Source organism: Mustela erminea, chromosome 10, assembly GCF_009829155.1.
Source record: "Mustela erminea isolate mMusErm1 chromosome 10, mMusErm1.Pri, whole genome shotgun sequence".
Lineage (NCBI taxonomy): Eukaryota > Metazoa > Chordata > Mammalia > Carnivora > Mustelidae > Mustela > Mustela erminea.
In genome coordinates, this window is record NC_045623.1 from 78,495,363 (window position 1) to 78,638,237 (window position 142,875).

Below are 142,875 nucleotides of genomic sequence, written 5' to 3' on the forward strand. Positions count from 1 at the left end.
TTGGGGAAGGGCTGCGTGCCGCCCCCTTGTGGCCTCAGCAGAACTGAGTAGCAAGGAGGCTGCCCAGATGGTCTGTTCCTAATCCCAGGGGCTTCCAGTCTCCGGCATCAGCCTCCGAGAGTTGTCCCTGCCACCATCTGTCCACACACCAGATCTAACTGCTTTATTTATTCCACATATACTCAAGACTGGGCCAGTGGTTGGGGGGAGGTAGAGTAACAGGAGACAGTTCACAATTAGTAAAGCCTTATTCTTACAGCCACCACCTGGACCACCACCACCACCACCACCACTGGCCAGAAAAACACTGTATGCACAGGAGGTCGGGAGGCCAGTATTTTGGCTTCAGCTCCATCCCAATCCATGGTGTAACCTTGGGCAAGTCGCTGCACTATGCTGGGCCCTGCATGTCTCCCTCTGTAACGCAGGATCATGATCCCTCTTCCTGTCTCCTCTGCAGGGTCACCTGAAGATCATCAGGAGGACGGATGCTGCAAGTGCTAGGAAAAATGTTGAAAGCATGCTCCGGATGTAAGGGGATCGTGCTGGGGATTAGATAGGGGCTCTCTAGGGCTGCACTAAAGTGTTTGTTTACACCCAGTTGGGCCCTGCTGGCGGGGAAATTTAAAGGGAACGTGCTCAGTAAGATAGTCGCTTTCCAATCACAACTGATCGAAACATCGCCAAAATAAGAATGGACATCTGTGGGAAACAGGGGCCCACTGACTGGTGTGAAAACCCAACTACTTGGGCTTTTAGGAATGAATTGAAAAGTAGCGAGGTGGGGCAGTGCCGTGGCCTCAACATGGGGGCTCAGCCAGGAAGTCAAAGAGTGGAGTTGCTGCCTCTCCTGAGGCCAGGGTCCTCCCCAGCTTGCATCTCTCCCTGGGGGGCTGGGCTTTCGGGAGTATATGCATGTCTCACTGAGACTTGGTACAGAACAGTGGGAAAGGCCAGATAACCCCCTTCAGAGAAAAGCCCCGAGCGAGAAAGAAGAGAACTCAATACAGGGGGGACGTGCAGGCACTAGGGATTCAGGAAGAACAGGCCCACTAACTTCTTGTGATATAGTATCACCTGCTTCACCTCCCAAGCTGTCACCAGAGTGAAACCACGTATCCTAAACCTCCAAATCTTTGCTTTTGCAGGAGAATATTATTTTTCTTCCCTTTATAGTATGAATCTCTTACCTGGTGTCCTCTCTCCCTTTGCTTTGGTGGTCAGGAAGCCCAAGGGTCAAATGTGAAACTGAATTCTAACAACTGTGTAGGTCTTTATGGCCAGGGTATTTGTGTTATTTGCTTTTTATGATCCTAATTTCCTACTCAATTATATTTTTCTTAATTCTAATTTGTCCTATTTTATTGTTTCATTGTGTACATTTTCAATGCAAGCCATCTTAATTTTTCTTGTGGAATGAAGTAAGGTGTGCTCAGGTAAAGGACTGAAAATGAATAGATGACAGACATCCAAGTACTTACCATGGCTGACAGCGGGGAGCCTTTAGTGGGAGGATTACCAGGGTAACAGGGTCAGACTTGCAGTCGCCTAGTATCAAAGCCCCTTCCTATCAAAGACCCTTTAAAAGAGCAAAGAGAAGGGAGCTGTCCAAGGTTTCATGGCATATTAACCGTCAGAGAAGAAATTAATACCTTATTTTTTTTTTTAAGATTTTATTTATTTGACAGAGAGATCACAAGCAGCAGAGAGTCAGGGGGAAGCAGGCTCCCTGCTGAGCAGAGAGCCCAATGCAGGGCTCAATCCCAGGACCCTGAGATCATGACCCAGGGCAGCAGTTTAATCCACTGAGCCACCCAGGCGCCGCTAATACCTTCTTTAAATGGCACTCAGTTCCCTGCTCTTCCCATGACAACAGGCCTCATTCCAGTTGTAAGGATGGCATGGTGAAGGTTGGAAGGTGGCTCATTGCTGGCTTCCATGGCCCATATGAAAGCCACTGAAGCAGCAGAATGCTCCGTTCTTCCTGCTTCAATGACTAGGAAGTAGGCCCTAGCTGTAGAAGCCTTCGGGCCTGCTGCGAGCTGACTAGGAGCTTGGGCCACCCACCTTGGTCAAGACCATGCCCCTGGGAGTGGGCGTGGCCACAGCAGGCAGCTCAGGATGCCAGCCTGTGCTGCGGCAGAAGTGACAGGACTTGTCTGAAGGACAGAGACAGTTTCTTCCATGAGGGATGCTCTCTTGACCCTCAAACCAGCAGGATGCAGCAGAATCCGGCCCACCTGTGGTAGTCTCAGTAAGGCAGGCAGGCACCTCTGAGCGGCAGGTTCCGATGTAGTTCATCTTCAAAGTCAGTTGAAGACCTCCATTTGAATCAGATATGTAGCATAAGCTCCCTTAGCTTTGAAAGTCCCCTCCTCACAAAGGTCCTCCTCTTTTACAGACACCCAACCTGAAGGCAAACAAACCTTTCCAATTTCCAAGCCGCCTCAAGCAAAGCGGCCCCGTGAGTGCCCCCAGACACAGATACCCACACTCTAAATTATCTAAAATGAGATTTATTGCATTTCATGCAGTTTGAAGTCCATGCAGCAAAGGAGACTAGCACAATTTTTAACGTATTTTAAAAATAAAAAATGGGGGTCGGGGAGGGGGTGGGCAAATGCACGACGTTCTAGTCTCCTTCGATCCCTGGGAAAGAAGCATTCAGAAATGAAACCATCCATTCTCCATGGCGAATGAGTTCATCTCTTAAAAGCAAGGAATGTTTCCATGGCCTCTGGGTGCAGACACACAGAGCTCTGGGACAAGCGCAGAGTCAAGAGGACCACTAGTGAAAAGGAAGCTACGCAGGCACCTAACTCAATCTGAGGGCAGAACGAGATGGCAAATGCTGGGGACAGCAGCTGTTCCAAGAGTCAGGAGATAACGTACCCCCTGAGGAGATTTGCTCCTCAAAAGAAGTAGCAGTAAGAATAAAAAAAAAAAGAGAGAGAGAAAACAAAAGAAGTATTTCTTCAACCACACTCTTCAAGAAAATGCCATAAATATGTTATTTAATATTTTCATTTCATAGCATTGGACACACAGCTCAACATATTGAAATATTGATTCCTTGGAGAAAAAAATGGAAAAAAGGAAATAAAAAATATTGCATCTTTCTGTTGAAGAATCTCGGCCCCCAGGCGTGGGGCGTAGTGCACCAGTGTCCTAGCCTGCAGGAGGCGCGGAGGTCGGCCGTGTCCTCTGGGGAGGGAGGCTGTGCCCATCGCCTGGGGCTGTATGGCAAAAAGTGTGTTGGGTGTCCTTGGCCTTGCCAGCTCAGGCCCTCAGTCGCCGGTCACCTGGGGAGCCTGCCCGTCGGAGGGCTGGTTGGCTGACTGGATGAACATGGGTTGGGCGAGGTCCTGGCCGGCAGGCATGGTGACTTGCTGGATCTGGTAGAGCTGCTGCGAGGGGTGGAGAGGAGAGAGTGAGGTCACCCCTGGGAGAGGGGCATGCAGCTCCCTATGGGCCTCAAGATGCTCGGGGGCCCCAGATACCTCAACCACCACCCACTGTAAGGCCTCAGAGGGAGGAGGGGATGTGGAGCTCTGCTGGGGCTGGGGCTGGGAGCAGCAGACACAGGAGGCTCCGGCCCCGTGTGAGGGGGTGTGTGTGGTGGGCGGGGAAGAGGTGCAGGGAGTTGCATTTCCTGTGGCTTTCACTTCTCTGGGCTCTGCCTCTCCCGTTAGCTCAGAGCCTTGGGCTTGCTGCACGCTGTTCCTCTGTGACAAACACAAGCAATTTGAACCACTCTACCAGCTGCTTGGAACTCCGCATTTCCCCAACTCTCGGTAATCCTCACTAGCAGGGGTAGTAAGATTACCCCCCCTCCTCCTTTCCTCAGAGTATCTGGCTCAGACTGAGGCTACACTGAACCTGCATTTCCTGCACGGGCCCTATTGAGGAGGGGGTCTGGGTTTAAACACATACTAAGCCAAGACCCATGAGGCATTGAGAAGCAGCTCACATAGCCACTATGGAAGGGCAGAGCCAAATGGACACTTGACTTTCTCAGGTGTCCACCCCAAAAACCCACAGGCAAAGACCTCCCCCCTCCCCACCATCACAGGAGCCCCGGCATGTGAGCCTGGCACGTGGTGCGGGCAGAGCCCAGAGGTGGGTCCTGACGTCAGCTCCTCTCCCTTCTGGTCAGCAGAGAACATGGGCTTGGGTGTGTCATCCTTTCACGGACTCCAGGGTCTCAGGGACCATAAGTAGAAGGGAGAAGGCAGAGGAAAAGGGAAAGTTTCCCTTCTCATAGGAGGGAAAGGGAAAGATTCCCTTCTCATAGGAGTTTAGAATGACTGAATTCCAGGAACCAAGAGAGCTCGAGAGGTCACATGTTCTCTGCATTTCAACTAATCCAGCTATTAAAAAGTAGCCTAGCCTGGAAAAAAACAAGTCCTAGAAAGGGAAACAGAAGACCTGCATTCCAGTCCCAGCTCCGCAATGAAGAGCTGAGTGAGCACAGACAAGACACTTCTCATCTCTAGGACTCAGTTTACTCATCCGTAAAATGGGGACTGGGGCTATATAATGTCTAAAATAATTTTCAGCTCCCATAAGTCTACATCTAAAGGACTGGCACTCCGAATTAAAGACTGCCCATTCGTTAACAGAAAATGGGACACTGGCCCTAACCATCCAAACCCACAGATCTCACCTGCTACCCCTGACAACCCCTCACCCTCGGCCCCTGCCCAGACTGGGTGTCCTACCTGCCCATCCGTGAACTGGCTGAACTGCTGCTGTCCTTGCTGCACCTCTGTCTGCGTGATCTGCAGGAAATCAAGACGGCACAGCAGGCAGGTCAGCTGCAGGGCCCGGTACAGCACTCCCGCAGCCCACAGCCAGGAGAGGGTGGTGAGGACCACACAAGACAATACATGTAAAGTGCCCAAAATGAGGCCTGGCACAGAACAGGTGCTCAGAGAGTAGCAGGAAAGCAAGGGTCCTTCCCCCATCCCCCGTCACGGATGGCTACTCAGCGCTGGCACCGCAGAGAAGACCACAGAGGACCCTGGAGCAGGAAATATATAGAACCTCCACAACCACCTCCCTTGCCATCCACCTGCCCCCCACCTGCCCCCCACATGCCCCTTACTGCAAGCTCCTAGGAGCTAACGTAGCAAGGCCTCCCATTTAGGGCTTAGGCAGAAAACCTGAGAGTCTTTTAGCCAGTGAACACAGACAGCAAAACGTGGGGCAGAGTGGTGAGTGGTCCCTTTCGTTCTTGGAAGGTGGGCTCCACACCAAACCCGTATCACCTAGATTATCTGACTGGAATACGAAACACCCTGGCGAGGAGGTGGCCTTGGCCCTGGAAGTCCTTGCGGCACACCTATGAAGTACTTTTTCCGAGACAGGCCACGTGCAGCCCTTTGGGCCAAGCAGGGGGTGGGGGTAGAGGTGGGCGGGGCAGGGAAAACATCAACCACATGTACCTACAATCTCACATGGGGATTTTAAGGACATGTGAAAAGAACTGTGCTGCCACGTGGAATTGCACCACACTGTGCCTGCCAGCTGCTCGACACAGCCTGGCAGACCAGGAAGAAGACGGAAGCGTGCTCGTGTGCGTATGTGTATCTACGGAACATCTGACTGTAGTCCTGTGTGTGCCATCTCCTGCAACCATCACAGCCAACCTGCCACGTAAGGACTGTCCTCTCAAGTGTCCTCACGACAGCCAAAAACAACCCATCAGGCTTACCCAGGAGGCTGTCAGGAGTAAGAAGGGGACTGGTGTGAAAGGGCTTCAGAGGGTTTCTTACTTTGCACCCTGTTTTGGGTCCTTCCCCTCCCACCCGCCTGGAAGCGGCTGGAGGGCAGAAGTTCTATGTTTTGTCTTTACAGCCCCCAGTGCAAAGTAAGCATTTAAAGAAATGTCTGCAGAATAAATGAATGACCCTGGGACAAATGGAAAATACTCTTCATAGATGAGAAGATCAGCTGTGCCCTGTGGCTGGCAGGACTGCCCTCTGCATGAGCTAAAAAGAAAGTTTCATTTACCTTTAAATTCCATATGCATATTATTCATTCAACAAACACATACCAAATACCTACTATGTGCTAGGCTACCACAAGTTAAGATCTGTTGTAACGCAGACTCCCAAAAGCTCTCAGGTGCCCCCTCCTGGCTTCTCCCCAACTACTGTCCGAAAACCTGACTCTTCCCACTTTCTGGCTTTAGTTTCTGGTCCCCAGACTGACCTCAGAGGAACCAAAAACTCTTCCTTTTCCCCCCAAACCCATGCCATGAAAAAAGGTTTTGAACCTTTTAAACCAGGTTAGAATCTTAACAAGGTTTTGTTTTTCACTTTTGTTTTTTATAAAAAAGAAGGGTACCTGAGGGTATGACCAGTCTGGAGATGTGACTCCATGCCAGTCAGCCCCAAGGCATTTAGGGAAAAGCCCAAGTCCTTATGTAAGCCAAGAAATGGGTCTGGAACGGGCCCTTTAATGATCCCAGAGACTGTATGGAACTCTGAAGCCTTGCTTTTGGCTCATTCCTATTTTCCCAAATGAGATCTTTGGAGAGCTGCTCTACAAACTCAGCTCCGTCACCACTGTCAATAGATACATCACCAGAAATGCAACTGGGCCGACGCGTCCAGCTCTTAAACGATCGCTGCTTTTTTTGGGTCTGAGGCAGAAGAATCCATTAACAACGCCTCCCCTTGACCAGCACTGCCCATCCCCTGCAAATGATGCCCACGACCCCAACCCCCAAGCCCCAAACCCCAAGCCCAGGGGGGCTGCCCCCTCAACACCTGTGCCTCACAGTCTTCCATATTTTAGGGCATAAGAGGAGATGAAGGGGGCAGTCTCTGGCTAGGTGTGCACGAGGAAGTAAAAGCCACGCAAGCCTTCCAAAGGACACAGGAGTGCCAGGACACAACAGCTATCTGGTTTTAAAGATGGAAACTCAGTCTGGCGATGAGGCCCCCTGTCAGAGCACCTCCTCTAGTCAGACATGCACAAGCACATCAGGCTTTCTTCAAGTCCTTGAGATCTCCCCTCCTTCACATTCCTTTCTCCCACGAGAGTAAGATAGCAAGAGACACACTTTGAATCTAATCCTCCAATAAACCCCATCTGTCCTTTGGGTGAAGAGATGAGCAGGGTGTGGGGGTGGCTCTTGCCAAAGGGTGAGGTGGCGAGAGCTATTGCTGAGCCCCCCTTTGCAGCCAGAGGCCAGCTCCGGCCAGCTGCCTATCCAACCCAGGGCCTGCATCGCTGGGGCACGTACCTGTTGAGCGTTGGTGGCAAGTGTCTGGATCTGTCCCTGCACGACCTGGGTGCCTGATACAGGCTGGGCTAAGCGAATGTACTGCAGCTGACCGGCATTCAGCTGCACCTAGAGCAGGGCAGACAAGCAGATACAGGAGACTGAGTGCGACCTCAATAGGCAGGCTTCCCATGACCAGAGGTGATGACTGTCCTCCCTACCCTTTTGACCCTTCTAAAGAAACCTACTTCGAAAACTGTAACATCCCCACCCGGCAAGTCACAAAACACAAAAGAGGGTACGTTCCCTAAATGGACTTTGGAGAAAATGCCCAGAGGACCTGGTCACATACGTGGGAAACAGCATGGCCACACCCTCAACATTCACTGGGCTCAGTTTACCTTAGGATTTTATCCCAAAGACTGTCAGACATGATCAGAATGCTTTGTACCTGAAGTCTGGGCTACTCTGCCCTCTGTCTCCAAACTCCACCACCCCACATCCTGGGATGGCTGACGCGGTACTGAGAAGAGATCCGGCATCTGCCAAGAGCCCAAAACAGATGGCCGCCACTCTGCACCCTAGCCCTAGTCCTGCCCAACCCCATGCCGCACATGTCTGAAGAAAAAACTGGCCTGCTTCACTATCTCAGTACCTAACAGCCAGGACCAATGGGGGTCTGTGGATCTTTTGGGATCCTTGGTGTTCAGCACTAGCTTCTGGCCAAACTCCTCCCAAGGGGAAGATGAATCAATAAACCTTTCACAGAAAACCCCATCATGGGAAACCAAAGCTACAAAAATGCCCTTAGAGTCCCTCAGCTTAAGATTAAGTCTCAGATAACACAGTAATACCACACGCTGCATTTAATTGTGCGCTAAAAGCCTTAACTCAGACTCCTAATGCTCCAGTGCAGCATGAAGTGTCTCAGTGCCTTGAGCGGAATATGGAGAGACCAAGGCGGCTGGTTGCTCAGCACAGGAGAGTCAGCAGAGCACTGCGGACATTCACACTCGGGATTTGGGGGATGAAAGAGGTGCCAGGAGAACAGACTGGTCTCTCTCTACCTGGGGGCCCAGACCACACCCTCCCCTGGCCGCCCAGCAGGCTGTTGTTGCCATGGTAAGCTTCCAGAAGCGAACAGGAAAGTTATGCGTCTTTGTCCTGGAGCAAGTTTTCCCCTCACCTCCATGAGCTTACAGGTTATTTTACTTTCCATGAGGAAAATGCTGATAAACGGAGCTGCACTCCTGCATGCAGTGTTAAATCACAGCGCCTCTCTGCAACTTCAGCCTCAAAGAGGATCTGAGTCACCAAGAAAAGACTAACACTTGGTAGTTTGTGTGGTTCTTGGAAGTTCTTGGTAGACCAGATTCCAGAACTGTCCACTTATGGCAAAATGGAGGCACAAAAAATGTAAACCCTTTAAGACTCTGGTTCACAGGAGACGGACCAAGATAGTGTGATGGGTGGTCATTTCTTTCTGAGAATATGCCAACTTGCTGGGAAGTTGTGATGCAGGCCCAGACGGCCCTGCTCTAAGTCCTATAGGGTGGCTTCCAGGCAACAGCACTAAGTAGCTTTTGGGGATGAAGGCAGCTGGGTGGAGGCTTGGGAAGCCTCATCTGCTGGGACTGACGGTGGCTGGTCCCAGGAGTCACCAGAGCTCCAGCCAAGGAACACAGGATGAAAGACTACAGCCTTGTCCCAAGAGCAGGGAAGGTGTCCTGACAGCCACAGGGATTTTACATGTCCCAGCTGGAGAGAGCTCTTTGCAGAAACTCAGATGGGACTGAAAAGTTGTGAGCCAGATAGTTCCAAGCAGTTCTTAGGAGCAAGTAGCTCCTCTTTTAGACTTAGGTTGAGACATCTGGTGATACTCTGCCCTCAGTCTTCCACCACAAAGACAGGTCCAGGGAGCCTGACAGCTTTTTGATGTTAAGTCTAGGACAAAAATGCCTGCCCTCTGGGCTTTTAAAAGAGAAGCGATGTTTCCTTCCTGAAGGTCCTCTCTATTGGAGTGAGCACTCCGAGGAATTCGGAAATGCAGACTCCTGCATTAGGAATCTAAGACTAGCGAATTCCGCAACAAATCTGGGCTAAAGCTCTGTGACTGGGAGTCAGAAAGACGAGTTAAAGTTACTGCAAGGGGGGGACCTCTTCTCTGGCTTAAGTGAACTTGTTCTGGCACCTTCACATGTAAAATGGAGAACGAACCATTCAAGAGAGGTTTTGGGGTTAGTGCTGAGACAGTGAGGCAAGGCACCTAGAAATGACGGATCTGTGTGTGTGCATGTGTGTGTGTGGGCGGGGGGGCGAAGAGAGAGAGGGAGCAAGCTCTAGCAGAGGGAGAGTGCACCAAAAGCACAAGAAAGGGAGGAAAGGAGAGAGGGGCAACAGAAAGATACACAGAGGCACACACACTCCACTTTCCTTCAGTTTTCTCTTGGTCTATTACTCTGTTAATAAGAACAGTCCCCAAAATGGAGCTTTTTTCAAAGAGGAAGTGGTTAACCAAGTCCAAGGGAGTTTCTCTATCTGCCTACATGTCATTTGCAACAGGAAGGGCAAGGGGCAGGAAATGGAAGGACTGCTCCACGTCACTCTCTCTACATCTCTGGGTGGCAAAATGACCAATGTATAGATAGCAAGTGTTAAGATGGGACATTTTTTACAAAAGAGCAAGAACAAGTAAAAAGCCAACAAATCCAAGAAATGAAATCCCTCAAGGCGTACAGGAAGCAGCAGTCCACAGTGAAGGGATGGATAAGTTAAATGAAAGCCAAAAATATACTTTGCTGCAGGCTCCACTGGGAACTGACTCATGAATATGCAACAAGTGTATTTATGGCCTTCCCTGTACACCTCCCTCTTATTCTCTGCTAATCAAAAGACAGGACTGCCTCACGGGGCCTTTGGGTCTTGGCATGAAATAGTGGTTACGAGCACTCTCAGCGTAGGTGGAGCGCAGGGAAATCGAAAGGAGCTGCCCCGCAGTGGTGAACCCGAGCTGGATTAAAGAAAAGCAGTGAGTGTACAGGGAAGCAAGTCGTGGTCTGGGTTAACAGGGATATCGTTTAGAGAAATGTATGTACACATACACACACGGGTAGACACGATATTCTGTGTGCGCGTGTAAGCTCAGCGCCTTGGGGGGTGGGGGCGAGGCCGAGCAGGGCTTACCGGAATCTGCTGGATCTCTCCTGTGTTCGTGATGATCTGCTGCATCACCTGCATGGTCTGCCCGCTGCTGCTCTGGGCCTGCTGGGCCTGACCCTGGGGCTGAGCCTGAACAATCTGCACCTGCTGGCCTTCTCCCACCTGCATGGTCACGGGTGTGGTCTGGAAAGAAGAGTGAGGAGAAAATGGCTTCAACCCCAGCTCAGAGCCCGTAGGGGCTCAGGAGCAGTTAATTAGGAGCAAACCCCGTCCGTGGTTGCCTAATCTCATCTTAACACTAATTAAAAATACTCAAGAGTCCTCTGGGCCTAGAGCACGGCTGAAGTTACTCTCTGAAATAAAAGACGGGAGAATGCCACATAGATTTTTAGGCTCACAGTACAGAATACCTGCCCAGGCCCCAAACACCTCTATGGTTCAAATGCTGCAGCTTCCCAAAGCCCCTTCGGTGACAGGAAGGCACATGTGGTACAAAAGAATCCAAAGCAACCATGACAGTTCACTGGAGGCATGGCCAAGGTCAACTGTGGAGCAGGTGAATGTGGAGAGCCAACTAAATGGAGAGTGAGGTCAGAATGAACTTACGAAGCCTAGGACCTCAGACTCCCTTCTAGCATGCGACACTGGGAGGAGATGAAGCGCACGCCGGCCTCACGCGAGCAGAATGACCGCAGCCTACACTGGCCAGATCAAGCACGGCTCTGCACGGGACAGGCAAACATCACAAAGACCTGGATGCTCACTGAGGCTATCCCTGAGCAACCGAATTTAATAAAGCAAGAGCTGAACTCTCTAGAAACTGGAACCTTAGTTTTAAGAAATTTCTGTCCAACATCCCTGACTTGGCAGACTGTCTCTCATACACACTTCATGAACTGCAGTTCCAGGAAACTTACTCCTTTGAGAGACGATAGACTTGAACCGTCAAAAGGGTTGGGCAGTCACTTGCTCAAATTTCAAAACTTCAAAATTTCAAAAGGGTCCCAGATGGGACCCTTACAGACTACCCAGAGCAGGGAAGACCAGTACATATTGTTCATCTGCTGGGGGAGGGGGTGGGGAGCAGTGGGCCATGGCGATGGTGGCGGGGCAGGGGAAGGGTGCGATCTTTTAAACACCACACCTACACCCCCAATGCCCCAGTTCCGGGATGACAACTCCCCACTCTGAATTCCGAATCACTTCAGTAAGAAGATGCTGCGAGTCTCAGTGGCTCCTGGGCTTCTATCGATGCTGCTATTCTGATGCTCTTACATTTCTAACCGCACAGGTCTCCTGTGCATCTGAAGTTACAGGAGAAGGGGACGTGTTCTAGGAACTACAGTTGAGATTCACAGGATTATTAGGTAAGGAGAACTTACTATGACCTGGATGTCGGGAGGAAAGAGGACAGAGGGATCTATGTAAAAACACATGTGGTGGGTGGGCTGGGACAACAGGAAACACCTCCCATTCTCACACCAGCATTCTCAACTCAGCCTATTCCCCCAACCTCCAGGAATAGAAGCTTCCAATTTTATGACAGAACACACAGGATTCACTTTACCAAAATATGCTTTTCTTCCCACTTAGTAAGTATTCTGTCCCGCAAAGGTTACCTGAACTCAACTTGAAATAGCCATTACTACAGGTCCAAGGAGGGGTGACACAGCACAAGGCCACCCTGAAGCAGCAGGACACAGAATGGCTGGGAGACCCAGGCAGAGACCAACTTCACCATCTCCGTAGGCCTCATCAGCTCCAAGCTGAGCCAGTCTGAGGTGGCGAAGAGGAGAGATGAAATTCTTGCTGACTAAAAAAAAATGCATACTGCCAACTCATCACTGTACTCTATCAACTCAATTTTCCCAAGAGGATTTCCAAGGTATTTCTAAATCACTTCAGGAAAATGAAGGCTTGTGTTAGCATGGCATCTGTCAAATCACGTATGGAGTGCCCTGCTGTCAGAGCACAACAGCCACGAGCTTCTTAGGATGTTCAGCCAATCAGAGCCTGTGCCTGGTGGACTCCCTTGAAGTTTGCTCTGTAAAGGGATAAAGGCTTTGGCAGGGAAAGCTCTCACCATTGCAGAGGCACAGCATTAGCCAAAGAAAGTCTCTTAGGCATGGTATGGTGAACGCCTTGAAGCAAGGACTGGGCTGCAATCATCTTTGAACCTCTCCTGCCTAGCCGTGTCTGGCGAAGAGAAAGCACCCTAAAACTTCTGTCATATGAATTAAAAAGTGAGACAGGGAATAAATCCTAAAATCTTCATTAATATTTAAATCTACCTCTGCCCCAATTTGTTTCTTCTAGGCAAACCCAGCTCTTACCCACAGACACAAGGCTATCAGTGTCCTCTGCCTGTATTCTCAGACTTGCCTAAATGTCCCCCATGCTGACTGTGTCTTCCCAACACTCCCTGTGCAGTTTCCTGCCTTTGCCCGTGCTTTGCTCTCTTCCAGAAAGCCCTCCTTCCCCTCTTTATCTGATTCGTTACCACTGTTCCCTCTAAGACTTGTATTATTCCCTTCAGGGAACCTTCTCTGACATTTGCTTCTATCACTTCCCTCACGTTGTTTTATATATATAGATTGTATATATAATTTTTTATTATCTATATTTTAATTATATATATAATTTTAAGATTTCATTTCATTTATTTATTTGTCAGAGAGAGAGTGAGCACCCAGGGGGAGTGGCAGGCAGAGGGAAAAGCAAGGAGCCCGATGTGGGACTGGATCCCAAGACTCCGGGATCACGACCTGCACTGACGGCAGACGTTTAACCGACTAAGCCACCCAGGCATCCCCTAGATATCCCTTTTGATGTGATCCCATAACACCCTTTACACACCCCTAAGAGTTTCTTATACTTCCCATGTGGTGGTATTTTAATCTTTAAGTATTTGTACCCTACTAGATTGTGAAAATTCTTAAAAATAGGGACTGCTTTATCCCTAGCACATAGGATAGGACTCAATGTTTTGTGAATAAATTAATGCTTGACAGAGAATTTGGATTCGGAGCTCAGAGAACAGAGCTCTCTACAGCCTCTCATGACTCCCAACAAACGTGGATTCACAATGCTGCTTTCACAATACTGCTAGGGAGAGAGAATATTCTGACTGCTACTGTAAAAAGAGGTCACTTGACACAACCGTAGTGCAACAGAAAAATGATGGGGAGAAGGGGAAGAAAGGGTGCAAGCTGGGAACAATGCCTAATCTCCTAACAGCAGCCATGGGGTCCAATTACAATACCTTCTATGGCGATGTCACTACTCTTCATGGGGCACAATACAGACGTTTTCCCTTAGCTCATGGGGATCCTGACGGGTGTCTCATTCACTGCACTCTCATTTGACCCTGAGGAAACTGGGACCCCGAGGTTAGGGTGACACATCACCTGGGTGATGGGGAGAAGCCCAAGTTTCCAGAACTTCAAGTCTAGTGCCCTATAATGATTGGCCTGCCTCTCCACCCAGGCCAGGCCTTTTCCATCCTGCACGTAAGCAGCACGGTCCTGCTGGCGGGGACCCCGTACAGCTCACGGACCTGGCCCTGCTGAGGCTGCGCGATGATGATCTGCCCAGGCTGGATGGTGGCTGTGGAGCTGCTGGTCTGCTGGCCCTGCTGCTGCCCCTGGACTTGGACGGCGGCGGGCTGCTGAGCCAGCGTGAAGTAGTACTGGACAGGCTCGGCAGGAGTCACGGACTGGCGCACCTCCTCCTGTGGGGTAGAAGGAGAGGCAGGTAAGAGGAAAAGAACTGACTCAGCAGCCGCCACAGTGAATTTCCACTCTTCCCCCAGACGGACTCTGCGCAGTTGCCTGCTGAATGCTGAGCTCTCCACATTTGAAGCCAAGGGAAAGTGGAATTCGAAGAGCCCAGTTGTGCTAAATCAAACTAAAAATAACAGATTCCATAGGCTTCACAAAACATACAGCCAATTTTCTGAAGTACAGAGTAATCACCCATTGCGTGATGAGTTGCAAATGGGCAAATAATTACCGTAACTAAAAACCACGCACCAGCGGTGCTTGTCAGTAAACGCTGTCAAGGCCTATGATCTGCAGACGGTGCTAATTGCGAGCACTGGAAAGATGCTACCCAAACATCAAGCTCTCAGGCTGGCCCCCAATGTCCCAAATAGGCAGCACTCTCCTTATTTGGGGCCTGCCAGCTCTGGAGGGACAGAGCAGGAAAAAGCGAAACAGGGCTTTTCCTGGGCTGGAACTTAAGAATTGAATGTCAGGATTGAGAGCACCGGTAGGCAAGCGCCCGGCTTTTCACAGTACATCAAGAGCACTATGGTCACAGAGGGCCACGTCTATCCAACATCATGTCTGGTTCTGGTTGTACTTAGCCACAGCAACCCAGGGGGGTCTGAGGGACAGCTCTCCGCTGAGGGGGCAGCCTTAGCTGACTAGGGAGGTCGCATTCGGTCCAATCTGCTGGATGACGAGACCGTTCCTTCTTCAGCTGACGTTTTCCATGGCAGAAGGAGTAAACAACCCTCTCCCAGCCACCTTGAGCTCACAGCTGAGAGTGTAGGATGTTTACACACACTACGGCATGGTTAGAGCCTGGGGTCCGGGGTTGGTGGGCCCCTGACCACTGACACAGAGGTCGGCGTCTGCTCCGGAGGGCCCTGTGACACACGGTGCCCCTGCCTGGGACAACAAAAACAACAGAAACAAGACAACCACTCGGGCGGGCTGAGCAGAAAATTAGCTTAATTTACTCACTTCCTTGTTCTGGGATAAGTTTGCCAGGTTCAAGAAAAGAGGAAAAGATACTTCTTCAAGGTATAGAGATGCTGTGGACTGCCTCAAAAGCTCCCCAAAGTGACAGAGACACAGGTGGTACTGACTGCGTACCCTCACTAGGTTAGGTGTCCCAATCTACGTTGCACAGTCCCTTCCTCACCACACTTTGGTGTACCTGCTTATCAAATTCACTGCCTTCCCTGCTTGGGTGAGAGCACTTTGAGGGCTCAACTCTCTCTTGCTCTCCAATGTCCCAGCCATTCATTTCCTTGTAAGGTATGCAGCAGAGGCTGCTGAATGACAGATTATTTATAGGAGTCAGACAGAGAGCTGCAGGTAGGAAAGTAGTTTTTTTTTTTTGTTTGTTTGTTTTTTTAAAGTAAGCTCTATTCCCAACATGGGGCTTGAACTCACAACCCCAAGATCAAGAGTTGCATGCTCTTCCAACTGAGTCATCCAGGTGCCCCAGAAAGTACTTTTTAAAAACTTGAGTTGGTAGTATGACACATTCTCTTGAACTCAACAGCTGTTACCAACAGAAAAAAAGGACCTAAACTCTCTTTTGCTACCTCTAGGATTCTGTGGCCATGATGTAGGGAGAAGTTTTTATGCCCCTACAGAACAGGGCATGACTGGGGGGCCCCAGATACTAGAATTAGGACTGCTGACATCTAGCCTTTCAGGAACTGGGGTCCCGGCATCACAAGATTCCCTAATGGCCACCCACCCAGACTCAATAGACACTTTTAACCTTCTGGGTTTCTGAGCTAGTTCTCAGACATAAATGAATTTTCTAGGTTATTAATGTGTTCTGTGCTTCAGACCCAAACAGTTCGAACCCTGAATGTAATCACACTGAGGCAGAAGAAAAAGGAGGTCCCCTTTTTTCTCATCTAAGTCTCAGTCCCCAGAACAACGTAACTGTGACAACAGCAGCTCTATTTCAACTCGACATTTTACCATTATAAATATTATGTATATAGAGACATTTTCCCTTAGCTCTTGGGGATCCTGAAGGGTGTCTCATTCACCCTTCAACTAGCTCTTGGCTGTAGAAGGGATAAATACTGATACCCTCTCTTAACCAAGAAACAGACGCCAACTGCCAACTGCCAACCTATTTAAAGGTCTTGAAATAGGTTCAATGCATTTATTTTCCACTGAGAATGCCCTTCCCATCTTGTAAAACACATCAATCACTACACTCTAGACCTAACTTACAAAAGCTCTCGGGTAAATGAGAGGGTAGAGAGGATTGAGACTTCCCCAGAACCAACCTGAAGGAAGTCAGGGAGGAGGGAGAAACTGGCATTTCCCAGACCTGACCTGTGATTTGTCTCCAGTTCTCTCTCACTGCAACTAACCTGCAAGTGAATATAGTCTTTCTGCCAAACAAAAAGCAGTTCCTTGAAGCAGCCCTTTTGGAAGCCAAAATACTTCCTGCCAAAAATGGTGACAGCACGTAAAGAGCTTCTCCTATCCTGCCTACCACACCTTCTTGTTCGGGAAACAGGCAGTGCCCAGGACACTCAGGAAGTACCAAGGGGAGGCGCTCAGAGCAGCGTTTTGAGGATCAGGCGTGACTGCTCTCGAATCACTGGGATGGAAGGAGGCACATCTAAGGTTCTTCTGCATCATGAAGACTCATCCGGCCAATGGAGGGCAAGCTAGCAAAGGAATGATTATGTTTGGTTTAAAGAAATGGGTGAAGAGAAAATGACATTTCAATGGGCAGGAACTTTCAACTCATAGCTTTAGTGGGGTAGAAGTCAGCTTCAAATACCCTCTGCTTCTGAACAGTCTACTTGCTTCCCCGAAGAACAAGAGAAATGTCCAAGCATCTCTGAGAAGTCAAGGACCTTAGATCTACACCTCAATATTTCTGGCTAGTTTCTTTCTCTGGCAGTGGGGAATTACCCCCTGTGCTAGAACAATCTCCAAATGACTGGATCAATTCAGGATAGGGCATCTGCCCAGCTTTCACACTGGCTTCCCTGACCAGAGAGGGCTTGCTCTCGGAATCTTTTCAGAAGTGGAGACTGACAGACGTCAGAGAATGAGCAGCACCCCATCCTCGGGCCATCACTATGGAGCTGTGCAGCCAGCCCCAGACTGAAAAAAGTACTTTCGCTTCAGTAGCCACAATGAACTGCTGCCTCCTTCAGAAAGGGTGAGTTTTGGAGAGTAGGCGCTTTTAAAGGACTTAAGGAGGTGCCAGCCAATTTGGAGCTGGGGAAAACTTCATGTCTACAGAGGATTAAAAGTGCTATCTTAGAATTTCAGGCCAGCTTTCAGCAATCTCAACCTTTCAAAGGCCAGGCAGCAGCTGTCCCCAGTAGGACTCCAATCAATGGCTTGAACACCTACAAAGACCTGAATCCAGGCAGCAAGGAGCTGTTTCAGCTAGACACACTTTAAAAGGGAATGGATCACAGCACTACGGTCAGGCTAGGATGGAACTAGGAGCTATCTGACATTGCGAGAGCGCCAGGCACTGAGGACCCGAGGAAGGGACAGGACACGACCCTTCCCTCCAGCCGCTTGGTTCAGCAGACAGCCCAAAGAGAATGAGTAGGCGTTAGCACAAGGCCTGATTTTGTCACAGGGCTCTCACCACCTTGTTTTTAAAGGGGGTTTCTGAAACAAATTCCAACAAGGAGAGCAGGGGCGTGGTAGCATTTGTTTTGGAGGAAGAGAAGTGGTCTGAGTTCTTGTGGCAGGGACTTCTCAGAGAGGAGGGAAACACCCCAAGACGAGGAACTGAGCCCGTGGGCACAAACCTGCAATGGTTTCAAAGGCGCTGCGCAGCTGGGGACGACCGTGGCAGCCTGCCGCTGTAAACATCCGACTGAAAGCTCCTCTGAACACCTTACAGCTTCCAGTCAAGGATGTTTACAGTAGCAATGACTGCCCAGAAAGAACGGAGCCGCAGTGAGGCGCCCTGCTCTAACAAGGAGGGGACAGAGGGCCTGCTGATCCAAAGGCCCCCAGGCAGGGTCAGGATTATAGATGTCCTTTAAGATGCGCACTTCTACACTTCCTGACTGGTTATTAGTGCGAGACAGCATAGGAGAATGGTTGTCACTGAATGACTCTGTTCTAAGGATAATATATTATGAAATAATTCATTAAAAACACTCAAAATTTCATTAACAAGATAAAGCAAGCGGAACAAAAGCACAGCTCTGCTCCTGCCGGACACTGCCACTATTCCCCAAGCGTCTCTAACCACACCTACCAAGTCATGTAATCCGCATGCCTCAAACAATGAGCTATACAGGAAAGGGGTCTATTAAAATTGCAGTTAAGAGTTTGATGCACCCAAAGTGCTGAAAAAAAGTCAGTGTGATCTCTAGAGAGGGGCAGGCAAAAGAGAGGCGGAGATAGTCACATTCTTTCCCGTGATTGCTTGGAAAACGGTTTAAGTGGTGGTTCTCAAATTTGGCTGCACATGAAAAACATCTGAAAAGTTTTAAAAAGTACTGCGACCTGGGCCTCCCCCCCAACACAGATTCTGATTCAGCTGGTGTGGGGTGAAGACTGGACGCCAGTATTTTTGAAACCCTAGCAGGTGATCTAATGTATAGCTCAAGCACGACACAGAGAACCGCAATCCAGAGTAAGAGAAAACCCAAGTCCATTCACTCCAACACCACTGTGCACGCAGAGAAGCTGTTTCTTTAAATCTTGAGAATCTAAAATCTGTACCTTGCTACGAATGTTCTCCCATTCCATGTTAAGAACTCTGAGAGACTCTCTACGGTACCTTGAAAAGAGCTTCACTTTACTGTCTGTAACTTCTCTTTAATTCTTATTTTGTCTACTTTCACTGAAATACCACCTCAGAGGCACTGAGTTAAAAGTATCCATAAATGAGTAACAGAGGGAGATGTTAAGGATGGATCTGGTCTAGACAAAGAAAAACAAAAGGAACAGCAAATGACTTGAGCTGAGAGAGGAAAAGGAGCGTATCTGACACGAGTGTGCAAGGTGCTCTTCAGCCAGAAGCAGGAGCAAGGCCGTCCAAGCTTACCTGACGCTTTGGAGGTTTCAGTTCATCTCTTGGAACAATATCGATGAGAAAGTCAAACTGATCAAATTTTGTAATTGCCATGGCGATATCATTCCTCTGTAACAAAGAAAAGCAGGGTTAAAAATTAGCCTGGGGAGAAACTAGTTCACTTGGCTTTACACCCTCCACATGACTTCTAAGCCAAACTCAACGACCACAGCCAAGGCTATAGCTGAAATAAGCACAGCCAAACTCATAAATCTCATGTCAGACTTGATGGGCAGACACTGACAAAGAAGATATGCACCTAGTTCATGCTCTACAAACTGAGTATTTGAGCCTCCAATTACAACAACCACCTCTGCCGGATCCTACCCCAAGTCCTCTCCACAGCTTTTAAACTGTCGTACTCCAGCTAAGTTCGTACAAATCCAGCAATCTCAATGGGCAGGTTTCTGTTTCTTGTGTGGTTAGCAAGGTTAGGCTATTATTCAGTCTTACAACCTTTTGGTATCTCTACGGAAATCCTAATTAAATAACTTCTTACAATATTTTCTACTCATCGATCTGTAGAATGTTAGTTCCCACAAGTCTATGATTTGTATTTTGGAATTTAAAGTCACAACTTAGGGGCGCCAGAGTGGCTCAGTCGTTAAACGTCTGCCTTCAGCTCAGGTCATGATCCTGAACTCCTGGGATCAAGTCCTGCATCAGGCTCCTCACTCGGCGGGAAGCCTGCTTCTCCCTCTTCCACTACCCCTGCTTGTATTCTCTCTCTTGCCGTCCCTCTGTCAAATAAAAAAAATAAAATCCTTTTAAATAAATAAATAGTAAAGTCACAATGTTAAATCCACGGTTTAAGTCTTGTTTAATGTGATATGAATACCAGAAGTCTGAAGTTACTAGAACTGACTAAAAGATTCTGAAACCAAGCCCTGGTTCCATTGGAATTCGAAAAGTAATACTCCCTTTCTTTAAATAATAAAACTAGTTGTTTTTTTTTTTTAATTAAAAACTAAAAAAAAAAAATTTTTTTTTAAACATACTATGTATCCTTAAGATAGGAGTACTTTTCACTGTATGATCATTTTAAAGCAAAACAAACAGGAAACAATATAGTGAACTCTAGTGAATGATACCTGTGTTGAAGTCTTTAGGCAAAGTAAACTTTGAAATGCATTTAAAAATAGATGGGGGTGTCTGGGTGGCTCAGTCAGTTAAGCAACCTTGATCTCAGCTCAAGTCTGTATCCTGGGGTCATGAGTTTGGGCCCTGTGTTGGGGCTCAGCGTGGAGCCACTTAAAAAAAAAAAAATATGTGACTCGATGGATAGAGAGACAGATAGGATGAAGCGAGCAAACTGTTAACAGTAGGATTTAGGCGGTGAGTATACAGGTACTCACTATGTGCTTATGTCTGAATGTTTTCCATAATAAAATATTGGGGGAGAAAGTCAACATGATAGCAGAAATGCCTAGCAATCTCTATACATCACATCTTTAAAGAGGTGACTCACCAGACAAAAGAAAAGGGGATGGAAATTTTCTGTTTTTCCCTTCCCTTGTCTCTGTGATGGCCCCAAGCCACTGAAATGCAAAACTCCAATCCACCCTTCTTGCCAACCATCAGCTTGATAATAAACCCTCCAACCGAAGCAGGGAGCATCTTAAGGCTGCCAGGTCTCATTTAAGATCAGTACGATATAGTATCACATTCCTGATGATGTCACCTACTCAAAGCTATCTAAACAGCTCATCTATGGATGGAACTGGGGGGGAGCAGCAAGGGTGGGGAACAAAATAATGAGCACCTCCAAACATACACCAAGTGTTCTACAGTATTTGGGAAACACAAATATATTTAAGTTGGTCTTTTTAACATTCTCTTAATGCTAGTGATATTTTCCTGAATACTCATATTCAGTAAAACACAGGAATCTTAAGGACACAGGTTTGATGAATTTTAACAAATACATATGGCCAGGTAGCTATCACCTAGATAAGATTATAAAGTGTCCTCTAACCCTTCCAACCAACGGCCTGCCCCCCGAATCTGAGGGAAGTGCTACTCTGATTTCTATCACCATAGATGGTGACAGTACATGGTATCATGTGCTATATGATTTTCTCCTCCGGTTTCTTTTGCTTAAGGTAATTTTTTCAGATTCACCCAGGCTGGATGGATCAACTGTTTTTGTGGCTGTTCAGCAGTAACCCATTATATGAACATATCCCTTTTGTTTATATATCCCTATCTTGATGGATACTTGAGTTGTTTCCAGTCTTTGGCTATTATAAACAAGGCTGTTATGAACATTCTTATACAACAAAGTCCACCCTTTGGGGTATATATCCAGGAGTGGGATGGCTGTATCATACAGCAGGGATATGTTTAAGCTTATTATAAAGTGCCAAAAAGTTTCCCAGAGTGATTATACACTTCACATTCAGCCCAGCAACAGGAGTTTCAGTCACTCCACCTCCTCACCAACACGTGGTACCGTCAGCCCCATTCCAGTGGGTGTAAACTAGTGTCTTGTCATTTTAATTTCTATTTCCCAAGGGACAATGATGTTGCACACCTATTCATATGCTTATTGGTCATTTGGATATCTTTTTTTTTTTTTTTAAAGATTATGTATTTATTTGAGAGAGAGCGCATGGGAGCAGGGCTCGGGAAAGGCAGAGGGAGACAGAATCTCAGGAAGACTCCCCACTGAGCAGGGAGCCCGACGTGGAGCTTGAGCTCAAGGACCCTGAGATCATGACCCAAGCCGAAGTCAGATGTCTTAACTGAGGATCCCAGGATATCTTCTTTTTTGAAGGGCCTGTCCAAGTGTTTTGCTTATTTTACTTTTTAGTCTGAACTGATCTTTATTTTATTTATTTATTTAGCAGAGAACAACAAGCAGGGGGAGTGGAAGGCAAAGGGAGAGGGAGAAGCAGGCTCCCCGCTGAGGAAGGAGTCCAATGTGGGGCTCGATTCCAGGACCCTGGGATTATGACCTGAGCCGAAGGCAGATGTTTAACCAGCTGAGCCACCCAGGTGCCCCTAATCTGAACTGATCTTGAAGGTAACTTTAACTGGATCTCTCTAGAGCCATAGGCTTCCTTCAAAGCAGCATCGAGTAAGTTTGCCATGTTTAGCTGCACTAGAATATAGGTTTCCCAAGGGTGGGGGTTTGGATCTGTTTTGTGTGTTGATCCCCAGAGCCCAGAACAGCTCTTGGCACATTGTGGGTGTTCAATAAATATTTGTAGAATAAATATGCGTGCATCTTCAATTTGGAAGTAATGGGAAACAAAGGAGAAAACAATTTACTTTCTTGGCTTTGTTATTGAAAGACTGCCAATATCTTCTATCACACCCTTCCTCTATGTCTGGGAAACCTTTCCTCTAAGAACTGGGGCCTGGCTGTTAAGAGAAAGGCCTCTAGAGCCAATGACCAAGGGTCTTCACACAATATGAATTTTTTTTTTCTGTATTAAAATAAAAAGAAAATGAAAAAGAAGGAAAGGATTCCCAGGAAGGGAACAAAAAGGGCAAATAAAGTCAGTGAGATGGATTCTTCCTGGGACTTTCTTTCCTGGAGTCTCTCAGGGCTTCCAACCAGAAGCTGTTTACATCTGGAAATAGATTAGTATCCTGTTAGCCTGTTTATAGGGAGACCTCACCAACTGAAGAGTTCAGCCACTGAGCTGTGAAAACCACAAGAACTGGCAATGAAGATCCTTGGTGGGGAAATACTATTATGGTACAGGGTTAAGTCTGCCTCAAAACAGTGGAGGAAGATGCCAATTTCACACATCAGTTTGCCAGAAATCTAAGGAAGAACAATCTCTGGCCCAAAACTACGCAAGAGAAGCAGGTTAAGGCAAAGACAGCTGCTTGCCCAGGTCCCCCACGGATGTCCACGTTACCTGGAGAGTCCGGCGCTTGTTATCCTCTGTGTGGATCCAGGCTCGAAGAGTCAACTCTGTGATAAAAATCTGGGCTGCCTTGGCAAAGAGCACAGGGGCTTCTGCACTGATCATCTGCAACAGACGTAGGCCCTCCCTGTCAATCACCAGCATGTCATTCAAACCAGTTTTGTCCCTTGCCTCATGTCCTGCCATGGACAATGAGGCAAGGTCTGGAAAATGAGAAGGTGACAGCCTCAAGAAATTCTAAGGTAAAATAAATCCACAAGGGGGGACAAAGCAGATAGCTGGTAGAAGAAAGGAAGAGGGAAGGATACTTACTTTTCTAGGACCTACCATGCACTTTCTTATTTTCGTAAGAGACTTTCAAAGAAACTAGGGTTTAGGAGGAAGTGACTTGCCCATGGCCACAGAGCCAGTAAGTGGCAGGGTTTAGGTTCTAATCTAAGGAGAGACAATGTGGGGAAAGATAGTAAGTTTGAGAGCCAATGGATTCAGATAAAATTTCAGGCTTCCCATCCTTCTGGGCTTCATTTTTCACATAATGAAAAAGAAGACAACCTTCCCACAACCTTCCTGTGTTGCTGCAGGAATCAAATGAGGTGATTCATGTAAAAGCACCCAGCACAGGGCCTGGCATTTAGTAAGTGCTCAAGTAATGTAAGCTGCCTTGTCATGTCTGACTTCGAAGTTCAAGCTCTTGGTCAAACAAGACTCCTTGTTTGAACCCTTGAACCCTTGGTGAGGTGGTCTGTGCAGGACAGAGCCATGGGAAGAGGTCTGGAGTTAAGGAAGCAGGAGATAAGAACTGGGATCTTGGTTCTTTTACTCTGGGTGAGTCACTTTTGACCCCTTTGTGTCTATTTCCATATCTTTATGATGGCCCTATATAATTCTTATCCTAACAAATCTCACAGGGTTACCATGAGAAGGAATGAGAGCTAATAAAAGGGGAAATTACTGTGAACTGTTAGCTTAGCTTTCTATACAAACCCAGGGGACTATTAGTTTTGAGTGATAAGGAGAGAGCGTTACTTTCTCTCTGGGAGTTGAAATGGGAGGTGGGCCCTTAGGTATACAGAAATAGCCACTTGCAAGGAAACCTTTTCACAGGCGTTAAGTCACATAAAACAACTCACAGACAGAAAAGTTAGAACGGGAGCAGTATCATTCCTAAACATTTCTTAGAGCTCACACTGACAGGTAGAGACAGCAGTAAGATGCTAATTGAGAAGATGCACTGTCCTGCTGATTTGACGATTTGTGTTCACCCTGCACAGTGAAAAGATGGGTGACTCAAAAAGCAAACTCTCAGCATATTATCAACATCTGGAAAACAGGATATCCCTAATTTCCAGAGAAGCACTATATAATAATTAAAACTGTTCAAATTCGGCTCACTTAACAATTTTAGACAGGAACCAAATAAAACAAGCAAGAGACAATAACGATATATTCATTCTGTTTAATTAAACTTTGAGCACTACAAAAAGGAGCGACAATCTACCCACCATCACAGCTTCAATATGAATAATAAAAACGAATATGAATTCACCTTCACATCTTCATCCAGTTTCATAATCTTCTTAATACGAGCCAGTGGGAGCTCCTGTACTCGGAAATCTTTCTGAAATGAGTAATAAAAGGCACATAAATGGTGGGGACAACCAGCAGGGCATGACAGGCACCATGAAACACTGTGACTGGCCTAGTTCCTCCTTTTTGGAAAAACAGTAGGAGAGGAGGTACAGATTAAAAGAAGAGAATCCAACTCCCGGAGCAAAATTCTTCTTAGCCCATGCAAAGCTTCAAGCAATTAAAGGGTTTCAGAATAAATTTATGATGCCATCTACCAGCACCCTCATGAAAAGCAGACCCAAACAATATCAGATTCTTTGCTGGCACAATATAGAGATGCACTATGAGTGTTTCCTCTGTACCTCCCCCACAAAGCTTACCAGGTCTGCAATATGCAGGTTAAAATGAGATTTTTGCCTCAGGGGCATTCCTTTAAGTTGCCAGGTCTTTCTTCTATTCTGGGACTACAAGGGCAAGGTGCAGCACCAGATCACAGTGACCCACAGCTGTCTTCAGCCAGTACTGGCCAGCACTGGCTACTTCTGACCTTTACACTAAACTAACACCAGAAATCAGCGAGGAGGGCCTTTCCCACCCCAGCAGCAAAGGCCTTGTCTCCAAAGTTTGCTTGGGGGTGAGGGCAGGAGTGGAAGAGTATGGGGGAAAAAAGGGTGAATTGATTAGCTGCCTTTTAGAACAGCCCTAGCACTTTTTCCTTTAACCAACAGGACTGGGCTGGGAGGAAACCACATAACTTTAATGTGGATAGGATTTTAGGAAAGGGCTTTTGACCAGCACTACTTCAATTATTTGTGATTTAAGCCCTTTTTTATTCTGATACTACTGGTACTCAAACACATGCCCAGTGATGGATGCAATTCTAGAAATAAAAATCAATTCTAGGTTTCAAAGCTGCAGTGAAGAGAAAGATGCAAAGGCAGAGATTGGCTAAAATCAGCGAAACCTCTATTGGGTCAGGTGTCAAGTGCCAGATTCTGTAAGTGGTCTGAAATGTGACTCACCAAGCCCAAGGTGCTCACCGGGGAATTTGCACCATCACTTTATGGAAGGAGCAGCTATTGGCTGAGATTTGGTATACTGAACATGCATAAGTGAACTTTCTTTTCCAAGACCAACAACAGAAACCCTCAACTATATGCCAAAGAAGGCAGTGGGGCCTTTTGGGAAAAGGTCACCAGCCTCCCCAGAATCCATTTTTATAACTACAGAAGGAAGAGTTTATTATGATAGAATGTACACTGAAACACTGGATTTCTCCTCATAAACCCAAAAAGCAGCTTGGGACCACTCACCTCTATAAACTTCCAACACCAATTTTTTATCTTTTCCCTTCCCAGCTTAGGTAAAACATTTTCCATAAAGCCTCTACTAGAACTAACCCTGGACTGGAGGAGCTTTACAAGTCCAAATTATTAAAATCTCGCCCTAAAAAGACAGCAGGATATATTTACTGTTCTCATTTCTCATTCATGCAACTCAACTAAGAGTGAGTGTATGGGACCCACTACTGCGTAAAAGATGCAAATCTACTCTTACCTTTGAACAGATTATAGTTTAATTGTTAGAGACTGCCACAGAAAAATATTATAACCCTCTATGCTATAGTAGGGTCGGGGTGTAAAATCCCACAGGGACAAGAAAGGAAATAACCCGCTGGGGGTGGAGGCAGGGGAGGGGCTGGAATGAACGAGAGGACTGGCAAATGCTCCGCAGAAGGGCTGACATCTGAACTGTGTCTAAGGGATGTTACAGAATTTGCTTGTTGGAAAAGTAGGAGAATGTCATTCAGACAAAAGCAGAAGGACAGCAACACAAAAAACATGGTCATTTAAGTTTCAGATGTATGATCTTAGTACAGACAGAAGCAGCGGGAAAGAGAATGCTGGCTTGGGGCCAGACCCTAAAGGGATTTAAAAAAACATTTAACCACCAAAAACAATCACTGGTCTTCCTTCTTGTGTGGCAGATCACACAAAACGATGATGCTCAACAGAAATGCCAAGAGAATGCTGGGGATAATTCCTCTGGAAGACCTCCCAGGAGATACGCCAGCACAAGATTATGGCCACAAGACCTAATAACTCGCTTGCACGTGCAATGCTCACCCAGCTTGCTTATTTATGTATTTCCACACAACTGCTCTAAGATTTCTTCCTTTCTTTTTTTTTAATAAGTCAGTCACAGAACGACAAATACTATCACGATTTCATTCATACATAGAACTTTTTAAACAATATATTTTAAGACTTTTGGGATTTTTTTTTTTTTTTTTATTTCAGGGAGAACACAAGAGGGGAGCAGGTCAGAAGAAGCAGCAGACTTCCCGATGAGCAGGGAGCCTAATCTGGGGCTCGATCCCGGGGTCTCTGGGTTCATGACCTGAGCTAAAGGCAGACACTTAACCGACTGAGCCACCCAGGCGCCTCAGCTCTAAAGTTTTTAACCAAAGCCCAAAGGTGATAAGAAGACCTCCTTCCCCAATCTGAGAAAGAGAAAAATATTACTTTTAGAATTTCTATGAGACTGTTTTTCAATCAAAAGAAACAATAAAAGGTCCCACCTCACAGAGGTATAAAATGAGACAGAAATTTACCAAAAACAAAAGACAAAAAAGAAACAAAACAAAACAAACAAACAAAAAAACAACAACAAAAACCTTGCTCTAAGTCTCCCCCTCAAAAACCTTTTCTTTCAGGAAACTTTCTCATGATCCCCAAATCCTGAGATCTCAAGGGGCAGTGTGAGAAAAGTGGATCTTCAGATATGTATGTGTGGTTCATTACCACTGACAACAGCCCAGGCTTCTATAATCTCATCCGAGCTTTCCAGTCACGTGTAAGGGTTTACAGCAAGCTTAATAGAGAGGGCATGCTCTCACCAGCCATAGGTTGAGGTCCACTTAACTGCCTTTCAATTCAGTGACCCTTGTCATTGGCAACCATGCAAATGATGTGAATACCATTTAACTTCTGATGCTGATCCAAGTGGAAGAACAACTGACACATACTTTTTTCCCCTGCCCTTGGGAGTGGTATCAGAAGGTAGAAGAACAGATTTTCTCTCAGAAAATTCTCATGCTCCTGACTGCAACCAAAGAACTACATTAAAAATGCGGCCATCTGAAACTGCCGAGTTTCAAGAAGTCTGAATTCACTCAATGAGAATCTGGAGCCAAGGAAAAGTCAATGGGTCTCAGGCTGCTCTAAAGAATATCCGGAGTTTCAAATAATGATGAGAAATCTTTTCCAGGCCTACCCAGTCAGGCACTCCAGCAAAGTCGAGATTCTGATCCTCTCCAAAGCAGTGATTCTCAACCTTGGCTGTCTGTTAGAAACACCTGGGGAGGGACGCCTGGGTGGCTCAGTTGGTTAAGCAGCTGCCTTCGGCTCAGGTCATGATCCCAGGGTCCTGGGATCCAGTCCCACATCGGGCTCCTTGCTCGGCAGGGAGCCTGCTTCTCCCTCTGCCTCTGCCTGCCTCTCTGTCTGCCTGTGCTCGCTCGCGCTCTCTCCCTCTGTCTCTGAAAAATAAATAAAATCTTTAAAAAAAAAAAAAAAAAAAAAAGAAACACCTGGGGAGCTTTTAAAAGGCAAGAGGACTGGGCTCTACCCCAGAGTAACTGAAACAGAAATTCTAGAAAGTGGAGTCCAGGCATCATGTGTTTTGAAAACTCTCCTGATGACTATGACCTACAGTGAGGATTGTTAAAGCCTTGCTACTCAAAGTGAGATCCTTCCTTAGACCACCAATGCCATCACCTGGAAGCTGAAAAGAAATCCAGAATTTCAGGTTCCACTCCAAACCTACTAAAGCAGAATCTGTACTCTAACAAGATTCCCTTGTGATTCGCGCAGACAATAAACTTTAAGCAGCATGGCTCTACAGAAGGGCTCAAACAGCACAAGACCTCTTTTCTCAAAGTCCACCAACTTCCACCTCCAAGATCTTGTTTAAATAGTTATCTGGCTTGACTGCAATGTTAAAAATGTCCTTGTCCAATCTGAAGGCACCAAAGAATGAAAAGATGTACCTGGCAATTAAAAGAAAGTGGCCTATGCATCAAATTACAGCTAAGCGAGGGCTGAAAGGGATGGAGGGAATATGGGGTGGATGAGATATTTTTCAAGACTCAGCACGGTCACCTCCCCACCTGCCCCCAAAAATACAAAGTTAGCTTTTTCTTCCCTGCTTTCAAAGAGGTCTTCAGAGGAGTTAAACTCAATGCCAAGAAGTCTGTTAATTATTGTTCCCAGAGCTCTGCTGAGCAAGAATACAGTATTTTGCACAATCATCCTAGTATACAATCATTTTGGTATGATTTTTAACCAACTTCAATCCCAGCTGAAAGTGACCTGGATTTATGGATAATTACAACGCCTTTTAAGAGTGAGAAGAACGTAATGGCCAGGCGGAGATGAAAGACAAATTGCTTTTGCAAACCGATTGCAAAATGATTGAGGCCAGAGTTCCCAACACATCAAGAGATAGATCATCTAGCAAACTTCAGTTTGTTTCTTGGACAATCTTTGTCCCAGTCTTAGGGAGAGCACAACACCTTATGGATATTCTAAGTTTTATTTATGTTTGGACAGTCTGAACATACGAATTTTTAAAAAATCTGTTAGACATTTTGAGATGTCAACCTAAGAGGCTCTGATATATCTGAGAAAGTCTGGTTGTAAGTGTTGCTGAGTTCTGGAAAGGCACAGGCTAAACGCGCAAATATCTGGCCATGTTACACAGGCCGAGGGGCAGTCAGAGAAACAGAGGCCTTTATAAGCCACAGGAAGAGGGAAAAGCAAGAGTGTTACAAAGGGAAAGAACGCCCCAGCTTTCCTAGACAGCATTCTCACTCGAATTTGCTACTGATGTTGTTTTACACTAAAGCTGAGATGGAGGAGTCTGGTTCATTCAAATATTTATCGTGCACCTATTATATGCCAACCTTTGTTCTAAGCATCTGATGTAAGAGACCCCATGGTAGTGGTCTAGGAATCTTCGTCAAAGGGAGAAAACCGTGGTCATCAACAGAAGAATCATTAAAGACAACTGTCCTCCCTGCGGGCCTTTCTCTTGATTCATAAAATGTGAACTAAAACTGAATCCCTCAAAACAACCCACTTGGAATGTCTGGCAGACTAGCTAGCTATCTAAATAATCAAAGTTGGTTAACACCACAGTCCGGTTTTTTGGTGATCAAACCTGAACATTAAACCAAGTCGAATAAAAATCAGAGCCCAGAGTGTCAAAGAGATATCTGAATACCCACATGCATAACAGCATCATTCACTACAGTCAAGAGGGGGAAGCAACCCAAATGCCCACTGACAGATGAATGGCTAAACCAAATGTGGTACATAAACAGACAGGGAATACTAGCCAGCTTCAGAAGGGAGAGAAATCCTGCCACATGCTACAACATGGATGAACTCTGAAGACATTATGCTAAGTGAAACTAAGCCCGTCGCAAAAGACAAATATCGTATGATTCCACTTATGTGAGGTACTCAGAGCGGCCAAATTCAGAAACAGAAAGTAGTTACCAGGGGCTGGGGAGACAGAGAAAGGGTACTTGCTGTTTCAGAGGTATAGTGTTTCAGTTCTGCAAGATGAAAAAGTCCTAGGATTGGTTTCACAAGAATGTGAATATACCTGACACTACTGAACTGTACATTTTAATTAAAATTGTTAAGACGGTGCATTTGTTATATGTTTTTTACCTATCAAAACTTAAAATACAGGAAAGTTAAATGCTGAGCTGGAACCCCAAGACTTTATCTGGGCACTTGCCTGATCCTGGACTTTTGCTTCTACACTCAAGCTGGAGTGCAGACCTGCAGCAACGGCCTAACCCAACCACAGCCCAGGAGGGCGCTAGCTTTACGCCAGTCCAACTCCTACACTAAAACCTCAGCAGCTTAACTGTGAGATCATCCACTCAAAATATGAACAAAATACCCTACTTTTTACTTAATGATTTCTTTTGCTCCCCTCTCTTACGTATGAGGCAGTATAGAGAACCACCACCTTCACACTACAGAAACAATGACTTCTCAGTGGAAATTCATTGTGAACACAAGCCACTGTAAGAAACGCCAAGCCAAGTTCCGTCGCTGAAAATACTCCATATAAACAAACATGATGCACAAGTACATCAAAATATGAATCTTTTTTTTTTTTTAAATCCCTATAGTCACTGGGGGCATTTACCATAATGAGAAGTTGTTTTATTTTATTTACTCATTACCTGTTTCTAGTTTATCTCCCCCACAGGAATGCATGTTCTTCGAGTGTAATGATCTTGTCCGTACAGCTTGCTACCGGATCCACAGTATCCAGCACAGCCACAGCAGGTGGATAGTAAGTATTTGTTGAGTAAACAAACTGACCTCCTATGTTTGAGGTTTAAAGGCCACTAGCTTTAAGAAAGTGCAACATTAGTGCTACGTTAAGGAGTTCAGTGTCTGCTCTACCAGGATGCCTAATGCCTTCAGGGCAGGAATAACACATCTAAAACAGACAGATCCTTTGGTATTTGCTAAAATGGCACCAAATGAAACATTCTTCATTAAGGAAATAACATTACACTTTGAAAATATTCTAATTTTAATGCATTACCTCCTGCTACCACTGCCGTACCACTCTACTCCTACCCTCACTGTTCTACCCAGAGAGTAACCCCCAGCTACTCTGAACTTCCTGCTGGTCCTCAAAACGTAAGACCCTTCCCTCTGGGCCTCCAGGCCTTTAATGAATGTCATACTCTCTGCCTAAGATATACTTGCCTACCCTTCCAACTGGTGAATGCTTCTCTATTTCAGTATCTAGAAAAATGTCCCTTTACTTAAAGCCTCCCTAACTCAACCAGGGAGAATTAAGTACTATGTCCTCTGTAATCCCAGAGCACTTTGACTTTTTACTGCTTCAGACTCATCACTGTGCCTGACTCAGTTAAGTATTTAATAAATATTCACTGAATAAATGACTCTGATTGTAATTACTAGACTGCAAGCTCTGCAAGGGCCAGGGTAATATTTGATTCTTCTAAGTCAGTGGCTCTCAATGAAATGATTTTAGCCCTCAGGAGACATCTGCAATGTTCGGAGGTATTTTTGGTTGTCACAACTGGAGGAGGATTGCTACTAGCATCTAATGAGCCAGAGATGCTGCTAAACATCCTACAGTGCACAGGATAGACCCTCACAACAAAGAATTATCCAGCCTAAAATGCCAATAAAGCTGCTGTTGAGAAAAACCGTCATCTACGTGTATCGTTTAACACCCAGAAAGAGTGCCTGCTTCTAATAGATTTGTTGTTGAATAAACTGTCCAACAGTGTTTACCAGATTCTAGAAATTTGGCAGAGCCACTGAATTAGGACCGAAAAATGAGCTATAGCTGGTGAAGGAAGGTGATAGCTCTGCTTTTCTGCATCTCTAAAAGATATGCCTCACATTAAGCTACTACCTCTGAGTCAAAGCATCCACTATCCACCCACATGCCTAAGGAAAGCCAGTAAGATACAAAAAAAAATCCTTGTAGTCACCTCATCTAAGGTAAATTATATTTTCATGTTCCCACCCAGAGGTCAGGAATGAACTGTGCTTACGTGCTTGAGGTTAAAAATGTTTTACTCTAAGTACTGGGTTATGCATTTCACAGCTCTTTACACTTTGCAAGTTTCTCATTCTTTCTTACCACTGTTAAATTCCGGATTTCTTCCATGACACGAGGCCAGAAGGACTGTAGGCTTTGCTGGGCATCACTGCTGCTAGTACCACCAAATCCTCCTTCTGTGGACATTTTGACAACTGCAAACAAACACACACATGCGATAAATTAGAAGTAATAAAGACAGACTTTCTGTCCAGGTTATTTATATCCTTCCTTATGGCTGTTTTCACTAATTCATTTAATTTTTCAATCTGAGAAGGTATATAATCCTGCTGAAGAGGTTTTTTAACACAGACTTAAATGTTAGCAAAAACATATGGAAAAAGTTTCCCCTTCTATCCAACTTATACTACCACAGAGACTATCAAGGAGCTCTAACTAGAAAACCTAAAATTAGTAGAAATTTAAACTGAAATCTTTTTTTGTTTTTAAAGATTTTATTTATTTATTTGACAGGCAGAGATCTCAAGTAGGCAGAGAGGCAGGCAGAGAGAGAGGAGGAAGCAGGCTCTCTGCTCAGCAGGGGCTGATGTGAGGCTTGATCCCAGGACCCTGGGATCATGACCTGAGCCGAAGGCAGAGGCCTTAACCGACTGAGCCACTCAGGCGCCCCTAAACTGAAATCTTAATGTGAATCAAGACCTTTTAATGTCTTGTCTTAGGATGAGACAAAAAGGGCACTTGGTTGGTGCTCTATCTGGTCCACAATTTTCAATGCCATTCCCTCCAATGTTTTTTTTCTAGTTCACCTTGGTTTCCCACACTCCGTGCCGTAACTTAAGGGTCCATTGCAATGACTAATACTGTACAGAAATGTAAACCCAAGTCTTAAAGGAGCCCATTTTATTCTTTTGTTTTAGATACTGTGGTCCCATTTCTTTGAGGCTACTGTGGATTATTATTTCTTCCACCTCAAGCTAATCTGCCTCAGAGGGCACAGAAGCACTGAAGCTTTGGCCAATAATTGAGTGGGTAGCACCAAGTCTCTGAACTGAAACTACTTCCCAATTCTTTCCTTACCTGAACTTTTCTATCAGGAACAAAGCCAAAGCATACCATCAACGGAAAAGCCAAAGCATACCATCAACGGAAAGCTTTAAAGGTGGTTGAAAAGGGGCGCCTGGGTGGCTCAGTGGGTTAAGCCGCTGCCTTCGGCTCAGGTCATGATCTCGGGGTCCTGGGATCGAGTCCCGCATCGGGCTCTCTGCTCAGCGGGGAGCCTGCTTCCTCCTCTCTCTCTCTGCCTCTCTGCCTACTTGTGATCTCTCTCTGTCAAATAAATAAAATAAAATCTTTAAAAAAAAAAAAAAAAAAGGTGGTTGAAAAATACTGATAAAGATGAATAAGGATCCCTGTACCAGTTTTAACTGAAGATAATATTGTAGTTTTATAAGATTTACAGGGGGAAAGTAAAAACTCCAGGTGGCTGAAATGCTTATCTGACAAATACTTAAATGGAAGAAAACAGTTTAATTAAACACAAAGAATAAGAAACTTAGTGAGGTCTTAAGAATTTCTATTCTGGGAAATTATTTAAAAAGGTAACAGGGGTGCCTGGGTGGCTCAGTGGGTTAAAGTCTCTGCCTTCAGCTCAGGTCATGATCCCAGAGTCTGGGGATCGAGCCCCGCATTGCATCATCGGGCTCTCTGCTCAGCAGGGAGCCTGCTTCCCCCTCTCTGCTTGCCTCTCTGCCTACTTGTGATTCTGTCCAATAAATACATAAAATATAAAAATAAATAAATAAATAAGGTAACTAAACAAATAAATAAAAATTAAAAGGTTTAACATGCCAGTGACAAGATGCTGGCAGAGAGCTATGTAAATCATTAAGAACCAATTCTGAAGGGCTGAGAGAAAAGCACCAAAGTCAGGTGTCACATGACTAAACCTGTTCCTTTCCAGACAGACCCCATGCTGGGCAGATCGCTCTCCGTCAGCAGAGTGGAATGAAGACTGATAAATCTAGGTTTAGACTGAAAATGCTTGATTCCCTCTTAAATGTTTGCCTGGGACTGTCCAAGAGGGCTCTAATTTTTTTTTCTTTCTTTTTCCTTCTAAAGGAAATGAGGAGAGGAAAGAGATGGAAGGAAAACAAGAGTACAATCTTCAAAGCAGATTTCACCCTGGTGTAATGACATTAGTGGGTGATGATGTAATGGGAAAAGATTTGGAGCCAATTTCTGGTGCTGGAGGCCAACAAGCAGCTCTATACATCAACAGAAACTCTTAAGTACTAGGAAGCAATATGATCTTGGAGTTTCTGGAGGGAATTAAAGTGCAGAATGTTGAAGCACAGTTGAAATGACTAGATAAAATCTTCAGTCCTCAATAACCAAGTATGGTCCTCTCAACTCAGCTCTCATGACATTTTCATTCATCACCGTATGCACAGGGCCTATACGCTATTCTCTTAGATACACTGAGAACAAAGTAATCTTTGAAATCTAAAATCAAAGTAATCTAAAGAAGTTTATTTTTAACAGATACTTACGAGGTACTGATGACAACAAAGAGAGGCTCTGACCTTTTATTTTTATTTTTTTTTTAATATTTTATCTATTTATTTGAGAGAAAGAACATAAGCTGGGTGAGGGGCAGAGGGAAAAGTAGACTTTCCACTGAGCAGAAAGCCCATGCAGGGCTCAATCTTGGGACTCAGGGATCATACATAATCTAAGTTGAAGGCAGATGCTTAACCGACTGAGCCACCCGGGCTCCCCTAGAATCTTAACCTTTTAAAATGGAGCAAACAAAACACTTTTTCTAGAAATAAAAATAAGTATCAAAAACTTAAAAAAAGAATTTAACCTTTTATTGTATGGATCCATGGACAGGCCTAATCTTAGCAAAATTTGCCACACGAGCTGCTATAGTCAAGGGAGGAAGATGCACACCGCGCCATGGCCAGTGTGGGATCTTTGCACGCTTGCTAATGATGGACAGGCTCAGTCTGAATGAGATTTAGAAAGCTGGTAGCAAGCTTTGGTTGTCCTCTAATCTGTTCCCACAAACATTACGAAGGCACACAATTCAAGAAGCTCCTTTAAATTTTATCCGTGGACAGTCTGCTTTTAAAGTTTGAGCTATCCCAACTAAGGCTGTGCTGGTGTGATCAGTTCCCAAACGTCTGTGCAGTCATTAGATCATGAATCAGTCTGGCTGGTGCAGAGATACACACTGTTGGGAATGAGGGTTAGGTACAAAAGAGAAGTTAGCAAGTCTTTCTTTCTGGAACTGAGAAATGTATTAAAATTTTAAATGTATTAAATGTTTAAATTTCTAACTTCAGAGACCCATCTGTATTAGAAAATCACAAATGGATAATAGCAAAATATACAAGTCAATAATAATGTCCTTTGTATTTTATTACATCATTAAAGTTTAGGACTTAAAAAAAGACATCAAGAGCCATGGAGGCTCACCCCTCTAAAAACCTTCTCACAGCTCTATTCCAACCTCTGTCAACCCCCACAATCCCATCCCAGGTGGTCACTCAGCTTCAATATGAGCATCTCCCTCCCTGGTTCTGGGAAACTGGCTTACTGGTAAGGTGCTCTTTTCCATCTTTGGACAGCTCTGACTGTTCTTTGTATTGTTATATTTGCTAAGTTCCATTTGAGCTCTGGATTTAGAGTTACAGCCCTTGTGATTTTTCCATACAGAAACCTCTTTTTATAAATTCCTGACTTCCAAAACAAAGGTATCCTCATCAGAAACAGAGGATCTTCTCACAAGGAACATGATTTCTAGCATCTTTGCATAGAGATGATTAGTAGGATAATTCTTTCAATACCTCTTGAAAGAATGTAAATTGTTACTATAAATTCCTAGAAAAGGTTGACTACTTTTATTAAAAAGGTTTTCCTGAGGGGGGCGCCTGGGTGGCTCAGTGGGTTAAATAAAGCCTCTGCCTTCAGCTCAGGTTGTGATCCCAGGGTCCTGGGATGGAGCCCTGCATCAGGCTCTCTGCTCAGGGGGGAGCCTGCTTCCCTTCCTCTCTCTCTGCCTGCTTCTCTGCCTACTTGTGATCTCTGTCTATCAAATAAATAAATAAAATCTTTAAAAAAAAAATTAGACCAAATCTCAAACAAAAGATTTTATAAAAACCAATTGGTGTTCTCAGTATTTTCTGGGGCACAGGATTTAAATAACAAAACCTAATCAGCAACAAATTTTGCTCACTAAACCACCCAACAAGCAAAAAAATATAAACCAACCTTAGTTAATCTTATCACTTCTTACTTTAGTAATTAAATACATTAATTATAACTAAGTTGATTTTGCTACAGAAACAGCCTATTCGTAACATCTACAGTCTATGGAAAATGTGCCAGATCCATTTTCTAGGGTAACGAGAAGGTATGTATTTAAAAGAAAGAAAGACTAATATTTCTGGATCCCTTTTTTTGGCGGGGGTGGGGGGAGAGTGCACGTTCATAAGCATGAGTAGGGGGAGGGGCTGAGGGAGAGGGAAAAGCAGACTCCAGGACAAGCCCAGGGCTCAACGCTGGCACTCGATCCCAGGACCCTAAGATCATGACCTGAGCCAAGGTCAGATGCTCAACCAAATGAACCAGTCAGAGGATCCTCCAGGATCCTCTTCGCTCCATGTTAAATCACTATCTCTACCACAGGACAAAGCTATTCATATACAGTTGACAACAAAACTGCCTTAAGATCAAGCGCATCGGTTTAGATCACTCAGGAAACATGCAGCAGGAGCACCTGGATGGTTTAGTCAGTTAAGCATCCTACTCTTGATCTGAACTCAGGTCTTGATCTCAAGATTCTAAGCTCAAGCCCCGCACTGGGCAAGGAGCCTACTTTAAACAAACACAATGACAACGACAAAAACAGGTGACTTAGGGGGCGCCTGAGTGGCACAGATGGTTAAGCATCTGACACCTGGTTTCAGCTCAGGCCGTGATCTCAGGATTGTGAGACAAAGCTCTGTGTCAGCCTCCGTGCTCAGCAGAGTTTGCTTGAGATTCTCCCTCCCTCTCCCTCTCCCCTCCGTCCCCACTCGTGCTCTCTCTCTAAATAAGCAAATCTTTGAAAAAAGAAAAAAAAAAGAAACACGCAGCATAGAATTTCCCACATTTCATTATTAGTATTAGATTTATCATTCATGTTCATTAATTATTTCACAATACTTCAATAAGATGTCTGTTAACTCTTTAATAAAGACGTAAGGATCAATCGGGCTCTCTGCTCAGCAGGGAGCCTGCTTCCCTCTCTCTCTCTCTGCCTGCCTCTCTCTCCATCTACTTGTGATCTCTCTCTGTCAAATAAATAAATAAAATATTTAAAAAAAAAAAAAAGATGTAAGGATCAGATGAAGTATTGAATGATTATTGCCAGAAATAATCTCAACTCCCAATATTTATTAATCTATCTGCTTTTAAAAACAGTCTGCTTTCCAAAACCAGAAGGAAATAATCAAAGTCCATCACAAAAAGGCTGTTTCTCCAATGCTCAACTCAACTGCCATCCATCTAAAAGTCTTCTCTAAACATCCCCATCCAAACATGATCGCTCCTTCCTATGAACTTCAGAGCCCTTGATCTGTTCTGCTCTCACCACATTATCTTGTTTGATCATTATTTATGTGCATGGCTAATCATATTTCTCCTTCTGGTTTATAAGCTCCTTGTGAACAGGATCTGAATATGATTCATCTCTGGATTTCTCACAGCATCTAGCACACAGTCTGACTGATTACTCCTGAATGAATGGGCAAGAGAGTTGCTGGGTATGGCCCTTCTGAGAAAAAGAGGTCTCTTGGAAAGGCTGGCACAGACTTAATGGGATTGCCTGAACAACCAAAGGAAGTGGTTATACAAGCTATTCTGGGAAGCTCAGAATAAATGAGGTTCTCTCTGGGCCTTTAAAATAAGGACAGGGGCACCTGGAGGGTTCAGTGGGTTAAGCTCTGCCCTTGGCTCAGGTCATGATCTCAGGGTCCTGGGATCAAACCCCGCATTGGGCTCTCTGCTTGGTGAAGAACCTGCTTCCCCCTCTTTCTCTGCCTGCCTCTCTGCCTACTTGTGATCTCTGTCTGTCAAATAAAAAAAATTTTTTTTTAAGATTTTATTTATTTTTCTGTCAGAGAGAGAGAGAGCGAGAGCGAGCATAGGCAGAAAGAGTGGCAGGTAGAGTCAGAGGGAGAAGCAGGCTCCCTGCTGAGCCCTGGGACGCTGGGATCATGACCTGAGCCAAAGGCAGCTGCTTAACCAACTGAGCCACCCAGGCGTCCCCTGTCAAATAAATTTTTAAGAAATAAAATAAGGACAACAAACAGAAATCCACCTGAAACTGACCTACTGAAGTGTATTTAAGATAAAAGGACAGGACAGGAAGGCCACAATGCCACTAACCCCCCAACCTACCCCAACACACACACACACACACACAGGCATGCGCGCATGCACATGCCCTCAAGCTGCAAGGCATACTGGAAGCCTGGAAACATGGGTGCATACCACTCCTGAGTATAAAACTTTTGAAAGATAGCATATTCTCAGAAAGATGACCAGGAAAGATTAGTAAAGTTTGAAAAATTAATAACTATAGGTAAGTAGAAGGAGGGAAAACACCTCTGTTTGGCCATTCATTAGCAGGAAGATGAGGAGAAAATCATTGAGGAGATAATATGATTTAATTCGATCATTCAAGAATGGAAAAATCTAGCTGTCACTCTAATATCCAGCTACTCTTTATCACTGATGAAGAAAGAAAAAGATCTAAACAGTTTTCAAAACATCTCAGAAGCAGAGTACTCCTCTTTTAAGATCTTGGAAATCTTCAAGCTCTTGCTCTTGACCAGGTACCATGGCTCACCAAACCCTCCTTCAGTGATACAATCAGAATGAAAGAGGATCTATCAAAGTGATCAACCTCCTAAAATACAAAAAAAATAAGGTTTTACTGCAATATTCCCTGGTTTCTAAAACTCTGTACCTTTAGGCTTTAGCTCTCTTTTCTTGGCATATACCTCATTCTCCTATGAAAGTCCTTTATAATATGCCTAAACCCAACATAGTCTTTGAAATAACTAAAACCAAATACATGATTGTTGAGAGAGAATACCTGAAACCCTAACATAAGAACTGTTCAAGGAAAAAAGATCAAAGAAAGCTCCCCTGAAATGAAACCCAATCCTTGACCAATACTGCTTCCTATTAAGTACTAGAGATGACCCACTCCAGGCAGTCAGGTTTCACTTAAAAACAACACTCTCGTTGTCAAATGCAAGCAAATATATCCTAGCCCAGTTTCGACTGAAACAGCTAAACACTGGTACCATGTTTCCCTTTAATGGCCAACCCCCGCAGAATCCAACTTGCAGCCTTTAGGCCACAGACAACCCCAATCATTCCTGTGAATCTCCCTATGCTCAAAGTACTGATCTTCACTCCCTTTGTGACGTGCGTTTTGATCATGTCCTCCTCTGTCATTAGATGACATGCTTTTTAGTTTTCCCAAGTGGCAGCACTTTCACATCCATTTTATTATGTTCCAGTACTGTTCAAGTATTTATTGAAGTTAGTTCCAGGTTTATTTGAATTAGCCCAAACTGTTGGGATGTTATATTTCAAATGGAAAGTAAGAGATGCAGAGAAAGAATATTAACACGAGTAACTAGATGGATAAGAAGGGGACAGGATTTAAGTTTATTTGCACTTGCTATTTTAGATATTCTTCCACACTACAAAGAAAAGTGTAAATAAAATTTAAGAGCTAAGACTTCTGAAAGAAAACAATTCCACCAACAGACAATTTAGTTCTAATGTTTGTACAGATGGACCTAAGGACATACACCATTATCAATCATGCTAAAGAGCATTTCAAGCCTTAAGGAGGCCTACATTCTCTACAATAAAACCAATCTCGAATCAGCAATTTCAGGAGAAAAATAGCACTACTCTGGACACTGAAAGGCCTGTGTTTGTGAACTGGCCTGCTGCCTACTAACTGCCTACTACTAACTGGTAGCCTTGGGCCAGTCATTCCACTAAGCCACTCCAGGAGCAACGTATACTCAACATATATGCCAAAGAGGTGATCTGATATGGAAGGCTTTCATCTGACCACTTGAGGATGCAATAAACGGATGAATACAAAAGAAGGCAGGGTGATTAGGGAGAAAAGAGGGGTCAACAGTCTTTAAGCTCATCTAAGGTTTCTACTAAATCGCGCAAGAAAGCAACAAGCTTAGTATCAGAAACCTATTACTACTTAAGTTCTAAACCCTTATATAAGTGGATACCAGCTAGTCAAACTTACTAGCAGGTTATTACACAGTACCTACCACTATAAGAATGAATAATGTAGCCTGACTGGAGACCCCTTTCCCCAACCCTGATCACTGACAAATTCAATGTTTGAGCATGTCTGTTTCTAGCTCCAAGAAGCTAAGTATGAAGCTGTTTTTCATACTCGCTACTGGAAGAACCACGTTTCCCAAGACTAAGGGCTGGAACTAGCAGCACATTATTCTCCCTAAAGATCTGTTCACAAGGACACATTTTTAAATTGGCAGCAGAAACACTTTTCCTTCAAAAACAAAAACATGTTTCTGTCTGCTATCTACTACAACATAATCTTTTAAACAAGGGCCAGAGTACAGTTATAACTGGAAAAAAACTGAAGGCACAGCAACTGGTATAAGCATAATGAAACTGATAGGAAGGTATGAACGTAACACTTTAAGTTCTGTTTCTGTGGAAAATGATATGTAAACATCTTACTTCACATAACTTTATTCATCATTTGTTCATTAATGTTCAACTTAAACCATCCCTGCATGTGAAAGCAATAAAACACTATTTTGTGTGCGCCTGGGTGGCTCAGTGGGTTAAAGCCTCTGCCTTCGGCTCAGGTCATGATCCCAGGGTCCTGGGATTGAGCCCCACATCAGGCCCTCTGCTCAGCAGGGAGCCTGCTTCCTCCTCTCTCTCTGCCTGCCTCTCTGCCTACTTGTACTGTCAAATAAATAAATAAAATCTTAAAACAACAACAACAACAACAACAACACTATTTTGTATGACAGAGGAAAAAAATAAAATATTTCAGTGGAGGACTCGAAAGCAAGGGTCTGGGAAGGAGAGCCGATGGGCCGGAATTGGGCCTGCAGCCTGTTCTCCTAAATTAAGTTCTGTTGGAAGACTTCACCCTCATTCACTGACACTGCTGAAAGCTACTCTCACGCTACACCAGTAGAGTTGAAGAGTTACAACATGAAATGTATGACTTGCAAGCTAAAAATATTACCTGGGCCTTTACAAAAAAAGGATCAGGTAACATTTAGAAGCCAGTTCTAACTGTTAAGTGTTTTCTTTCACCGAATCCTTCCATGACAGAAGTAGTGTTGTCCCTCACTGACGGGGTAGCTCAGTGGTGGGGGCTGAGAAGCTTGCCCTACCCCACAGCTGTTACACAGCTCCCTCACCTGGTCAGCCTCCCCAAGGAGCACAGAGCTCCCTGGCCTGGTATCCACCAGGAGCAAGCTGGGCTGGCCCCCTCTGCCCCAAAGGAATATTTGTTAATCTGACTCTCCAACCTAATCAGAGTAAATAAATTCTTTCAGGAAGAATGGTGAGTTACTGGTTTTTCAGGCTCTGAGCCTGAAAGAGCATTCTGACAGGAGCTGGAGACAGAAATAGTGCCAGGAGCCTGAATTAAATTGTATCCTAAAACAAAGAGGCATTTTGCCTATCAGATCCCTTCTCAGATTTAGAAATCCTGAAAACCACCTCTTCCTGCTTCTGGCAGGATCCGGTATTTTTGTGTGCCCAGGAGAGGTGAGAAATGTGATTCTGAAGAATGTTGCGATGCCAACTTAAGAGCTGCGAAGTTCATAAACTACTTGTCAGGTATGCTACCCTCAAATGATCTTCACTCAGCCAAATGATAAAGATAACAATAGTGTCCCAATTTTACAAATAAGAAAGCAAAGGATTAGTTATTTGCTTAAGGATACAATACAGCAAATGGTAGAGTTGGAAACACAAAGCCTCTGTTCTTTGCGTTGTTATAGCTTGTTCCTCCTTCCTTTTTGCACTATTTTAAGGTTTGTGTGTATTCAAATTGTTCAGAGAGACAAGCAGTCCTGCTGGGACCAATGACTCAAATCCATAACCCAAAAGATCAGTTTTATCCACTTGGTCCCATCATCTCTGTGCCAATAACAGAAAATGCTATTGGCACTCCTATCTACTATCACATAAACATCCTTTTCTCATTTCTGTTGTCTCTTTCCAAGTTCTGCTGCTTTTTTTTTCCCCTGCCGCTTTTTTCTTTCCTATTTTATCCTTCGCCTTTGCATGTCTCCAGGTCAGTCAGTAGCACCTACGAATATTCAAATGTGAACAGTGGGGGGCAGTAAAGTACAGGGAAATATATAAAGAAAATGACCTAGACCTGGAGGTTCTGGCTCTCTGGCTGCTAACTCGTTATGTTTATGATCCTGGGCAAGTCACTTAACTTCTTGGGGCCTCTGTTCATCTGTAGGAACACCTCACAGGGCGGCTGCAGCACACAAATGGGAAGACACATGCTAGAAAGCCTCGAAAAATACCAAGCATCATACAAGTGCCAGCTGGTGTACTCTTCACTGCTAAGAGTAGGCTGACACCTACTCCTGATCTGAATGGTCTCAAGGAGAGCACCTAGCCCAAAGACTGATCTCCCTGAGGTAGTGTAGAAAGTAACCCAACTTATTTCTTCCTCTAGTTTAGACTTACTTTGTTGTTAACACAATTTCCAGGATTCCAGCTTCAGATGCAAATACACAGAAACATATACAAATACAGAGAAACCTTTTCCCATCTCTCTTATAAACATGATATAAACTGCAAAGCCCTTTACACTGCTAAATTTAGAATGAGTGTACTCTTCCAAATAAGCAAAGAATTAAAAAGGAAATGACTAGGAATGCTCCAAATTTTAATCCCTAAGAATGTCAATGACAATAACTATGCAGGTTTTCCAGACTAATCCAAAAACATTTAAATTCTTAAACTATGTCTCCTTGGTCATGTCACACTTCTGCAAGCTAGGAGTGTGTGTGGCTGCTTTGTCCTTCAAAAGAAAATCTTGTTTGTTACATTATGGGGCAGAAGAGACCTGGAGTCTAGGTAGCATCCACCCTACCTGGCCCCACCACCCAAGAAGATGATTCTGTTTTGAGCTCTGGCTCCATCCAAAATCCTGGAGCACAGCGAACATGTTCTGAAAGCAGGCATTGCTGAGACTACTTCATGGAACGAAACCAACCTTGTTAAGGTTTTTTGGGAATAGTTCTGTCAAGAAGCCTGCTTTTTACAGTACAACTACAACAAACTAAATATACACATTCACTAATTAGTGGCCACGAAATTTTTCTTCTCCCCAAAAAACCATTCTCAGCACCCAATAAAATCTATTCCTACAGTAAACATATTCACTTTCTTCGGACTTGCGTGACATACTATTATTTAGCACACTGTTTCTTAAGCCTAAAATTTCCCTGCTCCTATGTTCTCCCCAGTTCTTATGTAATGGTCTTTGTTTCTGGAACATCCTCAAGGGAAACATAAAGTGACTAAACAGGTAATAACAGTGGGAATTCAACACAAATCTACGGAACAAACACAAGCTCCTCAAGAACTATTTTAAGACCCCAAGTATCTATGGCCTCACTCCGGGTTTTCTTTGAAATGGTCATACAGGGAAATCCCTTCTGCAGTCCCTGTACCCAGCTGTGCAATAACCTTTGTGCAGTAATCCAACGGAAGAGTCAAAGAAGAGTAGGGAAGCAGAGAAACCTGTTCTTCAGAAAATGCACCACAAATGTTGATAATTACCCAAATCATAGACTCCACTGGAAAACGGGAGATTGTACTGGTGAGTTAATCCATCTAAAAACTGTCGGGTGGGGGGCAAAGAATTCTCAATTAAAAACCTGCAGGTGTTGTAAGAATGTCAATATGAGCTTGATTGTATTGACTTCGCTGTATGGATTCTGCTGATTCACAGACACACTGAATTCTGCCCTCTGCGTAGTGTCTTTTATGGTTGCCTTAGATGTTGAAAGGAAGGAAGGAAATGAGAAGAAACAAATCCTCCAAGCTAAACGAGCACTGCACCTCCTACCTCCATGTCTACAGCTGTCAGGAGCTGAGAGTGTAAAGACTACTTCAAAGAGGGCAAAGCAACTGAGATGGTTATGCTAATCCTTTACACTTTGTACAAGAGCTCTCTTTCCACCATCTCATTTGTTTTTCACTATACACACAGCACAGGTACTAATACTCCCATCTGTCAAAGAGACTTCATCCACACGGACTGAGGGACTTTGAGGTCATAGGACAAGCATGTGCGGGAGCTGGAATGAAACCCCACATGCCCTGATTCTCTGTTCTGCAGTTTTCCACTGCATGTAGAATTAGTAACTCAACAGAGGACCCAAAACTTGAGAACATATGGCTCTTCGAAGCCTGCAACATTAAGTCCATCAAGCCTTTTACCTTTAGTTTTCCTCATCATCCTCCTGGAAAAAGTACTCTCCAAAAGGCCAAGATGCCAGATTCTCATACATTTCAGAGTGGAAAGTTTAAGGTTTTCAAGCTTGTTAAAGCTATAGTTGACCAAAAGACTGGGAGTCAGAGTTATCTAGCCACCAATCAAGAGTGAAGATGACAAGGTTTGATAGATCAAGTTCACTCTTTGGGGGCCTGGTGATGGGAAGTCACTCTTATCTTTTCCTTTTGGTTCAGAGGAATAGCCTTAGCCTAGCCCCCTTGTCGGAGATGTTTCCAAAGGTGCACGCTCACAGGAGGAATCATCTGGCTCAATACTATGCAGTGTTTCAAAACTACAGCTATTGCCACACTGTGAACATGGTGACGATGTTATTTTAATTATGCAATCATTGCTCCAAGATATCAGCATTCCATTGTTCTACCTACCTCATTAGAGGTAAAGGAAGTATTATAAATCACAGCTAGGAAATATAAAGCAAATGATTATTTAAGAGCATCATGACTCATCTAAAAATACCAATCTCTACAGTTCCAGATAGGAACACAAAATCTAGGAGGTGCCCACCACGAACCATAATGTGTGCATTTGCACAACTAAGGAACACCACAGGACACCTAACACAAATCTAACTGCCTCTCTATGTGGGAAAAGTTCTTCACCTATTTACCTGACCTCAGTGAATTTAGGATTCAGGAAAAGATCACTTCCCACCACACTCACTGGTGGTCCTCATTTAGTACCTAATTCCACTATGCTTTGTTCTAAAAAGATAGACGGCTGTATTGGACAAAAAACTTAAATATAATTCAGTCTGACTATATATTTGCTCCTTTTATGATCAACCTGTTTAGTCACTTTATGTAAGATTATGTGTGAACTCTAGGAGAAAAAAAATGTATGTCTTCCTTTTGGGGAAGAGCAGCACACACAGGCAAAGGCGAGGCAGAAGGAAGAATTACTCCTATTAGACAGACACAGATATAGCTTGCATTTTTCATAGGCAGTAGCAACAAGGCACAGTGCAAAGAACACGGGGCTTATGTCACTAGGCTCTGCCTCTGATTTCCTCACCCACAAAATGGGGATAATAATCTTCTGTCCTACCTTAGGTAAATACTAAGTGAGAGAATAAATATAAAATCATTCCGTTAACTGTAAAGTACCATTTTATATAAACAGTACATACTATTACATTGCTTAACTACCTTCAAGGGTAGCTTCATAGGTATTTGGCCAGTAAATTAGCAGGAGAGAATAATCATGGAATTCAGGATATAAATAAATAATCAGGCAGAGTGACTGGAAATTTACCACTCTTTCTCTAATGAAAAGTTTCTCATTATCTTTATTTTTTTTTTAAAGATTTTATTTATTTATTTAACAGACAGAGATTACAAGTAGGCAGAGAGGCAGGCAAAGAGAGAGAGAGGAGGAAGCTGGCTCCTGGCTGAGCAGAGAGCCCGATACAGGGCCCAATCCCAGGACCCTGGGATCATGAGCTGAGCCGAAGGCAGAGGCTTTAACCCACTGAGCCACCCAGGTGCCCCATCATTACCTTTATTTTAGATTGAGGATAATTACAACATATCTAGTCTAGAAACCAAATAGACATACCTTATATTAAAAGTTCTGCTAAATCCTACAGACAAGGCTATTCTATTTCTGGTTATTTATATTGTATGCTGCTCATCCATGTTACCATGATCATGTGGCTATATATTACTTGCTAAGCAAATGCTGCCAAATTCCTACACATGTATTTATGGTTCATGCAGAGGCTGCCATTTGAGACTTTATAAAGCTAACACCAGTAAAGATTAAGCCCAACGCAACTCAGAAAAAAACTCCTAGCTTTTGCACTGGATGGAGGTGTGTGTGTATATACTTAAAACTTAAATAAGAAAGCTTAAGACAATACACACACACATATACAAAAAGTATATATACAACTCGTCTCAAGGAACTACTAGGTAACATTTCAAGGAAATATTTGTACATTTTCAGAACAAATGAAGGCCACCAGATGTTAGGGCAGTATTTCTAATCTTCTACCTATCAAGGCACACACTGAAAATGTTAATATTAGTTTTCTGAATGCTTAACCTATGGGCTAATACCAACGCCCTCATTCCATTTAGCTTGTCACAAGATCATGTATCACACATGGTGTTCTAAGTATTCTGAGAAAAATGTGGGCTAACAGTGATACCTTACTTTGTTATGTAGGCCTGAATTAGGGAAGTTAAAGATATTCTGCAGTTTTAACTAAACTAACATTCAAAAAATGAGTAATTTTAGAGTAAAGAATACTCTAGGGATGCCTGGTGGCTCATTTGGTTAAGCTGCTGCCTTCAGCTCAGGTCATGATCCCAGGGTCCTGGGATAGAGTCCCACATCCGGCTCCTTGCTCAGCGGGGAATCTGCTTCTCTCCCTGCCTCTGCCTGCCACTCTGCCTGCTTGTGCTTTCTCTCTCTCTGACAAATAAATAAATAAAATCTTTAAAAAAAAAAAAAAAAACTCTATACAGGAGCTGCACACTCAAATAGAGGTACACAAGCAAAAAAGTTTACAGAACACTGACCTAGGGGCACCTGGGTGGCTCAGCAAGTTAAGCGTCTGCCTTCAGCTCAGGTCATGATCCCAGGGTCTTGGGTTCAAGACCGACAGTGGACTCCCCACTCAAAAAAAAGCCTGCTTCTCCCTCTGCCTCTGCCTGCCATTCCCCCTGCTTGTGCTGTCAAATAAATAAAATCTCTAAAGAGAGAGAGAGAAAAAAAAGAACACTGACCGAGAGGACTCTACCATGTTCATTTCTACATGTCTCAACCTGAGGGCCCAACCTTTTTTGTGTTTCCAACTTTGACACGAAATTTTACCCTCTGGTCCTTCTGTCCATTCTCTCTCCCTTGATGCCCTCCCGTTTATTTCCCAAGTTCAGCTATAATCTCTGTAGCCTAAATTCCGAATATACATTACCAATTCTGCTACTTCTCCAGTCCTGCAAACTGGACATCTCCAACTGAAAAGCCACCCAGAACTCAAATAAGCTCCATGTGTCCAAAATCATCTTCTTTCCCTAAATCTTCTCCTTCTAACTTGTCATTTTCCATCCTCCAGTCACCTAGGCATAAAACCTTGGAATCGTCCTAGACTCTGTTCAATTCTAATCAACTTCCAGAATCTGTAGTAAGAGTGCCCAACAGTGTCCATCTCCTGATCTTTCTTCATACAGTCACTATCTCTGTTCAGGGCCTCATCATCTCCATATAATAACAAATCTGCTGCTGCTGCTGTTGACAGCTAATACGTGTTTAATGCTGGGTACCAGGTACAGTTCTAAGCTCTTGGCTCTTCCTTTTCACCCTCATTAACAATCCAGTAAGGGTTGTGAACCTAGTATGTGAACTCACTGCACTGTTCACTGTTTCTGGAATCTTCTCAAATTCTGCTGATCTCTACATAATGATGCTTACTAAGTCTTAAAATGCCACATCAACCTATTACCCAAAATCTTCACTAGCTCACCAATGTCAACAGAGACAGTTCAAATTTCTTAACCTGGTGGTCACAGCTGACCCCAACTTACTTCTCCAAACTTTGTTATTCCACTCTCCTCTCCCTAACTCATCTCCTCATATGCTTGCTCTGAGCAGTCTGGGCCATTTACTTACTGCTCTCCTTCAGTACATGCTGTACGTTTTGAATCATGACCTTGCTCCTCCTTTTTCTGTGCCTAGCGTGCCCTTGTCCCTACCTCGCTGAGTCCAACGCCAGTTAAACTACCTGCCTTCATTCCTAAGTCAGATGTAAAGGTCTCCCTTCCTTTTAATTCTGTGTCCTTTGGTTGTACTTCCCATATCAGTTTCACATACTTGCTATACATCCTGTCTCCCCTGTTAGATCCTGGAGTAAAATTTTATTTGTACACATTTTTAAAGTCTCCATACATAAGACATGCAAGTGTGGTGAATTACATTAAGGAAACGTAAAACATCCACCTTCTGTATTTTCTCCTAGGTAAAAACTACACAGCTTAGGGAGATAAAGGAAAAATTCGTTTTATCTGGGTATTTCCAATCAAGCAGTCTGGCTCTAGTTTTCTATGCAAATGAAATGATGAAGACAGACCAAATGATAGTACTTCCAAGAAAAAAAGGTAACCAAGTGAATCAGCACTGCTACTTGCTGTGGTTTGTCTCCTTTCCTCCTTTGAACTAAGGAACACAAGGTCATCAGCTTTGTTAAACATTTACTACATGGCTTTTTTTTTTTTTAGTTCTGCCTTTACACTGGAATTTACCTTCATTTCTTATCCTTCAACTGCCCTTTTTCACTATAGAGTGCAGCACTGTAACTTTATTTATAGTAAAAGCTCTAAACAGAGAAAAACTTTTGGTCACGTTTTTGAACAGTGGGGTGTGGCTCTGGGATGCGGAGGGGAGAGACAGCAAGACAAGGGTGACAATACAGACAGAATCTGACCAAGTTTTAAAGGTCCAGGCCCAATACTGAGGCAGCAGAGAGAAGAGGTTAAAAAGAAAACGAAGCTTCTGAGAGATGAGATGCAAGGAAGATACTATCCTGCTGTGTTCTACTCTACTCTGCAGACACGGCATGCCTTAGCACCTACACATAAGATGTGTATTGTTCAAGCTCTCACTCTTTCAGTAAATTGCAACCTTATTTCAAATATATGGTGGCGAAAAGAAATCCAAGTACAAAAGAAAAAACTTTAAAAGGTTCAAGTAGATTATGGTCTCTCAGAGAATATGCAAATGAGAACAAGACCAAATCCACAACTACCCAAATACACACATGTTCACAATTCTACTTTGTTGGTGGTAAAGATTAAAATCAACATAGTTAAAATATTATTTGGGGAGTATATAGACAATGATTTCTACTTCAGTCTTGTCAATGATCCTGGGATCTTTGTTTATGAAATACCAGTTGGCTTTAGGACTCACTTGAAGAACCAGGCCCAAACTTGTTTGGGAGTTAGCTTGTTCCTGAGGTGTATTAACAACCACCACCACCACCACAAAGCGAAACAAAACAAAACAAAACAAAGCGCAACTGGCATGCAGGTGTTTTGTCTGTATACCTTAGTTTACTTCTTTGTAATGTATAAAAGTAACCCAGCTCTCCGGGACACCTCAGCCAGGTGGGCACCATTAGCTTCCTAGCTGATTCTCTGCTTTCTGAATAAGCCAGTTGGCTAAGGCAAGAAATCTTCAGATCCCAAAAGGGACTGTAAGTCTGCTGCCACAGCAGACTTTCTAACCAACAGACTCCTCACGGAGACTTTTAAACCACTTCCACGGCCCATTTTCTCTGCTCCTTCTGTGTTCAAATAACAAACCTATCTGGGTATACCAAAAGGAAGAGAAATATGAAAAATAAAAAGTAAAAACAACTTAGGGGGATAAAAGAAACCTGGAATGAACTAAGAAGGAGTTGAATTTCTGACTTGCAGAGGCCAGCCATTAAAAAGCTGAAAGACTGGGGCACCTAACGTCTCTGGGCCTCAATCTCCCCACTTTATAAGGGAAGTAGACTAGATCCCTAGATGATTTCCATCAGTCAAACTTAAGAGTATAAAAGCTCTGTATGCATATATTATTGGGGCCTGGAATAGGCAAAAATAGCTCCACTTGTGAAGAAGATCATGTATAAATGATTTGCTTTAAGAATATTTTGGGGGTTACTGAAGGCTCCATGAAAGTATATAGCTTCTCTAAAAGACCTTACCTTGTTTTAGGAACAAAAAGCCCACAGTGACCATGACTGCTGTTTTCAAACATACACATCTCAGGAAGTGGACTTTTATTTGGAAAGGCCAATTCCAAATTTGCCAAAACTTATTCTGTGTGAATGATTCTTTCAATGCATAGAAAGGAGGCAGACATCAATGCTGCCTGACCACGCCTGATAGGAAGTGACTTAATAGGACAGGAAATCAAATAGATCACAAAATAGCCATCCCCCAGCCCGAGGAAGAAAAAGAGTCCTAAAAATAGATGACATCAGGCATGTAAAATGGGTGAGAACGAAATCCCTATGCGTTTCCACCATTTACCTCGGAAACGTATCTCACAATATGTATCAACTATGTGGAATTCATGCTAGTGTTTATATATTGATGAGACACCAATTTTTTTTTCAAGTCTTTACCCCAACATTTACTTGCTTGCTACTTACTCTGCAAGAAATAACTACCTCCCCGTTTGAAAACTGACCAAAAAAATATGACCACAAAGCAAACCAAAAAATGGCTCCAGTTTACTTATATTTGTTGCATAAACTAAAAATGTAACCTCTACCTAATAAGTATCTGCAACTATTAGAACTTACCTGCATTATAACACAGATCTCAGTATCCAATCAGAACAGGTTCCCAGTTTTTATTCTGAAAGGCTCCTAAATCTAGTAAGGGCTTTTTAAAAAATCGGCATTCCCATTTCATCTTATTTCAAGACACTCTTAATTTTTGACAAAGGGATTAAAATTCTTTTATAGGAATCCCAGTAAGGGAAGTTCGATGGTCTCAACAAATGAATTATACAGGGTCAATTACATAGGATCAGCACAAATGGGAATATGCATGTGAAGGCATGTGGAACCACATTTAAAAAGAGATGTGTTATGTTTAAGCAAACTCCCTGGTAAACATATTAAAACACTGGCATTTCTTTCCTTTGATGCCCCACCTATCTTCCTAAGTTTTTAACCCCCACCCCCCAACAGTCCGGATTAATAGCAGCTAATATTTATGTAGCAATTCACAACTTGTGAAGCTCTCTGACATACATGATCTCATTTGAGACTCACCACTAAATAGGAAGGTGCTATTTTTAGGTTCCATTTTTACATGTGAGGAAGCCGACACTAAATGGCTGACTTGCCCAAGCTCACAAAGCTGGTGACAGCTGAATGGAACCTGAACACAGGTCTCCTGACGTTTAATGGCCTGCTTTTGCTACCGCACCATGCTGCCGAAAATACTGTAATCAGAGTACAAATAAATGCACAAATCTAAGACCCTGTCTAAGTTGCCCCCACCCACACACACCCACCTCTAGTCTAAGTTCTAGTTAGCTGTGGAAGGTCTATTCTCCTGATTTCTTCATTTTTCTGGAAAACATTTATCTGGCTAATGTGTTAAATAAGGAGATCATATGAACACCATTCTGCCTATACTAGAAGGCACCTTAGTCACCAGGGGTTCTGCACAGACACGCCTACGTGCATTTTTCCAGATAGTGGGTCAGATTCTCCAGAGTCCATGACTCTGGAAAGGTTAAGAACCCAAGCTAGAGGCAATGGCTAGATATCTTTCCAAGAAGCAAAATCCACAAAGTTTTCAAAGTAAAGAGTTTTAATCAAGGCCTCATACTGTGCCCCACTTACCTTCTGCCTTCCCTGCTCCGGGCCTTCTCCTAGGCAAAGAGAGTCATTCTGTAATCTACATCTGTTTTTTAAAGCATACATAAAACCTGGAGCAACTGATAACATATAAATCAATGTCTTATAAAAAATAAATTTAAATTAATTATCTATTAAAATGTAATCCTTAACACATACTCCTTTCTCTTATGATTTAACTTCCCAGAATGACAGTTTTCTTACCACAAGCATTCCAATTCCCTCAAAGAAGTTTTACAAACATAACTGCTTTGAACTCCTGAAATGCCATTCTTCACTAAGAACCCTCTAGATTACACAGGAGACAAGGTAGCGTGCAAGGAATTCTGAATCTGTTAGGCAGTTCACTCAACTATCATACCAAAAGGATTTAGAATTTTTTTGCTGGGGGAAGGAACAGAGAAGAGTGGGAGACAGAATGAATGCAGCCCTATTTATTGTCCTACTGCTTGAAAACTCCTAATCTGAATCTATAACATATTCCTACTACCACTCAACTTGAACATCAGAAGTACAGTCTCTTTTCATCTTAAATAGAGCTTTTCAGTCTAAACCTGTATAAACAAACTTTGTCCTTCAATCTTTCAACTCCTCGGCAGTTTTTCAAGGTCACTTTTGCAAGCAACGACAGAGGCCTGCATCAAGCAACTTTGACTGCTACACCACTCCAATTCCAAGAGCCCCAAATCTAAACCCCTATCGATCCTCTCAGATAAATCCACAGGAGGGGAAGCGGGGGGAAGGCAAATCAACACCCTCCAAACTTCTCCTCTACTAGGGCCTGCTCCTTTTCCCTACCCAGAAACTGAGTACTGCTGGCTCACTGCTCCACGCTGAGTCTGCTGCAGAAATGTTCCAATGACCTTCATTTCATATTTGCAAATAAGAAGAAAACAAAGAAAGGCTTTTTAAAATCAAGTGTATTATAGATGTTAGTACATGGGACAGAAGAGTTCACTATTCACAAAAACTGGCTAGTTACTGATTAGCAACGAGCATTAGCTTCGGATCCCTAAAAGAGGGGAAAAAAATATCAAGGGCAAAAGATAGGGTGCCTGTACTCTTAACTTTCCTATTCACAATCTGCAGGTAAAATAGGATTCAAAATATTTCATACAGAAAATGAAAAGCACTTTGCTCATTTCATTTTTAAAGAACCAAACCAATGCCTGACAAAATGTGTGAAATTGGTAGAAAAAGACTTGCTCTTGTCACTGCCAATATAGTGGAAAAGTATGTTTCTTTCCAACATTCTAAGCTAGAATGTGTATTTTAAAACAAAGATTGTTACTTAATTATTGGTCCGTATTAGAATAGAAGCAGACAGGTAAATCAAGAAAGTTACGGGAGAATTTCACACTGGCATGTGGGCCTTCCTTCACCATTAGAACCTGCATCCATGCAAACCACATTTTCACACAAATTTAGAACAGCAATAGTGTTCCTTCCACCTCTGAAAACACAGATGTCAACAAAGTGCATGGAAACAGAGAAAGTCTTAAAACAACTCAGCTTATTCTGTAGGAAAGCTTCAGTGCACTTGAACAAAGGAAAATTATTTGGAAAACAGTTAAGTTTACCCAATGCAAAGAGAAAGTGCTTTGCTTCTGTGTGCCCCTGGAAAATGATCAGCCTTTCTTCATGTACCTGATCTTGTCAATACTCAACTAGGAAAAGAAATCCTAGGTGAAGGGCATGCAAAATCTAAACAGAGCCAAGGTATTCTAGGTGCACCAAAAGGTATGCATGGAATGTAAAGTGGCCATTTTCTGAAACAGTGCAACTTGTCTACACTCTCTGAAGCTAAACAGTTTCTACCATTTTAACACAAAACAAAGAATTAAACTTACCGAGAACTGCATTAATTTTACATGTAGTTATTTATATCTCCTCGGACAGGGAGAATTTAAGTCACTCCTAGCCCTCCCCCCCAAAAGGACGGAGGAAACAAAAGGCAGCAGGAGATGCAGAAACCTGAGTCTGGAATGTCCACTCCAGTGAAAACCCGAACAGCTGTCCCCCCACCCCCCAGCAAACTATTCGCCATTTTTCTTTGTCTTTCAGCTGACCCCTGCCTCAGTGAAAAACTCCGAGGCTCCAATGAAGCCCTGCAGCCTCCTTCCACTTTAACAGTCAAAGGCATTCAATCTAGCATGCTATTTGACACCAAACCTTGCCTCCAGAGTGGTCCCATTGGCTGAGCTGCTTTATCAGCTAAGAACACAAAGCCATGATTGGCTGTTCACGTCATCAGTTACCTCCTTTGTACACTTCCTGTTTTAAAGTTACCTTGAGAAGCAGAACAGGGGTCAGATTCAGACTTAAAACTACGGGGAACTTAAGGCTTGGAAATGCCTGGCAAATGCACACAGCAGATGCCCTAGGGCCTCTTGTGTTTCCAACAAGAAGAAAATGCAAATTTACAATGTTCTTAAAATCACACGAAAGGGCTGTTACAGTTCCCACCCAAAGGATTTCTTATTGGCTGTCAGAGTTCCATTTAAAAAATTTAAGGTAATTTAACTGCTTCTGATTGGCCATCAAAGATGTCTGTAAGATATTGCTACAGTATCCTATGGCAGTAAACCAGAGAAGCAATGTGCACAAGATCGGAAAGTTGTGACTTAACTATCTTCAGTTTTCTCTTGAGCATTAACAGAAGAAGAAAAAGAAAACGGGGTAGGCTCATCCAACAGCTCCAAAGAAAATGTGACCTCAGTAACAAAGAGTGGTATCAATGGTCATACAACAGTCTGTAGGATTTCTAAAGAGGCATTTGTCATTATGTCCCTGTTAATTCTAAAAGCACATATTAGTACTAGGTTAAATCACCTTATTTTGAAACACAAACTAATCTAAATAGGAAAATTCTGGAGTAATATAAGAAGGTAGTGGCAGAGACGGTGGCATTTCCAGAACGTCTACCAGGAACCAGAGAGAGAAATACAATGATAAAGGGGGATGGGAGGGAGGGGACTGGCAGAGAGAAAACACCAGTGCCTACTGTTTAAAGTTCACTACAGTTCGATGGATTAACTTATTCAGGATGGTCATTAAAAATGTTGATTAGCTTCGAATATTACAGTTTTGATATCACAGAGAGTAAACTCCTCTACCACATTTTCAAGAATAAGTAGCAGGGATGATCTCAGGAGAGAGACTGTAAGTACTGCAGTTACTGAAGACATTCTGGGATGCTGAAGTTTACCGCAGTGGTCAAGATTTGCTTAAGGATTTGGGCCCAACTGTTGAAAAGGAGCTTCCTAATATGGTGAAAATGAATTAACATATCTTTTTTCTTTTCTTTTTTACAAAATATTCAATAGAAACACTGCATTATTACCAAAGGTCTTTAACAATCTCCTTAGCTCTGCTTCCTCCCTGGAAGGCTAAGTATCCTAGGACTGAACAACACAACTGTTTTGCCAGGTAAAGGAGACCTTCTCTAAAAATACCTTGGCTGACCTTATATGCGAGGTCATCATGGGCATAGGTAGGGATTTGGCAGCGCCCTGAATCAGAAGCAAGGTGGTCCTTCCAATCACTTTGCCATATTTTCTCTACACACATTCCACTCATTTCTCACATTGGAATGAATTAATTTCTAAACACCACCAATTAGTGCCAGGCTTTATGTTAGGTACATTACAGACTTTTCCCCTCTAATCCTCACTATCCCCTTTAAATGTGAGAAAGAGCGAAAGAGAAGTTTGACAACTGGCCCCTAACCATACATTAAGGAGGCAAACTCAGGCCGCACCTAGGGTACTATTCTTTCTATTGTACCACAATGCTGACACCGAGACATGAGGCACCTCAGGGCACAGCCAAGGAAATTCTTAGACGTCACATACATGTAGAGGTGGCATAAACTATTACATCCAACTTCATTAATTTAAAAATCAGAAATCTGACTGACGTTGAGCTTGATCTCTTGATTAGAGACCTAGCTAAGAATGTGACAAAACAGCACCCTCTCCTTAAGGCCCCAAAGCTACTAGAAGGGACTGTCTCTAGCATACCCTGCAACCCTGCAGAAAGCAACTCCTGAGCCATAAAGGGCAGTGTGGGAGGACTACCAGATGCTACCAAAAATCTTCCCCATGCCTTTCACCACCAGTCTAGGCTAAAATTTGGTTCTTGTCCCAAATGCCCAGCCCCACTCTGTGCTTGATGTACCAAATTACACCAAACATGTCTCTTAATACTCTGTGAAGGTCTCTGGCATAGTTTTTATTAGTTCTTGGAAAGTTTGCAAGAAAAACACTTTAACCCCTACTTCTTTTTCTTTTTTAAAGATTTATTTATTTGAGAGAGAGAAAGAGCATAGGGAAGGTAAGAGGGAGAGAGAAACTTAAGCGGACTCTGCACTGAGTGCGGAGCCCTACTTGGGACTTTATCTCACAACCCTGAGGTCACAACCTAAGCTGAAACTAAAAATCAGAAACTTAACCAACTGTGCCACCCAGGCACCCCTCAACCCCTATTTCTCATCAACAGCTACCTTACTGTAATTCAAGCTAGTGGGAAGAGAACGGAAATTATCCTAGAATTTCCATCTGGCAGCCTGACCTTGACTTACTACTGCTTTCTCCTCTCTAGCCTGTTGTTACTGTGGAATAAGAGCGTCATGGGATCTCTGGGATTCCAACTCACATTCTTCCCTGGTCCTGGATCTTCCCTGGTCTAGCCCTCCAAACCAGACAACTGCATCGTCTTGCCCTAAAAAACACCCAGATCACTATGAGGCAAAACGAAGGCCTCTGATTAAGTGGTTCAAGCTTAAGTGCTCTCAAAGTAGTTATGGTGGGACCTGATGCTTTTGGTCAGAAAATTCTATGACCCTGGCCAAGTTACTTAACCATCTCTGAGCTCACTTCTTCATGTATAAAACAGAAAAAATAACACCAACCCATTGGAATGTTGAGGCTTAAATGACAGGGTAAAGTATTCAGCATTAACACCTAGCATGGGGTAGGTACTCAATTAATATCTAAATATATACTTGACTATGGCACTTAGCACACATTATAATTACTTTCAACCAGAGGAGGGCTTCCTGAAGATGTCTGTGTTTTATTTATACCCACATATAGCACCATTGCTCAGTACAGAGGTATACATCAAACGCAACCTTAGCCATGGTGTCAACAAATTAACAAGGAGTAGTGGGGACTGAGGGAAACTGGAGAGTGCATGTCCCACCTAAAAGGGCAGCCACTGTTCAGCTCCAATTGACAAAGGCCATGGAGGAAGATTAGCCCACTGCAGCAAGAGTTTCAGAATCAACAAAAGAAGCAAAAGCTAGATCCCGAACACAAAAAGTTGATGCCAAAACAGCTCTTGATCAGCATCCTGAGGAATGACTGAAGGACCAGAGTTATGGCAGAAGTTGGCTGTAACCACCATGACAATTCTTGCCAAGGACAGAGCCTTACTCAGTCCCCCAGCTAACCTAATCTTGCAGGTTATACTGTATCACATCAGAAGCATAACTAGTAGCAAAGATACTAGACTCTTCAGTGCCCTGAACAAACACTTCACTGATGGTACCCCTAACTGATTCCTTTGGACTCAGAGAAGTAAGTGAACCTGGAAGTCCCAAGAAATATCAGAGAACCTCTAAAGAAAAATGAACTTTTCATCTGTTGTGATATGAACACAAAGCCATTTTCATTTGAATATTAAATACATTGTGTGACTTCTTATATACTAAGCTGATGAGAGATGTATATAGCAGTTTTGTACTGACATGATAGGCTAAGGGAATGGGGTATTTTTTTTTTTTTAAGAATACCTTTAATGCAACTACTCAGAATCAAATACTGTATTTTGCTTATATAAATGAGAAACAAGGGTGTTAGTCTCCCAATATTAGATACTACTATACAAACTGTTTTGTAATCTTTTTCACTTAAAAAATATCAACCTTCCATATCAAATATATATCATTTATAGTTGGGTTATATTCCATTAAATGGATGTACCATAATTTTTCAATGAGTTTTATATTAATAACTTCAGTGCTTTCAATTTATTTTTTTAATTTTTTTAATATAGCTGATACAATGTTACACCAGTTTCAGGTTTATAACACAGTGATTCACCTTCTCTATGTTATGTTATGCTCACAAGTGTAGCTGCCATCTGTCACCATACAACACTATTACAGTGTCATTGACCATACTCCCGATGCTGTGCCTTTCATTCCTGTGGTTTATTCATCCCATAACTGGAAGCCTGTATCTCCCCCTCCATTTCAGCCATTCCATGCCTTCCCTGGCAACCATCAGTATGTTCTCTGTATTTATAGGTCTGATTATGCTTTTCTGTTGTTCATTTGTTTTGTTTTTTAGAGTCCACACATGAGTAAAATCATATAGTATCTGTCTTTCTCAGTCTGACTTACTTCATTTAGCATAATATCCTCTAGGTCCTTCCATGTTGTCACAAATAGCATCATCTCATTCTTTCATATGACTATGTAAAAATCCACTGTGCGTGTGTGCGCGCACGCGCGCGCGCGCGTCTGTGTGTGTGTGTACCACATCTTCCTAACCACTCGTCTATTGATGGACGAGTTGCTTTCACATCTTGGCTATTGTAAATAATGCCAAGGCTACAATGAACAGAGCGGTACACATATCTTTTTGAATTAGTGTTTTCGGGCACCTGGGTGGCTCAGTGGGTTAAAGCCTCTGCCTTCGGCTCAGGTCATGATCTCAGGGTCCTGGGATCAAGGCCCGCGTCGGGCTCTCTGCTTGGCGGGGAGCCTGCTTCCTCCTCTCTCTGCCTGCCTCTCTTCCTACTTGTGATCTCTGTCTGTCAAATAAATAAATAAAAATCTTAATAAATAAATAAGAAAGAAAGAAAGAAAGAATTAGTGTTTTCATTTTCTTTGGGTAGATATCCAGTAATGAAATTACTAGATCGTATGATATTTCTATTTTTAATTTTTTGAGGAATCTCCATACTGTTTTCCACAGTGGCTGTACCAATTTACATTCCCACCAACAGCAAAAAAGGTTCCTTTTTCTCCACATCCTTGGCAACACTTATTTCTTGACTTTTTAATTTTAGCCTTTCTGACAGGTGTAAGGTGATGTATCACTGTGGTTCCGATTTGCATTTTCCTAATGATTACTGATATTGAGCACCTTTTCATGTGTCTATTGGCAATCTGTACGTCTTCTTTGGAAAAATTTATTTTCAGGTCTTTTCAGGTCCTCTGCCTATTTTTTCACTGGACTTTTTGGTGGGGCTGCTGAAATGTATAAGGTCTTCATATATTTTAGATATTAATCCTTCAGTGTCTTCAATTTTAAAATACTGTAAATAGGGGCGCCTGGGTGGCTCAGTGGGTTAAAGCCTCTGTCTTCGGCTCAGTTCATGATCTCAGGATCCTGAGATCAAGCCCCACACTGGGCTCTCTGTTCAGCGGGGAGCCTGCTTCCCCCTCTCTCTCTCTGCCTGCCTCTCTGCCTACTTGTGATCTCTGTCGGCCAAATAAATAAAAATCTTTTAAATAAATAAATAAATAAAATACTGTAAATAGTATCACAGAGAACATCCATTATGCCCATTCCTTGTACCCTCATTATCCTTTCCAGAACCACTGCAATGGCTTCATAAATATTATCATTTTTGTCTGGTTTTTAAAAAAACAACCAGGGTCAGTGGGGAGGGATAGGGTAGTTAGGTTATGGACACTGAGGAGGGTCGTACTACGGTAAGCGCTGTGATTTGTGTAAGACTGATGATTCACAGACCTGTATCCCTAAGCAAATAATAGATTATAGGTTAGTAAAAAAAAAACAAAACAAAAAACAACAAGAACAACAAAACAAAACAAACCATGAAAGACAGATTTTTCTAATGTTAAATCTTTCCATTTTCCATTTTGGTTTGAATTTTTTTTTAATTATAAGCAGAAAATTAAGGACTGCCAGATTGTTGCTTCTGACCCATACCCTTTACCTCACTTGGTCATGAACAACTATTAGTTATTTCCCAAACCAAATCCACCTTCAAAGTTAAAACTTTGTGTCAACAAATTTTCAAAAGAATCTGACAGAAGTTCTAAAGATAATCTCCAAAGAAGTCCCAGAAACATTCTGTTTGTTTTGTTTTGAGCAATGACAGTATCATTAGAAAAAGCAACACAGTGTTTGCTGGTACCCAGTAAATGGCTGCTCAATAAGTTAATGAAGTAAACCAATAAATGAGATGGTAAGTAGATCATAAATTCTCAATTATTTGTTTTTAAAAAATAAATTTTATTCTCCAAAGCATAAAATAAAACCAATGGATGGAAAGTTATTCCAGAAAACTATTCTCTTCTCTCAGAGCTGTCCAAAGATGGTACAAGCTGCCTCAGAAGCTATGGATTGGGTTGTTGGCACAGGCTGTTTGAACACTTGACAGCAATATGTAAAGACAAGATGAAAAAGAGCAGCCATGTGGAGAAGCAGAGGGAAAAAAGCCCAGTCTCTGAAGCTAGACAGATTTAGATTCTAATTCTAATCCCTCATCACCTCATTTTAGCTGAGTAACCTCAAACTAGTTACTTAACCCCACTGAGGCCAATCTCCTAAACTATAAACCATCTTGCAAGGCTATAAGATCAGGGATATTTTCATTCACTCAGTAAATACTTACGTATAAGTATTGTGCTAAGGGACGCCTGGGTGACTCAGTTGGTTAAGCGGCTGCCTTCAGCTCAAGTCGTGATCCCAGGGTCCTGGGATCGAGTTCCAAGTCAGGCTCCTTGCTCGGCGGGGAGCCTGCTTCTGCCTCTGCCTGCCTCTCTGTCTGCCTGTGCTCACTCTCTCTCCCTCTGTCTCTGACAAATAAATAAATAAAATCTTTAAAAAAAAAAAAAAAAAGTATTGTGCTAAGATCTGGGGATCCTAAACAATACATAGGCCTGTCCTCGAGGATACTAAAGTCTATTATGACAGAGAAGAATATTAAAATAGGCGATCACAGTGCTGTGTGTTAACAGTTCCCACAGGCATAGACCTAAGCAGAACCCCTAACCCAGGGCCTAACTAAATTTCAGGCTGGTCAGAGACGGCTTCTTGGGAGATTTAAAATTGTAAGAAGAATAGGAACCTACTGAGACAGACAAGCAAACTGCATGTGCAAAGTTCTGGAGCTGACAGAAAGCATTACACTCCTGGAATGGCTATAGTTTGATACGGCAGCAGCCCAGAGACAAGAGGCTAGAAGAGAACCTAGAAAAGTGAACAGGGCTGGACAAGACTAAGATACTAGAACTTTATTCTGAGGACAACAGCGAGCCACTGAAGAGCTTTATGCATGGGACTGGCACAATCAGAATTACCCTTTTAAAAGATCATTTCAGGTTCAGTCTGGAAAAACAGACAGGGTGGGAGCATGAGAACTCCACACAGACAGCAGGGGAAACAAAGACCCTGTGTCATCTAGTTACTGGAAAATGTGGTAGTGCAGATGTTGAGCAGATAAATGGGAAATATTAAGAAGATAAAAAATCATTAAGACCAGTGGTTAATAATCCCTGTAGAATAACAACACTGTGACTGATAAATAGCAAGTGCTCTAAGAAAATGGTAGCTGCTAGTATCATCATTGACATTGGCAACTGGGTTAGATGACCTTTGGAAATCACTTTGATCCCGAAGAGTCTGTGCGACTTTGGAGACGTATGCTGTACGTTCCCAGACAAATCCTTTCCTACTATTGGCCAAGCTGTCTTATACAAAAAGATTCGTTTTTTACTCATAAACTCTCTACACCAGAACTGTTCAACTGGGCCCCACTACGTACTAGTCATAATATGAAATGCTTATTAGATGTTCTCACAAACAGGGTTTCGTGGCCAAGTAAGTTCAAGAAACACCGCATTATGCATCCTCTCTCTTGAAGGGTCATAAGGCACATCAACAAGCAGGCTCTGAATACTAATTCTGCAGTAAAGAAATACATTTCACTTTACTGTCAAGGATCCTTTTTCCAACTCCAGAGAACATTTATTACATTGTATAAGAACTCATGTTCAGGGGCGCCTGGGTGGCTCAGTGGGTTAAGCCTCTGCCTTCGGCTCAGGTCATGATCTCAGGGTCCTGGGATCAAGCCCACATTGGGCTCTCTGCTCTGCAGGGAGTCTGCTTCCCCCACCCCCCTTTGCCTGCTGCTCTGCCTACTTGTAATCTGTGTCAAAAAAATAAATAAAATCTTAAAAAAAAATTAAAAAACTCATGTTCAATGAAATAGCTTAGGAAATGCTGCTCTAAAGTGCCTTACAGATTTTAGTGGAATGAAAAGATTATAGGCCACCTTCCAAAATGGCTGGAGTTTTACACACATTATGGCATTTCCCTTTTAATTTAGTCCTACTGAAAATACATTAAATATCACCATAAATAGCAATCCTCTGGCTCCCAAATTATCGCCAGCCAAGTGTGCTTTGCTTTTTTAAAAGGCCACAACTTTGTGTCATGATAACGAGCAAATTCTAAGCTACTTACCCTTCGGGGTACAGTAATAATTTTTAAGACAGTTAAGAATGACAAAGATGTTCAACTGCTCAGTTGCATGTAGTTCACTTTCCTCTTTTCTATGAACGATCACGCCACTAGTGAGGGGTATGTTTTCTTAACACTAGACAAAGAATCTTACTTCATATAGATCCCTAGACAATGTGCAGCTTCTGAGGGCAGGGGTAACAATAACAGAAATTGTGAAAACCTTCAGTACAGTAGTCTCCCCTTATCTAGAGGCGATGCAGTCCATGACCCCCCACCACCCAGTGGATGCCTGAAACTGCGGGTAGTACAGAACCCTATATACATTATGTTTCTTCCTATACTACATATCCATGATGGAAGTTTAATTTATAAATTAGGCACAGTAAAGAGATCAATAACTAGTAATAAAATAGAAAAATTATAATAATATACTGTTACGTGAATGTGGTCTCTCTCAACATCTCTTACTGTTCTGCACTCACCCTTCTTGTGATGATGTGAGATGATAAAAGGCCGGTGTGATCAGATGAAGTGAGGGGAATGACCGGCATTGTGATGTGGCGTTAGGCTACTACCGATCTTCTGACAATAATCAGAAGGATCATCTGCTTCTGGACCACGGATGACCGCAGTAACTGAAACCACCGAAAGCGAAACTGCAGAAAATGGGTGGGACTGCTGTAACTCTAATAGATTTAAGCCAATGACATCACACAAACTATTCTATACTCCAATATCATTTCTTATGAGTCACTGAAGCATTTATTCAAAGATTGCTCAAGATCACTGTTTATAGCTCACTCCCATGAATGTATTTAAGATTCTTTTTTTCCCAAAGATTTTATTTATTTGACAGAGAGAGGCACAGAGAGGGAACACAAGCAAGGGGGCGGTGAGAGAGGGAAAGGCAGGCTTTCGCTGAGCAGGGAGCCCGATGAGGGGCTCCATCCCAGGACCCTGGGATCATGACCAGAGCTGAAGGCAGACGCTTAACGACTGAGCCACTCGGTGCCCCTAAGATTAATTCTTGAATCTGACCTAACAATATACTGTTGATTTTAAATGGAGAGTATTCATCTAAATAAGACACTTTATATATCTTGGACATGAAGATTTGAACCTTTGAGTTAAACCTATTCTAATGGAAACATTCAAATACAAAGGTTAGCCTAGTCCCTCTCTCTGAACTGCACCTGAAGTTTATCCATTAGAAAGGTCTCATTATATAAAAGTACACTGAATTTAGAAGTAATCTGTCTGCAGACAAGTAAAATTTTTTTTTTAAGATTTTCTTTTAAAGCAATCTCCACACTCAATGTGGGGCTCAAAGTCACAACCCTGAGATCAAGAGTCACACACTTCACCCACTAAGCCAGTTTGGCACCCCCAAACAAATAAGGACTTGAACCAAAATAGAAAATACAACTTCCATGCTGAAAATGAACACAGATGTTGCCTCACTGTTATCAGGTACATCACTGCTAAAACATGGAGAAGTGTGGGAAGGGTGCAGCAAATTTTGCAACCTGGCAAAAATTTCTGCAGGCAGAGAAATTTTTTCCTGAACCATCCCACAACGTTGTCTTCTGCTTACTTCAAAGAAAATGTTACCCAGGTGACTAGAAACCAAACTGACAGTCTTACTTCAACTGACAATTTCTACAATTAGAAAAATTTTTAAATGACTATAATGCAAATCTCTTTCTGGACTGAAGGATAAAACTGGTTGTTCTGATTTCAATAAATTATTGCTATTTGGCAAATAAAGAAAAGTTCTCATCTCATCGAAATCACTACCACTCAGCACCTGAGGATTAACAGAGCAATCAGGAAACAACCTAACCCTGAAATAAATGATCCTACTACTTCATACATTCATAAACATAGACTAGTAATAATCTAGATCCTCTGTAAATCAGCTCCTAAGCCACAACAACATAACTAAATTAGGTTATTTCTTTCATGCCAATGGTTGCTCCCTCATGCAGAAATCTTATCATACATAAAAGAGTAGGTAATTACAAAAGGCTCCTCGTTAGGGAAGCTCTAAGAGGCTGAAAGGACAGATTTTATGCTGTTTTAAAGAGAAGATGATGTGTCCTCTCACTTACTAAGGTCTGCTTGGTGACAGGCACCTACCATATGCTACTGTATTCATTTTTCATAACTACTCTGTAAGATAGGTGTCACTACCACTACTTTACACAGGAAGAAACTAAGGCTTAGACCGGTTAAGAAACTGACCCCCAGCTCAAACAGAGGGTAACCGCATTGCAGAAGAATTCTTTCCCAGGTCTGACTCCAGCGTCACCAACTACACTACCCCCTCCCATCAGCACTTTTTGGCCAAAGTATTTTAAATCCATTTCCTCCAACAATTAATCTACTTAAATTATGTTAGGTGCTTTCAGTCTCTGGGAAAATACTGAAATGACCTTGTAGTCTTCCTAACTAGTCACAGCACATGCATGAAAAACTGAATAAACAAAATGAAAAGAGAGCCTGGAATACATCAGATAACTCACAGTCTGCTTTGAGCACAAGAAACTGAATGGAAAAGAACAACTTGCTGGCTAAGGAATGTTCCTCCTAGGTTGTATGCCTGAGGCTGGAATGAACCTCAAGAAGGTCATCTGTGACCTTAATAATGTCCTCTGCCATTCTCCCTCCTATGAATGAGGCAAACTTGTCAAAACAAAGGTGCCTTAGAGTCATCACCATCATCAAGTCAATGTTTCCATAGAAGAGGCAAAGCTGCCCAGTGGAATGAGCACAGGACTAGGAAACCAGTAATCTGGGTTAGACTTGACTCTCCCCTAGCATAGCCAAGTGACCTTGTCAAGGTCATCACACTCTTCAGGGCCTCTGAACAAAGAACGTGCCTGAGAGAAACCAAAAAAGCTACTTCTTGATCCAAGATGCAAGTATTTTTCTTTTCTCCTTTTTTTTTTTTAAAAAAAAAAGAGAGAGAGAGGAGAGGAACACAAGCAGAGGGTGTGGGAGAGAGAGAATAGGCTTCCCATGGAGCAGGGAGCCCTTCTCAGGGCTCAATCCCAGGACCCTGGGACCATGACCTGAGCCGAAGGCAGACGCTTAACTACTGAGCCACCCAGGCATCCCTCTCCTAATGTTTTATGGTGTCCAGAGAACACAGTGTTTGGGGCACCTGGGTGGCTCAGTCAGTTAAGTATCCAACTCTTGATTTAAGCACAGGTCATGACCTCAATTGTGGTCTCAGGGTGATGGCACTGCGCCTCATGTCAGCTCCACACTCAGCCTGGAGTCCGCTTGAGAGTCTCACTCTCCTTTTCCCTCTGCCCCACCAGCCCCGCTTTCATGCTCTCTCTCTAAATAAATAAAATCTTTAAAAAAAAAATTCTCTCCCTCTCGCCTCCCCCTTCATGCATTTGTACTCTCTTTCAAAAAAGAACAAACGAACGAAAGAATGAACAAACTCAGTATTTAAAATTAAGGATTCCACAAATTTTGTAAGAATTCAGACTGTAATGGAGTTATAGACTGATGCTTAAATCTAGGCCCTGTCGCCTTACGTGACCTTGAGCAAATTACTTAACTTCTCAGTTTCTTCACACCTAAAAATGCAGGTGGTAATAGTATCTACCACATAGCACGTGTGAATAATACACATAATACATTTATACCCTAGCTGGTACAATATAATCACTCAATTAAAAAGTAGTAACTATAATATCATTCCTGAGTTTGATTCATAGATTTTTAGTGTTTCATTACCTCTAAACTAAAATTGCCTCAAAAAGCAACTAGCACCAGCTCAAGTCACTTTGCCTCCACTTCTCTGTAAGCGGGGATAAGAAACCCTGCATCTTTTCTAGTACAATGAATCCATTTTGACCAAATGGAAAAGATATACATGTAAATGAGATAACAGAATTGTTATAAGGATTTAGATAACAAAACAGGGATACAGTCTGTTAAGTATTAAACATTAGTATGAGTCTACTTAGAAGGCAAAGTTGATGTTCTCAAGTTACGATGTTAAACATAAACTCAGACCTACTCAGACCTCCTAGGAGTTCGAGATTTCGAGGGTGGGTAATTCCTGGTGATAAAAAGCCCAGAACTGGCCATGGATGTAAAGAGCTAATGGGAATGAAGATGATCTCGGTGGTGTTGAAGAACAGATAGTTAAGAAATGTTTGCTGAATAAAAAACAATTATGTGCATGCTTGTTTTTGCAAACTTGTCTATATTTACTAAAGAAGAAACTAAGTTAGGGTGCCTGGGTGGCTCAGTGGGTTAAAGCCTCTGTCTTCGGCTCAGGTCACGATCCCAGGGTCCTGGGATTGAGCCCCACATCGGGCTCTCCGCTCAGCGGGGAGCCTGCTTCCCCTTCTCTCTCTCTGCCTGCCTCTCTGCCTACTTGTTATCTTTGTCAAATAAATAAAATCTTTTTAAAAATTAAAAAAAAGAAGAAACTAAGTTATGGATGTCATAATATTCTTCATATTCAACTAACTTAATGATTGAGTCAAACAAAGTTAGATGACCCGTGTACAAAATGCATGGCAAGCCCTATTTCCCCTTGTTCTTTTCACTCTTATCTTCCACACTACCATGTAATTGCAAATAAAAGGGAGGAGACCCTCACCTAATTGTATCAAATCACAAAGCAACTCAGACTTCCAGTTTGCTAGTCTCCTCTTGCAACCTAAATTATTTAAAGATTTCCATGCAAATACTAGAACTGCAAATAATTTTTTGCATCCAGTTTTAATTTTACATGTAATTTAGGATAAGCATCTACTAGATTAACTATCCCACGTTTTGAAGAAGGCACCAGGCTTCCAGACATGTCCCAGTGTTTGGAGACATCTTAAAGAAGTAGTGATGTCTGAAAATGCTCCCAAATGAGTTCTTATACACTTGGTAGTTCCTCACTCCTTGGCATTAACCATTTCCATATACAGAGAGACTATGTCATCAATTTTCTTAAGTTTGATTTTAAAGAATGAGATTCTTAAACTTTCTGTACATATTTTTCCCTATTATCTACCTGGCTTCAGAAAAAACCCAAAAGTTTACTTTGTAAATCTTTCTCTATACAATAGAAATCAACAGATATGATTTAAATACCTAGTTGAAGAAACTGTATTTTATACAGTTCCTATTCTGTGGTCTGAATCTTTAAAACAGCACAACAAATTCTTGTTAATTATATTTTCCCCACTCAATATACTCCTAACACTCAGCAACCAAAGAAAGATGACCCACTTTGAAATATTAACACTATCTGGAAGTTTGACTAGTCATGTTTATACCGATAGCAGGACATGGCAGTTAAAACTACAGGTTTCGGCATCAAACAACTTTGATTCGAACCCCAGTTCAACACTGGACAAGCTACATAAACTCTGTGATCCTCAATTTTCTCATCTCCAACATGGGAATGACAAAGTCTACTTAACAAGAATTGGGTAAGTGTACCCCAAAATGTCAACTCCCTTCCTCTACTACTTTCCCTTTCTCTCTTGAAAATTTTGTTGCATTCACAAAAAACGGACCAAATTTGAAAAGCAGAGAAGTTTGTTTTGTTTTGTTTTAAGATTTTTATTTGTTTATTTGACAGGCAAAGATCAGAAGTAGGCAGAGAGGCAGGTAGAGAGAGAGGGGGAAGCAGGCTCCTGGCCAAGCAGAGAGCCCGATGTGGGGCTCCATCCCAGGATCCTGGGATCATGACCTGAGCTGAAGGCAGAGGCTTTAACCCACTGAGCCCAGGCGTCCCCCAGAGAAGTTTCTTGAAATTGGTATGAATACAGATGTATAACACCTATCTAAAGCTAGAAAGGACCACCTAACATATACGAGGAAAAACAAATTAGGAAGCACAGAGGTTTAACACAAATATGTTTCCATGAACCCCAAACCTTGGGAAGAGCAAATGTAGAACAATTCATTACAATAAAATGGAAAGTGATAAAATACCCCCAAGCTGACTCTAACAACTCTTGACTAAAACAAGTTTTGAAATACAAACCAGAAAGTGCTGATAAGTTCTGTAACTCATGACAAGATGCAAGAAACTATGCACTAGTTTATTCTCCTTCCAAGCTGCTTATTTAAAAAAAAAAAAAAAAAAAAAAAAATTTAAGTGCACATGAGGGTGGGTGTACTTTTTAGGCATATATAAAAGAAAACAAGTAAGCCAGGTCCAGCATCTCTGTTAAGCTCTGTCTTTGACTAAAGAGGAACCTAGCAATATCTCTTCAACAAATAAATGCCAAGTATCTAATATCTCCTAGAAAATGCAGCCTTTAGAAACCCAGCCCTCACATGTATCCTTTCTAATGCAGAAAAACTTTATATACAATGTCTCAAAACTAGCTGCATAGTCCTGCGACCCAATAATCTATAATTGCTCCCTTACTATAATTCCCAAGTCTGAAAGTGTTCCCCATTTCAGATGGGGAAATGTTTCACACTTCCTCATTCCTACAGATCTGTCACTACTTAATGCTGTGTCTTTTAAGCTTGGTACAGTTTTTAACACCCGGCACCAATAAGGGTCCCTCTCCCAGGCTGGTTCTGTTTTCTCCTTATATCACATATCAGACCTGGTAACTGAAACCTCGGTTTCAATGCTGGCATTCTCCAGCAAAATCCCGATCTGATCCTATAGCTTAGATAGGTTCCTAATGTCCTGACGCCCCTTCCTCCTATACCATGCCCTTCAGACCTGGCATCCGTGGACATCGCGGTCACTGACAAACTGTCTTAAACTCCAGTCTACCTTAACTATAGAAAACAAACTGATGGTTATCAGGGAGGAGGCACGTGTGGCTGAAATACGTGATGGGGATTAAGGAATACAGTCACTACATTATACACCTGAAACTAAAGTAACACCATATGTATGTTAACTATGCCGGATAAAAGGCAACAAAACAAAACGGCCCTCCAAGTCTAGCTCTCTTGGCTCTCAAAGACCCCCTCAGCCTCTAACTCAGGTTTCAGGGTTTCCAAGCCTGGCAGCCTTGGAGCTTATATGCCCTTATACTAGGCCACGAGGGTACCTCTGGATTGGGAGTGCCACTCACTCCCGGCCGTGAGCAGACTATCCTCGAAGTACCTGCCAGACCATAGACCGGTCTTCCTCCTTAAGGTCTCTAAACTCGCCCCCAGCCTCCACCCTATGCCTGCATGGAAGGGGGTCACCACCCTGCTGCCCAAGCCCGAGACGCGCGCATCCCTGCAGCCTCGGATTCCTTCATCACCCCCAAGGCCGGAGCCAGCGCGACCAATAAGGTGCCAGGTCCGCGGCCTCCCCGCCACCGACCAATCACGAGCGAGCCCCCCCGCAGTCGCCTTCCGCCAATGGGAGAAAGCCCGCGGGCCGGGCCGACGAGGCGCACGGACCCCAGGAGCGCGACGGCGGCGACAGCGGCGGGCCCGGCGAGAACACAACATGGCGGCGGGCACGCCGGACCGAACTACAGAAGCGGCCGCGAGAGGGAAGTGAGGTCTCCGCCGAAGGCGGGAAGCGCTGCCCCTCCCCCCGCCGCTGCCGCTCGCCTCTCACCCTCCCTCCCACAGACGCTCCCGCACACTCACACGCCTCTGCTCAGGAGTCCAGGGAAGAGCAGGAGCCGCCCCCACGCTCCTGCGGAGTCGGGCAGTGCAGAGGCCTGGGCACGGCGGAGGGGAGGGGGAAGCGTGCGTCACGGAGAACGGAGCGCGCGCAAGGCGGGGGCACAAACAAGATGGCGGCCACGCCGTTTGCACCGTCTCCCCCCCTTCCCCTCCCCCTCCCTTGGCGCCTTGACTCCCTGTATCTTGAAATGCGCAGAAGCTGAGTTGTTTGAAGTCTCGCGAGAATTAGGAAGGGCGGCGACCTGCGGAGGTGGAATGAGATCAGAGAGCCTTCTGACCCCACCCCTTTCTAGGGGATCCGGAGGCGTTGCCCGGTGAACTCCACCGGGCGTTCTACGCCTGTGGGCCTTTGATGTGGTGCGCACACTGAATGTTAAATACGTCTTTTGAGTTTTGGCCTTTGGTTTTGTTTTGTTTTGTTTTGTTTTAATTTGGGACGAAAGAGAGCAGTCGGACGAAGGACGACATGGGGATGCCAGATTATGGGCGCCGCTAAAGAAAATAGCTACTAGTACCATAAAAGGGGATTTTACACCAAAACTGTAAAATGATATACTCCAGGGTAAAGAACAGCACCTCCTATGAATTAATAGCGTGTAACCTTACGTCGACATAAACACTGCTTTTCTCTGAATGCAGTTTAAAACTTCCATCAAGACAATTGAAAACCCCATGAGTATTACCTTATCTCTTTAATCTCTACAACCAGTAGTATTTCTGTTTTGCAGATAAAGCTGATGCTCAAAAGGATTAAATAACTTGGTCAAACTCTCCCATAAGTGTCAAAACTCAATACGAGTAGTTCCAAAACCTGTGGATGAATTATCTACTTTGAGCCAATAGGTTAGGTGTAAGCACTGAGAGAAATGAAACTGCTTTTGTTGCTGGTTACCTTTAATTTTTTAAATGACCTTGGAGACTTTTTGAGACTTGGGTTGCAGGAGTCTTCAACAATATTATAAACACTATTATTATTTCTTTCCTTTGAGTGTATGACTGCGATGATAAAGGTGTTAAGTATACTGGAATAGCCCTCGACATGAATTCAGGAAAACTGTTTCCAAATCCAACCTGAATAAATCTCACTTGAGGCACTCAATAAATATTTGATGAATGAATGAACAAAACCTGACTAGCTATAAGACACCTGACTTTGCTGAGTCTCGATTTCTTCATCTGTAAAAGGATCTAATTCCTACCTCCTGGGAGTGTTGGGGAGATTGAATGAAATAGTGTAAAGGAGAGTGCTTTGGAAATTGCAGAAGTGTCAAGGAAGTTAGTGTTAATGATGACATTTTCATACATGAGAAATGGCATAAAAAAGTCAAAACAGACTCAAAATAAATAGTGTAAGATAATAGAAAGATGAGCTAGCTAATGGGAAAAGCTAAGTGAGTCTCTAAAATACTGAGTTAATTATTGCATATATTTTGTTACAAAAGATGTAAAAATGTGTAGGAATCAGCATGAATTAGTATTATTAGATTTTACTGTTATAATTGTCAACGGCACATAGGGGCTGCAGTCAGTTTCTCTCTAAGAGCCTGGAAATCAGGTTGCCCTCAGAATTAAACTAATAAGAATTTATGAAGATAAAATCAGCCAAAGGTAATCACAAGCATATTTAACAAGTAGTGGTCAAGCATTTATCTAGCACATTTGAAGTCCATAAAGTTGTGGGGATACCTTTCTGTGCTAGGTATTAACCCTTTAGTTCCTAATGTGTGAAGAGTAGGTCCCAAGGGCTCCTGGGGGGAGAGAGTTGTCAGGAGGCTTGGGATAGCAGGTGTTTATCAGCTAGTATGAAACTATTTTCAGTATTTTAATAGTTAATATTATAATGTGCCAGCCATACTAGTATACACAGACTGGATATTAGTACTTACAGACTACTATCAATATTCTCTGCCCCTGCCTTTCTAAAACCCTGCCTGTCTAGTCTGTCCCTAGGATATTATAGTTCTTGCTCTAGTGTCATGAAGCTTGGCATTGTTTTAGTCAATGAAATGTGAGTAGAAATGGCATGAGCCACTTCTGAGCAGAAATGTATGGGCTGTCCATATTTTTCATCTGCCATGAGAGCAGCATGTCCCAAATAGAAACACTTCTCCAGTGTTGGTCCCAGAATGAAGATATGCAGAGCCACAGCTGATACACATAACATGTAATATAAGGCGAATCAGAAATAAACATTTTTTTCTTGTAAGCCACTGAAATTGGTTGGTTATTACTGCCCTATAACCTAGCTAGCCTAAGCTAATACAACCTTAAAATTAGCTCTCCATGGTGGTAAGCCTAGAGTTTATCTACAAACATGATCAAAAAAACAAACCAAACTCTGATCCAGGCATACAAGAGAAATCTCAAGAAAGCAGAGTGATCTTAATTTAATAAATGGACGCCTGATCAGTCTTATCAACCAGTCATTCTGTGTCTTACTCGGAGAGAGATTGTGAACCAAAGAGTTTAATCAGCCATGACAGCCCAAACAGGGCAGTCACAGAGACAAGCATTAACATTGCCTTTCTAAGTCCTGCCCCAGTCAAACTGACCTGAGCATTAGTATTTCCTTGTCCATGTCATCCCTACAGTGGGTGAGAATATCTCAGGCTGCCTCAGCTAAGAAATGCTTCTTAAGAGCAACATGCTTACCTGGTGTGATTCTATGCTCACCCAGCAAATGACTTACCTATTGGGACAGAATTTAGTGATCTGCCACCTAGAGATTCCCAGTTCTTTTGATAACTACATTTTTCATTGTAAATCAACCTATTGGATTCTGGCTTATATAACCATCAGTTTCTGTGAACTTAATGGATACAAGACTGCCCCCTGGGAGATGGTTCCACTCTGCTTACTATTACAATCAGGCTTCTGAACTTGCAAGGCTATAAAGACCAGTTCTGGGATGTTGGTAAAGTCCTTACTGTTATAACACTCTAGTAGAGGGCCGACTAGACTACCCTCAGCCACACCTCTCTATCTCATTGTGTACCTTCTTTGATCTAAAAGAAAAGCAGTAAGTGTTAAAGACAGACATAATTCACAAGCTGTGGGAGTTCAAAAAGGAGAGCAATTACTTCCACTTAGTATGGAATAGTGGGAGGAGAAAGACTGTTAAGGATGTGACCTTTGGGTCTTGAAAAAAAAATGAGTAGAACTAGGGAAGGAGCACGCTTTGTGTAGGTAGCCAGTGGAGCAGATATAGGAAGCAGGAGATCAACTGAGGAAATACAGAGTAACAGGAAAAGGAAGAAGAATCATCTGGAAAGTTACATATGGTGAGATTAAGGCTCTTGGGTTTTATTTTCTGCTAAGGAGATTCAGTATGGAAGTATTTTTGGGCTTTGTTTGTTTTACCATTTTAGCCATTTTTTAAAAATTTTATTTATTTATTTGACAGACAGAGATCACAAGTAGGCAGAGGAGGCAGGCAGAGAGGAATGGAAGCAGGCTCCCTGCTGAGCAGAGCCCAATGAGGGGCTCAATCCCAGGACCCTGGCATCATGACCTGAGCCGAAGGCAGAGGCTTTAACCCACTGAGCCACCCAGGCGCCCCCCATTTTAGCCATTTTTAAATATATGGTTTGTTAGTATTAAGTACATTAATTACATTAATGTACATTAAGTACATTGTTGTGTAAATATCAGCACACTCCATCTCCAGAATTGTTTCATCTGCCTCTGCTGAAACTCTCTACTCAATAAACAATAATTCTCTGTCCTCCCCTCCCCCATCTCCTGGTAACAACTGTTCTGTTTTCTGTCTCTTTGAAATTTGACTATTCTAGGTATCTCATATAAGTGGAATCATTTAATTTTTGTTCTTTTGTATCTAGCTCATTTCACTTAGCAAAATATAGTCAAGGTTCATCCACGTTCGTACCAAAATTTCATTTATATTTATGGCTGAATATTAGTATTTCATTTTGTGTATATAATACCTTTTGTTTATCCATTTATCCATCAATGGACATTTGGGTTTTTTCCATCCTTTGAGTACTGTGAATAATGCTGGCTATGAATATTAGTGTACAAATATCTGAGTCCCTGCTTCCAGTCATTGGGGTATATACCCAGAAGTGAAATTGCTGGATCATATGGGAATTCTGTGTCTAATTTATTGAGGACTCGCCATATTGTTTCCCACCATGGCTACACTATTTTATATTCCCAGTGATAGAAGTTTTTACGAAGGGATTGACATGGTGAAAACTGTGGTTAAAGACAACATGACAGAGATGATAAGATGGAATGGGACTGCAGAAGGACCACTGGAGATTTCCACGGTAGTTCATGCAAGGTACAATGAGCTCCTGAACACAACAGCAATGAGAGTGGAGGAAAAACGTACCAATGCAGAGGTGATATTGCCAAGGTAGGACTGGAAGGGCTTGACTATTGGTTGGCTATTTCGAGGTCAGGGAGAGAAAGGATCAAGAGGTGTTTAACATGACTTTCAGTTTTCACAGTAGGGAGGATGGTAGTCTCCGGATGAAGACTTCAGAACTTTTCCAGAGCACGGAGAAGTCATGAGTTCAGGTTGGAACATGTAGAGTTTTAATTACAAATGAAAAATTGTAAGCTGTGAGGTGGACGTTGTTGTCTTGCCTGCTCAACACCTTTGTCCCTTCAACTGGTAGTGGCACTCTACTTTTTTCTTCTTCTTTTAGATTGTAGAACCATCCTTCTTCATCTGCATGTAGTGCTGGGCTGAGAAGGTATGTGGCCATGAGAATGCACTTTTCAGATCTCCAACTGGGAGAAGCGTAATTCATCAACAGCACAGGTGCTGAGCTCTGAGGTCCATCACCCCTTACCCAGGCCTCCCCTCTGGTCCTGGCCACTGGCAGCCCTGCAGGAATTTTAGGACAGGCTTTTTGCCAGGATAAATGATACTCTTCTGATGGGCCACTTTGGCTCAAGGACCCTCAATGGCCTTGCTAAACTTTCCTTAGAACTATACTGCAGTCTAAGACCCTTCCACCTAGAACTCCTTCCTTCTCTTTCCTTCCCTTAGGGTCAGATCTGCATCATTTTCTGATGGTCCTCAGTCTCTTAGCTCCGGGCCCATTTTCTCTCACAGGTGTTTCTCATAATAAGTTCCTTGCCTTTAATCCTGTCTTGGTATCTGATTTTCTGAGGATCTGAACTGGCATGAGGGGAAGGAGGATGGGATATTTCCATCCACAGCATACCTTCCATGCCCATCAGCTGTAGCGGTAGGCATATGGCCCAGTCTGACTGATCATAACGATCCCCACATCATGGCCCAATGCCTCATCACAGTCTCTCGGTGTCATTTCACTCTTAGACCATTAGTTGTTTGGTCCACCTCACCCACAGGTATGGCTGGCCAACTCTGAGTGAGGCCTTACAGTTCTGCCTGAGGCCAACTAATTTCAAATGTGGATTCCAAGGCTTCTGCAACTTCCAGACCCTGATGACACACATCACAGAACATGAGCTGTGGCTTCCTGAGCCACTGCTGAAGGGGCCAATGAAGCAACCTAGAAGTTCGGGAGATTTAACTACCGATAGGGCAAAGTAATCAATGGGAGACAGGAGACAGGAAGCAGCAGGATAGAACAATCCAGTCTCTTTTCCTTCCTCTGATGGACTGTTTTAAGATAAAATTTCTCTGTACAACATATCTAGATACATTCCACATGGCCAAGTGGGTGGACCTGGCAAGAGACTAGTGTGTCTCTTCACAGCTCATCGTGAAGAAGTAGCAAACATTTCCTTGCATGCATTGCTTTCCATCTTTTCCTGCTTCCCCTATCCCTTCATTCTCACTGCCCGAGAAATGCGCATCCCACAAAAACCTTTAGCACTTAATCCCTTCTTCAGACTTCGTTTTCTAGGAACCCTTGCTAAGACGGGTCACAGTTTCTGAACAGATGAGCACATGACCCAACCTCCGCTAAGCAAAGCCCTTGGGAAGATGTGAAATATAGATCCAGGAAAGACAGGACTTTTCTTCTGGAGGTCTTGAGCCATATGGATCTGGGGGTGGCCATCGTTTCTGCTTCATGAAGAGAGCCTGCCCGCGCATGAAGGCATCACAGAGGAAGACAGAGCTCAGAGAAAGAGAAGAACCCTAACATCCTTTGAGCTCCTAGATCCAACTCTCCCCAATATGTGTAACTGTTTTGTCATTTCTTGATCTCTCTGAAGACCAGTTTTCCCAATCCAGATCAAAACATGGTCACCAGTAGATCCCAAGCCACCTCCATTCAAGAGATCAGTCAGGCAACTAGACTTGTAGGTTCCACTTTGAATTTCTTGGAGAAGAACTACTGCTTGGGCTAGTTTTGGCCAGATGTCCACCCCTGAAGCAATCAACATTAGGGAGAGCGGTGCAGGGTCATATATAAACATGGTGTATTCGTTGTGACCCTGTGGATAATGGTGTGATTACAAGGTGTAGGATAGAATAATACTTCCCAGAAAAGTGGGAGGAGAGAGTTGGGCTGATGAAAGAAAGGCTGCCCACTCCCTGAGAATGAATAAATGAGAGAGTAAAGAGAAGAAGTCAGAGGGCAGAATGCAATCCAACCCAATGCTATCCTACACTTTTTCTAAACACTATTCTACAGAACTTTCTGCAATGATGGAAATTTTTTTAAAGATTTATTTATTTTAGAGCACGTGTGAGTGGGGGGAGGGGCAGAGGGAGAGAGAATCTCAAGCAGACTGCTGAGTGCAGAGCCAAATATGGGGCTCAATCTCACAACCCCAAGATCATGACCTGAGGTGAAATCACGAGTTGGACACTTAACTTACGGAGCCACCCAGGCAACCTGGAAATGTTTTGTATTTATGCTGTTCAGTATAATAGGCACCAGTCACATGTAGCTGTTCAACACTTGAAGATGGGTAGTGAAACTTAGAAACTGAATTTTTATTTCACTTTATTTTAATTTCGATTTAAGCAACTGTATACATTTAATGACTACATATTGAACAGCACAGACTACTGGTCTGCTTGGGAAGGCAGTATGGAATGTTGGCTAAAGCATGTGCTTTGGAGTCAGCCTATTCCGGGTTCAGGTCCCAACTCTAATTTTTGGTGGTATAAATTGAATAGGTTACTGAGCTGTGGAGGAGAAAGATACAAAGAACAGTAAATGATATGTGTACCAGAAAAAGAGAAAGGGACAAAAGATCTGCAAAGGCACAAAGAGTTAGTTGAATTTGGCAATCAGGAGACAGAGTGGTTTAAGACATAAAAGGGTTTAAAGTGTGATGGGATGAAACCACACCAGCAATATACCCGTCTTTTGCACATCTGTTATTTTTCTTTCCTCTGGAGGGGGATCCCAGGCAGGGAGAGATAAGGAACACAAACCTTTTCTCTTAATCCTGGTGGTTTATGGGGAGCTGAGAACTAAAAGGCATGTCCTGAAAGTAGGGCTCCAAAGTCAAGCCAGAAAAACAGAATCAAACACTATCAGTCATTAGGTCTGGAGCCAAAGATGGAGTTGCCTACACCAAGGAAGCCACAGGGAATAAACATCTCATATACATACCCTCATTACATAACACTTACTGTGTGCGTAAATTGTGAGTCCTTCAAGGTTCAGGGCCTTGTTCATCTTGGTACCTCCAATACCTAGTAAGTTCCTGGCACCATAGTTAGCGTTTAACTAACATCTATCAAATGAATGAATGCAAGTAAGTCAGTTCACTCCCCTCCCTGATGCATAGTGGACACTCTATAAATATTAATTACATTATTAGAGAAAACTACACTAAGAAGGTGCCAGGGAATCCTTCTCGGCTTGGAAACTACTGGTAAGGTCCTTAGAATATTGCCTGGCACAGAGGAATTTCTCAACAAGTGTCCCTGTGGTAATTATTATTAGTGGGTGGGGGAAGGTAAGGCTTTGTATAAGGATGGGAGAAGGCCTTAATAAGAGCTAAAATGTATTGATCTCATTTAATCCTTAAACCAGCTTGATAAGGTAGGTTTTATTAGACTAATTTTACAGATGAGAAACTTAGAGATGTAACTTATCCAAAATTAGCCAGCTCAGAAATGGCAGAGCTGGTATTGAATCTGAGCTTATGTGACTCCAGACTCCAGGCTCTACCACAAGGGAGGCAGGGAGTAGGAGTCTCAAAAAAGGAGATTAAGGAAAGCAGTTCTTGGTCAAAATTCACTTCTGATTTCTATCTGTTCACATAAGTTGCAATGCATTTTTCTCCCTTCCACATCCACTACTTGCCTTCTTGACAGGGTCCTCATCCCTTCTACTGAGTTTATCTCTTAGCCACCCTTCTAATTCCTATCCCATTCAACCATATCTACTCTGGGTTGACTTAAAGTAGTGGCCGTTGAAATGAGGTCAAAGGGAGCTTTTTTATTTATTGGTTTGGTTTTGATTTTAAGAAGAGAGACTCAAGGGCACCTGGGTGGCTCAGTCAGTTGGGCGTCTGCCTTGGGCTCAGGTCATGATCCCAGTGTCCTGGGATGGAGTCCCTCATCAGAATCCCTGCTATGCAGGGGTATCTGCCTTTGCCTCTGCCTCTCTCTGTCTCTCAGGAATAAATAAAAAAAAATTTTTTTTAATATTTTTAAAAAAGAAGAAAGACTTGAGCAATTTTATAAACTAAACTTTCCAGTAGACAGGCAAAAAATAGCAATGCAAAAGAGATTATCTACAGAGTTAAGTTCTTGGTATCCTTTCCTTAGGTTGGGGAGAGGCTGGCCTCTGAGACCTGGGGCACTGTGACTTTCCTTCATAGCAAAGGAAGGCACGGAATATGCATACAAAAGCAGGAAAGTTAGCAAAAGTTAGGGTTTGTTTTTTTTTTAATCAAGAGTTAAGTTTTATAATAATTGATGATGACATAGTATAGAGCAATGTTTTTCAAATTCGAGGTCATAACCCATTATTAGGTCATGAAATCATTTAAAAGTTTATGACCAGCTTTATTTAAAAATAGAATAGAGGGTGTCTGGGTGGCTCAGTGGGTTAAGGCCTTTGCCTTTGGCTTGGGTCTTGATCTCTGGTTCCTAGGATCGAGAGCCGCGTCGGACTCTCTGTTCGGCAGGGAGCCTGTTTCCCTCTCTCTCTCTGCCTGCCTCTCTGCCTACTTGTGATCTCTCTGTCAAATAACTAAATAGAATCTTTAAAAAAAAATAAAAATAAAAGTAGAATAGAGGAGCACCTGGATGACTCAATTGGTCAAGCATCTGCCTTCGGCTCAGGTCATGATCTCAGGGTCTGTTTCTCCGTCCCTCTGCCCCTCTACCTGCTTGTGGCCTCTCTTCTGCTCCTCTCTCTCAAATAAGTAAATAAAATCATTATTTTTTTGTTTTGTTTTTGAGTAAAGCAATAAGTGAAGGCAAAGAAAAAGCTCCCAAGAGTGAGAGGGGTCCCAACAGTGTTGCCCAATAAAATCTTTTAAAAAGTAGAATAGAATAGAATTGAACATTTGAATTAATTACACTTTTGCAGGGTAAATACTATGGAAACTGTTGTGAAACTTTATTTCAGTTATTTGTACAGCCACATGTGTACTAGTCACACTGTACAACTGATTTCTTATTAAGGGCACAATAAAAAATGTTTAAAAGCCACTGGTCCAAGATGTGACCATGGGAAAAGTGGCTGATTCCTAGAACTTTCTTTCTCTTCCAGATTTTTCCATGATACTCATAAATTGGTCTTGCTTTGTGGCTGATGATAGGCACCATAAAGGGCGTGAGACAGATCAACTATGCCACAGCTTCCTAAGTAGTGAACACAGCATGTGGGTTACATATGTGCCCCCAAATTAATCTGTTAGTCATCAGGCATACTCTTTCAGCTGCTTTCATATGGCCCCAAGATGACTGCCAACATCTCCCAACACCTGCCTGCTTCCTCATTCGTGGTTAGCAAGGAAGAGATAGTCTGTGTACCAGCCTTCTCAGCAAAACTCCTGAGATTCCTTGGTATGAGGAATGTTAGGGGTTTGAGGGGTAGGAAAGGAATAAATGAAACAAGATGGGATCAGGAGGGATCCAAACCATAAGAGACTCTTAATCTCACAAAACAAACTGAGGATTGCCGGGGGAGGGTGTTATGGAGAGGGTGGTTGGGTTTTGGACATTGGGGAAGGTATGTGTTATGAAGCGTGTAAACCTGGCGATTCACAGACCTGTATCCCTGGGGCTAATAAGACATTATAAGTCTATAAAAATACAAAAAATTTTTTAAAAATCCAAGATTCCCTCTGATTGGACTGGCTAATTCATATAACCATCCTGAACCAATCATTCTCGTCATTGACTGGCTCAGCCCCACTCTATTCCCATGGAGTCGACTTCCTAGAAACACATGGTTCCTGGAAAGTAATGAAGTAATCAACTAATGTCCAATACTATGGACCCTAATGTGCCATAAGCTGTACATTTCAAATAAGCTGTACATTTCAGTACCATTTATGCTGGTCATTTGCCTGTTGCTCTAGCCTTTCCAGGCTCTGTTTTGTACTGGAGAGTGCTAGGCCCTGAAAACTACATTTCCCAGACGCCCTTTGCCTGCTGGCTTCATGTCAGATTTGGCGAATGGGAAGTACAGGTGAGAAATTGCAAGCTGGAGATGGCATAGTAACAGGACAGGCAAAATCATTGTCTCTCTACATCCACTGGAGACTTTGACAGCAGCTGGTGGTGACCGGCCCAGAGATGCTCAGCATTTCCAGCAGTGGTGGGTCACTGCCACAGGCTCCTGCAGGGGTTGGTGGTACTGAAGGGTCAGCAGTGGGTACCTGCAGGCTCCAGCGACCTCTGGCAGTTCTGTTAGCAGCATCATTTCAAAAACTAAACTCCTGGTGGGGGGTGTGGGGCTGGGTGGCTCAGTGAGTTAAGTGTCTGCCTCTGGCTCAGGTCATGATCTCAGGGTCCTGAGATCAAGCCCTGCGTTGGGTTCCCTGCTTAGTGGAGAGTCTGCTTCTTCTCCCTCTGCTTCTCCTCCTTGCTTGGTTCATTCTCTCTCTTCTCCCAAATAAATTAATAAATCTTTAAAGAAAAAACAAAAACAAACCTAAGCTCCCATACTGTCAGCAGCAAGTACACACGTCCATTTGATCTTCCAAGCCTAAGAGTGGTAAAGGCTTCCTGCAGGTGTTAATCTCAAGTCTGCCTCACCTTACCCTTCTGTTCCTTCAAGCCAACAGATTTCTAACCAGTTCTCTGGAACAAATTACCTCTGTTTCAAATTCCAAGCACATTTTCTGTTTTCTTGTCTTCACTTCAGCTGACATATTATTGTTTAGGCCATTGGATAGGCCAACTTCCTTGGATAATTTCCCAGTTGGGCTGTTTGGAGTTGCTGGGCTGGGTGATTGCCACAAGAAAATCACATTATGCTCTCCAGGGGGCACTGGAGAAGGAGTAAGGGCAGATTCTTTAGAAAGCCCAGGTGAAGCTTTCTACTCCCATTTCTTCCTCACCTACCCCTAAATATTAGATCTTACTACTGTGTCCCAGGACAATTTGAGTCCATGTTGTGATTAGAAGGAATGGGCTCATCTTGATCAGGTAGGAGTGCAGCAATGAATGCTTTGGCAAGTGGCCCAAAACAGGGGGCCCAAAACAGAGTAAGGACAGGGTGTCCTTGCTGCAGAGTAGAGTTTGGGAAGGGGGGATGGGCCAGAATAATTATCTCTGCTTCCTCTTTCCCAGCGGTGCTGGCAGAAGGGTGGACCTACGGTTCTCAAACTTTCCTGTCTTACCCTCCATGAAGAGCTCTGTAATCAAACCAAGAAAACTGACTCTCACTAGCATTCACTTTTGCCAGTACATAAGATACTGCTACTCAATGCGTACATCTAACCTTCTGTGGATTCCTGGTGCTGCCCAAGCCACTGTGTGGTAGCCAAGTCTCTGTAGAGACTGGAGGGGTAAGATCTGTGAATGATTCCTGGAGGACTCAAAAGGGTAGCAGTGCCAAGACCACCACTTCTCTCAGGGGTCCCTTCTTTTTTTTTTTTTTTTTTTTTTTTTTTTTTTTTTTTTAAAGATTTTATTTATTAATTTGACAGAGAGAAATCACAAGTAGACGGAGAGGCAGCCAGAGAGAGAGAGAGAGGGAAGCGGGCTCCCTGCCGAGCAGAGAGCCCGATGCGGGACTCGATCCCAGGACCCTGAGATCATGACCTGAGCCGAAGGCAGCGGCTTAACCCACTGAGCCACCCAGGCGCCCTCAGGGGTCCCTTCTTATGGCCAGCAGGGTTTTGCAAGGCAATGTTAGGTAGGCAAGTCCTGCTTAAGCATGATCTGTGATTGCGAACTTTCTAGATATAACTCAGCCATCTACCTGCTCTGTGATCTTGGGCAAGTCAGTTAATCAAGCATGGTCTCAATATTTTCATCTACTATAAGTTCTTTTAAAATAAATAGTTTTAAGGGGGTAGATGGGACGGGAGATAAATATTATCCTCTACACCCCCCTTCTTGCTCATCCTCCCTGGGTTTCTGTGAGTATCAGACAAGCATAAAAATGCTCTGAAAAATACAAAGCACCCTACAAAGGCAAGGAAGCATTATTATCAACATAGCTGTTAGCTTAAAAAGATGGGGGCAGGGCCAAGGCTGAGAGCCAAACAGCTGGAAGGCAGGAAATCTTAACACCAAAGAAGGAAACTTTCTTTGTTCAAAATCTTCCTGGAGTGGCACTTTCTTTGGAGCAGACCTGGCACTGGACTCCTTGGAAATGCTGAAGTGGGTCCAGGAAAGTGTTAAGGGGGTAGGTAGGGCATTTGGCGGCCAAAGACACTGGAGAAACACCAGCCCTGGTTTCTCAGTTCCTTTATGATCCAACAAAGGATGCGGTGGACGTGGAGGGAGAGCAGTGTGGAGGCCGACTGTATCAGCTGGACTCAGGTTCAAAGTCAGATGTGTGTTGGATCCTTCCATAGGCTCGTTAACCAGGTACCAAGCTATTTTGGGAGCCAGGATGTAATGGCATTCTGTAATACTGAACTCAGCTGCCAGCAACCTAAAACCCATTCTCTCTACATGGTGTTCAAAGCAAACATTGTTCTGGAGAAGATCATAGAGATGGTCTGGTCAAACTGAGATGCAGAGAGGGGCAGAGACTGACCAAGACAACAAGTAGAATCAGGCTCATTGGGCTACGAGGTAGAGAAATCAACCCAAACTAGCTCAGATATAAAGGATTTTCTTGTAAGGACTGGAACTGAAATGCCAGCAGGAACAAGGCAGCTGCAGGACTCACTGTTCTATTCATTCTCTCGCTCCTGACACCCTCCCCCAACTCTGCACAGGGCTGCTCCTTTTGCCTTTACCCACTAACTGGTTTCTGCTGCTTCTTGGTCTCTGCTCTCTCCTATCTTGGCTTGTACATACCTCTACTGGCCAAAGCTTGCTTGTCTCTGACCTCCCTACTCTAACTCCCTCTGCTGCCTGACTGTTTCTTGCTGTTCCTTGGTTCAAGAGAGCCTCTCTAATTGGCCTGTCTCAGACTGTTGTGGTAGGCCATTAGTTAAAGGTATATGAAACTGTAAACCTTGGCTCTGGTTCTGGCCCCATTTGTTCAAGTCTAGAAGCTGAAGGGGCCAAGTGGTCTAAAGTAGGAGCTCAAGGGGTGCCTGGGTGGTTCAGTGGGTTAAAGTAGGAGCTCAATAGGGTTTGTGGTCTGGGCAACTCTTCTTCCAAGTGAATATAAGTTGGGGAGGCACTGTGCCATCACTGGGACCATGTGACTAGAGCCCAAGGCTCCAGATTTCCTGCCCAGAACTTTTTCCATAAAACTTGTCATTTCTTTCCTTTATTTATGCAGCAGACATATCTTAGTGCCCATTCATAAAGCTCTCCCTCTTCCTCCTCCTCCTCCTCCCTATTCGAGGAACTTACCTTGTATAGTGAAGATAAAGGTAGGAGAATAATTAGAATACATGAGTGCTTTAGAAGAAGTATAAACAAGCTAATAATACCTACCACTTACCGAATACCCGGTATGATCGGTATGATCGGTATGATCGCTGCTGATCACTTTACATACATTTTCTCATTTAAATTTTACAACTCCTCTGTGAAGTCAGCACCACATTTTACACAAATGGAAACTGTCTCAGAGAGCAGTTCACAGATGATAAATAGCACAGCAGGGCTCTGATGCCGAAGTCTGGTCTGTGCTATGCAGCCTTTACCATGCTGTTAGAGTGCAGAGAACCACCCTGACCATGGGAGGAGGCAGGGATGGGTGGTGAGAGCAGTCGACTTCCAGGAGTTGCTGAGCCTTGGAGCAAGAGTAAGCTTTCACCAGGCCAATGTGGGTAAGGGAAGGTCTTTGTAAACAGAGCCATGTGTATAGCACCAGAAGGGCTGGAGTGTGTGGGGGGGGGGGGGTGTGAGCAGAGAGCAGGGCCAGGAGCATGTTGCAGATCCCTGAGACTGAGTGCCTCCCTAAATATGTGACCTGGGTGCGTCTCTTGCCTGCCATTCAATCTTTAAAAAATAACTACATAAACAATTTTCTCCAGGGGCGCCTGGATGGCTCAGTCAGTTGAGCGTCTGACTCTTGATTTTTGCTCAGGTCATGATCTCAGGGTTGTGAGATCAAGCCCTGCAGCAGGTTCTGCACTGGGCATGGAACCTACTTAGGATTTTTCTCTCTCCCTCCCTCTATCCCTCTGCCACTCCCCCTCCATTGAAAACAAACAAACAAACAAACAAACAAAAAACCATTAAAAACCCAGTCTTCTCCAGCCCAGATTCCCCATACAGTTATCTTCTTCTGCCTGACTTTCAGGCCTTGACTTGGATGTCAGTTCCCTCAGAAGCATTCTTGGTCCTCCCCTAAGCTTGCTTTTAGGCTCTTAGGTTACTTTTTTGTAATTGCCCTTTGCTTTGTGAGTCTCTGCCCCAGGCTGAATTCCCTGAGGGCAAGGCCTGGGTCTTATTCACCTTTCCATTTGTGGTAGAGCTTTTGGCTCTTAGTAGCTGCTCAGTAAAAGATAGACTAAAGAGTAACAGCCTCCAAGGAGCCTCTGCCAAATCTTTCAGGCCACATGGATGTTTTTTTCCCTGACTCGGCAGGCCTATCAACCTCAACAATTGGAATGTTACACCTGTAGGAGAAACCTTAAAAATCATCTAGATATCTCCTTCCTCCTATCATTTTACAGACGGGATGATTGAGGCCCAATTATCAGGTATTTGCCAACAATCTCCATTTTATGTCTTCGGCCACAATTTTCCACTGAACTCCAGACCCAAGCAGCTCTTCTGCATCCCCATATCCAGGACTCCATGTGGTGCCTGTGCCTGAACAGGTCCACAGCTGGCCTGAGCACAGCTGCCAGGCCTGATCCTCTTCCAGGCTTCCCAACCTGGTGAAGAAAATCAATGCTGGAGCCAAGATGTTGGGAACTCCCCCCACCCCTGCCACCTCCCACAGCCTCCCACCGCCAAACAAACACCAAGGCCAGTCGTTTCACCCACCAAAATCACAAAATGTCTCCAAATGCTCTCCTACCTCCTTGGTTTAAATAACCCACAGATCTCAATGAACACCTGCAAAGGGGACCCATTAATTCATTAATTCATTAATTAATGAATTAAGTCATTAATTCCCTGGATCTGCTCTTTCCTTGTTCCAAACCATGCTCCTCACTGCAGCAAGAGTGATGTTTAAAAAATGTTGCTTTGGGGGCACCTGGGTGGCTCAGTGGGTTAAAGCCTCTGCCGTCGGCTCGTCATGATCCCAGGATCCTGGGATCGAGCCCTGCATCGGGCTCTCTGCTGGGCAGGGAGTCTGCTTCCTCCTCTCTCTCTCTCTCTACCTGCCTCTCTGCCTACTTGTGATCTCTATCTGTCAAATAAATAAATAAAATCTTTAAAAAAAAAAGTTTCTTTGTGGGGCACGTGAGTGGCTCAGACAGTTGAGCATCCAACTCTCGACCTCAGCTCAGGTCTTGATCTCAGGGTCTTAACCTCAGAGCTGTGAGTTCAGGCCCTGCCTTGGGCTCCACACTGGGTGTGGAGCTTACTTAAAAAAAAAAAAAAAAAAAAAAAAGCTTCTTTATGATTTAACAACTTTACAGAAACACCTTCAATGGCTCTCTACTTTATTTTTTTTAAAGACTTTATTTATTTATTTGACAGAGAGAGAGAGATCACAAGTAGGCAAGAGGCAGGCAGAGAGAGGGGGGAAGCAGGCTCCCCGCTGAGCAGAGAGCCCAATGTGGGGCTCGATCCCAGGACCCTGAGATCATGACCTGAGCCGAAGGCAAAGGCTTAACCTACTGAGCCACCCAGGCGCCCCTGGCTCTCTACTTTAAAGAAAATTAAATAATAATTATTGTTATTAAAGCTAACACTAATGGAAAGTTTATTATGTCCCAAGACCCATTCTAAGGACTTCATATACATTAATTCATTTAATCCTCACAACTATAAATATCTCCATGATACAGATGAGAAAACTGAGACTCAGAAGCACCTTTGGGGCTTTTTTGCATAAGCTTTCACCCTATCCTTGCTCTGAGCTGGTTGATGGCTATTCAAACTTCAGATGAGGTGACTTGAGGAACATTTTAGCAGGCCCTCCTATGGCACATTTTCCAGTTTATAATTATGTATTATTTTGGTGTGGTGGTCATTTGATTGATATCTGCCATCCCAGTAGACTCTATTTATTTATTTAGAGAGGGAGTGGGGGGAGGGGCAGAGGGAGAGAGAGAGAGAGAGAGAATCTTAAGCATGCTCCCACCCAGTGCTGAGCCCAACGCGGGGCTCAATCTCACAACCCTGATATGACACGAGCTGAAAATCAAGGGTCAGATGTTTAACTGACTGAGCCACCCAGGCACCCCCCAATAGACTTTAAATTCTGTTTTGCTCATTGTTGTGTCCTCAATATTTTTACACATAACAAACACTTGCTCAATATTTGTTGAATGGATCAGTGAGAAGGGTTTTCAGTGGGAAAGTAGATGTAGGACGATTCATTTTAGAAGGATTTCTCTGGAGTGAAAGTTTGAAGATGTCCAGCCCTCTACACCAAGTCACTGTCCCCAGCTGGATTCAGGAGTGAGAGGAAGGCAGTGTGGACGAGGGTGGTGGCCATGGGGATGTGATACCAGTAAATGAACCTGGGGAATATTTAAGAGGTAGATTGGGCAGGCCCTGATAATTAACTAGATGGAGGTGAGGACAAGGGAGGAGTCAAAGGTGATTCTGAGGTTTCTGGCTTCTGCAATTGATAGGTTGAATGCAGGTGACGACCAGCTGGGAGGAAAGAAGCATATTGGTTTGGCAGAGTAGGTGGCCGCTAGACCACGTCCACTGAACCATGGAAAAGTTCTCAAAATCTTTGTGCCCAAACTCCTCTGTGTCCAAACTCTACCTTGACCCTGGGTTAGTTGTCCAGCATCACCTCTAACAAACCCCAGACTCAGGACGGCAGACCACTGCTCCTCCCCCACGCTCCGTTCTTCCTCCTAGACTTGTAAGTGTTACCCCACTCCTTCACCTCTCCCTTAAACTCCACAAGACTCATTTCAAAGACTTCTCCTTCTGCACCCCTCCTCTCTCCCTACACTCCTTCTTGTGGTTCACAGGTCCTTGGCTGTTTCCAGGATTCACTGTGTCAGAAAAGTTTCTCTCCTGTCTGCCCCAATGACTGCTTTTCTCAATTCTGAATCCCCAGCATCTGGGACAAAGCCTGGATGAACGTTAACTTCAAAAAACTTTGTTTTATTGAATTCTTCCTAGACCTTGGCTTTCTTATATCAAGAGTGGGGGGCCAGGAGTCAGACTTTGAATCCTGAACTTGGCCAAGCTACTTCTCTCTAACGCTGTTTCCTCTAATACCAAATGGAGCTGATAATGAAGTAGACCTATCCAGAAGAGTGACCTTGAGCAGTAAATGAAACGTTGTATGTTTAAATGTTTAGACAATGCCTGGAACATTGTTAGCTCCTTCAAAAATTTAGCTGCTATTTATTTTAAGAAAAAAATTCACATGAGGCGCCTGGCTGGCTCAGTCCGTGGAGCGGGCGACTCTTAATCTCGGGGTTGTAGTTTCCAGCCCCACGCTGGGTGTAGAGATTACTTAAAAATAAAATCTTAAAAAAAAAAAAAAAATCCCGTTTTAAGATTGGAGAGCTGCAGGACCGGGAACCGAGGATTACAGTTCCCGGGATGGCCATACGAGGGAAGTGGTGAGCAGCCTCAGGGCGGACTCTGGCTCTGCTGTGCTGAGGCACCTGCTGGGGACCCAGATGGCTGGGCTGGGATTTCCAGGGCTTCCCGGCCTCTGAACAGGTGGGCGCTGGCCGGGGCGCTGTGGGAGGAGCCCCCACGGTATGCTCTGCCCTCTCACAGCCACTGCCAGTGCCTCCTGCTAGCCCCTTTCACCGCTTGAGGGGCCGGTGAGCTAGAAGTGGCAGGAGAAGAGGACAGCTGGTTTCCAGCTTGTCATGTGTATTTCAAACTTGAGTACGATCATTTCTTCTCTATATAAGTTTTTGCAGTCAAATTTATTGATGTTTTCCCTTTGGCTTCTAGGTTTCATCATGCCTAGGTAAGCCTTTCCATCTCCAGGACCATTAAAACATTCCCTCATGCTTTCTTCTGGTACGTAAAGTATATAAATATGCTTGTCACCTGAAATTTATTTTGGGGTGAGGACACGGTTTTCTCTCATTTCCTCAAATGTCTTGCCAGTTATTTCACCGATTTACCTGAAGTGCCATCTTCATCATACGCCGAATTCCTTTGTGTGGTTGGATCCAGCTCTCTTTTCCAATTTGTTCCACTGATCCGTGTAGTTCTGCTTCAATACCATGCTGCTTTAAATACATTGGCTTTATGTTTTCATATCAGGTAAGGCAGAATCTCTTTCCATTCCTTTTTCTCTAGATTTTTTTTTTATTCCTGCACCTTTATTCTTCTATATACACTTAAGAATCAGCCGTCCATCCAATCCTTTGTCCCTGAAGTCCCTGAAATTATATGCAAAGTGTACATTTGCACATTTGTCTGGAAGGAAGGCCCAAGTTTTCACCAAATCTGCAAAGGGACCATGATTCTAAAGGGAGGCCCTGGTGTCCATGTCTCTGTGATAGGGTGCATGGGAAGAGCACAAGGGAATCTTGATTCCTCCCTCCTCTCCTACATCACACATCCTCACAGGCTCTGCTCTCTCCAACCTTCACCTCCATCGTTCCAGCGATTTCCCTGCCCCCTATCTTGTCCTTCTAATTATATCCCCCTTGCAGCTCCAGAGCAATCATCCTATGACACAGGCCTAGTTCTATGCCTGATGTAGATTAGATGATAACAAACGTTTAATTAACAGTTGAATAAAATGGAGTCCTGGCTTCACCTCTGGCTAGCTGTGGGACCCCGCTTCAGGGTCTCCACATTCTAGGGTCTCATAAAGTCTTTTTCTTCAAAGCAGGAACTTGGGCAAGTGTTTTCTTCTCTCTCGGCATCAATTTTCCCACCTGTAAATTGAATTTGAGTTTGTAAGTCATTTCCCCTATCTCCCACCATTTAATTTTCTTGGATCTGGTCCAGGATGGAGTACCTGGTGCCAGTGATGTCCTGCGAGGTGCCCCTAAGAGGAGGAAGGATGAAAAAGTACAGATAAAAATGGTAGCGGAGGGGGAAGCAGCCATGAGGCAAGAGCGTCCTAGGGACGTGGAGAGGCTTGAGGCGTTCTCTAGACCCCAACCCTTCCACGCTTCCACGTTCCCAAGCCAGAAACCTCAGGTAGGGTCTTGTTAGCCTGGGTCCCCCTACAACCAGGCAAACCCAGACTCTCCCCATTCTCCTAGGTCCGCCCACCACCAGAGGCCCTACCCCCAGTGGCCCCGCCCCTCCAGTGGCTCCACCTGCCTGGTCGAGGCCCCGCCCCCACTAGGCCCCGCCTCCCTCTTCGCCTCCCGCCGGCTGGGGCTTGGGCTTTGCACCCGGCGGCGGCTGAGAACCGTGGCGGCTGCGGAGCCGGCAGCGCAGCCGGGCGGAGCGGAGCTGCCCGGCCCGGTGGCGGGCGATGCCCCCGTGAGCCTCTTTCGCCGCCCCTCCCCGCCCCGCGCCCCTACCCCCTAGGAGTCCGCCGCCCGCCTGGGACCGGGCCGCGCCCACCGCCGGGTCCGCGGGGCGGGGTCCCGGGGCAGCACCTGCCCCGCCTTGTGGAGCCGCCTCGCCCAGCAGAGACCCCTCCCTGTCTGGACCCTGGCCCCACCTCCGGGTAAGTCAGTAGGCCTCGCTCGCCTGGGAGTGGACGTGGGGAGGGGGCTGCGGAGGTCTGGGGGACCACCGGGGGGAGGGGGTTCCGGCCGTGAGGCGCCACGTAGGGATGTGAGCGTGCAGGGTTGGGGGGGGTAGGGGCTCAGAGGATGAGCAGAGTGTTATATGATGGCTCAGGGTTGGGGGCTAATGTATGAGAGGGGAACGTGGGGTGTTTGAGGAAGCCTGGAAAATGGGGTAGGGGGCCCCAGAGTCTTGAGTTCTTTGCTGATTCTCAGAGCACCTGGGGCCCTGGTCTTCAACAGCATTGCCTCACATGGCATTTTTGGAAAGTGCTTAAAATCTCTCCTGGAAAGGGAGCTGGAAGGCAGCCTGCTTTCTCCCTCCTGCCTGTGCCCTGGTTGAGAAGCAGGCACTCTTTCCTCCCAATGAAACACCATTGTGATGCCCAGAGGACACCCCCCTGCCAAGCCCATGAAATAAAAGGGGAGCCATGAAATAAAAGTACTCACTCTAGTCCTAGGGTTGGCAGAGGGGGCTTTTGGGAAGCTGGGAAAGGCAACTGGTCAATCCACGGTGGGGAGTCCAGGGTTCATGGAGGCTTGGCAGGACTCTTACTGGGGAACCTGGACACCCTTTCATTCAGGGGGAGTGTAGCTTTACTGGCTGACCTCCATGCTGCCTGGGCCCATGCCCACATCACCTTCTCTGGACAACCAAGACCAGTATCCTGGGCCTGTAAACCCAGGGAAAGCCCATAGCTCCTGTGGTCTTGAATGGAGTAGGCAATGCCATATCCAAGGCCAGAGAACAAGGGGTGCTGGCTGGCACTGCCTCTTTGGGTCTGGGGAGCCTGGGTGAATGTCGGTGTCCACCCCTAGCCCCAAGGGTCTTGTCTAGGTGTAGAGAGGAAGACTGATGCCCCTTTGGTCCTGTCCTCTGCCTATGATGCCTTTTTAAGTCTAGGGCCCTTGGGTTTGGGGCCTGAAGTGGCAGGGAGAGGGCCCTTCTGGGCTAGGCCTGGTTATCAAGGGGTTAACTAGCCAGCCCCTGCCCCCCCCCCCAGTTGCTGCCAGCCACCAATTAGTCTGTAATCAGGCAGCTGCCAACTGTCCCTGGGGGCATGCGAGCAGCCTAATGGGACATTCTCTGGTTGGGGGTGTGGGGGCTGGAATTGGGGAAGGGGACCATGAAATCTGTGCTTAAACCTAGCACTGTGCCCTTCTGAACCTGTTTAGGGCCCACAGAACCCCCTCCTGCCCTCAGCACTGGGGCTGCCAGGCTTAGGGACTCCAGCCCTGGGGTTCAACACCTACTCAACGCTCTGCAGGGAATGAAGCCCAGAGTCAGGCAAACTTGACTTCAAACCCAGGCTCTGCCACTTTCTGGGTGTGTTCTATTGAGGGAATCACTTCCCCTCTAGGAGCCTCCTTCAGTAAAATAGACCCACCTTCCAGTTCTGCGGGGAGGAGTGATTGAAATGGTGGATCTGAGCTGCTTTGCACAGCGCCTGGTACTCCTGAACTCACCAGCAGCCCCCCTGCCAAGGACTTGACAGGACAGGCAGGCAGAAGCCAGGTGCTGAGGACACAGCCAGGGACCAGGTTCCCTTCCCTGGGGGCATGTGGTTGTGGGCCTGGCACAGTCTCTGCCTTAACTCTCCTGTCTCCCTCCCTCCTTGCTCAGACATTTCTGGTCTCGGACATTAATTGGATTTTCCTCTGCAGAGCCTGGGGCCAAGCTGCTACTTTCTGGGCTCCCCCTATCCCTAACCAGGTGCTAAGCTCTGTGGGGTCTCTCAGGGGTCTGGGTGACATCCACAGCTGCCACAGCAGCTGGCCCTTTAAGGAGGGAAGAAAACAATTATCTGGCCTGGGCATTGCATCAGCTGGAGCCTGGAGGGTCCCTGGGGAAGGGGGGGCAGGCTGGTGGTTGATTTCATTAGTGCCATGTGAGAACTCTCACCCGAGTCTGCTGGCTCCCCAGCTGCAGCCTCCTCCCCCAGGCAGCAGCAGCCCTAGCCCCATTGCTTCCCCCTACCGCACCCCAAGAGCTCTACCTTGGAGGACTCCACGTACCCCAGCCCACATCTTGGGCCCTGGGCAGAGAGGGGTGTGGAAGTGTCTCTTGCACTGGCTTTTTGCTGACTTGGGGTGCAGCACTTTGCTGACTATGGGGGTGTCTCCCCTTAGTGTTTGGCTGACCAGGGCTTGGGGGGTGATGGTCTGTATTTCTCCTACGCTGGCATTTTGTTGATGCAGGGGAGGGATGCTTTCTACACGGGCCTCTCACTGACCACGGGGCTGCCTTCTGCACTAGGATTTTGCTGACCTGACAGAGGAGCTGAGCTGCTCTGGGTGTGTGTGAACTGAAGGCACAGGTGAGAAACGATTGCTCCCTGGCCGGAAGTTCAGGGGCAGAGAGGACACCAGGTATGTGAGCATCAGACAGACCTGGGTTCAAATCCTGAATTCCCCACTTCCAGGCTCTGGTGCCACTTCAGGCAACTGGTTTCAGACTCCTGTGGAAAACAGGCATAATTTACACTCCTACTGCTCCACCCCCATCAAGAACGTACTGGGGGATTAGATGCAGTGACTGGATGTACCCCCCCCATCTCTTCCCTTTGCAAGTTTGGGCTTCTCCCACCTTGGGCTCAAGGTACCTGAACAAGAAAAAGAGGATGAGGGTGGAATGGAGAGAAGGGGAGAGAGAGTGCAGGACTCTCCTGCCTCTGTTGCAAGGGGGATGCCTTCAGACACCCGGATGCACCAAGCTCTGTGAGCCACATGGCCCTGGCTCCATGGAGCCTGCATTCCAGCCCCATTCTAGCCTGGGATGGCCCAGGACTGCTAATGACACCAGTGTCACTGTGTTGAAAGGAAGGATTCAGGGAGCCTAGAGTTGAGGAGGCAAAGAAGCAGGGATTAGGAGAGGGAGCAGTGTGTGCTCAGGCCTGGGTGATGTTGGAAGGGGCTGGGGGGGGGGGAGGGCAGCAGGGGAGGAGAGAGGGTAGAGAATATGCAGTGGCAGAGGCCAGACCTTCCTGGTCAGTAGTGTACTAAAGACTTAGGAGTTCTCCGGAGGCCAAAGGCAGCCCCTAAAGAGCTTTAAGCCGGGAAGGCAGTGTTTCATTTCAAGAGAGCAGGGGCTTGGGTCTATGGCCCTGGCAGAGCCTTCTTGGGAGTGACCTTTTGCCCTTTCACGCCCCCTTCCCTGGGTAGCAGCCCTGGCGCCCAGGGAGCTGGTTGTTTATGTGGTTTGCCCCAGGAGGGCGGGGCCCGGTCCCTCCAGCTCCCTCTCTCTGGGCCTTGTTGACAAAGTTCACCCCTTGGGTCCAGATTCTCCCTACCTCCCCAGGGAGCCAGAGGGCAAAAGGCAGCGGTTTGGTACCAGGCTGGCCTATGTTCACATCCCAGCTCTGTAGCTCTCAAGGCGGGTGACTTCTGGCAAGGCCCACCCCATCTCTAGACCTCAGTGTCGTCAACTGTAAAACGGAGTTGGTCTTATTTCTACGGGAAGGACAAAATGAAATTCCGGATGAAAATTACAAAACCCTATCTTGATGTCTGTTGGCATTTCTGCTCTGTCGCCTGGGGCTGACACCTCCTCCAGGCCAGGCCTGCGGGGCTGGGTGGGGGCGGGGACAGGGCTGGTGTCCCCAGTCTAAGGCTGCAGGAGCCCTGTGTTAGCAGGACCTCAGGTTCCGTTTAGTGTTCTGCTGTCACCATCTTGAAATTCCTCATTTTGAACAAGGGTCCCACATTTTCATTTAGCACTGGACCCTGCATATTATGCAGCCCCACAAATTGGGTAGGGGTAGGAAGAGGCAGGGAGAGACACAGACCTGCAAATAGTTCCCAAGTGGAGGAGGTACAAGGTGGAGGGCATGACTAACTGTCCCAAGGTGGGCGGGATGTTAATAATAGTAACATTTATTTAGTGCTTACTGTGTGCTAGGTTCTCCGCGAAGTACTTTACATACTCACCGTCCAACAGATCCTAGGAGGTAGGTACGATTATTATTTCCATTATATAGATGACAGAAGTGAGGTTAAAGTTCTTGGCCCAAGTCACACAGCCCTCAAGTAGCAGAACTGGGATTCAGACCCAGGTTGGACAGCAGAGTGCATGCTGGGACTTGGGGAAGTCTCCCCTAGGAGGAGGGGCTCCCTGAGCTGTATCTTCAGAGTAGGAAGAGGTGCTGGGGGAGAGGGAGGGAAAGTGTCTGGGCTGAGGCCGGAGGCTTGGCCAGGGAGGTAGAGCCAAAGCCGGAGGCCTCCTGGGGCTGAGGGAATGAACCTTTAGATTCCATGGTTCTAATTGCTCAAGTTCAGAGCTTCTGGTCACTCTGCCTCCAGGCCCTGCTGCCACCAGGATTCCCCCCTCCCAGTTGGTCCCCTCCCCCATCCTCTCTTTAAACTGCCCACTCTTCCTCCACTGCCGGGTAATCTCATTATTCTCTGGACCTGAGTAGTTTCTGTCTCTCCTGGGCTCAGGCCCTGCAGGTCTAACTTCTTCCTGGACCACATTCAGATGTCTCACAATCTGGGGTCCAAACCCAGGTCCCCAGGTCCCCAGCTCCGCCTGCCGGCACCTGCTCTGCCTCCAGCATCTCCAGCTCGTCTCTGCTGCCACCATCCACCCACTTGCTCAAGCTGGAAAGCTGGAAGTTCTCCTGGACACCTCCCTCTCCCTCACCCCCACATCCCACAGCCGTCCTCAGCGAGTCGTGTTAGCTCTCTGTATCTCTTTCCCTGCCCTCCGCCCCTTTCCAGGCCACCGCCAGCTCCCAGCCTAGACCGCATGGACAGCCTGGAGTCGGCTCCTCCTGTTTCTGTTCTGGCCTTGCATTATTTCATTTTTCACACCGCAGCCAGCGCGATCTTCGAAAGATAAACGTTTGATTGTATCATCTCCCTGTGTAAGACCCTTCCAAGTCTTCTTGGAACCAAAGCCAGACTCTGACGCAGTCTCCGAGGCCCTGTGTGATCTGGTCCTTGCCTACCTTTTTCTCTCATCTGGTACCATTCTCCCTCTCCCTGAGCAGCAGGACTTTCGCACATGTCCCTCCATCCCGGAATGCACTCCTCCTCCTGTGCCTTGTTAACTCCTACTTAGCTTTCAGAGAGATACCGGCTCCAGCATCATTTCCCCGGTGAAGCCTAAAAACCAGAAACTAAACACTGCCCCCCCCCCCCCCCGCCCCCAGCTCCATAGGACCTCGTTAGTCTTCATGCCACTCATCGTACTTGAATTGCTTCTTCCTTGTTTCTCTTTCTTGCTGGCCTGTGAACCCCGTGGGGTCAGGAATGCTGTGTTGCCTAGCCCCAGCACACAGTAGGTACACAGTGAGCTGGTCAGTGGATGAAAGGAACAGATGACTCATTGCTGCAGCCTCTTAACCAGCCTCCCTGCCTTCAGGCCTGCCTTCTCCAGTCCTTTCTTCGTATGGCCCCAGAGCCATCTTTCTAAAGTACAGAACTGACCCTGTCACCCCCCACTACTTAAAATACTTCAATAGCTCCCTATTGCTGACAAGAAAGGCCTCAGCTTCTTAGCATGGAATTCAAAGCCTTTGTGATCTTCACCGGACAGACGCCTCTCTAGCTTCATCTTCCCTGCTCCCCCCCTCCCCCCGCCCATTTTGAACTTCTGGCAGTTCCTCTAACACGTCAGGCTGTTTGGTGCCTCTGTGCCTCTGCACTTGCTGTTCCTGCTGCCTGTAAGGCCTCCCCCACCCCTGCTTCGTCTCCCTGGAAAATGTCCTTCACTTTTCCAAACCGGCTCAGCTGTCACCTTTGCTGCGAGGCCTCTGAGGACCCTTCCGGCCCTTCCTAGACAGTGTTAATTTGCCCTTCTTTGGCCACATCTGTACAGAGGCTACATCTGTACAGGTGTACAGATGTACATCCTTATCTTCTGTTAGCGGAGCTCATCCAGTGCAGACACACTCATTTTTTTTTTTTTTCCCTCCTAAGATTGTTCCTCTTTACGCCTCTAGTTCCCAGCTTCTCCCCTTTCTTAATTAGGTCTTTGCTTGTATATAGAAACCCACTCCAGCCAGCTTCAGTAATAAAGAAGAGTTCAGGGGTGTCTGGGTGGCTCAGTGGGTTAGAGCCTCTGTCTTCAGCTCAGGTCATGATCCCAGGGTCCTGGGATCGAACCCCATATCAGGCTCTCTGCTCAACGGGGGGCCTGCTTCCTTCTCTCTCTTTCTCTGCCTGCCTTCTCTGCCTACTTGTGATCTCTGTCAGTCAAATAAATAAATAAAATATTAAAAAAAAAAAGGGTTTATTACCAGGACACAAGAGATTCCTGAGAACAGAGGGGCAGAAAAATCGGTAGCTTCTGGGAGGCAGGACCTGTAGGTCAGGAGAAATGGAAGTGGCCGTTCTCTGCACCTTGCTAGCTGCTTCTATCTTTCTTTCTCCACAGGCTGGGTTTTTTCTGCTTTACCAGACCCTGGGCATCCTACAGTTGCTGAACGGTGTCCTTCCTTCTGGGCCATATTCAGAGAACCCGGGGTTGGTCGATCCAAGTCCAAACTTGTATGACAGGATCTGATTGGCTCAGGATCTGATTGGGTCAGGTGCCCACCCAGGTTCAATCAACTGCAGCCTGCTGGGAAGGCTCTCCAAGTCAGACAGCCAGACGTTGCTCTTGACCGGGTTGGAGAAAGGTGGTGGTGGGGAGCATCTTTGTTGTCTGAGCAAGTACATAAGACACCTGCTAGAATCCTTAGAGTGCTGGGGTGGACCTGGCCCCCAACCTTCCGTCTGGATAGACCTGGAGAAAACAGCCCAGGCGTTGTGACTTAAAGGGGAGTCTTTTCCTGGGCCAGCAAGACCTAGTGCAGACTCTGAAGAGCCTACCAGTTGTCACTCAAAGCCCAGAGCAGAAAGGTAGGAAGATGAGACCCTAAATTTTCTCACTTCTCTTTGGAGTGGGCAGAGAAGGAAGAGGAGGGCATGAGCAGACAGGATAGTTCTCCCTACGAAAATCATATTCATTCTCTAAGACAGAACTCATTTCCTCTCTTCAGTGAAGAACACTGTCATGCCTGCCCACCCCCAGCAGCCTTTTTTTTTTTTAACCTGAATTAATTCTATTCGTTTTACTTCCCTAATAATAAACATTTTTCAGTCCTCACTTTGTGCCAGACTCTATGTGCAAGCATTATTTCATTGAATCCTGACACCCTGTAAGATAGGTACTATTACTATCCCCATTTTACAGACAAGGAAACTGAGGTTCAGAGAGGTGCCATTATTCGGCTAGGGACCCACAGCAGTGTGACTCCAGAATAAAACTCTACTTACTCACTTGCCTGTTTGCCTTCAGGATTGTGAGGGCCTCATAGGCAGATGCAAGGTTACCATTCTCCCTCTACTCCCCCGTGCCCAGGAAGGGGTCAGCCTAGAATAAGGGCTCCCAATGATGGAGGACAGATGGAGGCAGGGAGAGTAGAAAAGTGGGCTGGGAGTTGAGGATCTACCTTGTGCGGCTATGTGACTCAGAACAAATCTCTTAATCTTTCAGAGCCTCTGTTTTCTCATTCAGAAGTGGGGCTGATAATTCCTGCTGTGCAGCTCATACTAGACTGGCTGTAGGGTCAATTTGTAAGTAGGAGAGAATTGAGCAATTTCTAAGGATTGTTATTATCAGAATGGATTGTGATACCGAGGCTGTGGTACCAGGGCTCGAGGTAGCCACTGTGTCCAAGCTCCTACAGGATGCGGGCAAGCCTAGAGCTTCCCACAGTGAGAAGTAGCACTTTCAGCAGGACCTGAGGTGACTTTCAGTGGGTCGTGGACCTGTCATTATATAGCACTGGCTCACGTAGTGAGAAAGTCGGTTCCCTTTCAACTCCGTTAAGTCCAAGGTTGTCCCAGGGAGAAAGTGCCAAACTTTCCAACACTGCTACCCTTCGCTTTTTTAACAAAGAGGTCTTGACTGGCAACTCCGTGTAGCTAAAATTTAATAATACACTTTGCTTTTACTGTATTTATTTTACCATCATTTTCTACTTATTGAAAGCAATAATAGCCTTTGCAGTTATAGTAGTAACACAAAGTTTCTATTTACAGTAAATGCATGTAAGTTAAAAGTGTCAATTTTAAGACCATAGTTAAGGAACTGTACAAGAGTATGGAGATTTGGCAGAAATTGTTGAGGGGGCACACAATGTCATGTGCATAATGCAGAATTGGGAAGTGCTATGGGGACGTCAGAGACCTGGCCTATTGGCCTAAGTAATCTTGAAGCTCCCTTCCACCTGCCTGGAAAATCTGGGGTCTCTTCCCACTCTGCCAGCCTGCTTCCCTCTCCTTACCTCATGCCCTGTCTTGGGTTTCTTTCAGAAAATCCTGCCATAATTATTCTGTAGGCAGGAGAATTTGTGTTACCTGTCCCTCCCCTACTGGAGAGGGAGGCTCTTGGAGCTGGAGTGTCTAGATGGGGATAGCATGTCCCTTCATCTCTGAGGCAGCACTTGGGTACGCCTGGGGGAAGCAGGAGCTGCAGACTCCTCAGTTCTCTTGGTTCCCATGCACAACACAAACCTCAGGCCTCCCAGAGGGTGGGAGTCCCAGGGAGCACAGAGGCTGTGGGAGCTGCAGGTGAGGGCAAGGCCATCCCAGGGCCTGCAGGCCCCAGAGCTGGGGGCCTGGGGACAGCAAAGCTGGGGAGGCTTTGAGGTCTCAAAGGTCCCCCTTTCCCTGCTTCCCCCCTCTCACCTCTTTGAGCTACTGTCTGTCTGCCCTGGGGTATTGGGCCGCAACCCCCACCCTGCCCCCAGAGGCCTCAGAGTACACACAGAATGTATCCGCGGGAATCAACACCAGGGCCAGGCAGGAGGGATGGAAGTCCTGCCTGTCTCTTCCTCAATCCCATGTCCACAGCAGGAGGGCAGGCCTGGGCTCCAGGAGGGTGTGGGTCCTGGGTAGTGTGAGGCATGTGCTTCTGTATCCCTAGTGAGGGTCTCTGTGAAGGCACACTGTGTGTGTGTGTGTGTGTGTGTGTGTGTGTGTGTGTGAGAGAGAGAGAGAGAGAGAAAGTGTGTGTGTGTGTGTGTGTGTGTGTGTGTGGTGAAGTAGCTCTGGGCGATATGTCTGAAGGACTCTGTGAAGGCATGCTGCGGGTGTGCGCACACACAGTGTGTGATATGTGTGTCTGAGATTCTCTGTGAGTAGCAGGTGAGTTTGTGCATGCGTGCCAGGATGTCTGTGTGACGTGCAAGGGGGTCTGCAGTGCACTCCTCTCCACGCGGTGTGTGTCTGCCAGACATTGTGTGTGTGCTGTGTGTCTAGGCGGCTTGCTGCTGGGTGTGGTGTGTGCCTGTTGTTTTGTGTAGTCGCCGTCTTTGTACAGCGCGCGTCTGGCTGCGTGGTGCGTCTGAGTGGCCGCGGGAAGCTGCGTGGCGTGTGCGCGGGTCTTTGTGCCCCGGGAACGGTCCGGGGGCGGAGCAGTGTGCGGGGAATGCGGAGTGCGCCTCAGGGCGGTGGGTGTGCTGGGTTCCTGGGGAGGGTTCCCAGGATGGGGTGGGGGAGAAGGGGTGGGAGCGGGCGGCGCCTTCCAGCTAGGCGCGCGCGGGGCTGGTAACCCGAGCCCCTTCCCCTATGAAATATTGATCTAGCCTCACCGCTACTGAGGCAGGGGCCAGGGGATGCGGAGAGGGCTGGGTCGGTCGCTGTCCATGGTGCTGCTGAGAGGGGGGAGCCGATCTCCCTATCCACCAACATCCTGGGAGGGGGGGTTTTGGGGGGAAGGATCGGGGACTGCCTCGGAGTATGAGGTTGCCTGTTCTACCGCCTGTGGCTCAATTCCGCCACCCCATCTAGAAAGGGGGAACGGGAGCAAATGGACATTTTGGAGGGGATCAGTATCCCCCAGGAGGAGGGTAACGACAGGGCTTGGTTTGCCTGGGACTGTTTTAATGCACACCTGTGGTGTGATTGTTGGTATCGTCTCTGCTCACTCTCAAGAGTCGTAGTTGGATGATAAATTATGTGCTTCCCGGTCATAGGGTGTTGCTCCAAAGACCTCTTCTCCCCGCTTCTCTGCTTTGCCCTGGGGGGTTGGTAAGTTCTGGGGTGCGCACATGTCAGGTATGTGTGTTTGCAGGTTAAGCAATCGGCCTTCCTGTGCTAGGGCTGATCCACAATAAGTGCTGGGGAACCAAGCTTGTTGGAATCCTGCTGAAGCCCAGACCTACTCCTGGGAATCCAGCCCTCTTTGCCACCAATTCAAATCCTGCTTTCCATGGAAACAGTGCTCTTTTTCAAGCCTGGGCTTCCCTTGCCATCCTACAGCCTTGGTTGGACGGGCCTTTCCTTGATTTTGATGTCACAATATGGTAGGGCCTCCAGGTTGGCTGTCTGTATACTCAACGGTATCTTCTCTGACCTTCCTGCTGATTCTCTCTTCTTGAGTGGATTCTATTTTCCTCCTGCCCTTCGCTCTGGATATTACCTCTCACCCATTGCTCACTCTGTACTCCCCTCTGGGCATTCTCTTTCTTTTCTGCACCTCACTTTTCCCTTCATGGTACACATCCAAATCCTGCCCACTCACATTGCTCTCCTGGGCTCCACTGAAACTGCTTACCTGCCCAGTGCCTCTATGTGGGAGTTGCAACATTATGTCAGACTCATCACAACTAAGATGGGACTCATCTTCCCCTTAAGCCAGTGTTTTCCTCTGGGACCTCAAGCTTTGCTGATGGTGCTTCTCATTCTCCACCCTTCCTGTAAATCACTTTGGATTCTGTTTTTTTTTTTTTCCTCTTCCCAACAGTGTCCCATCTAGGCAACCCCCAAGCCTTCGCATGACTCCTGGGCACCCCTTTCCTTTTCCCGTCTGCATTATCTGAAGCAGTGCAGCCTTCTTATCTGCCTTTTGACTCTTCTTCCTTCTGTCAGACCTTCTTCTGAGTCTGCACTCAGTGTCAGATTGATCTCTGTAAAACAGACATCTAAGTCATGTCAGATTTCACTCCCTATGGGATTAAAGCCAAGCTTCTTAAGAAGCCCTACATTCAGAGCCCTTCATTGGCTGTTCCCAGCCTACCTTTCTAGCCCTCCCTCCCACAATTGTATTTACATCCTGTTCCAGCTTCACTGCTCTCTATTCACCGTCCTACAAACATAGCACTTTCTCTCTGGACCTTCCCAGGTAGTTCCCACCTCCTTCCTGCCAACTGTGTCTCTCCAAATCCCACCTGTCTTTTGAGATACTCTGCAGTGCACTTCCCAGTGTGCCATTTCTGGTCTCCCTATCCTGGAGCTTTCACTCTTACAGAATAACCAGAATATTTAATCTTTAACTTTCAGTGCCTTGGGTGGCCCATAGACCAGCAACGTAGTTTATCACCTTAGACCTTGTTAGAAATGCAGACTTTCAGGTTCCCCATGGGATGTATGGGATTGAGGTCTGCATTTCAACAAGATCCCCAAGTGATTTGTGTGAATATTCAAGTTTGAGGGTACACTCATGAAGGGTAGGATTTTGCTTCTGTTTGGGAATGTCCTTCAGCCAGGGCTGGTGGCGTTCACAAGTGCCCAGTCTGGCAGCCCCCACCAGGTGACAGGTGCCACATCTGGCTGGATCCCATGAGCTGTGAGAAGGGATGGAGGGTTGAGAAGCATGCGTACTTTGCCTGGACCCCTCCCACCAGGAATCTATTCCTCCCAAGACCCCCAGAGCTCAAGCTCTGGGGATCTGACTCCAGAAAACGCTCTAGCAAGACAAGGAGGAATCACTTAGTCAATGAAAAAGTAGTTATCAAGCAGATAGCAGAACTTCTTCCTCTTCATAAAACACATATTGGTGGAAATGACTTGTTTTAACGTATGTTTTGAAAAGAAAAATAAGTATTTTAGTTTTTCTTTATGATAACATCAATATAGTCTCTCAAGTGGGAACTCAGAAAAACACAGTATGTCATATGAAGAAAATAAAATGACTCACAATTCTACTATCCAACTGCAAATACTGTTAATTTAATATTTGTTTGAGATCATGATTCATTCATTCAGCACATTTTTACAGAGCCCTACTGTGGGCCAGGCCTATGCCAGGCCCTAGAGTTTCCTGGTGAAGAAGACATGGTGTCTATTTTTAGGTAGCTCACACCAGGGGCTGGGGTGTGGGAAGACAGGCACTGAACAAATTAGGAATAGCAACATATGAGTTTCCTAAGGCAGCTATAACAAAGTACCACAAACTGGCTTGCCTAAAACAACAGAAACTTAATTCTCTCATAGTTCTGGAGGCTAAAGGTCCAAGGTCAAGATGTTGGCAGGATCGGTTCCTTCTGAGGGAGATGCTCTTCCATGGCTCTCGCCTCACTTCTGGTGACAGCTGCTAATCCCCGGCATTCTTTAATCTGTTGCTCCTCACTCCAGACTCTGCCTCCGTCGTCCCATGGCATTCTCCCATGGGAGAATGTGTGTCTCTGTCTTCACATAGCTGTATTCTTTTATAGACACCAGTCATCTTGGATTAGGGCCCAACCTATGCCAACATGACTTCAACTTCACTGATCACATCTGCAATGACCTTCTTCCAGACAAGGTCATATTCTATAGTACTGGGGTTTCTACCTCAACATATCTTTTTTTGGAGGCGGGGGGGTGGGGTGGACACAGTTCACATAATAGGCAGGGCCAGTGCAGAGTCTGGGAGAGCATGACAGGAGGACTCACTTTGGCTGAGAAGATTCTTGGAAAAATGACATTGCATCTGGGACTGAGCAAAGAGTAGGGATCAGCCAGGCAAAGGGGGTACGCAGACAAATGCAGGGTAGGAAGGCTAGAGAAGAGCATTCCAGGCAGATGAGAGACACAGAGCACTTTTGAAGAACAGGAACAAGGCAAGTGCAGCTGAAACACAGATGAGGGGCAAGAGCAGGGGATGAGCTGGGCCACTGGGCTTACGGGCCTCCGCATGAGGGGTTTTTACTTTATCCTGAAGGAAATGGGGAGCTACGGGAAGCTGTCGTGCAGGAGCGATTCATTCTGCTTTGTGACTGATCTCACAAAACTGAGCTGTCCGAAGGCTGTGTGGTTCCTCTCTATCTCCAGTTCTGAGGGAAAGACACACGGCCATGTCCTCAGGAGCACCGTGGCTGAGAGAAGACCCATGGCAGCCCAGGCTGAGGAATGAAGGCATGGCCCTGCCTCCAGCAGCCCCTAGTCCAAGCAGGGAGGACAAGCCCTGCCCTCCGCAACCTTGGTCTGAGCAGGACACAGGATTCAACCAGCTCTGGGTCTCTCTTTCCCTTCAGTGTTTTGAGTCCTTGGAGTTGGGAACACAGATTTGGGTCTGCCCACCCCACCTCTGCCCTGCCATGAGGCCTGTGTCTGAGAATGTGTCCAGAGCAAGCACGTGGCCCGTGGAGGGTCCCTGAGACCAGAGGTGCAGATGCCGAGGGAGGCCACGTGCTAGGTTTAGTGGGGGGTCATCTTCTGAGTACCTTGCTCCCCTCAAAGAATGTCTGGCTATCGCCTTTCTATGCAGGAACTAGTCTGGTGCTCACCCCATCCCTTACCACACCCTTAGAGGGCCACCTCTTTACCGTGTGTGATGGGGAGGGCTTCCCTGTCCAAAGCTGCTTGTCCTCCCTTGCTTGGGCTGGGTGGGCCAGGCTGGGTGGAGGAGAAGTGGGTCAGCCCCGTAGCCATGGTGACAGCAGCTGCTCCCTGCCAGCCTTCTCATCTCCTCACCACAAACCTCACCGAGGAGCTCTTTTGTCCGACCTGCAGGGATGGGGGCCAGGAGAGTGGTACTGGGGGCTGGAGCGGGGATGAGTGTGTGTGTATTCAAGCTCACACAAGCGCCTGCCCAGAGCCGGTGTGCGTGCCTCAGCCACAGGAACCCAAGACCCAGGTAAGACACTTCCCACTTCGCTGCCCACTGAAGGTTGGGCTCTTCCCACCTCTCTGGGCTGGGCAGGGGCCAAGGAGGGCTGTGTGTGTGAGTGTGCATGGGTGTCTACACATATGTGAGTCCGCAAAAGCCTGTGGCGTCAGTGTGGCGGCTTCTGTGTGCCTTTGTCTCGGGGGTGCGTGTGCTTCTCTGTGGACACATGTGATTATGTCTTTAAGTGTATATCATCTGTCTGGGTCTGTAGGGTGTGTGATTACACATTTGAAATCGAGTGCCTTCTGTCTCTCCCTGTGTGTGTGTATAGCGTTGTGTGTGGGAGTCCGGCTGGGGGGAGACAAAGGTCACAGAATCAGGAGGGGAGCTGGTATGGTGCTCCCTGTGCAAGCTGGGTGTGCTCTCTCAGCCCAATCTACCTCTTCCATCATGTGCCTGTCCTGTCACCTGCCCATCTTTTCCTGAGCAAGGGGAAGGAGAGGCTAGGAAAAAAGAGAACCCCTCCACCCTTCTGTGGAGGCAGACACTGGCCTCTGACATGGGCATAGATTGGGATGGAAAATATGGTGGGCAGCCCTGGTGCTGGGTCCAAGTTGAGTCAGGGGTCTCCAATGCCAGACCCAGCATCCAATGGGGGCCTGGGAGCTGAGATGCTGGCAGAGAACAGCAGAGCATCACATGCCAGCTCCCACCTCAGCTAAGAGGCACAGGGATCCAGAACCCATGCTGTCCTGGGATCTGGGTAGAAGCAGCCTGGGCCGGATGGAGGGGTGATCCTGTTGGTCTCTGAGCCTTCATGAAGTGGTTGCATTTAGTGTGCTATCCAGACCAATAAGCGTTGACACCTGTGTACCTTCCCTGTTTACAAAGGCACCATTAGGAGTAGTAACAGTATAGTTGCCCAGCTGAGCATTTAGCTCTGTTACCAGTCCTTATTTTGCAACATTTCATCTAATAATCCTAAAGCAAGCATTCTTATCTCACGGCCAAGAGATGAGGAGCAGTAGGCTGGGGTCGGGGGGCTTGTTAAGGAATTGCCCTGCATCCTACAGCTTGTAAGTGACAGATTTAGGTTTTGAACCAAGTCTGTCTGTCTCCAAAGCCTGTGTGTGTATGTGTGTGTGTGTGTGTTTAAAGATTTTATTGATTTATTTGAACCAGAGTGAGAGCCAGAGCAAGAGAGAGGGAGAAGCAGACCCCCTGCTGAGCAGAGAGTCCAACACAGGGCTCGATCTTAGGACCCTGAGATCATGATCTGAGCCACCCAGGCACCCCTAAAGCCTGTGTTTTTGATCAGTGTTTTCTTGCTCCTCATTATACACATCTGACACCCAGTCCAGCCTGGAGAGTGGGGCTGGGTCCAGGTGGCAAGGAGACTCATCACATAGAAGAGGAGATGGGGGACGCCTGGTAGCAAGTCGGTTAAGCTTTTGTCTGCCTTCAGCTCAGGTCATGATCCCAGGATCCTGGGATTGAGTTGCACATCCCTGCTCTGCGTGGAGCCTGCTTCCCCCTCTGCCTCTCTCCCTGCTCCTGCTCCCTTGCATGCGCATTCTCTCTCTCCCTCTCCCTCTCTATCTTTAAAAAAAGAAGAAGAAAAAAAATTTTTTTAAAAGAAGAAGAAGAGATGGAAGTTCAGAGAAGCAGAATGACTTGCTCAGGGTGACATGGCTGGGGGTGGAGCCAGGAGCCGCCCCCCCCCCCCCCAACCACACTTCGCATGTCAGAGTCTGGGGAAAGACGCAAACCCTGTCAGTCAGGGGGAAGACTGAGGAATGAGGAGTAGGGTGTTGAGCTCCTCAGCATTTGGACCTCCAAGTGTCTCTCATCTGTGAAGCTTTAAAGTTGTGGGTGGGGCTTCAGCAACAGTAGTCTGACATGAAAGTGCCGAAAGGCAGGTTAGGGGACCCAGGAGTTGGGATGGTTTTACAGAGTAGGAAACAGAATCAGAGAGTTTAAATGATTAGCTCAACATCACAGAGCTATCTCCAAAGTCTGTCTTTTTATGCCACCAACTACTGGAAGCTCTTACGGATAGCTGTTTTTGCTAGCCCTTCCTCTAAACTTCCCTCTTTCCTTCCAGACTCTTACCACATCACCTCCTCGTGGGAGCTACTGTGACTGCCTTCACCACCTTCCAGAAAACTGGTGTCTGGGCGGAAGTTAACTGCAGCCTCGTGTAAATGCCCTAGGGCTGTGCTACTGGACGGGGCACAGCCCCCTGTGATGTGGAGCCCTGCACTCAGACTCATCAGTTCGGTGAGTTTGGCTTTTCTTCCACGTGGAGAGGAAGCACCTCCCTGGTGACGTGGGACCTAGGAGTTAGGAGACTCGAGTTGGAGCTCTGGTTTTGTCACCAGCATTCTGTGTGACCCTGGGTGTGTCTCTTTCCCATCCTGGGCCTTGAGGTCCTACTCCACAAGACGAAAGACTCAAGCTGGAATAGGGATGGCGATTCTATTTCAAATCACGAGCCAGTTCTCACCAGTCGGTTGAGAGAGATCCTGAGGTTAAATCTGGCCTGGACGGGAAAGATCTGGATTAGTGATTGTTGTGGATGGACCTACCCATCCGTCCCCTTGTGACAGATTCCTTGCTCCCTCCTGTTGAAAGGGTGGGTAGCTGGGTTTGTCTTGAGCTTTTGGATGGCCTCACTGACTCTTGGGAAAGGCTTTTGAGCTGGTTAGACACAGGGTCAAAGGGACCAAGGAGCCCAGGTAGCCTGGCAGAGCCATGAGACCCCTATTGTTAGGATTTAAGAGATGGTTTGGAGTGCCCTTGGGACTTGAGACTCCGGGGTGAAGGCCACATACCCACAGCTGGAAAGAAAACACTAGATGCCTTCCTTGAGGATCTTGGAAGGTCTCAGCTGGCATGGAGCTCCCTCAGGAGTGGGAACAGTAGTCCTTACCCCTGGATGGGAAATCCGAGCCACAGTAGTAGATGCTGCTGTGACAGTAGGTGGGAGGCAGCAGAGAGAGCTGGAGTGAGCTGGTGAGGGAGGGCTCCCTTCATTGGGGAGCCATGAACTTGGCTGGGAAAGGGACAGTCATGCTCAGAGGCAGGGACTGTTGAAGACTTGTTGAAGATTGTCGAAGGATGGAGTTCATTTAGCAATCTGTCAGAACTACCAGGATATGGGGTGCCTGGGTGGCTTAGGGGGTTAAAGCCTCTCTGCCTTTGGCTCAGGTCGTGATCTCAGGGTTCTGGGATCGAGCCCCGCATCGATCCTGCCCCACAGGGAGCCTGCTTCCTCCCCTCTCTCTCTGCCTGCCTCTCTGCCTACTTGTGATCTCTGTCTGCCAAATAAATAAATAACATCTTAAAAAAAAAAAAAAAAAGAACTACCAGGATGCCCTGTAGTGTCCCTGGGAGGAGGCCCCCCTCCTCCTCATAGGGACTGGGTGGCCAGCTCTGTCACTTTGTCTCACTTCTCTTGGGCTAGACCAGCTGTCAGAGAAGCACCTGGAGCCCCAGTTCTGAGCCTGCCAATGCAGTGTGTGTGTCCACAGGCTCTGCTCTCTAGTTAAAAGGGCTTCTAGAGATCACCTAAGGCAATCGCTTCATTTTACACACAGATGAGGACACCAATGCCCAGAAAAAGTGACAAGAGTCTGTATACATTCTTATCCCACTTCCTCATTCTTATTTTTCCCAGGCCGCCCAACCCAGGGGTCAGGTCCCAAGACCTTGGGTCCTGTGCTTCGGGTTTGGCTCCTCCTGTCCCGTGGAGGGTGGCCCGTGTAGCGGGGCTCTGAAGCATTCATGAGCTCTCCAGGCCCCCTGGGTGATCCCTGGGTGGTTAAAGATGAGAAGACTCCGGATGGGGCCGAGTCCTGGATGTCAAACCATCTGCTTGTCAATGTCATTCATTATTCAGGAGGCAACATGAGCCCCTGGGTTGGCGGGGTCAGGAATTTTGTCCCACACCTTCCTCCCTTCTCAGCCCCTGGGAGTGGTACTCGAGCTTCCTGTAGGCTGTGCCTGGGGAGCTCTTGCTCTGTGCTGTTGGTGCTCTTACAGCTGTGTTCTGGGTGGGGTTTCTCCTGGCCCTTACATTACTGCTCAAGCCGGCTGTGAAAACCTGGGCTACAGAGGTTTTTCCTCATCAGAGATTTTTTTTTTTTTTTTGCAGTGTTTTCAAAGAGTCAGAGACCCAGGGCAAAAGCTGAAGGGGAGGGATGGGCCCACACCTTTGGGTGAGCTCTGACTGGGAGGAGCAGGAGCTGCTGAGCATGCCTGCATCTTTTTCTTTTTTTTGAAGATTTTATTTATTTATTTTGAGAGAGAGCACGAGTGGGAAGGGGGGCAGAGGCAGAGAGAGACTCCCTGCTGTGGAGCCCCAGGACAGGGGGCTCCATCCCACCACCCTGAGATCATGACCTGAGGCAAAACCCAGAGTAGGATGCTTAACCGACTGAGCCTCCCAGGCGCCCCTGTGTCTGCACATTTGTGGGAAAGGGAGACCCGGGTTCGAGTCCAGGTGTTGCCATTTCTTAGCTGAGTCGGATGGGCAAGGCCTTGACTTCTCAGAGACTCTAGTTTCTCACCTGTGACATGGAGACTACCACACACCTAACAGAAATTCTTTAAAGAGTAAATTAGGCTTCTCCCACTATCCACCAAGAGACCATGCAGATACCCAAAGAAACACACAAACTGGCACTAGAATTGGAAACTAAAGAGAAGAGATCATCATAGGCCCAAGTCCAGGGGGACTTTCCATTAGCTGCAAGGTTAATGGGGGATGGCTGGAGAAATATAATCCGGGACTCTGCCCGTATCACAGGGTGAGCAAAACGGCCCAGACAACCACAAAGGAGGTAGAACACAGCTTTGACTCATCCCCACTGTCAGCCCCAATTTGCCTGGTTGGCAGGCGCCGTGCTGACCAGGAGGCAAGCGGCCACCATTTACAGCTATCTGAGGACAGAATCCTCTAGGGTGGCCCCTTCCCTTCTCCCTCATTCTCACACACCCCCTTCAGCTCTGTTCTTTTGAAAAGTCAGATTCCCTCAGGGTGACAGGCCTGAGGGCAGAGGGTCAAGCAGAATGACCTTCAGCCCAGGGTGAGGAGCTGCCCTGGGAAGAGTTCTGTAGCCCGGGACAGAGCTGGGAAGAGCTGGAGGCAGAGCCTGCCGGAGCAGCCTCTTTTCGGGTACTCTGAGCGGAGCACACTCCCTGCTGCATTGGAGTTTTGGCCAAGCTGTAGAGGCCAGACAGCTGGAGATCCCATCTCTGTACAAAACCGAGCCATAGACGCCTGCTGCCCCACTCCCTCGCTCCCCCAGAGTGGCTCCTAGTACCCTCTGTCTTCCCTCAGATTTAATATTTAATTACCTAATCAGTGACTTACTAATCTGTCTCTTCTCCTGGACTGGTGGCTCAGGGAGGGCAGGACCATGTTGGCCTGGCTCACTGTCCTATCCTTGGCACTCGGCCTAGACCTTGGAGTTTTAGGGGCTTAAATATTTGTTGAAGGCAGCTTTGGAAAGGAATTTGGCAATATTTTCTAAGAATCAAAGAAATGTTTATATCCTCGGTGTCAGGTGGGGGTTGCTTTTGGGTGGACAGAGAACACTGATTCAAACTGGCGCAAGCATAGTATCTCCCATAACTGGCCAGACCAGAGAAAGGCTGGCTCCAGGGTGGCCCGAGGTCCTTTCCTTTGCTCTGGGTCCTCAGTGACACTGGCTTCCTCTTGGGACTGGGTCCTCTCTAGGGCAAAGGGTCTTGAGGGAAGAAGCGGGGAGGGAGACCCCCACCTTTCCCATAAGCATGGAATCCAAATCTTCCCCTTAAGTCAGATCGGGCCAGCTGAGTCACAGGCCTGCCCTCAGGACCAGTACTAGTTACCCAGGTGAGCGCCATTCACTGAGTGACTTGAACTAGTCAGGATCTGCCTCCAATATGGGATGGGTGGTACCTGACAAAAGCAAGTCTGCCAGGAAGCAGGAAGGGAGAGTGGGCACTGGGGAGGCTCCCAGCAGTCTCTACACCCAGCCCAGTCACTCTGTTTCTGGGAATCAATCCTCAGGAAAGAAGCAGATCAAAGCAGTGTAGAAAGAGATTTGTTGTGGTGTTGTTTAAAAGGCCAGGGAGAAGGGAAGAAGTCAGGCCTGACCTAAGAGGTCACTGTATTGAAATAGTTAAGTCAATTATGCTACCACCACACAATGGACTATTCTGGTGGTATTAAAACACGTGTGCCGTATATTACAACATGCTAATGACATTGGGAGATGCTCATGATCAGAGGTTAAATGAAAAATACCAGGATGTAAAATTGTATGTGCAGTATGAGTTCAGTTTATTTTTAAAATGCATAAGAAAGACCCTGGGATTCGGGTTAAAACACCTCCAGTGGCTGCCGCTCTGCAGTGTGCTTAAGGATGACTTGTGCCTGTTCCTTTATACCTCTCTGTTCTGTCCCCTTTAGCAGGAGGTCCCCTCCCATTGTCTCCGCAGCCTGGGGCCACTGTTGCTCTCCCTGTTCTTATTATTGGCTGTGAAAGTAATCACACCTCCTAAATATTTACTCCACGCCTGACACTGTTCTAGGCGCCTTCACACTCTCTAATTTAATCCTTACAACAACCCTGTGAGGTAAGTGCTTGTATTTCCTGTTTTGCTGAGGTGTTCACTGAAACCCCAAGGTGCTTGGTCACAAGATCACACAGCCAGTGTGTAGAGGCCTTAGGAATTCAAGAGTGGGCCAAATGACTCCGCAGCCTCTGCATTTACTGCCAAAGCAGGTCACTTGCCAGGACCGCCATGTGCTCCTGAGAATGGTACCATTTAATGAGCTGGACCCTGGGTGTACTCCACCTTTATTTATTCATTTCATCCTCACGAGCTCAGAGAGGCCAAGTGACTGACCCAAAGTCACACAGCTAGGAAGCAGTGGGCTCCAGCAGAGTGGCTTGGGGGACTGACGTGGGACCCCTTTTTCTCCTGCCCTCCCTCACAGGGTTGCCTGAGGCCTCGCCACCCCTCGGACCATGTTTAACGGGGAGCCAGGTCCGGCCTCGGCCGCGGCCTCCAGGAACGTGGTTCGGAGCTCCAGCATCAGTGGTGAGATCTGCGGCTCCCAGCAGGCTGGGGGTGGGGCTGGGACCACCACAGCCAAGAAGCGGCGCAGCAGCCTCGGGGCCAAGATGGTGGCCATCGTGGGCCTGACCCAGTGGAGCAAGAGCACGCTGCAGCTGCCCCAGTCTGGTGAGTGGGTGCAGGACACGGGGGGCTGCGTTGGGGGCACCTTGCAATGATGGGGCATCCAGGGAGGGTCCTCACACCCACAAGTACTTCTATAGCACGCACCATATACAACGTGCTGTACTGCCTCGGGGAATCCCCGCCCACTCCACGAAGCACAGAGAAGGGGCAGGAAAATGCCCCAAACTACATAGCTAGTGAATTCAGAGCCCAGCAGCTGGGGTTCTGGGTTTGTGCTCCTAAACTCTACACCCACCGCCCCCCATGCCCAGACTGACATACTCCTCATCCATTCTTTATGAACCGGCCCTTGTATTCCTGGCCCTGTGCCAAGGGACGCACCTTCACAGACGCACGTCTGCAGGATTCGGTCTCCCCTGTGTTCTCGGAGTCTCCCAAGTGCCAACAGGCGCGCGAATGTAGTTAGTTATGCCTCTGCATTCCAAGTCCCTGGAGAGACATGCATGCTGTGCGTGGTCACATGGGGTAAGCCACCCCTGCTGCCGGGAGAGCTTATCACAGCCATTCATACTGCTTGTGGTCACGATAAAGCCAGTTGTGTGAATTCCACAGGCAGAGCCCTCCCAGTACTAATGCAGAGACCCGGATGCCAGAAGCATAGTGACACATGCGCGCACACACAATGGCCCGTGGCCACAGAAGCACATTGCCCTCCTACACGCACATATCTCGTGAGTCCAGAGTCACACACCCCTTACCAGCTGTATCTGGGAAAATGTATTTTCTTAAACACTCAGTTTTGGAATGCCAGTTCTGCTCAGACCGGTGGGCGACCCACTTTGTCACACACACAGTCATGCCGAACCCCACGTCACAGAGGAGCCAGCCCCCCCCACCCCAAGACCTCCTCACTTTGAAGCATCAGCCCAGACACCAGCTGGTTTTGTTTTAAAATCTCTTCCTGCTTGTTTTGTTCAGAGTAACAACTTCCCCAGGAAACCTTCAAATAGGGCAGCTGGATGGGGGCGGTGAGGGGGCGGGGGCCCCGGAGGATCCAGAGAGAATGCTCGTCAAGGCTTCGGTTGGGGCTGAGGGTGGGAGACTTTTCCAGGCCTTAAAATAGATTTTTACAAAGCCCTTCGCAGGAGCACGTGGGATGGTCTTTTCCAGCAATCGAGCTGCGATGCGGTTTCTGGCGCAGGGTAATGCTGGATGAGGAGGGAGCTGGAGGTTATCAGGACCCCAGGATGGGCATAGCCTCTATAAGTTTGCAATTTAGGCCCGGCACCAGGGAGTCAAGGAGATAGAGATTCAGGAGTTGGGTTGGTAACAGACCAAGCAGTGGGATTAAGTTTAAGGGATTAAGATTAATTTGAGGAGGTATTGGGCCCCAGGAATGCGGCTTCAGGATACCTAGCCCTACTGATCTCCAGCTGAATCCACTTGATTCAGCTTCAGAACCAAAGACTTCTTCATGCCCAAGTGATCTGGACAGACAGTCTTCCAAAACCAGGGCTGGGGCCTGAGTAACTGGGAGATATTCCAGTGGTCGGCCTGGGGCTGTCCACCTACCCTGAGTCCACAGTCAGCAGGCAGGGATTGGAGTAGACATCAAGAAGACCTCAAGTCTCAAAGGGAGATGAATGATGACAGGGCTTCAGGATCACTTGTGTCCGTAGTATGCAAGGGTACAGCTGAAGGCCTGGTGCTAGAGCCAGATGAATGGCCCAGATGCACTTTTAACTGAGTCTCTTTGGATCACCCAATCTCTGGTTGTGAGAGTAGGGAGGGCCCCTCCAGATCATCTAGTCCAACATGCTCATTTTATTGATGAAGCATGTGAGCCTGGAGAGGAGAGGCATTTTCCTAGAGAACAACTTCAAGTTAGCTTTTTGAGCCACACCCTGTCATTTGCTAGCTGGGTGACTCAGGCGTGTTATTTCACTTCTCTGAGTCTGCTTCCTTGACTGTGGAATAAGGACAATGACACTTGCCTTGCAGAGTTGTCCAGGAAATTGGATGAGATAGGATAAGCAAAGGTACTCAGCCTCATGCCTGGCACATAGTAGATACTTGGTAAATTGTCGGTGTTATTATTGGCCATGATCACACAGTAGGACCAAGTAAAAAGTGACTTCTCTAGCTTCCCTTGCTTGTAGCATGCTCCTCTGCCCAGCCTTGAGGTTTCCAGTGTCTCAGCTTGGACCCCCATCCTGAGTAGGAGAGTCTGGCCCCATGGGTATGGATGGGCTGACTCACCATGGGCACTGGGCTGGGAAATTCTGTTCTGGAAAAAGATCCTAGCAGGGTGTTCCTGCTATCCCCAGATGGGATGGCTCAGTTCCTTGCTAGGATCCCTGCAGGGCCGGGCTGTGTGAAGTCCGGACACAATCTTCTGAGCTCTAGGTCTGCCCCTCTAGGGGCTTCCCTCCTCCTGGTCTGTCTATATTGTCTGGGCTATGGCCCCACCCATCTCCTCCTCTTTGTTTCAAAGCCTCAGTCCTAGTTCAGGCCCTGTGATACTTAGCCTGGACTATTACCTCAGCTAGTTCCCCTGCCTCACGCCTGCCCCTTCCAGTTTATTCCTCACATTTAACTCAGAAAATCACCCTGAAACTTTAGAGTTTAGTCCTGGCTCTGTAAGTACCCTTAGGACCTTGGGAAACTCACATTCCCACTGGGTCTCAATTTCCTCTTCTGTTAAAATGGAACCATAAAGACCATCTCCCGGTTTCTTTCTAGATCTAACATTCTCTGAGCTGTGGGAGCAATGATGAGAGTAGGGTCAGAGCTCTGGTGTCCCAGAACATCAGTGGGTTCTAGCCAGGCCTTAGGCTGGACCATTCTAGCCTTTGGTCAAAAGGAGCTCTTCTTTTCAGTACCAGGGACAGCAGCCCTTCCCACCTGGGCTTTGGGCTCTGTGCGGGACAGGGCTCAGGACTGGTCCAGAGATGCCATGGAGAGAGCTGCTGAAGGCTCTGCCTCTCCCTTATATGTGGTGGGACAGATGGGATGGTTCCTGGAGTCTTTCAGTCTCCAGGCACCACAGAGTTATTGTAAGCAACTTGGCCCAGTTTTCTAGAGAGAGAGAGAGAGAGAGAGAAGGCCCACATAAAGTTACTCCCAGATCGACAGAGTTCAGACCAGACAAGCATGAAACCAGTAGATGCATTTTCTCTGAGGCTGCAAGAACTTTCTCCCTACCCAGGAGATGTGGAACTTAACCTCTGCTGAATCACGTCTCAAACCTATATGGACTTGATGGAGAGATGTGAAAAGGAGGCTGTCAGTAGACCAGGGGAGTGTGGGCCTGGGGTCTGGCCCCAGCCCTGTGACCATGTGGCCCTCAGGCTCCCCATCTGTGAAATGTCAGTTGGGGGCTAGCAAGGTGTCTCTAATACTTCAGGATTCTGTGACACCCCTACCCAGGGGCTCGCAGTGGGTTGAGGTAAATTTTCTCCCAAGTGGGTCTAGAAGAGGAGGGTTGGGGCCATGGAGTGGAGGGGCTCTGGCTTCAGCTCAGGGTGTGTGTTTTTGGGGGGATATGGAGGAGGGTAAAGTGCAGCTCCCACAGACCCATCTGTCTCCTCATTGGTTAGAGGGGATATGGCAGTTAGGAGCCATGGACAGAGCGACCCCCTTATACCCACCAGCATTGCCCAGTCCTCTGTGTGTTGGGTTTCACATCATTTGTGAGTTTGTATCTCTGTGTGTGACCGACTGGAGGGGTTCAATCAGATGTTATGGTGTGAGGGTCACGTGTGTGTGGCAGAGTATGACTAAGACCTTGTAGGACTGTTAGTGATTGTGTGCCCATCATATGAGTGTATGTGACCTGGTGTGGGAGGTCACTGTACTCATACATGTGATTGTTAGCACTCATGGGTATCTGCTTATGCCCGTGTGAAAGAAATACATGTCGGCTCAAGTGACCATATGTGTGTGTGTGTGTGTGTGTGTGTGTGTGTGTGTGTGTGAGAGAGAGAGAGAGACAGACAGACAAAGAGAAAGACAGACTGATGGACACAGCAGTGGTCTCATTGACTTGTGGACAGTAGCTATTCCAATATCGCAGCAGCTGGGCTGGTTTCCAAGAAGACATTCCTCCTCACCACTGACCCAGCCTCACTCCCAGTCCCCCCATCCCATCCACGGGGGATCCTGACCCTCTTAGCCTCCCCCTACCCCGCAGTGGGACTTCCTGAAATATAAGTAGGATGAAGGAGGAAAACTAAAGTCCTCCTTTCCTCGGGCTGGCATTTTCAACAACCCCTCCCCAGCCCACCATTGGGTGTGGCCCAGAGAGGGGCTGGCCAGCATAATCAGCTCCCCACTCCCCACAGCTTTTGGAGGCTATGTTGCCGGGCCCCACTCCCAGCCTCCCCAGCCCTGTTGGCAATTCCACTCTTAATTTGCCCAGGTGTCTAACCAGTGGCTCCTTCGGCCCAATCCTTATGTGATGCCACTTTCCTCCCTATCAAGCTCTTCAGGCAGTAAAGCTTCAGCAGGGGCAGGCCCTACAAACCTTCAATTCAACCAGTCTAATGCTCCCCCACCCACCCCAGGAGAAGAGGGTGTCTAGGGGGACCTTGCTGCAATGCTGAGGAGGTTGCCGTGGAAACCCAGGCAGGATGGTGTGCTGCTGGGAGAGGCAAAGTGCCCCATGTTCCCTGCAAGGCTCAAGGTGGGGGCTGGCGTGAGGGTAGAGGGCCCTCCAGACAAGAGGTACAGAGACATGGAGTGAGCTCTCACCACATGGTTTCTAGGGTTCTTCTGCAGACCTCTTTCTCAAAGCCAAGGTCAGTTCAGGTCAACCTAGTGGTTCCTCTCAGTCTCGTTTCCCTAATGGCCTCTGCACCTCTCCATACACATACCCCTCCACGTTCAGACCCACCTTGAGAATGAGGGTTGGTTTGAGTGTGGCCAGGCTTCCCGTGGGTTTTTTTTTTTTTTTTTTTAATTGGGTCTATGAAGGTATCACAGAGGTGGAGGGTGATGTGCGGGTGTGATAGGGTTCATGAGGGTACCCGGAAGAGGGAAAGCAAATCTGGGAATGTCAGAGAAAGCAACCTTTCCAGAAGAGAAAGGAACACTTACCCATGTGGGGCAAGGGCTGGAATTGAGTTGGGAAGGTGGCCTTCAGGGACCCTGACAGGGATGAGGGTGAGCACTGCAGGGCTGGGCTCCCCCTGGCGACTCCCCGCCCCACAACCCCATCATCCTGACTCTGCCTCCAGTCATCATTCTGGTCTTTGTGCCTGTCACTGTGGACTAGCTCAGCAGGGTCTCTGCCTCCAGCCAGAGCCCAAGAAGTGACCTTGGCAGAATTCCCACAGAACCCTCACCCATAATCTGACTTTGTTCACTTTCTATGTTTTTGGGGGTCCCAGAAGGGGCTACCAAGAAGCTGCGCAGCACCATCCGACGGAGCACGGAGACGGGCATCGCTGTGGAGATGCGGAGTCGGGTCACACGCCAGGGCAGCCGGGAGTCCACGGATGGGAGCACCAACAGCAACAGCTCCGAGGGCACGTGCGTGCAGCCCATGCACTGTGGCCCCTTCTTTCCTGCATGGTCCTCTAGTCTCAGAACCAGAGGCAGGGTGGGGTGGGGAAATCTTCTGGCTGGTTTTCGGGTCTGGATGTGTGGGTTCCTCTGCATCCCCGCCTTCCCTGGACATCCGCTGCCTGTGCCCCGGTCTTCCTCTTGCTCTGGGCTGCGTTTCCCCATCCAAATACCCCAGTGCCCCTGGGGCGGTTCATCCCGTCTGTGTGTTTCATGCTGCCCACCCCCCAGCACCTACACTGCCCCGCTCCAGAGGAAAGTATGAACCCCAAATCCTTTTCGATCTGAAGCCACTGTTACAGCTCAGGTATGAATGGAGTTCTCACGAGTGGTCTTGCATGGAGCTTAGAGAAGGAGGTTGGAGTGGATCAGTGTTTTTCAGACCGTGGTTGGTGACTCAGGCGGAAGTAAAATCAGTTTAGTGGGTCAAAACTGGCATTAGGGAAAGGAATAGAAATCTCAAACATATCCTGTGGTGTGAGGATGAATTACCTTGCGAACTTTTGTTTTGGTTTTTTAATATAGGGATGCACAGAGGCTTATGATGTTAAATGGATTTTTTCCATTGCATGGGGGTTGGAGTCAAAAATTCAGACGTCACTGGGTTAGCTATTCCCTCAGTCCCTCCCAAATCTGTGAAGAAGCTGGTTATACGAATAAGATTTTCTGGTTCGGCCTCATCAAGGCCCATGGATTGTAGGGCCCTGAGGCTCTATTATTTAGGATTCTGTGATCTCGCGTCTCATGATTGTGCCCACTCCCATGAATGCAAGTGGCATTTAATGCGCCCCACTGTATGCACGGTGTCACTGGGCACTTCAGATGGCTGCTTCTTACTCTGGGATCTATTGGCCACCATCAGACAAAAACCAGTATCTCATTGTTAAATGAGATACTGATCTCCGTGTTCCGTGTGGAGAGACTGAGGCCTGGGAGGAGGGTGAGGTATCCTACCCAAGGTCACAGCTCTTCAGTGGTGGCAGAGTCAGGATTTGAATTAAGGCCACTTGACTCTTCAACCTTTGTTCACAACCTTTACGTTCTCTAGACCAAGCTCCTAAAATTCTGTGACCTTGAGAGTCCATGACCTTATTTAACCTCCTCAGATCCTGTTTTCCTCAGAGTGCGGTCTGGGGCCATTGCTGATGGCCAGTAAGAGTGGGTGGGCCTCAGAGCCCCTTCCCGCGGAGTGGAGGCTGGCCTAGCTGGAGAAGCTCAGGCCCTCTTCGACAAGCGTATGCAACCTTTCTCCCTGTCTGTTGCTGGCCAAGGAGGACTCAAGACCAAACTTTCCAACTGGGGAGTCATTCTGGGACAGTCTGATCTCTCAGACCAGACAACCCAGCCATCCCAGGAGGTCTCAGAACTTTGGTCCATTGTAGCCGCTGAGCACACCTGGGCCTGTCCTTCCCCATCAGTCCTTTCTCTACTGGCCACGCACAGAACACGTAGGCTTGAATGCACGAGGAGGGGCCCCTTCCCTCGATGTTCCCAGCAACAACATCATAACGGCCATTTTACTGTTTCCTGCTTGTCTGGAACCTTTCCCGCACCAGCTGCCCCAGTCCCCGCTGTAGCTCTGCGAGGTGGGCTTCATCTCTGTTTTGCAGTCAAATCAAGTCTCCTACTTCTCAGAGCCTCTGTGTTCTCATCTGTCAAACAGGCATAGCTCCTGCCGCACAGAATGGCGGGAACGAACATGACCCATGCCGAGCGTTTAGTGGGCCCTGGGCGCCCGGCCAGCTTTGAATCACCGTCAGTGTTGCTCGCTACTATTTCCAGGCCCCCACAACCAGGGACCACCCACCACCGCTTGCCTTTTCTCTCAACCCTATAATTGTGTTATTTTGGTCTCGGTTGCTGTTTTGGGCACCACCTCATGTTATTGATTTGGATTTCAAACATATGGTCAACTAAACCTCAGTTCTTGGAACTTGCCCCAGGCGTTGAAATTTCTGGCCAGTGTTTCCGGTTCTTGGCATTTATATCCCCTGGGGAGGACAGAGGCGTCCAGCAAGCCCTACCTTCTAAGGGTCACCTTAGAAAACCCTGGTGCTTGAGGATTAGATAACATTATTATGTTATGTTTATTATTTCACAAGGGACATCAGAGCATTTTTCTTTAATGGGCAGAGATGAAGAGTTCTGTTTGTCCCTAGCTAAAGCAGGGAACTCGTGCTATGGAGAGGGGAAACTGATGCACAGAGGGACGTGGCCACTGCATCTCACCATCCAGGCCACCTCATGTACCTCTCTGCATCTTCCTCCAGGTTCATTTTCCCTACTACCCGGCTTGGGGCTGAAAGCCAGTTCAGTGATTTCCTGGATGGGCTGGGACCAGCCCAGATTGTGGGGCGACAGACGTTGGCGACGCCACCGATGGGTGAGTCCTCCTGAGGGCCAAGTGAGTGGGGTGATGGCGGCCATGGCACGGAAGGGGTGGTCTCCGTGGGGGCCCCCGTGTGACATAGTGCTAGCTGCGGAGAGGAGCCCTCACTCTGGATTTTGCACCAGTGAAAAGGAGTCAGCCAGGCCCTCCACGGTCCCTCCTTCTACCCGGAAGACAGGGGTTCCAGCTCAGCTCTGCTGGCTGCCCTGCAGCAGTTTATAGCACGTTCCTGCCCTCGCTACGTGTGCACGCATGCACGCGCACACACACACAGAGTCTCCCATGGCCAGCCCCACGGCCCACCTGCTTGATGTAAGGTGGTGAACTAGAGGTATCACAGCATTGATGTTCCCCGAGTCTGTGCTACCCCTGACGCTCCATGTGACCTTGGGCAAGTCACTCCCCTTCTTTGAGCCTCTGCTTCCTATCTGTAAAATGGGACTAAGAATCCCTGCCCTAGTTCCGTAACCTAACAACAATTCATCGAGTTCCTATTCGATGCTTTGAATGAAGTGTTTCATTTACTCCTGAGAACTGTGTCTTTTTGGACTTGTTGCTTCTAATGGCCTGGCACCTAAAAGCCCTTTAAATAATTTTCTCAGCCCCCTCCCCTGCCACTGGGACCTGTTTCCAGAGTCTCTACTTGGTCCTCTCAGCTGCACTTCTGGCCCCCTCCCTCCTCCCTCCCTCTCTCCTTCTTGCCTCCCTCTCCCCCTCTGTCTTAGATACTGGCCCTTTTGGCTTTAGGGGGCTCCTCCCGGGAACTCGTTTCCCCAAAGATGCCCCCTTGCCTCTCCCCATTCCCCATCAGTCAGACCTGAGCAGTCTGCCTAAGCGTCTGGATTCAGCCCTCACTGGAACAGTGTTTGACCTTTGACCTCACAGCACCCTAGGAAGCCGGGCTCCGGCAGTGGCTTGCTGTGAGCCATGCAGTGGAGCTGGGTTTCTGTCCCAGGCCAGTTCTCATCCCACTGCACTGCTCCCTTGTCCTCGGATGTGCTTTCACAGGAGCCTTTGTCCACAGGGACCCTCAGACAGGGTGAGCACTAGCTCTCCTCTGGCTCTAGGGTAGGATTTGGCTAATTCCCAGTCCTTGCTCACAGGCTGCTAAGGGCCTGGGGTGTCTACTTTTTACAGCCCTAGGCCCAGCCAGGGTCTGGGAGGCAGTGAGAGGAGTCACCCACCTTCATGAGGCTTTTGTGCCTTCCCAGCCTGGAACACTTGCGTGTGATGCCTCCTGGTGTCTAGAAGTGGGAAGGACAGGCTTGCCTTTGCTTGTCTCCTCTCGTTAGGAATGTTATAGTGAGACCTCCCCCTTCCCTCAAGCACGGGGAGGTCAGAAATAGCTAGAAGGGAGGGTGATGACATCCAGGATGTTTCCTGAAAGTAATAAATCCCCATCCTCCCAAGTATGCAAATATAAACAATTGCATGATAGCTCAGAGTACCTAAAATGGGTGGCTGAACCCAAAGTCTGGCCAATTCTAATTTCTCTGCATCAGGCTTATGATTCTGCATTCCTTTGAAGGATGCTCCAAATGACTAATGCATAATTTCAAATTCCGCTAACCGATGTTGAACAAAGCTGAGAGTTCTAGAAATAACTTGACATGACTTCATACAGAACTTGCCTCAGCGAGGTAATCGTTGGTGGGAGCACAGTGAGGACTTCCCAGTTCTCTGTTCCCAGGAAATCTGGGCTTCCCTGCATCCTTTGGCCAGGGTGTGAACAGGCCCGCGTTCCCAGGCAGTTGCCTCCTGTCCCGCACAGGCTCCTATCTCAGCATCTCTTCGAACTGATAGTCTGTAAATATATGGGGAGTGGCCAAGGGCCACTATTCTGCTGAGTAAGAGAGGAGCCCCCCAGTTAACCAGACTTAAACCTGGGAGTTTGGCAGCTATCCGCTGCTATCCAAGCATGCCCCCTGAGGGTCATGCCCCCCGCCCTTGCCCCAGGGTACCTATCAAAGGATTTCTCAGCTGCTTTCAAGTGGCTCTCCTGGAGAGCAATTTTGGCGCAAGCAATGTGCACACGTTGTGCCCTTTCCAGCAGCATAGCGCCCTCTGCAGACTGCTCTCGGCACAGCAGCTGGCTGGCCCCTGGCTCTGCCTCTGCCTGGACTGTCCCTCTTCTCCCTTGCAGGGGACGTGCACATTGCCATCGTAGACCGGAGTGGCCAGCTGGAGGTGGAAGTGATTGAGGCTCGGGGCCTGACCCCCAAACCAGGCTCCAAATCCCTCCCAGGTGAGGCTGAGCAGCAGGGAGAGGGCTTTCGGATATGGGGGTCCTGCTAGGCAGGGGTATGCAACTGAGCTCTGGGTCTAGCACGTCCTTGGCTGCCCCTTGGTCTAGATCAGTATTCTTGACCCTGGAGTCATGGCTTACCTGGAAGGCCAGCAGACAGAGTTGTGGGGGCGAGGGGCGGGCAGCAGGGAGGTTGGATGAGTCAGTGTTTTGAGTTCGTCTTTTCTACTGCTGTCCACTCAGCTCATCCCACACAGCTTGCTCACCTCCAGGAGCAGCTGGATGTTAGGGGATGGAGCAGACCATAGCAGTCTCTCCTGGACCCCTCCCCAGCATGCTTTCTCCCATCCCTCAGCCACCTATATCAAGGTTTACCTGCTTGAAAACGGGGCCTGCTTGGCCAAAAAGAAGACTAAGGTGGCCAAGAAGACCTGTGATCCCCTGTACCAGCAGGCTCTGCTCTTCGATGAGGGGCCCCAGGGCAAGGTGCTGCAGGTGAGTTCTACGGGGGCCCCTGGGACAGGGCGACTTCCCAGGACTGCAAGTTATAATTTTTTTTTAAAAGATATTATTTATTTATTTGACAGACAGAGATAACAAGTAGGCAGAAAGGCAGGCAGAGAGAGAGAGGAGGAAGCAAGCTCCCCGCTGAGCAGAGAGCCCGATGTGGGGCTCGATCCAGGACCCTGAGATCATGACCCGAGCCGAAGGCAGAGGATTAATCTACTGAGCCACCCAGGCGCCCCTGCAAGTTATAATTTAATATCTCTTTTGTGTAGGATGTGTCCTGGGTCATGTCCTGGGCATGGTACCAGGTGCATCAATGCGCATGACCTGTTTGTTTTCACAGCCCAGTCAGGGGTCTTTGCCCCTGGTTGATTCGCAGGGAAACCAGAGTTCAGGGGTTCAGGGTTCAGTTCAAGTCTGCTGCTCCCCCGCCCCACCCTCAGGGTACACAGTGGGTAGGTAGAAGCAGCATTTGACCACTGCCTTCTCTTTCTGCCTGATGCTTATTGCATATCAGCTCCGTGCCAGGCTCTGGGCAAAGGGCTTTTTAATCCTGACCTCCTTGTGTCCTCTACGTGATGCTGCGATGTAGGTATGATTCTCCCCATCTTGCAGTCTCAGGGGAAGTGACTCGCTTGAGGTTTCACCAAGCGACGTGCAAAGCCAAGAAGACCCTGGCCAAGGTGATGCCACCCCAACTCTGAGAGAGGGCGGTGGCCTTCGTGATTGTCCGGGGAGGGAGGGATCATCACGCCCATTCACAGATGAAGCAGCTGAGGGGCTTAGCCAGAGGCTAAGTGGGGGCTGGTGTCTGGGTTCAGTCCCGGGTTCAAGGTTTGGCTCCATTGCGGTCTGTGGACGGTATACTATGAAGTGTAAATGAGAGACGCACGTGGAGGGCCTCACCGAGTGCCTGGCCCTAAGACAGTGGCTCTCTGGGTTTTAGCCGGTGGTAGTGGCTGGTGGCCTCACCTGAGGACACATGGGGGACAGAGGAGAGGCCTGAGCCGGGGCTGTCTGGGCTGTGTGACTACTCATCCAGGGCTGTTCCTCTGGGCTGGGGTCCTTGTGTGGCAAGGGCCCTTGGGGTCCTAAATGGCCAGGACTGCAGAACTCTAGGGTTCTGTGGAGGCAGGGAGGATCCTGGGTGTCTGTTTTCCTATATATGTATATTCTGATTCCATTTTGAGAAAAGGATCCACTGACAAAAATACAAGTTTGAAAATCACCGAGCTAATCTCTTCCCCTCTTCCGTTTTCTGGATGGGAACGCTGAGGTTCAGTGAGGGCCAGGGGTCTCCCCCAGCTCCGCTGTGAGCCAGCAGCAGACTAGGAGCTTTGACTCAGGTCCCGGACCCTCAGTCTGTTCCTAAATGGTGAAGGCTGTCATCTGAGATGCTGGGAGGCTCTGGAAGTCAGACCCACGTTCCATTCCCAGCTCTGCCACCAGTTACTGTGTATCTTTGGGTTAGTTAATTAACCTCTTTGAGTGGTCATTTCCTCTTTGTTGAAATGATAATACACAGCACCTTTACCTAGATGGCTGTAACAGTTGAGATAATGGAGAGAAGTCCGTATGTTGGAGCCTGGCACGCCTTAAGTGCTCGGTAAGCTGTTGACCCCAAATCAGTCTTAGTTCCGGCTCTCTCTGCCTCATCTGTGCTCTGATGAGACTTGTAGGTTCCTGGGCCCACTACTGAGCCCTGGAGTCAGGGAGTTGGCTCAGCACCCCGTCTCCTGCCCCTCCCTCCCCGGCAGGTGATCGTCTGGGGAGACTACGGCCGCATGGACCACAAATGCTTCATGGGCATGGCCCAGATCATGCTGGACGAGCTGGACCTGACCGCCGCGGTCACCGGCTGGTACAAACTCTTCCCCACATCCTCAGTGGCAGACTCTACACTTGGATCCCTCACCAGGCGCCTGTCCCAGTCCTCCCTGGAGAGTGCCACCAGCCCCTCGTGCTCCTAAGGACCTCGGAAGAGGCCGGGGATATAGTGTGGGAAGGGGTGCCTCACGGCACTCCCCTCCCCTGTACATAGTCTTTGTGTCTTTCTGGACCCTTGCCCTGCTGCATGCCTTTTGGCTACTGGGCCCGTCCCAGCTGGCAGTGGAGACCGTAGTATGTGTGTGTGTGCGTGTGTTTGTGTGTGTGTGTGTGTCTGTGTCTGTGTGCGACCATGTTTTATCCGTTCACCTGTCTGGGTACGGTCAGTCCTGGTGACTACATGAGCTAAAATCCACATCTCTCTGTGTCTCGTTGAAAAGAAACCCAAAGGAGTGTTGTGTGGATGTGGATCCCTGAGTCCAGGGGCAGAAGCGGGGGATGTGGCCGCCGATCCCCCCTGCCTGGTCCTGTGCCCAGGGCAGAGTCCACTTGTCCCTGTCGGGGCTGCCTCTTAGTGGTCCCTACTTTGTTCTCTGCCTTGTCCTGTGTCCCACCTGTGCTTCTCTCAGCACGGCGGCTCTTTTTTGAGGAATGTAGTACCCACTGCAGCTGGCCACACTGAGGCCCCTCGGGGATCCTCCTCCCTGCCCAGCGCTCTGGCAGCTCTTCCCACCGAATGCACCTGCAGCCTGGAGCATGCTTACCTAGGGCCTTGGCTGGGGGCCGGGCGAGCAGACCGTGCCTGGGAAGCTGCGGGCTTGGGATCGCCTCCTCGCTTCAGCAGCACACCGCTAGGAAGACTTAGTTCCCAGGGCGGCTGGCCAGGCCCCTTAGAGGGAAGTGCAGGCACCTCCCTTTAGCATCCTTCTCCGCCTCCTGCCTTCCTCTGAGCCTCCTTGCTTCCAACATGCCGAAGGAGCTCTCCCAGTGGATCCCAGGAGGTGTGGACTTGGAGGGTCTTGACGCCCTGGAGGCTGGCCTCAGGGGGAAGGTACTCTGCCAAAGCAGATGGTTCCTGGAGGTTCCTGTGTGTTCTCCAGGCCCTGGGGGTGGCCTTGTCCTCCTGGGGTGCATCCTGGTGGGGCCTGGCTTGTGGAGGAAGCGCTGGGGGTGGGGCTGTTTGTGGAATGAGGAGGGCTGGGGCTCCCCTTGTCTGTGCCACTGTTGAGACTCCTGTCTGACCTTTGGGGATTAGCTGCATGAGGCTGACCATTTGGGTCTCTCTTTGTTTGCTCATTTCCAGACCAGGGTCCCTGTCTGGGAGCTCAGACTCACCTGGGCTCCAGCTTCGCAGCCTCACGGACAGCCTGGCTCTGGACTCAGCTAGCCTGCCACAGTCACCAGCTCTGTACAAGCAATACTTTCCCCTCTCGGCCTCCCAGCCTCCTTGCGCCCCGCAGCTGCCCTCTGGAGAGTGGCCCGGCCTGCTCTTTGCACCTCACCCGCCTCTGCTTTCTTTCTGCCCTTGTCTGGTTGGAGCCTCCCAAAGTCCCTCAAACCCTGACTTCATAGGACAGCTGGGCCCTGTGTGGGCGAGGCTACCAGGGCCTGGACCCATGAGATGTCTGCTGGGAATGCCCAGATCTGTCCTCTCCCTCCTCAGGTCTGGGGCAAAAGGTGAGAGGTTGCCCAGGGGGTACACACGGCCGCCCTTTGGTCTGTGTCTGGTGGGGAGGAAAGAGGTGGCAGGAGGGCATCAGGGTATGGAGAAGACCGCCCCTCTGCCTCTTCCTCAGACGTCAGCCCCAAGCGCTGCGTGACTCTGACCCACATGCCCAAGGTGGGGGAGGGGGCTACCCAGCTGAGCAGTGAGGCGGTCTCAGGACCTGAGTGCTTGGACTCCATTCATAACCAAAGCCGAACAGATGGGCCTAGAGGCGGATTCTGAGCGGAGAGGGAGGAGGTTCTCCGGAGATAAAGGCATCTCCACCCAAAGGGCCTCCTTTCCTGGTAGGGACCCACATCAGGTCGAAGCCAGAGCCTGGTAACCTCCCTCCCAGGAAAACCCCATTGGTCCTGCCCACAGATGGAAAGTGGGTAAGGGCAGTAAGAAATGAACCAAATGGGCTCCTGGCTTCTGCCAGAGCCTCCATTCTTGTCTTATCACAGATGAAGACTGCTGTGGGCGTAGGGAGAGGGAGGAGGCAGCTGGGTCGGCTTTTCTCTTCAGGCAGAAATTCTCTCCGGTTGTCGGGATTGGGTAATGCGCGCCTAGCTCATGTTTCTAAAATAAGGCAAAGGGCTCTGTACTCTTTGACCCTAGGGTGGGGAGAGGGAGGAAACGCGCTCACAAAAGGGTATTTTATGTCCTGTCTGTGAGGTGTTCACCTCTCCCGAACAGTCGCCCTCAGGATGGCGTGAACGTCGTCTGCACTTCTGGAATGGTGGGATTAGTAAAGAGTCCTAGGATCGCGTAGACACCTGCTGATGCAGCCCCAAGTGGCGCTACCAAGACCGTGCAGCCACCCCCCCACTCCCAGCAGGGAATGGGGGCTATCAGGGAGGGAGATCACCCTCCTTCCTTGAGGGGTCCAGGAAGACAGAGAAGGTGGACAGCTTCCAGCGAAGAGCCGCCTCTGGGTGGCTGTTGGCCACAGTCCCCTCGCCTTGGGGGGCAGGTTAGCACGCAGAAGGTCCAGCCGAAGCTGAGGCCTGACCTGTTGGTAACTTGCGCTGACCTGGCTGCAGTCCCTAGCCGCCAGACCTGCCCAGGAGCTGGGCCGCTCCTACCCCACCTCTCCTATGGGAAGTAATTCCCCCCCAGGTTGACCTTAGGGAATTATCCTCTTTCACCCTCTGCACCAATCAGTTACGAATCCCCACCTGGATCCCCCCCAATATGGTGAGGTCACGTGAGGCTGACGTGCGCATGTGACTGAATGGCTGGGTTTCAGTGTCTGTTCCTCATCCTCCTTGATACGGGGGCTTGTCTGAAGCCGGTTGGGAGCTAGCCTGTTCCGGGAGAGGCGGGGGCACAGTGTGCCGCCTGGCCTTCCCTGGGGCGGGGAGCACCTTTGAAGAGGGGAGGGTGGGGGAAGGAGGGAACACGGTCCCCCCCACCCCCGCAAGAGTGCTCCCTCACCTGGGAACCCTGCTTGGCCAGGTACAGCGTCCTGGCTCTGCAGGCCCGCTTCCCCCAGGTGAGACCCAGAGCGAAGGACAGGACGGGGCCCTTTGCCATGCCCTGTCCTCTGCCGGGGCAGGTTCGTGGAGGATGCGGTGGAGATGGGGGCGGCCCTGCAGCAGCGTCGGGCTTGTGGGCAGGAACCGTGAGGGATGATTCAGAGCATCTGTCTTCACGTTTCTGCTGCTCAGCGCGTCCCACTTCCCTCACAGACTCCTTCCCTACGGGGATGTCTGAGGGCCTTTGCTATGAATCAGCCTCCGGTAAATGGGGCCAAGTCTAGGTTGGACAAGAGGGATTTGATCCTTCAGGGAAAAACCAGCTCCAAAACTCCTCCCTAATCCCATCTCTTCCACCTCCCAGTTCTCCCCCCAAAAGGAGCTGAGCCTCCCTGGGAGGCTCTCCTCCCCCGCATGCCAGCATTCCAGGGGGACGAGATGAGGCAGAGCCCAGGGGCTCCAGAAAGAGGGGCACCCAGGGAGCTCTTCGCTTGTGAGATCACTGGTTCTCCCAGGGGCATGACCCCCACCAGGGCAAGCATGCCCGAGCTCTTTACTGCCAGCCTGGAGGAGAGCGGCCCCCTCCCCCCTTAGAGACAATAGAGACCCCCAAGGGTACGTCTCTGGAAACGAAATGTAGCACAATCTTCGACTGTGGGACCAGGAACCCTGACGTACCACCAGGGTTCTCGAGCCACATCCTGCTGCCCCGGAGGCTCCCTGATGCCTCCGATTCCCTTTCCTCCTTGGCCCAGAAAGCAGCAGAGCTTCACGAAGGCCGCTCTTCTGTTTCTCTGATTGCTTCCTGCACTGTGCAAACTCTGTGCAAGAAACGGCTGCCTTTGCTTGATGAAGTCCACGAGGCGCCCCTGCCTGGCCGGAGGGAGGGGGCGCCCCGTCCAGGCCCGGGTGGGCCCGCGCGGCATTTCTGCGGGGCCGGCGGGCATCGGCGGCGGCGGCGAGGAGATGGAAAAGAAGAGGCCTGCCTCCCTTGCCGGCTCCTCCCTTCGTGCCCCTCTCCTCCCGGGCAGTTTTCTTCTCCCCGATCCTGACACGGAAAGAGGCTCGTGAACACGCTGCTTCCCGTCCTGGATTCTCTTTCATCGCACGAAGAGGGAGGGGACGGGCGTGTCTCCCCTGCCTCCTTCCTCCAGTCTGCTTTTCACTCAGGTCAGAAGAGGATGGGGCAAAACCAAACACTCCTGACAGGAAGGCAGGGGAGCCCTGCCCAGTCAGGGGAGGCCTGGTGGCGCCTGGCGGAGGGGCGGCGGGCTGGTCTGGCTGGGAACGGCTGATTTTGAGAGTGCCTGAGCATCTCAGAGCAATGTCGGTGATGCCAAAGAGAGCAACTTGGTCTCCCCGGGCGCCAGCTCTGCTGGTGAGGTCGCACAGATGCGGCCTCGGGTGTTGGCATGCCTGATGGCGGGACCTTGTTCTCTGACAAAGGGCTTAATCTTTCCATGTAGCAAAGCAACTCCTTCTCCCCCCCACCCCCACCCCAACCCCGAGCTCGGGCTTTTGTGGGCCCAGCCTGGCTGTGCCTGTGAGGAAAACCACACCAGTAAGAGAAACTGAAATCTGTCAGGGGCCTAGACTAGCTTGGGGCGAGGGCTTGTTGAGAAAAGTGCGTTACTGCTCTGGAGGAACCTTCCAGGGCTCTAGTTGGAAACTTAGCCAGTAAGGCCCAGGGGCCAGAGTTCACACCGATGTCAGGAAGGGTCTCTGGGACTGGGTTCCAGAGGGTTTGGCTAAAGAAATGGGCCCTGGGAATCCAGGGGCCACAGAGCATCTGTCCCCCGCCCCACCCCACCCCCTGAATCGATGGCCTGGACAGCTGGTTACAGGGCATCAAACAAAGGTTGTTCTATATAGTTTTGTCCCAAATCATGACCTTGTACAAGACTCCTCACTTGTCTGGGCCTCAGCTTCTTCATCTGCAAAGTCAGCATTTGCTAGTGGTTCCATGGTTCCCTCCAGGCCTTAAAGTCTGATCTGGAGCCGAGGAGGGTTTCCAGCCTGGTACGCCTGGGTCCAAGGGCTGGTTTCGTCCGGCCCCTGGTACCCGGACCGGATGTAGGTCCTCATCCGTCCAAGCCCAGATGCTGCCTCTGACAGGAACTCGGAATCTTAACAGACTCTGCTTCCACCTCCTCGTGGTTTGCTCTCCCTCCTTTCTTCTTGTGTAACGACTGGAAACACTTAAGGGTTGTCTACAATGGACACTTTTCAAGGGGCTGGTGTGATGTGACCACCTCAGCCGCAGCCTGCGTAGGTCAGTACCCCCACCGGCAGATGAGACTGGGTCCATCCTCCTCTCTGCTTCTAGAATGACATCTGTGGGAGAGTCGAACACCTGAGGATGTTGAAGGCAATGCTCTCTGATGGGAGGAGAGAGGGCACTCCTTCCCCATCAAAGTATTTTGCTTCTCGAAACCACTCCTCTCTCCAGAATCTCTCAGCAGACCTCACCTCAGGCAGAGTGGCTGCCTCCTTAGGAAAAGTTGGCCTGATTATTCTATCCACTCCTTTAGGATGTAAACTCACAGGAGGCAGGAACCCCTTTTTTAGAATTTCCAAATGCATCCTGCAAAGAAAGAGATAGCTGATAGGGACTGACAAGCACACTGTTTAGATAAGAAGCAATTAGCCTTTTATATCTGCGCTCTCTACATTTTCTATGTGCAGCATCTTTCCAAACTTGCTGTGGCTCCTAGGTGGCAGGTGGACGGCTGGGGAGGACTGCCGGCTGTTTCCGACAACATTCTTGCCAATTCCCTCGAGGAGAAAATTCTTCACATGGCTTCTGCATGTACAATATTTGGGCAGAAAAAAAAAAAAAAAAAAAAATTAAAGTCAGTTTGAAAATGGTTTCTTGTGTTGCTTTCTGAAGATGGTTCTTAATTCTAAGGAGAGAGAAAACAGGGTTCCAGGTGACTAAAACCAGGAGGAGGAGGAGGACACCAAGGCACAAAGGCAGGAAAGGGCAGGACATCTCAGGAAAAGGCCTCAGAAAGGTCTGACCAGGGCCTCCGGGTCCTACGCGGGGACTCTGTTGCCACACTGATGTGCATGGGCTGTGGAATCTGATGGGGCCAGGTGGCTTCCCAGCTGTCCCACAGTTCCTGCTTCCAGGCCCTCGAAGCCTTCTATTCCCACGGACTCCACAAGGAATGCCCAGTGTCAAACAGAAGGGAAGGTAAGATGGAGCTAAGGCCACTGCTTTTGACCCCTCATGGGTTTCTTCCGGAGAGCTCAGGTCCGGGAGCTCTTGGGCAGTCTTGTTTACATCAGCCACACCTGACACAAGCAGTAAACATGCAGTTGACCTCCGGTGCTGTGAACTCCAGCAGTCCTAGACCCCTGGGGCACCCCTTCCTCTCCCTGTCTCAGGGACGGACAGAGAGGTGTGTTAACATTTAATCACTTCTGGGCAGTGCCCTTGTCCTAGGTCTGGGTCTGCAAGGACAGAAGATAGATAAAGGAAGTGTCCCAATGTCACATGCTTGCCAGGGGAAGGCTGGCATCCTCTTCCCCAAGGGTCCCCCAGTGCTTGGGCTCTAGCTCTTGGCCTTTCAGTGTCAGGGGCACCCTCTCTTGAGAGAGGCTTATGAAACCAGACTCGCTCTGTGAGCTCTTAGTTTCCCAGGTTTCTGCCTTTTACTTTTCCACTCTGCTCTCTGGATTATCTGGGTGGGGCCAGTCGAATCACTTGGGTCTTTAAAAGTGGAAAAGTTTTCTCGGCTCTTGTCAAAGCGAGATATGATTGGAGAAGAACGGCCAGACAGATGCAGAGTGAGAGAAGTTAAAGACTAAATATATGGAGGGTAAATCATACCATGTTCATGCATTGAAAGGCCCAATATTGTGAAGATGTCAATTCTCCCCACATTTATCGCTAGACTCATTGCACATTCGGTAAAAATCCCAACAGGCTTTCTGGAGAAATTGACATGTTGATGCTAAAATTTATTGGAAATGCAAAAGAACTTGCATAGCTAAAGCAATTCTAAAAAATAAGAGCCAAGTTGGAAGAGTTATGTTACCTGACTGTAAGACTTACTATGAAGTAACAACAGTATTGGCATAAGGACAGACCCATAGACCAGTGGAACAGAACAGTGTACAAAAACAGACTTACACACCGCCAACTGACTTGACAAAGGTGGCCGAGTGATTAAAAAATCTTTTCGGGGCACCTGGGTAGCTCAGTGGGTTAAAGCCTCTGCCTTCGGCTCAGGTCATGACCTCAGGGTCCCGGGATTGAGCCCCACATCGGGCTCTCTGCTCGGTGGGGAGCCTGCTTCCGCCTCTCTCTCTGCCTACTTGTGATCTCTGTCTGTCAAATAAATAAATAAAATCTTTAAAAAAATATATTTTCAACAAATGGTGCTTCAACAACTGGATATTTGAATGGAAAAATACAAACCTTGACCCTTACTTCTCATTATACACATTATACACAAAACTAACTCAAAGTGGGTCATAGACCTAAATATAAAAGTTAAAATTATAAAACTCCTAGAAGAAAATGTAGAGAAAAATGTCTTCACAACTTTATGGTAAGCAGTAGCTTCTTAGAACATAAAAAACAGTAACCTTGAAATAAAAAGATAAATTGGACTTCATCCAAACTGAAACCTCTTGGAAAGATACCATTAAGGGGCCAGTGGGTGGCTTAGTGGGTTGGGCCTCTGCCTTCGGCTCAGGTCATGATCTCAGGGTCCTGGGATGGAGCCTGCTTCCCCCCCACCTCCCATCTGCCTCTCTGCCTACTAGTGATCTCTCTCTGTCAAATAAATAAATAAAATCTTAAAAAAAAAAAAAAAGATACCATTAAGACTCCTAATAAGATGACAACTTGGTAAGAGAACCAGAGGAAAAATGAGCAAAAGGTTGGAACAGATGCATCACAAAAGAAGATACACAGATTGCCAACTGGCATATGAAAAGACATTCACTCGTCACCATAATTCATCAGGGAGCTGAACACCCAGTAGAACAGCTCAGATTAAAGACTGACAGTGTCAAGTGCTGGCAGGGTTGGGAGCAGCATCTTGGCTGGAAATACAAAATGGTACAACCAGTCTGGAAAATGGTTTGGCAATTTCTTCTAAATTTCTTATATGCTCACCATGTGACCCAGCAATTCCACTTCTAGGTGTTTATCAGGAAAAATGACAACATATGGCCATCGAAAGACAAAAATGTTCATGGCAGCTTTATTCATAATACCCAAAACTTTGAAACAATACAAATGTCTAACATATCTCTCAGGGGCCCATCCGAATATGGAAACCATACGGTCAAGTGAACAAGGAAAATTAAATTTTAAAAATTATCTCAGCAGTTGGAGTAACCCTAGAGAGCTCTACAGAGTATATTCTAAGGCAGAAGAAGAGTATCCAAGGAGGAAACAAACTGGAAGGGGCCCTATCCCAAGCTGGTAGTCAAACCTTGAAAAATGTGTCACGTGTGGCCCTTGGTCTCCAGATCAGTAGCAAACATCCCTCTGAGGCACTGGCGGCAGAGACTAGCAGCGACTGTGCCCTGGGGGAGTCCGAGTTGGGAACCTATTGGCAGACAAGAGTGGTGAAGGCCTGGGATGCATGGACCCGTGTCTGGAGGACCACCAGCAATACAGGGGATTCAGCGTCCTGCTCACCAGCAGGGCGTGTGACACTGGAGGTTTGTTATTATGTACAATAATAAGCTCCCCTCCATGATGGGAGGGTGTAGCAAGGTGAGCACTGGGCTACACTGGAGGCTGTGGGCTTACAGGCATTGTGTGCTCTGGATGCCGAGCTGGGGCAGTGCAGTGGATGTCCCCATGCATTCCTCTCTGCAGCAGTCTCAGAGCAGAAGCGAACAGAAGCAACGGGAGCCAGGGAAGGCAGCTTCCTCCTGCAGTGTCCCTCCAGCGCCATCTACTGACACAGTTCGGTATCGCTCTCGCTGCCACGGAGAATTGCTTCAAGGGGCTAGCCCGCTCTCCCAGAGCAGGTAATGACAGGCTGGTTTGGAGTTGTGAGGCAGTAGACTGAAAACGGTCATACCTAGCAACGAAGGCAATGGAAAAACAATTTGGCATATAAATATAATGGGATCCCACTCAGCACTAAATAGAACGATCTACTGATACAAAACAACATGGACGGGTGGCGGAAACAACATCCTGAAAGGAAGAAACCAGACATGGAAAGGTAAATGCAGTTATATGAAACTCTAGCCCACACGAGAATAGCCGATAAGGACAAAAAGGGCAATCTGTGTTTCCTGAGGATTTGGGGTGGGTGGTATTGACTGCCAAAGATCACAGAGACCACATCTAGATGTGGTCGTGGCTACGTGGGCATATATATATAGCAATGCTACTTTGCAAATTCCAGGGTAAGAGCCATCTGAGAAGACCACAGCTTCCCTCCTTTGGCAAGAGGTGCATTCTCAGGCTGGGAAGGCCTTTGTGGTCAGAGAGGATTATTCTGGGTGTTGCTGGGATACAGATGAGAAGGTGCACCTGGAAGGAAGTTACCCAGGAAACTCCAGCCATGGTCTCTCTGAGGGTAGGCGCCTGTATTCTTCTCCAGCTCGGCCATCACCAGTCCTGCATCTTCACGGTTTGGCCATAGACTCAGGTAGCATAAGAGGATAATTACAAAGTGGGGGGTGCCCTTCAAGACTGGCCAACCAATGAGACAGGGATAAGGGACACAGGAAAAGCAGCCTGCCCAAGGAAAAAGGAACTTACTAAAGATCCCAGTAGCTTCTGAAAGTGTGAGGCTTTATGGTCTAGTACAGTAACTACTGAAAGTGGTAATACTAATAATTAGAAGAACAGATTGTAAAGAGGTTGCAGAAGATGTCCAACGTGCGGTCCCTTTATAAATAAAGCCTGACAGGAGATACTGACCCCTTCGCTAGTGTTGGCTGGTGCTGGTGGTCAAGAAGAGAGTCTACAGCCTTGGGTAATAGGTGTGTGTACTCACCTCAAAACTCCAGAAACTGATAAAGAACCACCACTGAGATCCAGGAAAATTTGTAAAATATAGGCTGGTTATAAAAGGCCAAAATTATCTTGTAGGTTTTTTTAAAAATTCATTTGCAAGAGAGAGAGAAAGAGAGAGGCGGAGAGAGCACAAGCAGGAGGAGAGGGAGAGGCAGACTTCCGGCTGAGCAGGGATACTGACGCAGAGCTCCATCCCAGGACCTGGAGATCATGACCTGGGCCAAAAGCAGATGCTTAACCATCTGAGCCACTCAGGCACCCCTATCTTGCAGGTTTGATAAAACTATTTTACTTCCTAGGTCTTGGGCATAGAATGGCCCAGAGGGAGCTGCTGAACTCACCTAAAGGACATATTTAAGGAACAATTTCTCTTCCCAACAAGAACACGTGCATGTGAATGAAGGAAGATTAGACACTTTAACTCAGTGCCCCCAGTGCTGGGCACCTGTCCCCAAGAACTCTCCCATAGTGTCAAATGTGAGCAGGGAGTCAGATGTTTGGTTTGGAAGTGTCCCTTGTGGTGGAGAGTCAGAGCTCCTAGGTGTGCAGCTGTCCCTGGGGAAATGGAAAAACGCTCGGAAGGACACCGTGTGGCAGTTAGAGGTGACACACACATGGAGGCATATCTTGAAAAGAGAGAGCTGGGTGAAAGTCCACAGAATGGAGTCTAGCTCATAAGCACGTAGGAAAATTAAAAATACAGCTCACAAAATAACACCACAGATTTTGTGAGAATGCATACACATACATGTCAAAATATTTTGAGTAGTGTTTTCCTCAGGAGAGGAGAAGTGAAAAATGAAAGTGGATAAATAGAACAAAAGAGAGGCCTCACTCAGGCCAGTGATAAAAGCATGATTAACTCAGTCCTCTGATCCTGATGCTAAAAAAAAAAAAAAAAGGGCTCCTCATTCCAGGGGAGATGTGTTCTATGACCCCGTAGACCTCAGCTGATCAATGTGATACAGAAATGAACTGAGCAGTCAGGACCAAGTTTTTCCGAAGGTTTTATAAGGGCTGGAAAGCAGAACGTCTCAGAACGTTCCATTGATACTAGATCAGGTCAAAGCCACCTCGTACTCCCTCCTGATCTCTGCGCAGGATTGTGGTGACCTGGGCCTACCGGTGCGCACAGCGTGTGTCCGTGTGTGTGTGTCAGTGTCCCTGACTTACATGTTGAGATGGACAAGGATCATCAGGATTCAGGAATCTGCCCCAAGCTTTACTCCCTGTGGAGTGTTATTATGTACAATAATAAGATCCCCATCTATCTATGATGTAGGGAGTGGAAACGGAGGCACTTGCTATTCTTAGGCAGCAAGATAACCAGGACACGGGGGTAGCTGAGCTCCCCCATCTTGGGAAAGAGACCCTTACCCGAGGGAGGTGGCCGTCCTGGTTGTAGGCTTGCTGGTCACCACCCAGAGTCCCCCATGTCTACTGGGTCACCAGGTTGCTGGGTACCGCTTTCCCAGGAGTTCTAGGCTGGGCCAGGGCCCCCACTGGGAGGGACACGAGGCCTCCACAATGGCGTGTGGGAATCTTCAGGCCTGGTGAGGGCTGGTTGGGGTAGATGTCCTAGCAGGAGCGGCGGGGAGGCTATCTGGCCCCAAGGCCGGTGCAGGTGGGAGAAGCAGCAGGATGAGGAGGAGGGGCTGGGGTAGTGAAGGGAGAGGTGTGGGAGAAGAGCAGGGCAAGTCGGAAGGGGTGGCAGATACGAGGGAGAAGGAGAGGAGGAAGGCAGGTGGTGGGAGAAGCGGGTGGAGGGGCAGGGGTGGAGGGGCCGCAGGCAGGGAGGTGGGAAGAGTTGAAACCGGTAAGAGGAGGCAGGCGGTCTGGGCATGAGGTGGGAAGAACACCAGGTAGGTCTGAGTAACTGGTAACCGAAGCAGGCCCAGGGCAGAGAGATGGGGAAGTTGTGGGGACAAGAGGCAGGACGGGAGGCAGGGAGGGGGCTGAAAGCCCAGATGAGGCTGGAGAAAATGTGGTGAAGACACGTTGAACCGGAGCGAGGCTAGGCAGCCGCTTCTGCACGGCTCTCAGTTGAGCAATGAGGGTCTGTGTGATGGGTTCCCTGTTCTGCATGCTCTCTGTGCTTGATTCCATTATGACTCAGATTCCATTAAAAGAGAGTCCAAGGTTCTACAACATTTTGACTCAGAGGATACTTCTGAGAGCCTGGAGTACAGCTTTCTCCATCTTATAAATGAAGTAACAAAGGCCCAGAGGGTTGTTCAAAACCACCCAACAGTCCGTCAGGGACACGGTTTGGACAGAAACCAATCCAGAGCTCTTAAAAACAATCCCAGGGTCGCCCAGGTGGCGCAGTCAGTGAGCCCTCCGGCTTTTGGTTTTGACTCATTGGGCGACAGCTGAGCTCACCCCCAGGCCTGAGTATGGGGGTGGAGGAGGCCGGGGGAGGAAGACCCTGGAGCAGCAGTAGAGGAGAGTTTAGAACTAGAGTTTAGAACTTCCTTCTGGTGGTTGCTTTATATGTTCCCACACCTGTCTCACTCTGTCCCATTAGAAATTCACAGGCCATTTTTAGCTCTGTTTTAAGGAAGAAGAAACTATACGTCCAGATAAGGGTAGACAGTTGCCCAGGGCCATACATCCTTGGAACAATCTAGACTCAGAAACCGGGCACCTGGTGCTCTTTTCCTTAAATGACTACATTGGGAAAGGGGACGGGCGTGTAAGGGGACAGGGGTGTAATGACAGCAGCCACAAACATCCCTTCTGTCTCTGAATTCTAAAATCTTTCATGATTTTAGAATTCCGAATTCCTCCAATGTTGGGAATTCTTGCGTACTCACTGGTCACTGATGTGTCCCTGTAAGCTGATCTACTTCTGGCTTTCAGGGATTCCTAATCATTTCTGGTCCACGAAGAAAATCCTTTCCTGGTTCCCAGTATTAAAATGGATTTATTAAAATATACATATATTTTCATTTCTCTGATTCAGCACAGAAGCAGGTTCTTATAGGGTTACTAAGCCTCCCACCTTGGATGGGAACCTCAGCTTTATCAGCGAATCCTGTCCTATTACCGTATGTTTGCATGTGCACGTGTCCCTTCTATGAACTCTTTTTTTTTTTTTTTTAAGACTTATTTATTTTTAGAAAGCGAGCAGGCGAGAGCATGGGGGCTGGAGGGACAAAGACAGAGAATCTTCAAGCAGACTCCTGGCTGAGTGAGGAGCCCACCTTGGGGCTCCATCCCACTACCCATGAGAGCATAACCTGAGCTGAAACCAAGGGTCAGACACTTGACCCCCAGAGCCACCAAAACACCGCCTTCCCTGAACTCTTCCAACACTGTATTAGTCGTGGTTCTCCAGAGAAACAGAACCAACAGGACAATAGTCCTCTGTTGTCACAAAAGAGCTGCCATCAGAGGCTGTGTGACAAGTGCTGCTGCGGGAGCCCCAGGGTGTGGTGGAAGCTCACCGGAGAGTGCCGAGAAAGGCTGGGTGGCTCAGGAGAGACAGAGACCGCTCAGCGGATACCTGGAAGGAGAGTGGGCGCTAGGGGACACACGGCTGGGGCGCGACCCGCCAACCAGCCAGAGCCCAGCTGGAGGCCGCACCCAGGTCCCAAAAGAAAGAGGGTGCTCAGTCGGGGAGAGAATTAGCGGAGCTAAAGGGGTGGGGTTGTGATAGCAGCCCCGTCCAGGGAAAAGAAAGAACAGCGCAGAAGAGCCAGCGTCAGGAGAGCGCACGGAAGTCTCACCGCGATGCGGAGCTCATTGCGCGTGGAGTTTCGGGGCGTTTCTGCAAGAGCGATGCGGAAGAGCTGAGCTGGAAGGGCTTTGTAAGCTACCTTCAAGAGGTAGGTTCCATGAAAGGTAGGGGGCTCTGAAAGCTTTTGAGAAGGAGAAGGACACGGTTGGAATCACTTTTTATTTATTTTTTATTTTTTTTAAGATTTTATTTATTTATTTGACAGAGAGAGATCACAAGTAGATGGAGAGGCGGGCAGAGAGAGAGAGGGGGAAGCAGGCTCCCTCCTGAGCAGGACCCTGAGATCATGACCTGAGCCGAAGGCAGCGGCTTAACCCACTGAGCCACCCAGGTGCCCCTGGAATCACGTTTTAGAAATACTCCTGGGATCCCGCGCGTGGGCTCTACGGAAGGAGGCAGCGAGGAGTGCAGTTAGGGACCTAGTGTGCTGAATCTGGAGACGGAAGGTGGGGAGGGGCCTCCACCGGGCTAGGGCACGCAGACGGAGGGGGCCATCTGAGATAGATTAAGGAGGCGGAATGGGCAGGACTTCCTGACTTCGATGGGAGTGAGATACCAGAAGTCAGCTTAGCACTCCGGGTTCTGACTTAGAAAACAGGGTGCATGCGGGAATTTTAGAAGAGTGGGTTTGTCTGATGGGAGAAAGCGTGGGAAGGTGATGTGTCCTGGTTTTGACCTATTGAGAATCAATATTGAGAATTGAGGACCTCAGCCGGCCTTTGCGTTGTCTGCCGGCAGCTCCGGAGAGAGATCCGAGCGAGGATCCATTTTAGGGGCCGCTCTGGAAACATGCCCTTCCAGTGCTGTATAAAGGGAGAAGCGATAGCACCCGGGACCAAGGAACAGCACTTAGGGCTCCAGACAGTCGGAGGAACCTACAAACTGGACTGGAAAAGAGCAGCCCCCCCCCCCCAGGGCAGGAGGAGACCTGGGAGTGAGGGGTGTCATGGAACCCCAAGGCAAGAGAGTGTTTTAAGAAGAAGAGAATAATCTGAGAGGTAAAATAAGGACTTTTGGCATTGACACGGAGGACAGCGAGCAGCCTCAGCGTGTGGTATAAGCAGCTGGTCAGGGGCCAGGAGTGATGTGCCTAATACGCCGCAGAGGACTCGCATCTCCTGGACTTACTAAGGGCTTTCAGCTTGAACCACCCCTGCACTGGACACGTAAAGAAAATTAGCTCAGTGGATCAAAGAGCACAGGGAGCTGCGGCCCTCACAGAGATTCTGTAGGGTCCTTCACTCATGATTGAATCAAGGTGATCAAATTACCAGACAAGCGGGAACCTATCCCCACCAATGAACTGCTCAAGGTGGCGAGAAGTACAGCTGTATCCAACAGTGCCCGTTCTGACTTTAAGGGAGGAGGCCTGGGGAGGGGTAGTTCCTGCTCAGCTGAGATCACCCTGCCTGCGAGCTCCAGAGCTTTCCAAATGTGGTCTGCCCTGGCTGGCGAGTGTTGGCCTGAAGAAAGGGCCTTCCCTTCCCTGCTTCCTTTTGTAGAATTAAGCTCAGTCTGCAGGCATTGCTCTTTGCCTTGGGCATGAGAGGGCACCCAGAGAGCTTATGTTTAGAGAATTTCTCAGCTCCTTCTGGTTTGAATGGATTTGGATGTGAATTGAATTGAATTGGAAGGTTTCTCCACTTAAGCCTGAAAAAAAATATTGCACGTGTTGGAGCTGGTGGGGGTGGGGTTGTTCCTCCACCGGCTTTAGGAGCCTCGAAGCAGGATTGCTCTGCACCCCAAAATATAGGCCTGGAACCTGCTCACCTTGGGATCCTCGGCACCTCTGCCAACGGCTGGGTTTGAGGGCAAAGCACCCCAGGTCCCAGAGACTCTCTCCCCAAGCTTGGGGCCAGGATGGCAGGGAGGGCAGCCTCGACCCAGAAGGAAGACTTGTCCCCAAGCCAAGGCCCACTGCACCTCCTACTTTGCGCCAAAGTGTTTTATCCCTGTCAGGGCAGAGAGAGTGTCAGACACATTCGTAGGGAAAAAAAATACTAAGACGAAGAGCGTGAGTTAATTAAAACTTGGCAGTTGGCCGGCAGAAGACGGTAGTGACTGATTGATCAAGTGGGAATAGGCTATAACATAGGGAAATATTGAAGTGAGTTACATGAATTGTATCTCAAGTTTGGATCCCAAAACGTTTAATTGTTGCCTAAAATGTCTTTCGAAGAGCTTCTACTCTGGCAGCAAGCCCTGAAATGAAAATTGTTGCCACATCGATAGCAACAAGAATACTAGCAGCTAACATTTCTGCCGGTGCTGTCCTCTGTATGCAGCGCTTGGCATGGTTTATGAGCTCATTCTCTCGGGGTCCCTGCGAGGGAGGTGGTGTGGGGGGGTCTCTCTTCTGCTTCCCTGCCCCATTCTGCTAGGCTGAAGGGGATTCAGGGTCGGGGAAGGGTTTGGGTTTTTTGTGTGTTTGTTTGCTCTTTTTCTTTAAGTTCTCTGCATGCTATCAGCGGGGGAAGTCAGTGACACTGGAAAGGGGGGGAAGTCCATTCCCTGGACGGAGATGGGGTGGGGTCTTGAGCACCGGTGGGGGGGGCGGGGTTTGGGCAAGGCTATGTTGAACAGGCAGAGGACAGAAAGAGCATCCATCCGCACAGATGCAGGCATGCTGGTAGATTTGGGGGCAAGAGGAGGAAGGCTTCCTTTTCTGGTTGCTTTATTCTTTCAGTAAAATGAGGGAAGCCACTCCGAGACGGAGCTGAGCTGCTGCTGGCTGGTGGAGGGAGGAGAGAGTAGTAACAGCGGATGTGTACTTAGGGTTTGCCGGACTTCAGGTGCTCGTCTCAGCACTGGGCGGGCATCGGCTCGTTCAGTCCTCGTTACCTCCCCGAGAAGTATGACCATTGTGAACCCATTCTGCAGAAGTTAAACAGCTTGCCTGAGGTTACCCAGCTACTCGGGAGGCAGAGAGAGCCCCGAACCTTCAGACACCACTGCCCTGACTTAGAGTTGTCTCGGAAAGCCCGAAGCGCGCTCCTCAGTGAGCTGCAGAATCCCCGTGCAGGTACTGAGTCCTCTTCAAAGTGAACCAAGTTGTTGGAATTGGCCACAAGATCCAGTCGATGTGAAATGAGCTGCAAAGCGTGTGAGTCCCAGAGGGAGGGCCCACATCACCCGATGGGGACCTGCAAGGAAAATGTCCCAAGGATCTCTCCCAGAACTCCGCAAACCTCCTGCCGGAGGAAGGAGGCCGGGAGGAGAGGAGGGAAGGGCCCTCCCTGGGGCAGCGTTGGGGCCACCGGGCTGAGGGTCCTCCCACCACTTTGGCACTGGGGCGGGAGGATGCTACTCTGGTACCTCAGCCTCGTGCAGGGGGCTTCCGGGGGCCCAGCAGGACAGCTGAGAATTGCGTTCCTGAGCCGGGAGCAAAGAGGCTGAGGATGATGCTTGGGAGCGCGGCAGTGGCCGTGGACATTTGGAGGGCTGGAGGTAGTCTGTCGGATGGTGCTGGTCAGGGCATCCAGCCGCACTGGTTAGATCTCGTACCTGAATGTGCCCTGGTGAGGGGATGCAAATGTTTCCTGTGTGCCAGAAGCTGGAGAGGAGCTGGCAGCATTGTCTTGGTTCCCTCCGGGGCTGTCTGGAGGGTTGAGGAGACCTTGGCCAACAGAGGCTGACAAGTGGTGCTTGGTACCAGGGCTAAGGAAGGAATTCTCAGCAGCCTCCTTGAACAGAGGACACCCAACGGTGGTTAATGAGTCCAGCTCACCCAAGGAGAGAGGTGTCTGGGGCTTCAAAACCTCAGAATAGCTATCAAAGCACCGTGAGAGCATTGGCGTTCTTCATCTACCAGACCCAGCCAGAGAGCAGGCTTGCACCCATGGCCTTGAGAGCAGATTTCAAGAGCTCCAGTTCACATACCATTATTCCTCCTCCCCCTCTGTCCTTATACCCTGGCGGGTCCCCAACGGTGGTTAATGAGTAGGGGCAGGGGTGAGCAGGAAGCAAGGAGGGAGCGTAGTAGTGACCAACCCCCTTTCCCACTGCGAGCTTCCTACCAAATGCTCCAGGTGGGAAGCCCCAATGTTAAGTCTCATCCAGACGTTCTGGTCACTGCCTCTAGAATGGGTTTGGGACCAAAAGTGAGTGTAGGACTGTTTGCTAAGAGAAGAAAAGTTACAGGTCTGCTGGACTGTCTTCCAGGGAAGGAGATGACCCTCCACTAAATAAGTATTAAAGGGATGGTAAGAGACCGGTCTGTCCGATTATGTCAGGAGCTGTCCTTCCTCACCATATCTGTTGGTAGCCAGGGCGGGGGAGGGTACGCTGAAGGCAGTCAGTGTTGTGTGGTCTTTGTGTGGTCTTTCTCCTCAGCTGCCTGAGTACGAGCCCGGAAGTCAGAGCTGGGATTACTGAGGGTTGGGAGTTTCCTAGATTAGTAGAGGGGCGAGAGGGCTGAACTTGTTTTAAAAGATCCAAAATGATGGGCCATGGAATCTATGCCAGGAAAGGTGGAAAGCGGAGACAGGAGGGGAAGGGGAATTAGTGGAAAGTCGTGGGCATCCAGTCCTGGAGGTCCCAGTGAAGCTGAAGAATTATGAGAGTGTGGAAACCAGAGAACCGGAACTGGACAGACAGGACGTGGTGGTGGCCAGTGATATTTAATAACTTCAGTGAAGTCCTAGAGCCACCAAGAGAGGGAGTCGGTAGCCT

General features: G+C 47.2%; 2 protein-coding genes and 1 long non-coding RNA gene across 17 annotated transcripts; 1 reads left to right on the forward strand and 2 right to left on the reverse strand.

The window, feature by feature from the left end:
- Positions 1–2,500: 2,500 nt before the first annotated feature.
- Positions 2,501–70,637, reverse strand: NFYC (nuclear transcription factor Y subunit gamma). Of its 10 annotated transcripts, XM_032360873.1 has the most exons (11): positions 52,524–52,655; positions 52,305–52,399; positions 32,392–32,504; positions 24,650–24,721; positions 23,095–23,208; positions 19,196–19,291; positions 13,950–14,123; positions 10,418–10,576; positions 7,256–7,363; positions 4,722–4,781; positions 2,501–3,725 (listed from the first exon to the last, which is right to left on the reverse strand). In XM_032360873.1, the coding sequence occupies exons 3-11, from the start codon at positions 32,494–32,496 to the stop codon at positions 3,288–3,290; spliced, it is 1,326 nt and encodes a 441-aa protein (XP_032216764.1). In that variant the 5' UTR covers positions 32,497–32,504; positions 52,305–52,399; positions 52,524–52,655; the 3' UTR covers positions 2,501–3,287. The 10 variants fall into 10 exon arrangements, with proteins under 10 accessions (XP_032216764.1, XP_032216762.1, XP_032216766.1 ...); XM_032360871.1 differs by lacking the exons at positions 52,305–52,399; positions 52,524–52,655 and adding an exon at positions 70,421–70,637; XM_032360875.1 differs by lacking the exons at positions 52,305–52,399; positions 52,524–52,655 and adding an exon at positions 70,409–70,637.
- A 12,731-nt stretch (positions 70,638–83,368) lies between these two features.
- Positions 83,369–130,285, forward strand: RIMS3 (regulating synaptic membrane exocytosis 3). 6 transcript variants are annotated; one of them, XR_004276179.1, is made up of 9 exons: positions 90,354–90,684; positions 106,651–106,826; positions 111,538–111,785; positions 117,134–117,275; positions 119,579–119,691; positions 121,841–121,942; positions 122,298–122,437; positions 124,207–125,327; positions 125,580–130,285. XR_004276179.1 is itself a non-coding variant. In XM_032302248.1 (9 exons), the coding sequence occupies exons 4-9, from the start codon at positions 111,569–111,571 to the stop codon at positions 124,417–124,419; spliced, it is 927 nt and encodes a 308-aa protein (XP_032158139.1). In that variant the 5' UTR covers positions 90,354–90,684; positions 92,945–93,063; positions 106,651–106,826; positions 111,538–111,568; the 3' UTR covers positions 124,420–130,285. The 6 variants fall into 6 exon arrangements, 5 of the variants coding, with proteins under 5 accessions (XP_032158141.1, XP_032158139.1, XP_032158137.1 ...); XM_032302248.1 differs by adding an exon at positions 92,945–93,063 and having other exon boundaries at positions 124,207–130,285; XM_032302250.1 differs by lacking the exon at positions 90,354–90,684 and adding an exon at positions 83,369–83,390 and having other exon boundaries at positions 124,207–130,285.
- A 10,588-nt stretch (positions 130,286–140,873) lies between these two features.
- On the reverse strand, positions 140,874–142,861 carry LOC116568155. Its single transcript, XR_004276524.1, has 4 exons — positions 142,221–142,861; positions 141,520–141,719; positions 141,144–141,347; positions 140,874–141,078 (listed from the first exon to the last, which is right to left on the reverse strand). It is a non-coding gene; the product is annotated as an uncharacterized LOC116568155 (long non-coding RNA).
- Between the last annotated feature and the right edge of the window lie 14 nt (positions 142,862–142,875).

Bases quoted from the DNA above. Each gene is read 5' to 3' on its own strand.
- NFYC (XM_032360871.1), bottom strand. From the start codon at position 32,496: ATGTCCACAGAAGGAGGATTTGGTGGTACTAGCAGCAGTGATGCCCAG. The intron at 7,364-10,417 runs GTAAGCCCTGCT...GCCCTGCTCTAG, and splicing joins GAGAGATCCAGCAGATTCCG to GTGCAGCTGAATGCCGGTCA. The intron at 3,726-4,721 runs GTAGGACACCCA...TGTTTGTCACAG, and splicing joins GCCAGTTCACGGATGGGCAG to AGGAACAGCGTGCAGCAAGC.
- RIMS3 (XM_032302250.1), top strand. From the start codon at position 111,569: ATGTTTAACGGGGAGCCAGGTCCGGCCTCGGCCGCGGCCTCCAGGAAC. The intron at 111,786-117,133 runs GTGAGTGGGTGC...TGGGGGTCCCAG, and splicing joins GCTGCAGCTGCCCCAGTCTG to AAGGGGCTACCAAGAAGCTG. The intron at 122,438-124,206 runs GTGAGTTCTACG...CCTCCCCGGCAG, and splicing joins CCCAGGGCAAGGTGCTGCAG to GTGATCGTCTGGGGAGACTA.